General features: G+C 46.6%; 1 protein-coding gene across 1 annotated transcript; it reads left to right on the top strand.

Annotated features, from left to right (window-relative positions):
- The first annotated feature begins 2,441 nt into the window (after nt 1-2,441).
- On the top strand, nt 2,442-101,685 carry LOC147669049 (ribose-phosphate pyrophosphokinase 1-like). Its single transcript, XM_086948263.1, has 5 exons — nt 2,442-2,536; nt 13,881-14,005; nt 54,594-54,767; nt 76,403-76,562; nt 98,170-101,685. Exons 1-5 carry the CDS (start codon nt 2,474-2,476, stop codon nt 98,260-98,262), a joined length of 615 nt encoding a protein of 204 aa, XP_086804389.1. The 5' UTR covers nt 2,442-2,473; the 3' UTR covers nt 98,263-101,685.
- Nucleotides 101,686-122,503: the final 20,818 nt, after the last annotated feature.

The following is a 122,503-nucleotide window of genomic DNA, read 5'->3' as shown; positions in this document are numbered from 1 at the left end:
GATATGAAAGTGATGTGGCTTTCTTTTGCATGTGTTTTGTCAATAACCTATCCTCCATTGGGGATGCCTCCGGGACCTCCCTGCCTGGCGGGAGAGCTGACATTAAAGCGTGTCTGATCTGTGTGTACCTGAATAGCTCCATGGACGTCTGTGTATTGCTGCTGAAGGTGCGCAAATGTAACGATTTCGCCCTTGTGCCACATGTCTCCCACCGTAGATATACAAATATCATCCCATCTATCAAAGGCCTTACTGTTTGAGTCTACCCAGGCGCTTTATATCCCATAACGGCGTAAGCTGGGTCAGAGTCCCGCGCCAACCCAGCTTGGCCTGGGCGACGTGCCAAATGTTCACGGTGTGTTTTAAGGGTTTGATGTGTAGGCCAGACTTTTATCGTAGAAGGGGGAGAGCAGTCAGTTTGTGCCTAGCATTTGCCTTAAATGCTGGGTCTGACTGCGGGGCATGCAGCCACTGGTTAATTACTTTTAACTGCGCCGCCCAATAGTAAAGTTGAATATTTGGGAGCGCTATCCCTCCATCATACCAGCCTCTCACCAACTTTGATTGCGCGATACGTGCAGGCTTATTGCCCCATAGAAGGCTGGAGACCTGTGCCGCTATAGTACGGAATTAGGAGGGTGGCACCTGAAACGGTGTGTTTTCCAATACATATAAGAAGCGAGGTAGGGACATAATCTTAAAAAGTACTGCTTTCCCCAGCAGAGTCAGCGGTAGGGCACGCCAGTGGCGCACATCTCTTTTGAGGCGATCTAGCGGTGGCTGCAAATTTTGTTTAATGTATTGGGCCGAGTCAGCAGTTACATATATGCCCAGATATTTAAATGTATCCTCCGTTATTCGAAGCGGGCAGTCCGCAGGGAGCTGCTGTGGAGGACCGTGCAACACGTAAAGTACTGATTTAGACCAGTTGATGGTGTACCCCGATGCCCTCCCAAAGTTTTTACAGATGTTAAGAAGGGTTAGAATGGAACGCCTTGGAGAGGACAGATAGAGCAACACGTCATCTGCGTACAGGGAGATATGGTCCTCCCAGCTGTCCGTCCACGTGAGTCCCTTTATCATTGGCTCCGTATCCATGCCGCCACCGGCTCCAGCACCAGAGCAAAGAGCAGCAGTGATAGGGAGCAGCCTTGGCGTGTACCCCGTGACAGGGGGGAGTCTTCCGACATGTGACCATTAGCAGTAACATGAGCCAGTGGTTTGGAATATAAGAGCTTGATCCACGCACAAAATTACGGCCCAAAGCCCAGATGATGGAGCACTGCGAACAAAGCGGGCCATTCCACCATGTCAAACCCCATCTGTGGGTCCAGACACAGCACTACTGCCGGTTCTCGTAAGTAATATGCGCGGGCTAGGACCCCGTGAAGGCGTCTCAGTTTGAGAGCTGTATTCCTGCCCGGCATTAAACCAGACTGGTCTGGATATACGATTGTCAATAAGTGGGCCGTCCGTCTAGTCGCCAACAGTTTTGCGAGGATCTTAGCTTCTGCATTCAGCAACGATATAGGGCGGTAAGAAGTGCATCTATCATCCGGCTTACCCGGTTTCGGATTAGCCACTATAGTATCCACGCGCTGGTCCAGCGGGAGTTAGCCTACTTCTAGATTGTCTGTAAACATATTGAGCAAATGAGGGGCGATTGTTCCAGCCACTTTTTTGTAAAGTTCAACGGGTATACCGTTTGGCCCTACGGCTTTACCAGACTGCAGCGCGCCCATTCCCCCTTGCAGTTCTTCTACTGTAAGATCTGCCTCAAGTTCGCTTATTGCTTCAGGGACAAGTCGGGGAAGATAACCATGGAAACCTATCAATTTGTAGATAAATAATCTACCATCGGGTTTTAGAACTTGCTCATCTAGATATAGAGCTGCAACCCAGCCCTGTTGTTAGGTGTTATGTTGTTGTGATGAGTCAACTATCTGTCTTATGGTGCATTCACCCCTTCAAGGTGTAGAGCATGTTTTCTAATTTTAGAGTTGGCCTTTTAGTTTGGCATTTGCCAGTTAAAAACCTTAAGCAAATGAGTGGCAAGTGCAGTTTGGATAAATAAAGAGTGTATGTTATGAGTCTGGCATCCTAGGAGTAACCTGTGCATAAATAAAGAGCAGTACTTACATCTTTCTCGTTAGCACTTAATTTTGAGAAATTATGCATGTCTGGAACATTCTGTCAGCTGGTTTCAATCTGGAAAATCGTTTTCTTCTCCTAATTTAGTAAATCAAATGGCTTCATAGTATGAGTTCTGTTGCACACTTAAGTTGTGTTCTGCTTTATGCACCTAGCACTCCTCTTTAGCACTAATACACACATACTTGTTATCTGTTATTGATGTTTAAATGGCTTGGTGCAAAAAACAAAATGAAGCACCAATGTCACAATTGGGTTTCTAAAAAGTATATTTTTTTGTATGTAGAGCCGGGCTCCAATTTCTGCTAAGCTGGTGGCTAACATGCTCTCTGTGGCTGGCGCAGATCACATAATCACCATGGACCTCCATGCTTCCCAAATACAGGCAAGTGTGATGAAGTGTATGAAGCAAAAATGTGATGTTTAGATATCGATACGTTCTAAAAATTTGTCAAGGTCTGCATTGATGTGGTTGAAGTGCATAATATTTTAAAACATTATTTTAGTGCTTTTTATAAGGTATTTTTTAATGCAGTCTTCACATTGGTGAGGAATATGACCGTCATGAGCAGAGAGTGGGACTTCAGATTTCCAGCATGTGTTGTTGCAGATCACATTCTCTGCACACTCCTGCCATCCTCTTGGTGTAGATATGTGCAAGTTGTTTTTCTTCAAATAAGTCTTTGCTTTCTCTATGTCGTGGCTCCTTCCTTGGCCCGCAAGGCACCAGGACACACTGTCCCCAAATCATCATCTTTTTTTAATTTTTTTTATTTTTAACTCCCGGCACAGTGTTCAGAGGTTTTAGTTAGCGCACTGGGACTATCCTCCCACTTTTCTGTTCCTTTCAGTTCCAGTAGTTGAGTATCCTTAACCATTGTTGAAGACTTGTCAGAGACCTTGTCTCTTCTATTGCCAAATGCAATGGAACAGTTCATGACACTGGCCATATGAGCTATATTATTGGGAATGGAGGAATTTGGAGAATTCGCCTTTCTGCCCAAAGTGTAATGCAAAGTTGTTGTGATCCAATGCACATCGGGTCTGAGGCCTCTGCTTCCCCAACTGCAATGTGGAGTTGACCTGCCCTGTCTGCCAGGCATTCAGGAACAAGACATTTATTTAGTATTGTACAACGTCGCTGGTCACCATTGACATGCTGACTGCTTTCTGCTCTGAGAAGACCGAAAGAGCTGACGTCCCGTGTTAGAAGTCATATGCCATTCCGGTGGCCCAAGATGCGCTCTCTGCCAAAGCGCAGACATTAATCTGAGGTCAAAAAATACCCAGAGCCACCATTCTTCCACCTGTACCTAGTCGCTGACCATATAGAGGATCAGCCTCAAACAGTTGTTGTGCTTGGCCAACGGCTCAGTCTGGCATGGAGCCCCAAGACTGACCAAAAGAGTCATCTTCCGTTCATTTCAGTCCTCAAAACTACTCTAAACTTGGAGCCTCCCTCGGCTTCGGAGAAGCCTTGAACCAAAAATGCCTAAGACTAAGACCAGCCACCTCCAGAGAAGAAATCTCCATCAAAGCCTATCACAAAGCATACTCCATTGCAGCCTCTTAAAGAGCTCAACTCTAAGGTCCGAGGCGAATGCGCCCCTTCCACTCATCAAATTTCCAGAGATGTCTGATGCCTAACAGTGAAAACTCTGTATCCATGCCGCTGGGAAGTTTCTTGCTCATTTCCCTCACCAGTCCCCCATAGGTAGGGCTGTGGTGAGTGTCTCACACGCTGGGGATAAAAAGGAAGCTGAACGTTTGGAGAGAATATCTGTGGAGCATGAGGTTTTATAACCACTTCAAATAAAGCAGGGACCAGCCCTCTGCTACACAGGCCTCCTGACATTCCCCATCCTCCACCACTGCCTCATACACCTCCATCACCTCATCACAACACTGATCACCTTCACCTCATGAGTCTCCTCATTCCTACCACACAGATTCTGACCATTATAACCCTCAGGACTCCTACTGTGATCCTGTAACATTTAGGATGTGTATAATTAAGACAAAGTTTATAATGTCCAACAACAAGTCTACACTAACCTTGAGCCATATCCTTACAAGGTGTCATCTGTGTGCAGTATCATGGCCTGTAGTTCTGTAATAATGAGATGCTGACCACCACAAAGTCAAAGTACCTGTGGTGGTAGAGGAAGACAGTTTTGGAAAACGTTTCCACAAGGAAACAAAGATCTGTGAAATATTAATCAATGCTAGCAAGGATGACAAAGTTTGTCCTGGAACATTTTAAGGAACTCTTAAAGGTTCTGGTTTTGACCCCCTATCCCCCAGGATGAGAAAAAATACATAAACCTGTCCCATATGACCCTCTGTATATCAAAGGGCATGTACCATCAGACTCCCTGATATAATGGCCAGGAGGAGAGCATGTGCCCATGCTACTTGTGATGGCACTCCTCCTGACCACGAGAGCAAAAAGATATTGCTGGCAAGAGTGTTGCTCTAAAGCAGCAACCCAATGGAGAATCACCAGCTCTGTTGGACTCCTTTTCTGCTCTGATCGTTATCAGAAAGAAAAATGGAGCAGTTGGTGAAATGTCTGTTGGAGGGGGAAAAACAAGTGTAGGAAGGCAAAATAATCTTAAGTGCTAATATTCTGTGCGTTCTGGATGTTGGCTGACACAGCCGCCAAGAAGTCAACACAAGCATTTTCCTCCGCCACCACACATAGCTTAGTGTCCGGATTTTACCCTGAGGTCCAACCATATGTGGCTTAAATATGTTAAATAGCTTTCAAGAGTTGGGATTGAGTAGTGTTTTTGAGAAAATCTGGGTAATATTATTGCACACTATAAGGTTCAGGTCAAGAAAGTTATGTATAAAGAGGATGCTAGGATTATGAAATCTCCCGATTTAGTAACCATTCAATCATACGTGTCACTTTCAACCACCCAAGACTTGGAGCCAAACTTTACACTGCTTAAGGCACCGGAACTTAGATTTTATCTTAAATGGTTAAAAGTGAATTTGGATCATTACCTAGTGGCCTTCCCTATTGCGGGCTCCTGGTTCACGTCCCTATCGTGTTGCCCATGCAATGGGTGGTCACTCCAATCAGCTAAGCGCTCTATGCTATTTTTAACCTTGTATACTTCTTTTAGAATATGGTTACTTCGCCCTAAACTTAGCAGAAAACATTTTAAACCGTCCTCAAGAGGGCTGCCACTATTTACAGCGTCTTGAGTCTCCTTGGATATGTTTTTCAGTCCTAAAATGTATTACTCAAACGCTGATTTTAAGGAACAAATGTGCACTGTGATCTGTGCTTTTGGCCTTGATGCAGTATAGATTTGGTTAACATTAAGGGATTCCAGTAGGCAATGTGAAATTTGGGTGTGAACAATCTCGTAGGACCATTTTTGTAATTTATTTCAAAGAGGGCAAAATATTTTAGCTTAATCGCAATATTTTATTATGATTTTATTGAAGTGTTAAATTTTTGTTTGCAATTTCATTGTGCTTTCATGGTCCATACGGACTGAATAAAGATGTGAAACAACGGGGGTGTGGCCAGGAACATGGCCGGCTAACAGCTTCTGCCTGAGCCCCGGCAGCCCGCACTGAATCATGACGCAGCTCCTACCCTTCGACTCGCCACCGACCACCATCTCCCCCACCCCTACCAATCTGGCAGGTGCTGTGCCGTCCGAAAGCAGCCAGAGACAGGAGGAGACTCAGCTATTGTCGACTAATGGGAGCGGTGTTGAGACGGCCCAAGTTGGCAGATGTGGAGGCCTAATACGCAGGGAGCAGAGCCAACTCCACTGGAAGGAGTAGTTTCCCACCGAACAGACAATAGACCTAGCGGAGGAGGAAAGTCGGACTAGCGGCGCAAGTTGCCCCAGTCGGCACACAGCACAGAGAACCCAACACACTGCATGCTCAAACGAGAGGGGCTGTGCGTGTATGGGTGCGGACGACGGGGGCAATCTTCGCACCCCCTCCTCCCACCCTAAAGGCCCGCGTGTAGAGAAGGACAACTCACAGGAGCGGCTAAAAAATCAGCATGTTAGTGGGGGTTCCTGGGCTGCGGCAGTAGGGAGTCTGCCCCGCGGCCTCCCAGACACACCCCCAGTGAGGTATGAGACTCTGGTGGCTCCGCCGGAAAGAAAAGCCCGGAGTGAGAGTGGTGCAGACCCTGCCAGAGAACAGACGGAAGGGAGGGTATAGGCTGAAGGGCCTGGTGGAGCAGCGGGAGGCCCCAAGCATGAGCAGCAGGAGATGAGTGCTCTGGGCATTGCAGGTAACTTATGTTAATGGAACTTGTTTAGCGTGGTTACCTAGGGTGTTCTGGCGCTGCGCATGCCTGCTGGAAGTCTGTGATGAAATATTACTGTGTGAAGAGCCAGGTTTTCAGCCCCAGGTTTTTAGCCCCCTTCTGAATGAAAGGAGATCTGAAGAGGTCCTCAGGTGTAATGGGAGCTCATTCAAAGCTTTGGAGGCACATGTAACGAAGCATCTGCCACCCCAGGCGGGAGAGCCAGCGGAAATGCGAGTCACTCCCAGATGGGCAGGAGAACCAGCATCCATATAGGTGGCAGGAGGCCCCAATGGACACACGTTGAATAAAAAGCGACAAGTATAGAACACAAATACTACCCCAAAGTGCGAGACGCCTTGGGAAGAGACACATCCTGTCAGACCCACTCGCAAAGAGATCACCAAGCGAGAGGTGGGGGGGAAACTCTGGGCCCAGATAAACAGACACTTAGTAGAGGGTGATAAGGAGAGGCCGGGGCCCCAAAGGCACGGTCCAAAAGACTGCACAGGAAGCAACTCTCAGGGACGGCAGATGAAATCTCTTACAAGGCCTGAAAACCACCACTAGGATAGAACGTCCACACTCGCCCTCCACCCACCCCTCTACTCGTTTCAATAATCCCAGAACTTGATAGACAGAGGGGAACCACATAAGACTCTAGCATTGAATATAGACACACAAACCACACACTCTGGATACCAACCCACAGCAAGAAGTGGCCACACACTAGGGCCGATAGACAGCAGGGTTGGGGAAGGGGAGCAGTGGAGCCTCAGAGCACATAGATTCCACAGGCTGAAGATGGCAAAAGACCAGGACCCCAAAACTACAAAGCAGGGCTAGATGGACAAATATACAAAAGTACTGCCCCTTCCACCAGAGACTGAGATGGAGCCTCCGTCGCCACCCGACAACGCAACCCTTGTACAAGGGAGGCAATTGAGGGGAAGATGGCAGAAATCCACTCTGAAGTGACCCTCCTGCGCCAGAATATGCACAACATCTCTGAGAGTTACCCAGGCCGAGAATCGTATATCCGTAGTGGAAGACACACTGCATACTTTAAATTCAGAAGTCTTCGACCCTGAGACAACACTTAATTAGGTTTCCTGGAGGGTGCACGACGCTGACAACAGGGCACGCAGGGACAACTTGCGCTTTAATGGATTCCTGGAGGGTGCGGAGGGACCAGACCATGGAACTTTCCTGACTACTTGGTTCAGCCTCCCTCCCTGCTGTGTAGTTCTCACCCTGCTTCCTAATCGAGTGCGCTCATAGGATGTCTAATGCATGGTTGCTGCCTGGGGCTCCCCTGCGACCTCTGATAGCCTGATTCCTCAACTTCCAGGACCCAGACCAAATCCTTTGAGAGCTGAAAACTAGGAGAAATTAAATACACCAACGCAAAAATAGTTGTCTTCCCTGACTACTCGCGAGAGGTACAGAAGATGAGACCAACATTTGACTCCGTTAAATTGAAATTGTGCCCTTCAATTTCAGTACATGTTGCTGTTTACGGCTAAACTAAAGGTCCTCTTTCAGGGCTCACACTCTTTTTCCAGACCCAAGAGGAGGCATGGCTGTGGAGTGAAAATCACTCCCTCCCACACCCTCCTCCTCCCCCCCACCCCGCCCTCTCCTCCAGGGTCGGGGATTAAGTGCCACAGTCAACGCTTACAGGCCCTCTGAAAATCCCAGACCCTAAGCAACGGAGAGAGAAAAGGAGACGTGCAGATCACTGATGGGGACACCTTTTGAAAGGAACACCTCTCATGCTGGAAAGAACACAACCACCAGACTCAATGAAGACTCCACACAAGTTCAAAACTTTAAGATGCTGCCCCACCAAAAAGGCAGTAATACCACTGAGCCTTCTGACCAAGATTACTCAGCCGATTCGGAGTCATCACCCTCTCCTTCAAAGCATGAATCTTATGGAGAAAATCAGACCCTACAACTGAGATCTGGCAAGAGTGGCTAAGCAGCTAAGATGCGGAACAAGCTGGTGGCAGAGGGAAAAATAAAACTGCTAAGAAGCCCCCCCCCCAGCCAGTATCTCATTAAGCCAAGCTGGGCTGAAAGACTTGTTTTGAATCAATATCCTTGTGTGTTATAATGAGCGCTATTACGGGCTAGAAACCAAGGAGTAAAGGACAAACTGACCCCACCTTCATATGCAGGGTTAGGGGATAGTCTATGGACGTCCCCTTTCACCGCGGTCGCACCACCAGGAGCGACTTAGTCTCGAAACTGGGCTGGAAGGGATTGGGAGGGGGGGGGGCTTGGATACTTCCAAAGACATGAGGTCACTCAAAATTCATTCACCCAAAACTGGGTTCGTAAACCGCAAATGAGGAGCCGCAAAGGCTGCCACCACAACACAGTGTGCATGATTCTAGCAGCATCAGTCCTTAAGGGAAGCCGCACATCAAAGTCCTACCGTTGAGGGAGTTATAGACAAAGCTCGAGGTAGCTCCAGAAAGGATGCGTCAACCTCCAAACAATGATGTCCCCTCTAGCCCTACAAATCGCACGACACCGGTCTGCGTGGGGGAGTAGAGGGGCTTAGTTTAACAGGTTACTCCTGTTACTCCTTGCTTTTAAAAATCCTACCTGACACTTTGCTTGACTACTAAGCTTTTAATCCCCCTCACACCTCTCCCCTTCGCCTCGCTGCCTGGGCCACTCTCAGCCGACCATTATCGCTGATCGGTCCCGGTTTGGCGATCTCACTACACCGGCCATATTGGGTGTGTAGTAGCGCTGTGACGCGCTCTAGTTGTGCATATAAGGGGACGGATAAGCGTTCAGCGGAAGCGTTCAGCGGACCCACCGGACCTGCGCCGGAGTCGTGCCAGAGTCCTGCCCGTCTACGACCGTCAGCGCCAAGGAGGTGCCAGGGAGATTGATGGCTCGCGCTCTCCTCCCTGTACAAACTCAGTCTACCCCCTTAGCTCCCTTAGAGCACTCAGGCCACCCTGGCTAAGCTGTCATCATAAGATTGTACCGGAGAAACTGCGAGACGGTTTTGAGTGTTGGTGCCTCAGAGACTTGAGTAACACATCCCCACCCACACACCCGAGCTCCCCGACTGTGATTGGGACACAGTCCCCTTTTCCCTTTCCTGTGGAAGCTGGCTTTCTTATAAATGCTCGCTCCCTAGTGAAGAACAATATTGCTTTTAGAGATTTCATCTCGGAGAGGAAGCCTTCGTGGGCCTTTGTTACCGAAACCTGGGGCTCAGAATCAGCTGGTCCTGACCTGGTTGACGCCATCCCCGATGGTTACGCCTTTGTAAGACTGGACAGAGAGGGCTGAAAAGGAGGGGGGGAATTGGCATTCTACATAAGATCTCATCAACATGCCGTATTGAGTGCCTTCCCTCCCCTCAGAACTCCTTCCAGGCTGCTCATTTCTCCCTTAGCCCCTCCCCCACGGTGTCCTTTACGAGCATTCTCATCTACAGACCCCTTGGCCCCAGACCTGCTTTTACCGTGAAACTCCTAGAAATTCTTGAACCTTTCATTGATAAGCCAAATTTCACCATCCATGGCGATTTCAATTTTCATTTGGAAAATTCTAAATCGCAGGACACCATATCTTTGGTAGATTCACTGGCCTCTTATGGTCTTTTACAAAGAGTGGGTAGTTTTAAACACTCCGCCGGCCACACACTGGATAGGGTCTTTACCAACAATCCTCGACTGGAAATAGGCCTTCCCCTTCCCCTCTCCTGGTCTGACCATAAGGCAATCTCTATCAAGTTTACATCTGGACTGCAGGACCTGCCCGCAAAGGACAAAAACAACTGGGTTTTGAAAAGGAACTATACGGGACTGAACAACGAGTCCCTTGGCCTCATCATCGCCAATCTTAAGTTCTCTCCGACAATTGATACGGATACTGCTGCTCGGGAGCTTGTCAATACTATCTCGGAGGCGGTTAACATCCTTGCCCCTCCCAAACTACACTTCTGCGCTAGGAAACGCCCGTCTGCTCCGTGGTACTCTGATTCCCTCAGACTCCTTAGGCAGGAGTGTAGGAGGCAAGAAAGGTTTTGGAGAGCCCACCCTGAACCAGATAAAAGAACTAAACACAAAAATCGTATAACAGGATATAAGGCTGCAATCCTGGCAGCCAAACAGTCCTATTTTTCAAATCTGACAACCTCCCTCAGTTCCCCTAGAGACCTTTTCAAAATTGTGGATTCCCTTTCTCTTGTTCAGCTTCCCGATCCCATTGTCACATCTCAATCTCTGTGATCAGATCTCCTTGTTCTTTCACACCAAAATCGTGGACATCTATTCCGTACTAGAAGCCCTCAATCCTATCCAGGAGCCCGTCTCACCACCTGTCTCTCCCCATTGGCCGAGTCCGCCTTTGACTCCCCGAGGTATCCTGTCCAATTTTCCCTTGCTGACCGCTGAAGTTTTAAAAGAGCATCTCAACAAACTCAAATCGGGATCCCCTCTGGACCCCTGCCCTCTTAAAATTCTGAAGAAGTGCAGAGAGGTCCTGCTCAAACCCCCCCCCCCCCCCACCCCCACCCCACCCCCTTCTAGATGTAATGAATCTGGCCATTTCAAAAGGGGTTTTCCTGCGACTTGGAAGTTGGCTATTGTCAAGCCTCTTCTGAAAAAGCCAACCTTGGATCCTAAAAAACGTCCGCACCATATCCCTTCTTCCTGCCCCGGTCAAGATGCTCGAGGCCCACCTTAATCACCATCTTAGCGCCTTCCTGGACAAAGCTAACCTGCTAGACCCCTCTCAGCATGGTTTTCGGAAGGCTCACAGCACAGAGTCAGCCCTTACAGTGGTGGTCAACAACATCCACGCCAAGGTCTACAGTAGTCAGACCACCCTTCTGATCCTGCTTGACCTTGCGGCCGCCTTTGACACCCTGTCCCCCTCCATTCTGGCCACCCGTCTTAGTGAGATGGGAGTGGAAGGACTGGCTCTGGGTCTCCTGACATCCTTCCTCAACCATTGGGCACAAAGGGTCAAACTGGGTGACTTCCTTCCATTCGCCAAGCCTTTGCAATGTGGGGTCCCACAGGGCTCATCCTTGAGCCCCACACTATTCAACATATATGTGACCCCACTAGAAAGACTTGTAAGATCCTTCGGACTGGAAGTTTTGTCGTACGCTGACGACACCCAGATAAAGGTCTCCCTATCTCATTCGGTTGAGACCACGGCTGTAAAATTTAGAAACTGCATGGAAGCCGTGGCAGGCTTCATGACCTCAAATTTCCTCAAACTAAATGGGGGAAAATACTGAGGTCCTCCTCTTTGGTGGTAAACAAGATGTCTGGTCGGCTGATTGGTGGCCGCCTGCCCTCGGAACATGCCCCAAGCCGTCCCTAGCTGCCCACAACCTGGGTGTTATCATTGACACCACACTTGCTTTTGATCAACAAATCAATAGGACTGTTTCCACCTGTTGTGGTGTCTTAAGGATCCTTAGGAAACTTGTACACTAACTCTCCATGGATGCCAGGAAACAGGTGGGATGGCTCTCATTTCTCCTCGACTTTACTATTGTAATGCCCTCTACCTAGGTATAAACAAAAAATTCATCCATCGTCTACAAGTTGTCCAGAATGCAACAGCTAGGTTTGTAGTTGATGCCCCCAGATGTTCCTCTGGATCCGGGATCAGAATACACCTTTACTGGCTGCCCGTACAGGCCAGAATAAACTTTAAGGTACGAGTCCTTACCTGCCGTGCTCTACACAGATTGGGTTCTCATGACATTGGGTCTCTCGTGTCCTTCTACACTCCGGGCAGGACCCTGCGATCGGCTAACAAAAACCGTTTGTCTATCCCTCGAACTTTCAAGGCTAGGTGGGGAGGTAGGGCCTTCTTCTCCCTTGCCCCTAAACTGTGGAACACGCTTCCAGCCGACCTTAAGGGCCAGCTGTCCCTCGCCCTTTTCCGTAAAGGTCTAAAAACCTGGCTTTTCATAGAAGCCTACCTGTAACTTCACTCATCTGGTGACACCCACCTCTCAGCTGTTTCCATTAGATGCGCCTTGATGCCTCCGGGTTAAGTCGCGCAATACAAATTCCAAAATTCATTCATTCATTAATACTTCTTCAGCAGTGGGAGGGAATAAGGTGTCCTGTCCATTGTTCAGCAGAGGAGTTTTACACCACACCACACCACCAAACATACCACCTGAACAACATGCAGTCAGTTAGGAAGCCCTGCAAATGTTGCGAAATAAAGTACAGGCTCTTTTAAACAACAATGCTATTAAACAGGTGCTTCCACCCAATGCAGCATACTCAATACTTACTCATTTCCTAGGAGGATGCTACATCTTGTTAAAGCACTACAAAGCGACAACTCCGCAGGATGTCATCCCTCTGCTTTCACATGAGGTCTCAAGGTGTCCCTCAGCCTCAAGGACACCTACTTCCACATCCCCATATATCTCACACATCTCCACTACCTGCGCTTTGTTGTAAGTGGACAGTACTGTCAATTCATTCAGTATTCTACCCTTTGAGGGTCAAAACAGCCCCAAGGGTATTTATGAAATCTCGAGCAGTGGTAGCAGCACATATGCACCTCCAGGCATTCATGTAGTGCGATATCTGAACAATTGACTGAAAAGACCAGCAACCGACCACAATTCCTAGCACATATGCAAGTGTTTGTGTCAGTGCTGCACATGCTATGGTTTCATGTGCATGTGAAAAGGTTGCATCTTAACCCACCGCATTTCCAACTTTTTCTTGGTGCTGTTTATCACAGGCAAAGCTGATCTGAAGCAAAATGTGGTGATGGCCATCCAAAGGCAGCCACCTCTTTCTCAGACACCATATCTTTTAACTATGAGCACCGTAATGAGGACTGTTTGGGATGATGGCGTCAGTGGTAAGATCTACTGTTAGGTGGGTCCCATAGTGCAGCACTGTTTCAAATGTTAGAACTACAAGAACCTATTGCTCAGCAGGCCATTTCTAGACCCTCCACCTCAGATGACCATCACAACAGGTACCTCACTATAAGGGGGTGAACACATCTCTACATGACTGTTGAGGGTACTTGAACGCCAGCTCAACGATGGTGTCACATGAGTTACCTGCAACTGACTGTAATTAGGTTGGAGTTCAGAAGTGGATTTCTGAGTTAGTTGGAGATACTTGTCTCTGTGCGAGAATTAAAGTGCTCTAACCAGAAATAACCTTGCATCTTGAAATGGGAAATGAATAAAAATGCATACCATAGCTGTACAAAATCCTATGTCCTGTGTTCTTCAGTTAATATTTCCTTTCAACTCCAATCACTAGAGCACAATTCACACAGCTCTCTAAAACTCTGCACTGATGGTTAAAACTATTTTTTATGAAAGTCTTTTACATGTGATGTAGTATTTTATTTAGTTATTTTAGTTTTAAAAAATGTGCTTATTTTTTGGACATAGGGTTTTTTTGATATTCCTGTGGATAATTTATATGCGGAGCCAGCAGTCTTGAAATGGATTCGTGAAAATATTCCTGAGTGGAAGACTTGTACTATTGTCTCACCTGATGCTGGTGGAGCAAAGAGGTGAGAAAGGCGTTAAGATGATATATACTAACAGGAGATCTGCTGTCTTCTAGTCTTATTTAATACTCTGTGACTTTTGTGTGTTGCTACCCTGAGATTAAGTTTAATGTTTTAATTTCTAAACTCTTATGTGAGTGATTTGTTTTATTTTGTGTCCTTTTTTGTGATCTGTGAGTGTTTTTAAACCACATTCAGCACCTACACTCCTACCAGCAGTGATAGTCTCCTCAAAGTGTGGTATACCTATGCCCCCCACCCCATTTCTAGCCCTTCTTGAAACAATATATTTAGGAATTCTTTTAAGTCTCCTGTGTAGTATTAGTGGTGAGAATGCACAAGAGATTTCTGCCACGTTCAAGTTGAAGGAGCACTCTACATTCCTGCTAAGTACCACACATCCGAGGTTAGACTCATACATCTAGTGCTGGTGATAGAAACTGGGCTCCTTTGCAGATGCCCCTCTCCCCACTTTTCTGCCCCATTTTAGACTGCTAGATGCTGTGTTTTTACTCCGATAATGTACTGGAACCTGCTAACCAGGTGCCAGTGCCTGTGTTCTGTCCCCTAAAAGTGATATTAATTGGTACACCCAGTTGACAAGGTACTTTGCCCCCTGATAAGTCCCTAGTATATGGTACCAGTCGTACCTAGGGAAAGGGTCATACAGGGGCCCCCCAGGGTTGCAGCACTGTATTGTGCAGCCTTGTGAGACAAAAGTAAAAGTATGTCTGCAGGTCTGCCATTGCAGCTTGGCACAAGCAGTCTGTCTGCTCGAGTGATTCTGTACAGAAGTGCTGCAGAGCCTCATGGCTGTCTTCATATGAGTAAGTCACTTGTAAGGGTGTCCTCCTAGGCCCATCATGCAGAGTCCATTATACTAAAGGTGTGGGTATAGAGATTAACATTTATTGTGTATGTTCAAGGCATGTGTGCTGTAGATACTCTTTGCATACTCCTGCCATCTAGTGTTCGGTCCAGATGTTTGTACGTTGTTTTTCTTCAAAGAAGTCTTCTGCAGTCACAAAGTAAGGTGACTCTGCCTTTCTGACTTAGTGCGCATGGGCATCGACTTCATTGTTGGATTGTTTTCTTACCACCATCAGGTTTGGACATTGTTTGTGGTGCTCTGGTTCAAGGCCGTTTTTTGAGATCCCTTCAGTGTGCAACCCACTGTACCCTTCTCGGTATTGTTTCAAACGCATTTCCCATCCTCCGTGTATCAAACTGGAAAACTTCCCTGGTTGGATTGCGTAAACTCCAACTGTGGCCTTCGTGCCTAGCTCGTTTCCATTAACTTCCACTCGAACAAAACCTCATTTGGTGATGGAACAGACGGCATTCCAATTCTGCCCTTGGCACTCTCTAAATAATGCACTTCACAAGGACTGTAACCCGTGCTTGTGTCTGTAGCACAAGGAAGACAACTGTGATGCCGGTCGCACAAAAATAACCTACGGGACTATCTGGCTCGGCGAAGAGAAATGCAGCGACAGAGTATCGAAGACATATCCCAATATCTTTGGAGAAGATATCGAACACAAAGAAATGGAAGCGTCCGAAGAGAAATGGGCATTCTCCATCAAGGACTCAGATTCTGAACTGGAGATCCAAATGGAGTCCCAGGATGTCCCGGCTGTTCAAGGGGCTGTGAGTACCAAAACCCCTTTGCCCACAAAACCTGCTCTCACCAAACAAAAGGCTTCCGGGCCACTACTGCCATTCGGCTATGGTAGGCACAGAGACTCTGCTTTGAAAGCCCCGCCCTCCAGCTCGGCACCAAAAGTGCAAGTCAAGCTTTCCTGCTCAAGTTGAGACACCACACCTACGAAATTCAATTTCGGTTCCGAAAGACAAAAAGGAAAAATTCTGGCTCTGCACTGAAAAACCTCTGGAGCCAAGTCTGGAAACTATGCATGAAAAGCCGAGTCCAAAAGAAAATGAATATTAATCCAGAAACTGGCCATATTTCTACAAAACCTGTGATACTATCCTCCAAAAGGAAGATTCCTAGCTCACAGGATATAAAATACCTTTAAAAAAGGACATGGTTACTAGCCCTCTTCACCCCATTCCTTATACCCCTCCAGTATCTTTAGTACTAAGTTTAGACCCTCTACACAATACACCACAGGGCTCTCCTCATACGGATCATGACACAAGGGATTGGGATCACAGTTATGGCCAACCACCACCATATCCATGGGTAATTATAACATGGATCCTCCCACAGACACAGATCTATACTCTGCAAAACCTTCCCCTCCCGATTACAACACCTCATATCGGGAGTTAATTGCCAGGGTCACCACATACCATTGAGTCACTTTACATAAAGAATCTTTAGAATAAGGTTTTTTATTTGAAACCTTGGGACTACAATTAGAACAACACTTCCGTCAGCAATATAAAAGGCATGATGCACCATACAGAAGACCTTTTTAAAGAGCTTGTACGTGCACGTATTAGAACACCCAGGGATGATAAAAAAAAACACAAACCCCAACCATCTGACCCAATTTCTTTGTTATAGGCCGGCTTCCATTAGACTCTTTGGTTGTGCTTCACAGGCTGCCACAAGGAGATTATGTGCTATTGGAAGGGAAGGGCAGGGCTGGGGCCAGGGCACTTAAGTCAATAGTGCATGTTGTCACTGTAGCATGGTATCCAGTCACCCTAATTCCTTGATTTTACTGGCGTAAAAAGTGTCTCTCCAAGTGTCAAACATTTGGCAATAGAATGTCACTCCTAAATACACTGAAACCATGGAAGTGTCACAGATAAATCATTGAAATATTCCTGATAAACAATGTGAGAACTTGGCAGCTACGACTCTGGAACATCCAGGTCTCCCGAGTGCATATGCTAGTAACAGACCACATGTTGTTGGATTCAGGGCCGGTCCTAGAACTCCTGGGGCCCCGGGCGAAAGAGAAGATGTGAGGCCCCTCTAATTTGCATATATCTTCCAGTCGCAGCCGGCATGACTCGCGGGTGGAGGATCTCGCGGGAGTTCAGAAGGGGGGGTGGAGAACAGGAAGCAGTCAGCCTCCCTCCCCTCCCCTAAGCCAATCATAATGCTGCAATGGCAGCTTTGTGATTGATCAGGAGGCCGACCAGCCAGGCTCCTATGGGGAGGCCATTTTCCCCATGTAGGCTGCATTGCAGCCTACATAGAGAAAGGCCAGAGTGCGCATGACTGGATTGGCCGAACAGTCAGCGCTCTTAGCAGTTGGCAAGGCAATCCTCTCCTGCCCCTAAAACAGACCCGCCCGCCTCCAACGAAACACTTCTGCTTTCTCGCAGTGCTAGAATCCGAAACATAAAATGGACGTTTTAGCATTTTGTGTTTCTGCTTTTGCGAGAAAGTAGTGGGGCGTCGCTCCTCCGCCCTAGTGAAGGAGCCGCCCTTGGTAACATCACAAGAAGTGACATCATCGAAAGTGACATCGCAGGACTATTGATCTTATTTGGCATCCCTGAAGAGACCTAACATGGATATCAGTAACATGGACAAAAAGATAAATATACAAATGAAATAAGTCAATATATTTTAAAACTGTTAAATGGATTACATGTGTCTCATTAGATGGAAAAGCTAGGTGCAGGTCTCACAAAGATGTATATTATTGATCACCGGAGTTTCATGACATTTTTGTTGTTGCCGAAAATTCCTGGAGACCAGGAAGGAGGCAGCAAGTGCTTTTAGAAACATAATATATTCGCAAACATGACCCAAAGTCAGCGCTCAATGCGATCTCTCCGTTTGCACCGCCCTAGAGCCTCCCTGCTCAAGGGTCCTGTGACCTCAATGACAGTCACTGTTGCTCTAGGGCAGGGGTCTCCAACCTTTTCTGTAGTGAGAGCTACCTCTGAGCAATGAAAATCATTGTGAGCTACTGAAGGCTAAGCAACTCGCGCATTTTTTCGATAGACCCCCCTACGCCCAGTGTCATTCACATTAAGCCTAATTTCTTCAGAGCCCTTACTGTGGTTTGAAAAAAAGGGGCCACACTCCCTCTTTTAAACCTACAGACAGCTGCAGGTTGTGCTACCTGAAGCAAAAGCTTGTCTTGCTTGGTAGCATTCCTGAAAAGTGTAACAAAATACTGCAGGATACAAGCCTATGACCTGCTTTTGTGATCCTTAATCCGAATTGTTCACACTTCACACACTGCAAAAGTTAAACCTGAACATATATTTCTTACCAAATGTGAATTATTGAAGTCTAGTTTAGATGTGCAGTCACTTGTTTTCAAAAAAGAGACTCCTTTTATTATGAACAATCTCAATTATTTTCACTTCACCACATACTCATTTTTTTTTTCAGTTTTGAAATGTCCCATCCTGTTTCAGATTTCAATAATTTTTAACTAGTTTGATTCACTATGATTAGGGGTTTTATTCATACTATGTAAGGAATGAAAATTGATTTTTCTTTATGCAGAATACATGTTTTTCAACATAATACATGGCCTAATCAAGTGGAAGATTAACTGAGTTTGTGGAAAAAAATACAATTACAACACTCACAGATGCTCTGGGTCTGGGGCCAATAGGAAGATTTCCAGATCTATATGTGGCTATTCTGTTTAGGCAGGTGGGTACATTCCCCTAGCTTTCTTCGCAAACAAGATAACTTCTGAGATAAATGCTATTTATATGGAGTAAAAGAGTCTGAAACACTACTTTATTTTAATGATTAGCAGTTTCACACGATTATTTTTTGTTGAGAAAGCATTTAATGTGCAAGTAAAATCCACCTTATCAATGCAGCTAGGCAGGCCAGAGGCTCAGAATGCATCTGTAAAACAATGCATTTTAAAACAACTTTGGGACCCAATTCTTCATGTAAGTGTGTAAAACACCTGTTCTTATTGAACTGCTTTTATTGAATGAAGAGTAAGACTTGCTATTTTCAGGGTTATATTGGTGCCGGAGCACTTAACAGAAAAGCTATGTTCTCAAGAGGCAGTTAAACTCCCAATTGAGGATTATTTGCAGTAATGGTAGTGTGCTGCTGCTGGGTTAAATAGTGAAAACACACATCACTATCACTGAATATTAAATTTAAACACATCTATAATTTGGACGAGCTTACCTGTGCTCTCTCAATGACTTGTTCAAAGAGGGTATGAAAGAGTTGAAACTAGTTCAGAAATTCAAAGCTGTTCTAAAGAGTGGAGCAATTTACATTTGTCTTAGGAGTGCAGATGGGGAGAACTTTCTTTATGTTGTGCCTTCAGTAAAGGAAACTGACACTTTACAAAAACCCTGCTTATCTGGATGTAAAACCCAGAGTTGGAAAGCGGGAAAAAAATTAATTAGCAATTGTGTCTGTTAGCCGTGATTTTGGCTGCTTCCAAGCTATCAGGCAGTGTTGCTGAAGGCTTCCGTTGGGCCTCTTTCGCGCTTAAATCCCCAGAAATGTATTTAGCTTAGTGATAATATATTTAGTATTGGTAGTTCAGGAGCAGATCGAGCAAGACTGGCGGGCGCAGACTTTTTATATATTAAAGACAAGACCCAGTCCTTCAATCACCTGTGGCATAAGAGCGGCTGAAGTATGTTTACAGTACAGACGGCGCACTTTGCAGCTCCATGCCGGAGAACAGAGCATTATGAGGTTAAAGGCCAGGCCAGTGCTTACCCATTGATGCGCAGCTCCAATATAATTTGCCAGCAGAAAAAAAGCAGGTGGTGCGGGTTCATAGCAGTTCGATACTGCTAGCTGCTAGCACCACCTGCTTTCCCAGGACATGCTGCGCCGCTCCGGCCCACATGCTGCTTTGCACCGTCACATGTCGTGCAGGATGAAAAGCGCGGTGCCAGGCAGTGAAAGGCAGGTGGTGTGGAGGCTGAGTTCTGCAACAGCGTCATCATCTTTTGTCTGCCCCGCCCCATCTAAGCTCGGTTAGGCCAATCTGAGCTGTTGGGTTTGGTGAAGGCAGGCAACGGCTGTGAAAAAAGGCCTGAAAGAAATAAATGAGCATGACCGGCTACAAAATGTAGATTCACGGCGCGAGCTACTCACAGGGGTCCAGTGAGCTACCGGTAGCTCGCGATCGACCGGTTGGAGACCCCGGCTCTAGGGTGTGCTGCTTCGTAGGCCTGCCCAAAAGACTTGCGGTGGGCTTCAATAGGGATTGTGGTAGACAGGCCTTCAAGGTTAACCCACACTTGCCACTGCTAAGGTTCACCTGCTGGTGCTAAGACACCAGGGCTTCTAAGGTCGTGCGGGTCCTTCCAAGGTCTAGCATGGAAATTTGCTCCCTCAGGGAGATTGGTCTGGTGGACTGGTCATGAAGGCTGAACCTGTCTCTCCAGTTCCAAATTCGGCAGCTCTGACCATAGTGCCACATCCTCTCTCCACTAAACACCATACTACCCCACTGAGAGAAACTCGCACTGCCTTCAACTACAACCCAATCGTGCCCCGCTACTAACACCTAGAGACGACTCATTTCAAATTACGCACTAGACAAGAGCAATATGCTGCCTAAAAAAAAAAAAGTGACATCATTCTGGAAAAAGCAAACACTCATAAGGAATGTAAGATTAATTAAAGCATGTGAAATATAAGCCGGAACAACATGGTTACCTTAACGCTTTAGCACTTATTCAGAAATGAATGAGTGCTTTTGCATGAAAAGTTAAGGCCATGACTACAGGGCCGGAACGGACCTGCTTCAATGCCCATTGAATATATCCTTACAAAACAAAAGCAATATGGTTTAAAAAGACCACATTTGTGAATACAGAGCAGTGGTATGCACTTTATTTTCCAGTCCGCCCATCAAGGAGGTATTGCAGTACATCCAGAAATGGTACACATCCCCACCTGGGGATAAACAATGCTGTTTAGAGAAAGACAAGAAAACAAAAGTAGTGCTTCACTGGTAAACTCGGTGTAGTGGCACTAATGTGATTTAGGTGTGAATAAAATCAATCTGGCCCCTTTTCGACCCACTCTGTCTTGCTTTAGTTATTTTTTACAGTTTGAATTTTTTATTTCTCTCTTTCCCAAGGCTGCACTTTGGAAGTGAGAAATGTCAGAAAAAAGATGACCTTTCCAGCAAAAAAGTTTTTTTCTTTTTTGGATTCATTTCACAGGGGAACAAATAAAGGAAAGGAAAAGAAAGAGGGAGTAGTGGCTACAAGGCACTGGGAAGGGGGCCCCCCACACCCTGACCTTGCAGATTTCTATAGTGCTTAGAGGCCCAGTGAAAGGGGGCCCCACACCTCGACCTTGCAGCTTGCTCTAGTGCTTTAAGGCCCAGGGAAAGGGGGCCCCCTCCCCTGAGCCTGAAGCAGTAACAAGGCCTTTCTTAAAACACTGCCCCAGCACCAGTTTCTCTGGCTGCTCCCTCCTCCCCTCACCCACTGCTCCTAACCTGAGTCAGGCTGGTCCTGGAAACAAAGGGGCCTTCTGTCACCTAGCAACAAAATGCAGACAGGAATGGCTGGTACTTAAGAGAGGTGTTGCCTCGCCCCTGACACTCTGAGCCCTAATTGATGGCCCTGCTGCTGTGACTTCCCCACTCTGTATGTCCTGTCCCCCCCCCCCCCCCCCCCCCCCACCACCACCACCACCACTGCACCCCCAGGAATGCCACCACGCGGTCGGACACCAGACATCTCTGATGTGTATTGCAATGTGTGGGTAGGGGGCCCTGGTGGAGCAGGGGGGCCCCCTGCCTCTCACCTGAGCGCGAGGCCCTGGGCGGCTGCCCATACTGCCCACGCCTAGCGCCGGCCCTGGTTGGATTGTTCTCCCTCTTCCAGTTTGCTCTAAAGCTCTTCAGTCTGGTGTGGAGACATCCTGGCAGAAACTGTTTTTGCAGCGTGAATCTTTTCTGGATTCATTTGCTGTGCATTATTCCGCCATCTAGTGGTTCGGTCTGGAATGCTCCTTTCTATTAGCAGTCCTTCTCTATTTATTTTGTATTCTTAGACTTTTTCTCTATTTTATTTGGTTATTTTGGTGTTGAACGTCACCTGTCCCACCATTTGATGTCTAATCCAGCCTCTTCTGAAGTCTTATGCCTTCCCAGGAAACTCCCATTCACGGTCTCCATTTTCAGTCTAGAAGCATTGCCATGGGCTTTCCAACCAAGAAAAAGTTTATAAAATCGCCGCAAGAAGGAGGAGAAGGACCTTAGATGTAAGATTTAGAGATTTATCAAGACTACACGTTGAGGGAGTCCTGGAGAATGTTGGGACGTGGAGGGGTGGGGGGGGGGGGGTCCCTGCGCTCTGTAAAATGCAGAATACACCCCTCCAATTCTGTGCCGAATTCAAACCGAAGACTTTAGTGACAAGAGACAATCGAAGTCAGGCACTCTGGGACCTGCAGGGACAAAAGTACACTTTGTCTCCGAGACCTGTAGTTGTCGAGCAAGGAAGAACACCACATCGCTGAGGTTGCCGAAGTAGAGGGCTCAAGACGCAGAAATGAGGATCGAGAAAGAACAGAGAAAACAGAAAGATAGACTCTTTCAGGTAACATTAAAAACTGAGTAGGGGAGAGTCTCGAAGAACGGACCTAACGACAAAAAGCTGCCTCTGTGTCTTAAGATCTTGCCTACCTAAGGCAAACTGAGTCTGAAGGAGCCGCTCTGGTCGCACAGCAAAGACACAGCAGGCAGGCAAACAACTGAAAAGACGGCGATGATGATCGAAGTCGGGATAAGCCAAAAAAAGGTTGTGATACCAGAATGTTGGAAGCCTCAACTCTGAAGAGAAAATCTATTCCTTCACTCGACGCCGAAGACCGTGCAGCTGAGATAAAGAGCAAGAAAGGAAGTCTTAAAGCCAAAAATATATAAAGGTTGATGCCTCACTACAGGAATTCAGGGTTCTGCCAAAACCTTTGACGAGGAAGCCACAAACAGAGAAGGAACCAGAGGACAAGGAGCCCAAATGACTCCGGAACCACAAGACTATGAGTAACAGGTCAAAGAGGACGACTCGGAACCTCCGGATATGTTCCAAGGGACAGAGTGTCAGAATATTTTGATATGCAGTAGCAGACCTGCATTTCGTTCTCAAGAGGATAAAAAAGACGTGTATCCATTGAGCGCTTTGCCTCCTGATGATGTAGCGATGTACAATCAATAGGGCTGCAGACAAACATGAGGTACAAATTGGAAGGCGAAAAGTAACAATAAAGCTTCCTCCTAGAGACCCGAATGCCTTCCCCAAAGTAAAAGTCCACATCTTCCCATGCTCTCAAGTATATTGGACTAAGGAAAATAAGCCTATAAGGAGCCAGGAACATGCAGGTCTGTAATGCCATGGGCAGAGAAGAAATACCCCCGTCCCAAACCAATTTATCAGAGGAACTGCACCTGCAGACTCTATCAGGACTGCCACGGACAGAAAGGGGGCAGATGTCCCAACAGCATCTGGGCCACCAACGGATTAATAAAGTAAGACGATGGACATGGTGGGGTGAAAAATTGAAAGAGTAGTAGTAACATAGTGGCTCATAGCCAATTCAAATGCTCTGCTCAGCAGGTGTGCACATCAGCACTGGGAATAAATGGCAGAGCTGATGAAACCTATCAGAACAATACCAAAGACAAGCAGCATCCCAGGAAGAAGAGAAAAACAATGCGAACACCTGCCTAAAATCAGCCCAACCTGCGGCAGATGCAGCAAGAAGGCAGATGATGGGTGGGTACCACCCTAAGACAATAGGCCTGGCTAGAATATCAGTTTTTAAAAATGAGTAAATGCAAACTTTATCCGCATTATTCAATGGAGAACAATTGTTTGGGAGTGTAGTAGATGAAACGCTACAAAAAATAAAACTAGCATTGTCATAGCCAATAGGTCTCGCCTTTGGGACCTTATAAGTGTTTAGCCATGCAACACTTGATGCACCAAGGATATTGTGCTGCATAACTAAATACTTATAATGTCCCAAACACGCGACCTATTTGCTATGCCTGTGCTTGTTACGAAGGCCCTTTAGACCACCATTTGTGCAGGAGAAGTTGCCTGGCTCGATCTCATTGCAGGCAGTGGGTCGGATGTCTCCGTTTGGAGTAACAGAGCACAAGTTGCAGCTTTTAGATTAATCCAGGATTGACAGAAGTTCGTGCAAGGGCTAGGGCAAAAACATACTGCGGGGTCCTTTTGGATGCTTGTTTTATTTTGCCTAAGTACGATGGTTTTGAAGTATTGAAAATAAATACTGAATGGAAAGAGAAAGCATGGCGCCATCTAGTGGCATGGCCACACACGCGGCCTGTTTAATAATGGCCACGACTGGCTTGTATGCAAATGCTATCTATAAATGTGTCTGGAGGAGAGCGTGGGCTTGAAAATCATTGGAGCTTATACATGTCGACTATACATACCTTGTGAGGATCCTGGATTCCTCCAAACTAGTATCCTAAACATCTGAAAGCTGATTCATATCAAATTACTCCAGGGCAGAGAGAGCTACGTTCTTGGTCGAGGAATGGCCATGAAATAATAGTAGCCGCTGCTGAGAAATGACACGATTGATCGTAGTGACAAACTTGTCAGCATCACTCACACCTTGGTGAGCAACCTTTATGGGGCAGGAGGCCTGTCATTGCAAGGTGAGTACGGGCCTTTTTCGTTCCCACGCCGATCTTAGCAACATGTCCTGATGTATTCACTGCATAGGCTTCTTTCTCGGAGTCTGTGATATCTGGTCATGAAAATGCCAGAAGTAGCGAACTGACATGAGACACTTTTTGAACCGCCCATGTTAGAGGAAGTGACATCACATGATGCTTGAACATTCTGGAAGGCAAAGTAGGTATTTTCATCATTCCAATATAATGTATTAGCATGGATTTAATTAAGAGGGGTAGAAAACGATAATAGATGGAATATTTAGAATGTCCATTGTTTCTCTAAACGTGTGGACCGAATCTCCCAAAGAGATGATTTTTAAGTGTTTCAAGCATTAGTATCTACATTTCGGTCCTGTTGGTACGCCTCAGTAACCAGTAACCAGTACAGTACAGTACAGTAACAAGTACAGTACAGTAACCAGGGAGGTCGGCCGGCTGGCGCGCAGTGCACGTGTGTGCGCATGGTGCCGTGCTTTCACTTTAAGCTGCTTTTAAAGTGAAAGCACGCAGTGAAAGCATGCGTGTTTATCAAGATGGCGGCGGGCTGTCTACTGTCCTTACATGCATGCGCATGCTGTTAGGTTTGAACAAATGGCGAGAGCAGCCATCTTTGTCCATCCCTACGCGTGCATGTAAGGCTTTGGGAGAATTAATTCCAAAAGGTCCCCTCTGGCGAGCGCAGCTCCTGGCCAGACCTAAAAAGGACAGTCACACCACCAAATCAATGGGTGCTCTGCAATCCAGCGGCTGGAACGACACCTACAAGGAGACTAGTAGAAAAGGGACTTTTCAATGCGCAACCTCACACCATCACTTTCAGAGTGCTGGATCGACGCAATCAACAATGGCCGTACCAGACTCTCCTACGTCAACTCTTTACGGAATGAGCGAGGGGGATGATCGCAGCCACAAAAAAGGGGCGACTGCATTAACTAGCAAGTGACTTCATACAACTGCATCCCTTGTCTCACACACATCCTATAGGGTAAGGATAACTTTTTTTTTTTTAGGAGTGGACTTCAGACTAATGGATACTCAACATCATGCTGTTTGGCTATTGCAAATAACGAATCAAACCACCACCAATAAAAGGACCCACGAGAGTGGTTCATACAAAAGAAGAAAAAACTGACTACTACAAGAAGCAGGAGAATTGCTACAAAAAGAAGGCAATAGGTAAAGTGCCCAAAACAAGATAACCCTGGGCAACGAATTGACCTACTTCTAATACCAAATCAAGACTGATCACTGTCCGATACTAGACCTCTGTTTCTTGAAAAACTTCATAAATACCAAGAAATTCAAACGGATAACTCTGCAGGACTATATGGCAACAATAGATCTAAAGGATGCATGTTTACACACTCCAATGAGTTAGAGACACAGGAAATACTTCTGTTTTGTGATAGACTAAACACATTATCAATTCAAAGTACTGACCTTTTAAAATAAAATAATCACCAATAGTGTTTACAAAGTGCCTAGCAGCCATGGCGCCTCACTTAAGAAGACCATGTGTACATAAATCTTTACCTGGACGACTGGCTGATAAAAGCAAACTCTAAACAAGTGCAAAGATCACATAGACAGTGATATCAACACTCCACAATGTGTGTGTGTTTTTTATTTTATTTTATTTTATTTTTATAAACCAAGAAAAATCATCGCCCAACCCAGAACAAGAAATGCTGTTCCAGAGAGCGAGGATCAACTCAGCAGTGGTGAAAGCTTATCCTTGCAAGAAGAGGAAATTATTGCTTTTACACAAAACTCACTAATGCCAAAAGGGTCAATCTGACAGTGAGGACTGTGTGGGAAATGCTGGGAAAATCGGCCTCCAGCATACATCTCATAACCTAATCAAGGTACCACATGAGACCAATTCGAGAATGGGTACCAAGTCAATGGTCACAAGCCACAGGGAGTTGGAAAGATCTACTGGTTGTCACACAGAGTACAAGAGGATATGATGTGTTGCAACAGGACAAAAATAGCAACCAGGAGACCATTCGTACCTCCAGCTCAGAACGTAACCTTTACCACAGCATATGGGTTGGGAAGCTCCTTTGGGAAAACTCTAAATCGGAGGAATTTGGAAAGAGCAGGAAGCAGTACAACATATCAATGTACTGGAACTAAAAATAATGTTCCTAGCCGTAAAAGCCTTTCAGATATTGCTGTCGGTAAAATAATTACTAATTTGATTTGATTTTGATTTCTATAGCGCCCGAATCGCCCCCATCAGGGTATCTCAGTGCTGTGACAGCTAGTGGCCAACCAGGGAGAGTTTAAAACAGTGTCGTTTTGAGCAGTTTTCTGAAAGTTAGGAAATTGGGGCATTGGCGCAACTGGATGGGGGAGCTGGTTCCAGTAATTCAAATGAATAGTACAACAACAATGCATCTTCCAGGAAAAGACAACCTAGAAGCATTCAAGCTGGAAAGACCAGCATCCCCCTTGCATGAGTGGGAACTCAAATCAAACTGAGTTCAAACAGACATTCAGGCAATGGGGATCACCAGAAATACACCTGTACGCTGCAACTCTAAAAGCCAATATTTTGCATCCAGACACCCACACTCCCTAGGGATCGATCTGGCAATAGACGGATCAGGGACGTTTCTACTCTCATCTCTGACCCACGCTGCCAACCCCCTCCCCTCTCCCCTCTCCCTTCCTAGCTTCACCCCTCCCCCTCCTCGAGCCCACTGTTACCCTCTGAGATCAACAAATGCAGATAGTCTCAAGACACTAATAATTTGTTAACACAATTTTATTACAGTTATGAGACACGTATCAAATTACAGTATATAGCTTCATTTTTGGTTACATTTAAGCATTCAAATCTTTTGCATATGTTGTCGAGCGTCCTTATGACAATGCATTGCTGATTACAGTCGCTTGGTACGTAAACTAGAATTCTACAACACCATTCTTAATCTCAGTAATTTGTTTAGAACAATATATCTTGCACCTCTGTGTATCATCAGCTTCTTCCCTCAACACCCACCCTAGTCATCCCACCCGCAACTCTTCCCTCCCTACTAACTGTTAACTATAAACTTAGCCGCTCGATCCCAATCGTCTCCGTCGGGACCGGCTCCTGAGGACCAATCATGCAAATGTTAGGCCAATGTTCCCGCGGGGGTGGGGGGGAGAGAAGGGGGAAGGGAGCTGAACAATATCTAAGAATTTAGCTGAGTTGTGGGGGGGTGGGCGAAGAAGGGAGAAGAAAAGGGGAAGGGGGGAACCCTCCTTATCCAAACCTCCTTCCAGGCAGGAATCTGGTAGTTGTATCTAAGCTATCAGAGGGTCTAGGGCCTCTACTGTGTCTTCGTCTGCTTGTGCTTTAAACTGCTCTATTGCTTGAGCCCATTCCATGGAAATCGGTCTTTTCCGCAATCCCCTATATTCCTCGCGTCTGAGCGCCTCCCCTTCTGCTACTGCCCATCTAATGACCTCCTCCCCCCACTTGCCCTCTCGTGCCGTCAGGCGAGATTTCCAGTGCTGTTATTTAATTGTTTTTGCCAGCATCCGAGCTAACCCTGTAAAACGACGTAGTCGTTTCACCTTCTTCGGGAGTGGAAGGAGACCTAATAGGCACACCTCCATTGTGTCCCAAGGGGCGCATTCAGTGAGTTTAGATAGTCCTTGTGTAACCTCCGACCAAAACCTCCCTAGGGTAGAGCATGACCATAACATGAGTGAAATCAGCAGGTTGGTGGGTGCATCTGGGACATAGTGCAGTGGCCGAAGGATTCGTTTTGTGAATAGCCTGAGGTGTAGGATAGGCCCTGTGTAGTATTAGTAACTGCATTGTCTTCAGCCGAAAATTACAGGACACCCGTCGGGGATTTTCTAGGGCAGTGTTCCACTCCCCATCTTCTAACTCCCTCGCAAGTGCCAGTTCCCACTTCTGTCTGAGAGGCAATAGTGATATATGTAGGTTTTCTTGCAGTCCGCGGTACAACCAGCGCACAAGGTGGTGCCCATGTCCCATGATGTGGAGAGACCACAGTACAGGGATGTGGAATTCCTATAGTCCGACGTCCAGGACATATTGTTTGGGGTCAAGAGCAACAAGTTTTCATGTGTATTTTGTCCTTGGGACAAGTAGGCCCAAGCCCCTGCAGCACAAACCAATTGGCTGCCAGTTTGCAGTACCACATTATAGATCAGGGAAGGGAACTGTCTGCCGTTAAGGTAATATTCTCCAGTATAAGGGGTGTCTTTCGTAGATTCATATGCTTGAATAATTCCCCGTTGTCGAAGTGGGAGGTCCATGGTACATAACATGGTAGTAAGAATTATTTATATATATATATATATATGTATCTATATATATATGTATCTATATATATATGTATCAACAAAGTGCCTGAAGCTATGGGGAGGCACACAACAGTCCTCCGCCCTCCGGGCTTCCCCCTCAGCATGCCTCACCACTTAGCAATTCTTTAGTGTGCCCAACGCGTTTCAGGGAACCTCTCCCTTCCTCAGGGGCTGCCATCAAGAAATATTTGTGCATGCATCACTAATTGCCGGAACATTTGTTTATTCAAATCCCTTGGTAGGCGTGTGCTTAGTGCCTCGTCATACCTTGTTTACTTGGAGTTGTAGTCCGTTTTGGTGCATGTAAGAACAATTCACTTTCAAGTAAAGTCGAGCATTTTTTTGAAGAATGATGCATATTTTCATGCCTATAGTAGGCTGTGTTCGTAGTTTGGCGTGCTGTAATTTTCACAAAGGAGTCCTGTGCTCTGCCTCTAACCAGTTTGGAAGTGCCTGCCTCACATTATGGTATTATGAGCGCAGGACTCTTTGTCAAAATACAGCGCGCTGAACCGCAAACACATTTACAACAAGGGGTGGTGAGGGACAGAGTCTCTGAATTAAACAGATTACTCTCACCCAGTCAAGAGATCAGGGCTAGATCCAACACCGTTTTTTAGCTCACTGCACCATCCCAGTTTCAGAACCTGGCTGTATGCAAATTAGTCTGTTCCTGTCCCAGTGCATGATGGGAACAGGGCAAACCAAACTACAAAAGCCAATTCTTACACTGGGAAGGAAACAAGCTACCGGGGACCGGTTTCTGGCATTTCAGCCGTCTTCGGCCCGGCTTGCTTGAATCCTGATGGTGCAATGAGCAAGGGACTCACATCTGAGTATACCCTTCCACGCTTAGGGTGGACAAAAATATTTACAACAAGGGGTGGTGAGGGACAGAGTCTCTGAATTAAACAGATTACTCTCACCCAGTCAAGAGATCAGGGCTAGATCCAACACCGTTTTTTAGCTCACTGCACCATCCCAGTTTCAGAACCTGGCTGTATGCAAATTAGTCTGTTCCTGTCCCAGTGCATGATGGGAACAGGGCAAACCAAACTACAAAAGCCAATTCTTACACTGGGAAGGAAACAAGCTACCGGGGACCGGTTTCTGGCATTTCAGCCGTCTTCGGCCCGGCTTGCTTGAATCCTGATGGTGCAATGAGCAAGGGACTCACATCTGAGTATACCCTTCCACGCTTAGGGTGGACAAAAATATTTACAACAAGGGGTGGTCAGGGACAGAGTCTCTGAATTAAACAGATTACTCTCACCCAGTCAAGAGATCAGGGCTAGATCCAACACCGTTTTTTAGCTCACTGCACCATCCCAGTTTCAGAACCTGGCTGTATGCAAATTAGTCTGTTCCTGTCCCAGTGCATGATGGGAACAGGGCAAACCAAACTACAAAAGCCAATTCTTACACTGGGAAGGAAACAAGCTACCGGGGACCGGTTTTTGGCATTTCAGCCGTCTTCGGCCCGGCTTGCTTGAATCCTGATGGTGCAATGAGCAAGGGACTCATATCTGAGTATACCCTTCCACGCTTAGGGTGGACAAAAATATTTACAACAAGGGGTGGTGAGGGACAGAGTCTCTGAATTAAACAGATTACTCTCACCCAGTCAAAAGATCAGGGCTAGATCCAACACCGTTTTTTAGCTCACTGCACCATCCCAGTTTCAGAACCTGGCTGTATGCAAATTAGTCTGTTCCTGTCCCAGTGCATGATGGGAACAGGGCAAACCAAACTACAAAAGCCAATTCTTACACTGGGAAGGAAACAAGCTACCGGGGACCGGTTTCTGGCATTTCAGCCGTCTTCGGCCCGGCTTGCTTGAATCCTGATGGTGCAATAAGCAAGGGACTCACATCTGAGTATACCCTTCCACGCTTAGGGTGGACAAAAATATTTACAACAAGGGGTGGTGAGGGACAGAGTCTCTGAATTAAACAGATTACTCTCACCCAGTCAAGAGATCAGGGCTAGATCCAACACCGTTTTTTAGCTCACTGCACCATCCCAGTTTCAGAACCTGGCTGTATGCAAATTAGTCTGTTCCTGTCCCTGTGCATGATGGGAACAGGGCAAACCAAACTACAAAAGCCAATTCTTACACTGGGAAGGAAACAAGCTACCGGGGACCGGTTTCTGGCATTTCAGCCGTCTTCGGCCCGGCTTGCTTGAATCCTGATGGTGCAATGAGCAAGGGACTCACATCTGAGTATACCCTTCCACGCTTAGGGTGGACAAAAATATTTACAACAAGGGGTGGTGAGGGACAAACACAGCCTACTAAAGGTTTAAAATAATGCATTACTGAACCAAAACTCTCGACTTTACTAAAAAGTGAATATTTTACGTGTACCACAAGGACAAGTCCCATAAAGCTGGGTATGACGGTGTACTTAACACACGCCTACCGGGGGGCTTGTCTTGATAAAATGACAGGAAAATATGTGATGCATAATAGAGTGTAGCCCCTGAGGAAAGGGGAGGTCCCCTGAAACCCGTCGGGCACTGGAAAGACTTGTATTTTGGAGAGGCGTGCTGACATGAGAAGCCCGGAGGTCAGAGCCCCGCAGTGTGCCTCTTCAATGCTTTAGGCACTTGTTGAATCATAGATATATATATATATCTAAGAAATTAAGAAATACATAAAAGAAAGAATTCCAACAGGTATATTAATTTTAAAACAGTCTTGAAGTACCATAGAACAAAATAGGCCCATGGGAATCAATAGGGAGAGCTCACTTTAGTAACATATCCCAAGTTATTATAATAGTCCACTTTCCAGCCAATCAGGCTGTAGCACCCTCTAGAACCATCTCCTCAGAAGCTCAAGCACTCAGATTTTCTACCACACGTCGTGTGAAGGGAGTCTCCCTGACCTCTGCTCAGTTTTTTACTTCAAACTTTCAACAATGTCTACAATAAAGAAGTCTTTATTCAGACCCTGTTCCTCATGCGGAAAACTGCGTCTTTTCAAGGAGGACCCACATAAAAAATGCATTTATTGCTTATACCCGGATCATGAGGTGAGGAGTTATAAATTTTGCATGATCTTTTCAAATAAGACTTTGAAAGATAGAGAGGCCCGTCTCCTTCTGTGGCTACAGAGGTTGAAGACTTCGGACAACACTGTGTCTGATTTTGAGAGTGTTTCTTCTCGTCAAACTGCAATCTCTCTGAAGCGTGGGTCTGAGTCTGACGTTCCTTCGCCTTTTCTGAAGAAAAAGAAGCTTGTGGACGCTTCAAAGTCAGTCTCCCCACGGGATGTGCCGGCCTCTACGCCTATGGGACCTAGTTCTCTGGCTTCGCAGATTTCCCCTGTGCCCTCGACCACGACGAAAACAGTCAACATTATGACGACGAAGACTACTTCCCTGTCGACGACGATGACGACCACTTCATCGACACTGATTCAGGAGGTCAGGCCCATTTCTTCTATCATCAAGATGTCGACGACGAAGAAGCCAATCTCATTCACGACCCAGTCCACGCCATTCGTCGACGAAAGCTTCGTCGACTCCTGCCTCTTCGTCTACGGCGGTCTGGTCCTCCGTCACTGCCTCGTCGACTACCAGCTCCTCGTCGACGGCTACTTCGTCGACATCTTCGATGACATCTTCGACGACGTTATAAACCTCATCGACGACAGCAAAGCATACGTCGACGAAAAAGACCTCGACGGCTACAGTTCCTTCGTTGTCGGAAGCCTTCAATTGTTGTTGACGTCAGGAAAGTCTTCAGCAAACATCTCGACGGCGACCTCATCGTCGACTGTACCGTTGACGGCTCCTTTTTCATTTGCCACTGCTACCAGCTTCACAGTGGTTACAGCTACTACTGTCAAACGGCCAGCTCATGTGGAATTGAGCCCTTTGCGCCATCGCTCCAGTCCTCCACCTCAATTGTTTGCCTCTGAAGAAGAGTGATTAAGAGGGCTCCTATGTGGACGATAACTTTCGGGCTGCCAGTAGCCCTTCGGAGTTACACGTTAAATATCAAGATTGTGATGATGCTGATGAGCAGGAGTTGCATGACCCTGCTCAAGAAACCTTGCATGCTAATGAACAAGATGTTCCTATGGCACAGTTGCCGATGTCCTTGATCTCTAACCTGCAGTACGTGCTCGATGACTACAACCGTCGATTTCCACCATCCACGCCGGCATCTCCATTGCCTACAACTACACAGCCTTCTGTGCCTGCTCCGAGAGCCGCCTCTCCTACTCCACAACTTCCTGTTCAGGTGGATACTAATAATACGGATACTGACCAGGATGATGACTCTGCAATGGCAGATTGGGATGGTTATCAGGCACAAACTTTGTCTCCTCCTCCAACTTCTCCTTTGGCGTCGCCTCCAGTTGACATTGGGGGTTTCCATATGTTGATGTCAAGAGCTGCCAAACTATTTCACTTGCCTATTGTCGTCGGGCAAGAAGACTGCTTTCTATATGATTACAAAGATCAGCCTTGAGGCAGGTGCTTTCTATTCCAATCATAGACTTCATATGGAAAGAAGGCCTCAAACTTATGGAACGGCCTAATTCTGTCCCTGCTGTGCTTCCGCGTATTGCCAAAGTATAGGGCACCTGAGGATTTGCCTGCTTGTCTAGTCTCTCAGCCGAAACCCGACTGTCATTACACAGGCTGCACAAAAGAAGTCCCGTAATCCATCTCCTGCTTTAACATCGCCTCCGGATCAGGATGACCGCCGACTGGACACCATCGGCAAAAAGTTTTCTACGATGGCTGCAACCACTGTTCGGGCTGCAAATTCTTTAGCCATCCTCGGCCGTTACGACCGACAGATGTGGTCCGAAATTGCTGCCTTGTTTGACCCGATACCTGAAACGTCTAGAGCTGAAGCACAAAAGATCGTACAGGAGGGTGAGAAGTTTTCCTCTGAAATCATTGACTGTTCTGTTGATATCTCTTCTACTGGTTTCCGGCAGCTAGCTGGCGCCGCAGTTTTACGGAGACAAGGCTGGCTCCAGTCTACGTCCTTTCGGCCGGAGGTGCAAGCTAAAATACTTGATTTGCCTTTCGATGGCGAGTCCTTCTTCGGAAAACATGTGGATGACGCCCTGGAGTCTATTAAAAAGGACACAGATACTGCTCTAGCCCTAGGTTCTCTGCAATACCGGAAGAGGCCTTTTCGTGAAGCACGTGGTTGGGCACAACCTCCAATTTTCATGGCTCCTCCCAATACCGCTCTTATAATGACAACAGACAGCGTTACTCCAACCAATCGCAGCCTCGACAGAGCGACTCCAGGCCATACAGGCGTAAAACCACCTACAGAGGAAGTAACTCCTCCAATAAAAAGTGTCTATAACAACTTCAAGTCTTTTCCCACTCTACAGATTGGATGTCGGATCTCCCAAAGATTTTTCAATTGGTCACAAATAACTTCGGACCGTTGGGTTTTGGAGGTTATCTCCCAAAGATTTTTCAATTGGTCACAAATAACTTCGGACCGTTGGGTTTTGGAGGTTATCCAAAAAGGCCATGCTTTTGAGTTCATCAAATTCCCACCCAACCGCCCACCATCTGGTCCTCCTCCAAAACATCTAAAGGAACTGTTTGCACCTTTTTGGATCATAACTGCAACTTGGGCAGTCGAAGTCGTTCCTCGAACAACAAGGGAAGGGCTTCTATTCCCACTATTTTCTTATCAGGAAAAAGTCAGGAGAGTGGCGCTGATTTTAGATCTCAGAGCCCTCAACAAATTTGTCAAGTCCAAGACATTTCAAATGCTGACCTTGCTGGAAATTTTGCAGTTCCTGAATCCGGAAGAATTCCAGGATGCATACTTTCATGTGCCAATCCATCAAAGGCACAGAAGGTATCTCCGTTTCAAAGTGGGATCAAAGCACTACCAATTCAAGGTTCTACCTTTTGGCCTTCGTTCTGCACCGAGGGTCTTCACAAAGATCATGGCTCTGGTGGGGGCTTATCTACGCCTGCAAGGCATACAAATCTACCCTTATTTGGACGACTGCTTAATAAAGGCATCAACCTTTCTAACAGCAACTCACCACACTCAGACTTGCCTTTCCCTCTTCCGCAAACTGAGTCTCTCCATCAACCTAGAAAAGTCACATGTCCTTCAATCACAACAGAGTCTTTCTGGGAGCATTGGTAGATACACGCCTCGCAAAAGTGTTAGTTTCGCAGGAACGTCTAGATCGTATCATCAAACTAGTCACTCTTCTGCGCTCCAAAAGGTCAGTTTCTGTCCAGATGTTCAAATCCTTTCTGGGCATGACCTCATCCTGCATACCACTGATCCCCAACTGCAGGCTGCATATGCGAGTCCTTCAGGAAGAATTGGACAAACAATGGCGGCAAGTCTCTGGGTCGTTCAACGACCAGGTCTTCCTGACCCCCCGCATCCAGGGGGCATTGGAATGGTAGGCTCACCTTCCAAACATCACAACAGGGCGTCTGTTTCAAGAGCCGGCCACCACGCTTACCCTTACGACGGACGCTTCCTTAGAGGGTTCGGGTGCACACCTCGGGGAGATGCCAATTAAGGGCAAGTGGACAGTCGACCAGCGCAAGTGGCATATCAATCGGCTGGAGCTTCTGGCAATCTTCCTTGCCCTAAAATCGTTTCGTCTTCTGGAAGGGGAAGTCTCTGTTGGTGCGTACAGACAACACCACCAGTATGCACTACCTCGACAAACAAGGATGTACGAGGTCTCTCCTGCTCTCACAACAGGCACAACAGATCTGGAAATGGCCATAAATCATCATGTTCAGTTGACTGCAGTTTATGTCCCGGGCATTTCCAACGCCTCTGCAGACTCTCTCAGCAGATCGGCCACAGACCACCACGAGTGGGAACTCCATCAGTCGACTCTGGAGTATGTCTTTCGCAGGTGGGGCCAACCGGATCTGGATCTGTTTGCGACTCCACTCAATCGCAAATGCCTACGCTATGCAAGTTGGCATCCCCACAAAGGATCGAGCGGGAATGCATTTTCGATCAACTGGTTGAAGGAATTCATGTACCCTTTTCCACCGATTCCTCTTATACCTCGCCTTCTGCGCAGAATGAAGCGCCAACCGTGTCACATACTGTTGATCGCACCCAGGTGGACACGTCGACGTGGTTCACGGGTCGACTTCCTCTTTCTCAGTACGAGCCGATACTTCTTCATCCGATGCCTCACCTCCTTACCATAAATCAAGGGCAGATATGCCATCTGGACCCAGCGTCTCTCCAACTTCATGCCTGGAACCTGAACACAATGAGTTTGCACATTTAAATCTTGATCCGGACTGCAGGCAGGTCCTTGCTCATGCATGGGCTCCTTCAACCATTAAAACCTATAAGTTAAAATGGAAACTGTTTTGTGTCTGGTGCCATTCGCAGAACATTGATCCTCTGCTCGCTCCCCTGAGCAGATATTGCCTTTCTTCCTCCTGTTGGCAAAATCGGGACTTTCAAATTCCTCCCTCAAAGTTTTTCTGGCGGCACTTTTCCGTTTTTGACATGACAGTTACACGTCTCTGTACTCCTCTCGGATCATTCGCCAATTCTTTAAGGGCCTATTCCGGATGTTTCCACCAATCCGACGGCCTCCTCCGGCTTGGCGCTTTAATCTGGTCCTCGGCAAACTTCTCAAACCTCCTTTTGAACCCATTCACTCAGCGGAACTGAAATTCCTTACTTGGAAGTTTTCACTCCTCCTGGCACTTACATCATCTAGGAGGGTTAGCGATATTCACGCTTTTACCATACAGCTGCCTTTTCTCCAACTCTCAAAGGACGCTGTTGAGCTTCGTACAAATCCAAAATTTATTCCTAAGGTTCCATCAGACTTCCACCTTTAATGAACCGGTCATCCTCAGGACTTTCTTTCCTAATCCTCTGTCTCCTGCTGAGCGCACTCTATATTCCCTTGACCTGAGACGATGCCTCAAATTATACATCCAGCGCAGTGCTACTTTTCGAAAGTCTGACCAACTCTTCCTGGCCATAGGGGTAAGGGTCATCCAGTCACTAAGCAGACAATCTCTCGTTGGATTTCTTCTGCCATCAATGAGCTGGAAAGCCTCTCTGCTCCGGTGCGAGCACACTCTTCGAGAGCAGTTGCTTCCTCTACTGCCCTGTTTGCAGGAGTGCCTCTGCATCAGATCTGCAGAGCTGCAACGTGGTCCAGCAGACACACGTTTACAAGGCACTACTGTCTGGAGGCAATCAATGCTGTGGATACTGCTGTGGGTCAGGCGGTGCTTCGAAACCTCTTCAAAAAAGGTGAGCCTCTGTTGCTTCCCGCCTCCTATCATAAAAGGTTTTTTCTTGTGTTTACGCAATGTTGCCTATACATGTCTATGCGATGCAACTTTGTTCACTGCCTTTTATGATTGTTTATTATGGTGTACTGCTTTCTATTCTTATTCGAGCATGTGAATCTATGAAAGACACCCCTAATACTGGAGAAGAACAGAAGTTACTTACCTGTAAACTGTGGTTCTCCAGTATTGGTGTCTTTCATAGATTCACATGCGACCCACCCTTCCTCCCCTCAGCGGCTCCCTTCTCCTCATGCACTTTGTCACTCCTGTGCTACGAAAATCTGAGGGCTTGAGCTTCTGAGGAGATGGTTCTAGAGGGTGCTAAAGCCTGATTGGCTGGAAAGTGGACTATTATAATGACTTGGATATGTTCCTAAAGTGAGCTCTCCCTATTGATTCCTAGTGGCCTATTTTGTTCTATGGTACTTCAAGATTTTGTTTTAAAAGGAATATACATATTGGAATTTTTTTCTTTTATGTATTTCTTAATTTCTTAGATGTGTATGTGTGTGTGTGTATATGTATACATATATATATTATTCAACAAGTGCCTAAAGCATTCAAGAGGCACACTGCGGGGCTCTGCCCTCCGGGCTTCTCATGTCAGCACGCCTCTCCACAATACAAGTCTTTCCAGTGCCCGACGGGTTTCAGGGGACCTCGCCTTTTCTCAGGGGCTATACTCTATTATGCATCACATATTTTCCTGGCATTTTATTAAGACAAGCCCCCGGTAGGCGTGTGTTAAGTACACCGTCATACCCAGCTTTATGGGACTTGTCCTTGTGGTGAATGTAAAATATTCACTTTTTAGTAAAGTCGAGAGTTTTGGTTCAGTAATGCATTATTTTAAACCTTTAGTAGGCTGTGTTTGCGGTTCAGCGCGCTGTATTTTGACACAGAGTCCTGCGCTCATAATACCATAATGTGAGGCAGGCGTTTCCAAACTGCTTGGAGGCAGTGCACAGGACTCCTTTGTGAAAATTATTTATGTGTGTGTGTGTGTGTATATATATATATATATATATATGTATATGTGTATATATATATATATATGTATATATATATATATATCTTACTACTATCTTAATTACCGTGGGACTCCCACTTAGATGACTGGGAATTATTCAAGCATGTGAATCTATGAAAGACACAAATACTGGACAACCACAGTTTACAGGTAAGTAACTTCTGTTCTTTTTATCCATATGTTAATGCTGTTCAAACTTGTATGTATCGTTCATTAATCATACCCTCCAGCATTTCGCGATTCACGAAAAAATTGCGAAATCGGCTGAATAGCGCGATGGCCGCGATATTTGTAATTCTTGCCGCGATATTTGCCAAAGTGACTGCAAAACAAACAATGCCCGATAATAGGCTGAGAGCGCACATGTCACTACGTGCCGCCGCCCAATACCTGCTTCCTCCTGTCCAAGATCTGTCTGTTATTCGGCCATTACATCTGCCAAAGAACAACAAAAGCGCAGAAGCGCCAACAAAGTTGCCAAAATAAACATATTTTCTTTTGTCGATAAAATCTTATTGAAGAGGCAATTTGCTCATAATCCTTTCCGCCGCCGTCAGCATTGGAGCGCCGGAGTTGCAGCCGTAACGGTTGTGTTTTCTTAAGGGCTGTGTGCGACGTGTTCCATGGTTTTCTTTTAAATAGCCGTCATGTCAGTGAAGCTTTCATTAGTTCATCGTGTTATCGGGAGTTGTTTATACAGTAAATCTTGAATGTGCATTCAGCACAAAATACACATTCGACTAGAGCTTTTTTCTTTTACATTTTGAATTGTCAATACCTTTGTTTACTGCGTGTATTTATACTCCCTGAAATCGGCAACATTTTTGTTGCTCCACGCAAGTAAACTGCTGTATCCATTCCTGTTTTTATTACATTCGTCTTTGTAGTCCCTCATCTTTACTTCTCCCTTCTCCCCAGTATGTGCTGTTCGCCCCCTTACCACTACTCTGCTTTCTTTGTCATTGTGCACTTTATTATCAAAACCAAGTCCAATTAGGAAAAAATGCTTGCTCTTCCAGATTGCAACACTCGAGGGATGCATTATAAAAAATCTATAGCTTTTTGGATGGGTCTGGTGAGCGCCTGGTATCCCTTGCACCCAACGAACATCTTTAGCTGACCAGATTTGTGCCTCACTGGTGCGACAGACTCCGAGAAGCCCCTGCGTGCTCTCGAAGCGCTTCAGAGCTGCAGCTCTCCACAGCTCCTCACAAGTGAAATGCCCCGGCCGTAAAGCCCAGCTTTCACCGGGAGTGCGGACTAAATGAAACACGTGGGCTTCTACAATGTAAACGAGTCCGCAGACGGCGTTTGTTACAAGCATCTTTGTTCTTGGTAGTACACACAGCTAGGGGAAAGCACTTGGATGAAAACCTGTTTTGCAGTGACCTTACCAATAAGACTTGATGATGTGATTTGCTCAGAACAGGATGTTGTTGAGGCAACAGTTGAGACTCAAAGGCTCTGTTCCTCCTTCTGAAGGAGGTTGTTCTGGCCAATGACCACTGCACCACTTCTTTCTTTCCCGCCACAGAACAGTTAATGAAGAGGGCTGCCTAAAAACACTTGTAAATAAAACAAGCATTTGCAATGCAATAGGTCTTGCATTATTAAAGTTTTAGCTATTGGTGTGGCATTATTTAACAATGCCAATAGCTCAAACTTTAATAATGTGAGACCAATTGCATTGCAAATGCTTGTTTTGGCATGTGGTGGTGTCTGTTCACCACTGGGGGTGAGTGGCACAATTTCCTTGCTTGCAGTGGCATCAGACACTCACTGGGGGCTTGCATGCATCACGCGTTCCCCTTCTGCTGTATGGGGCTTGGTGGCCTCCGGTTCCATTCTTTTGGCTGTAACTTGACTCTTCACAGCTTTCTTGGCTGGGGAAGCTTTGGGGCTTCTTGTCGGGTTTAACAGTCTCTCGATGGGTATACTCTGCTATTGTTCCTCTTGCACCACTCTGGTGCAGTTTGCATTGTCTCTGTTCCCTCTTTATTGTGTGGACTGTACAGTGGCTTGACTTTTCAAAACTTAGCCCCGTCTGGCTGCCTCATGCGTATCAGTGGGTGCTGCCTCTACTTCCACTACGTGCCACGGCAGCCTTCTGAGTGGTGTGGGCCATTTCTTTGTAATGTGCTTGGTTGGTTTGGGTGCAGTACCACACATGACTGCAAGGTGGCATTGCTTTCACTGCAGGATGCCACTACACAGACCCTCCAGGATATCGCGATTTGCCCACGAAATCGGCACTTTTGTAGAAATCGCGGCATTTTGACAAAAGCCGCTATATCCTGGGGGGTCTGGGGCCACTTACGTTGTTTATTGGGGCGTGCGGAAAGGACACAGAAGCACTAAAGAAACAGCTTAATGAGGCATTAGCAGCTCACTGTGACAGGCTTTGAAGTGCCCCTCCCGCCTCTGGCTCCCCGCTGGAGACCCTCCCGGTGACTGGGGCGAGGCGCCGCCCTCCCCTGGAGCCGAGGGTCATACAACATGTGCAGCCAACATTTTAAAGGGGAAAATCTACATGGGAATCGCATTTCAATCAATCAGTCACAGACCTGCTCTTTACATGAGTGGGGTTGGTTAGAATTCCAATGATCAGTAGAAATGCACATGTATTTGACGTTAGCCTTTGAATCACAGAGAAATGCACAATCCAAAACCTTTAAAAGAACGAGGCAACAAGTGGGCTAGGGAAAACATCTACCTTATTAGTGTTTTGCTGAAAAGCAAATTTGGAAGTTCCGGGAAACGTGACCAGAGGATTTAGATTTTCTAATGGCGAATACATTTTCTGTTAATTTTTGGGGAAGCCTATTTTGTGTGGGGTTTGTTTTTAGGTGCAAATCTGGGCCTAAATTTGCCCAAATCACTCCTGACCAGCCACATTCCGCAAGGAAAAAATCATACCTAATAGAACAAACCGAGTCCGATTACTAAATGTCCAGGAAAGAAGAAGATCAAGGCAGATGTAGTGCAGACTTTCTACTTATTTAGAAACATAACATTTCGATATAAAATGGTGTACATAACGCCTGTGACAGCACATGAGAAAGGAAATTTAGCTTTTTTTTTTTTTTACAAATATCCAGAACGTACCTCAATGGATATGATAAACCTGCCATCCTGACCCTTGTTGAGTGTACCAGCGCTGAGACAGATTTTGTTCTACAAGGCTTCTCCTGTGAGATCCCGACAGACACTTTCCTCATAGTAAAGCTGAGGGAACAGACAAACTACTGCTACATGCATCGTTCAAAAAAAGATAAAGTGCGTGGTTAACGAAAAGCTCATGTGCAGAGGTTATTGAGAGAATGCATGCATGACTAATAGAGGGAACAAGCAATTGATTGACAGATGCATGCTGCCAAGACATAACAGGTGTGCAGAGTGATGTCATCATGTGGCCTAAGTTTAAATCAAAAGAGGCGGCAAGCAAATTAAACATAGCCACAGGTTCATAAGTGGGCTGTTATCTTTACGCATGTGAATTACTTAAACCTATAATCAAGAGTGTTTCTATGGAGGAATGCTTACATTAGTATACATACACAGCTTCATGTTGTTAAATAACAAAAAAAACTAAGATATCTGTGTTTGGTGTAGGAAAAATGGCCAAATAAAATGCTGCAAAATTGCCGCTAAATTTCCATATTTGTGCCGCTAAATTTCCATTTTTGTGCCGCTAAATTGGCTAATCCATGCCGCTATATCCTGGGGGGTCTGATTAATGCAAAGCCTTAATTATTAGGGTGGGCGCTCTAAGTAAATGTTGTAAGCTCTGACTACACTACTATCAGTGGTTCAAGTATAAAAATGTGTACACACGATTTCAAAGTTTAGCACAGGAGGCTATGTATAATGCTCCCAGAATGCTATCTGATTTGATGCAAATATTTTCAGAAGCTTGAAATCAAGATTGACTGTTCTTTGCTTTCAAAATTAAATGTTCATAAAAAAAATGATAGCAGGAAAAGAAACATTTGTCTAAACTACTGTAAATATTCAGGTACCATTTCTTTGCAGCATCTTTTAGTATCCTGTGTTGATGCAGGCTAGTATTTCCCAAAAATATTCATAATGGAATATCAGTGTAATCAGTTTCAATAAAATCATGGGAAACAAACCAGCATTGACAAAGCCAGTAGGTCTGAAATTGGTGGTCAGTTTTTTAGTTTTGTCAATGTGTGACTTGTTTTGGCATGGTTTTTGTAATACCTATTGGTGTGGGAGTCTCAAAAGTGCAAAAGTGCAGTGTTCTTGTGTTAAGTGCAGCTATACGGCTTTCGTGAATTCCCAAGAATTTACAGAAGTGGGGCAAGAAATAATACTCCTAGAAAATATTTGTGAACTGCATTTTAGCATGAGCAAATGTGCATGTGTAGATTTGCTCATGCGAAAATCTGACTGTTTGCAAGTTCACTTTCCCTCCAACCACTTTTTTCCTCAACTCTAGAAAAAGATTTGCATCTGCCATTGTCAGGAGTAAATTTCCAACATTTCTCAGTATGGGAAACTAGAGAAGAGTTGTTGAAAACCCTTAAAACATGCAAGTTAGTAGGTTTGCATATACTCAAAAGGGCATTCTAACCCTGGAAACCCTGGAACTATTTCTTATCACTACCTTCAGCCCCAGTATGTAGATCTGCGGAAACGTGGCAACGTAAGGGGATTGCAAGAATTCAAACGCTACTATGGTATGTGCCCTGGCATAATCAGAGAGGCTACTGCAGAGCTCTTATATAATGAGATTGCTGCTATAATTTGTCGCCGCACTACATGGCACCAGAGGGACAAGTGACTTTTGTTAGTGGACAAGTAGATGTATGAAGCAACCTGCCCCATGGGCAAGTAGATATTTTATTAAGTTCCACACCCCTGGCAGTAATTGAAATGAAGGGGTTCTTTCTGTCCACTAACCAGTACCTGGATATAGTGCACAACCGATTCATGCATGAGGAACCGAGCCCGAATTGCAATGGACCAAACTTCAAATGGGTTCACTTGTATGCGTCGGAGAAAGAGTATGCCACTGACTTCGTGGCATTAAGATGCAGAACAGAGATGGCTCCGAAGTGCGAGAACACAGTAGCTATGAACTGCATGTCCACGCCAAGGTCTTTAAAAAGTAACAGAATATCGTCCGCATAAAGTGAAACTGAGTGTATTGCTGTCTGTAACGTGATGCCATATGGGGCTATCACGCATTGCAGTCGCTGTGCCATTGGCTCCAATGCTACCACAAATGGGGGTGACAAGGGGCAACCCTGGTGAGTCCCCCTATAAATACGATATGCAGGTGATATGATCGTTCCAGACTTGGTGCAGGCCGTGGGGTTAGTATAGAGTAATTGAATCCATTTGCAATATTCGGGGGATATTCTAAACTTTACTAATACTGCAAGCATGTATGGCCAGCTTAATGTATCAACCCTTGCTGTATATCTAGGGACAAGCATCCGGCCAACGGCAATGTCCCCTTCACTGCATGCTTCAGGGTGTGCAACCGACTAATATTGAGAGAAGTGCTACGCTTGGGACGAAAACCACACTGGTCCGTGTGTATTAATTTAGGCAACCGGGGAAGTAATCTGGACGCTAAAATTTTACTTTGGATTTTATATTCTGTATTGAGTATCGATAACTGTCGGTACAACGACAAGTCAGAGGGGGCCTTATCTGGTTTCAATAGGGGTGTGACTATTGCCTCCTTAGTAGTGGGGGACCGTGTACATTCCTCATGTAAGGTGACATATAACTGTAATCGCTTCGGGGCCAGTGGGGCCAGTGCGTCCACATATGTGGAATACAATTCTACAGGCAGACCATCTGAGCCTGGGGTCTTATTGCGTGCCAGCGCTTTTATTGCAACCTGGATCTCTGCTATAGTAATCGAGGCTGCCAACAACTCAGCAGATGCATCCGTTACAGTGGGAAGGTCTATTTCTGCGAAGAATTGGACCGTCGCTTTCGACCTCTCAGATGGTTGTGCCATATAAAGATTTGTATAATGTTCTTGGAAAGTCTTATTTATTTCGCTCTGGGAAGTTATCAGTGTGCGGTTTGCATTACAGATCGCTGAAGTGGGAGTTAATGGGGGAGCAAACAGTCAAGCTAGCAGCGTGCCAGCCCTATCTGCTTCGGCTTGGGTACGCACCGTGTAAGCATGGAGATCCACTGGCCAGGGCCGCTCCAATAGCTCAGCGTCGATGATCCTAGCCTCCTGCATCTGCTCCGCTCCCGTTGCATGTTCCTGAGCTGCCACTTCTGCAGTTTGTCTTCCAACTCCACCAAGTCCCATGTCCTCTCTTCTGAGCCCCACCAAACTTCCCCGTATTGTGATTTTAAAAGCCTCCCAATCAACCGATCTAGTTGAGGCTGTTCCTTTCGTTTTCCGCAAAATATGTAGTAATAGTGTCAGCTGATTTTGCATGTAATACCTAATCTTTTAAGGCCAAAATTTGCAGCCGCTATGTTGGTATAGGCGTAGAGACCCGTCCCAAATGCAATGTCAGTTCTATAGGGTTATGGTCAGAGACGGTTTTACCTAGGAAAGTACTTTGATGTATGCCAGGGATAAATCTGTGGTACAGAGAAAATGGTCCAATAGGGTATGTAGGTTATGCGGGTGGGAGTAGGAGTATTGCTGCATATTTGTGTGTTGCGACCTCCATACATCTAAAAGATTCCAACCCGTGCCCATCTAGTCAGAGCAGCAGCTTGAGTCACAGCGTTGGTGTCTGGTAAGGTGGCATGAGAGCGGTCCCAGTGCACACCAAACACAGCATTGAAGTCCCCACCCAATAACGATGGGTATTGTACCCAGTCCGAGAGTTCCTGAGTTAACCTTGAGAGAGAGAGAGAGAGAGAGAGAGAGAGAGAGAGAGAGAAGGCATCCTGATCCACATTCGGAGCATAGATGGAGCCTAATACTACCTGCCTCCCATCCAGGGTCCCACAAATCAAAACATACCTGCCTTGGTGATCTATTCGAGATGCATTATGAGCAAATGGGATTCCCGTCTGTATCCATTTTGCAGCCCACACAAACGCAAATTAGTTTTGCACAATCCCAGGGGACCCCTTAAGGGCTCAGTTCCTCAGGGCTGCCCTCTGTGTCTGTGGCTCTCTAGATCGACCGGGTAAGTGGGGGGAAGGGGAGGCCCCCTACCGATTTGCCTGCTGGGCAGAGAGGGAAGTCAATTCAGCCGGCTGTCCAGGTATAATCCTCGCCCTTTTGCCTGCTCTGGCGCAGTCCGGAGCTTATTGTGTCTAGGGGGGAGGGAGGTCCCCAGGCGGTGGGGGCAGTGCACCTTGTCCTGAGATGCACAGTCCCGGGCCTATCTGCTGCAGAGTCCCCTAGTTACAAGCCCTGGGTGCGTCCTTTCTGGCCTAAAAGCCCGGAACTCGCCCAGCAGAGCTCTCCGCTCACGTGTTGACACCAGCCGGCCTGCCCCCAGGAGAGCCCGCTGCGTTAGGGTGCCGCTCGCCGCTTCCAGGCCCGTTACTTCACCAACTTCTGCAGCGTGCCGTATCTGGGCCAGGGATTGCCACCGCACTCCAGCACGTCACCGGCAGGTAGGCACCTTAATCTGCTGTGCCTATTGGTTCCGCCATTCACTCCAGCACGTCTGGGGCACTAGATACTTGTACCGTTTTGGTGGCCCGACCCAGAACTCGTCGCTTATGCGACAACCATCTTAGGCTGTCTGCCACGCCCTATAAATTTAGCAGCGATCGTGGCCTACATAAGAGGTCACATGGGAAGGAGTTTTTTCAAAACTCCTGTATTCAAAAGATTCTTAGAGGCAGCAAAACTAATAGCTCCACCAAGAAGGATGCCAGCACCAGCATGGAACTTTAACTTAGTGCTACCACAACTAATGAGTAAATCCTTTGAACCACTTCACAAGGCCTCTTTAAAACTGGTCACACTGAAGACTAATTTCCTTATTGCAATGACATCTCTTTGAAGGGTAAGTGAATTGCAAGCCCTCTCAATCCATGAAACCATACATGCAAATATCAAAGACAGGATACTCAGGAGGACTGACCCACACTTCCTACCAAAACTTATATCACATTTCTATATAAATCAATCCATTCAAATACCAATTTTCTTCCAGGAACTATAAACTCAAGCGGAAAGAGCACACGCTAAACACCAGAAGAGCGATAATTTACTATATGGAGAAGAGAAGACCAAATTAGAGTGAAAACAACTTTGTGTCTTTTGCAGACAATAGGGGAAACCAGTTACAAAAATTACCATCTGACAATGGATCTCACAAACAATCCAAATGTGCCATACAACAGCAGGAATGCAACTGCAGACTAAAAGCACTCAAATGTAGGATACTTGCATGGCAGCTACTTGGTCATCAGTGCAAACATTCACAAAGTGCTGTTGCACAGACATAGAAATAGATAAGGAGGCACAGGTAGGACTGAGCATTAAAACATTTAAGTTCAAACTCCTGTCCTACTTAATCACCACAAGGATGGAACACCTCTACAAAATTAATGCACAGCATGTGAATCAGAAAGATTCACCCTGTCAAAAAAAACTGTTTCTTACCTGTAGGAGTAGTTTTGGAGCTTGAAGAATTTTCTGTATTGACAATTGACCCATCCACCTCCCCAGAGGTGAGTGGGGCTGGTTGAAGATGGCGACCACTCATGGGAGCTTCCCGAGAGGACGCATAACATCAGGAGAAGATGCATTCGACCCCACATGGTGGGACAAAAATAAATAACTAAATTGAGAAGGATGGGGGCGGAGCTAGCTCTCAACCGAGATGGCTGCTTGAGCCGAGAGCTCCCCCGCTTCTACCACAATCCTGCAAATTATCCTCCATATAGCAGTGCCCCTCGAGTCTCTGACTATTGATTTTGTGGTCCGGGAGTGCTGACAGGCGATTTTCACCCCACGCTATCGGAGGGCGCTGATCCGGTCTGTTTGGCCTGGTAGCACGGAGGGCTGCGGCGTGGCCTACTGTGTGCCGTTGATAGAGTTGCTGATACCCCTTGGGTGATGCTGCGCCAGTGGCGACCCGGATCGCCTGTGGAGAAGAGCTGAGGGCCCCCCCTCCCTCTCCCCCTCCTCTGCTGGAGGTGAGGTGGGGGGGTTGGGGCTGGTGGTGTCTGAGTGCGGGAGCCGTGCGAGGAGCAATGCTTCTGGGGTGACTGGTGGACACCCACCCCCCCACCTTTGCCCCGGCGCTCTGATCTGAATAAGGTAGCGCCTGATTGATGGTGAGAAGCCGGGCTGCGGGAGGCCAAAGTGAGCTTGGGAGAGACATCGGCCCAGCGCCAACTTCGTGATTTAGGAGTTGATTATGCCATGCTGTACCCTGCCAAGCTGGGAGTCAACCGGCAGGGGAAGTCCACGATATTCACGGACCCGAGGGCGACTCCAGAAGGCCATGAAAGACTGGCGCAGGGAAACAAGACATTCATCAGAGGGCGGTCGACCCGAAGACTCTACAGAAGGCTCCCTGGATGACCAGGATTGAGGTAGTGGACTGCGACTAGATGAGGTATTCAAATAGCCCTGGGCAACTGTGGATTTGTGTTGCCCAGCCTATGGATCCTGATATTGCTATTTTTGGCCTAGGCTGCTGTCCTTGCTGGGCCCTATCTCCTGGGCCGGTATGCCACTATGGGCCAGTGACTGAACGGGATATGCGGAGGGGGAGGGGGGGGGGGGCACATCACTAATGCAACATTATTTGCCCTTAAGCCCTCAACTATACTGTACATAAAACCCTTGGGAGCGAGTGGATGTCCTGCGACGACGTGCCTGTATCAGATGGCTGTGCTACTGGATCCTTACTTGTGACTGGTTACATGTGACACGATTGGTGCTCACGACAGTTGTTACTGAGGGAGGGTGGTATAGTGTAGTAATCCCAGGAGACGGTTGTGATGGAGAAGAGAAGGTTTAATGCAGAGAAACAGCTTGAACATCCACAGTATGCAGGAGACAGGCTAACACTGCCCAACTCCCACATATAGAATACAGAACTAAGGCAGAACCATAACAATTCATAAAGGACTGCAACATATCCCACAGCGTCGCCAAAATTATGTAGTACTCCCAGGAGACGGTTGTGATGGAGAAGAGAAGGTTTGATGCAGAGAAAGAGCTTGAACATCCACAGTATGCAGGAGACAGGCTAACACTGCCCAACTCCCACATATAGAATACAGAACTAAGGTAGAACCATAACAATTCTTAACCACATCCGCGCTAGTGGAATTCTCCTTCTATGCTGGGATTTACTAAATCCCATGCTTCATGACGAGCTGGGCTCGTCATCAGTGTGCGAGGAGGCTACACCATGACTAGCCCAGCTCGTCATGAGCCTGGAAGGGGTTAAAGGACTACAACAACTTTTAAAGGGGCAATACTACATATAGCCAGCTATATTGTGCTGATATCCTCCATTGTTTTAGGAGCATTGTTATGCTGTATGAGGTCTCTTGCTATAACTTTTTATTTTAGAGGCAGGACGGGGCGGGATGCTGCAGCGAGTTATACAGAGAGAAATTGTTTTAGACTCTTAAGCGAGCTACCTACGCCCCTGCGTGTCATGCACCTCCTCTTGGGGCTCCTTTCCGATTTTTATTTTGTATTGGTATTAAGGTTAGTGGGAGGAGGGGGGGTTCGGAGCTATGTGGGGGGTTGTAGTGGGGTACAGGCTGGGTGGGGAGCTGGGACGCGGACGAGTTGGGGTTGGGCAGGCGTGGGTGGGACTAAGAGCAGATCCACACGTTCTTCTTTTGGGGCTGACTGCTTGAGGGGGGGATTGTTTGTCTGTTAGTTCAAAAGGGAGTCCTGCTGGCACGAGCATAACACGGCGGATACATTGGTCAGTTGCATGGACAGTTGCATCTGATTACTTACACACATCATTTCCCAGATCTGACACAGCAGACGCATAACAATGACACAATTACATTCCTGACCTGGAATGTTAGAGGCCTGAACGACCACAGAAAAGTCAGATGTGTGCTTCAGTACCTCTCGAGTTATAAATAAAGTGGTCCTAGACGCTAGCTCCAAATACAGTTATTGGTACTTTGTTACACAATTCAATTCAGTTTTCATTCCACATGCGATTGAATCCTGTCATGAAGAATTTTTAGAAACAAGGAGAGAAAACAAATAGCCCAAAAATAATCAAATGTCCAACACACACAATTTTTCAGGTCTTAAAAGTAGAGGAAAAGAAGCTCTACCATTTATTTTATAAAATTCCTCATCATTATACAATATATACAAATACAGGTTTATGAAAAGCAAAAAACGGGGTTACCAACTAGTAACGTGCATAGAATTGAGTGAAAAGATTAATAGTGCTCGTGTAAGACAGAAAATGACCAGTGGGTCTAGAGAAAATATGTTCCAGTTGATTTTAGAATCCAAGGTTAAGCAATCCTTAGAGAAGTTCTGAGGGAGCCTGCCCTTAATGTTTATTCTGCAAAAAATGTCATTCTTTCTTGTTATATTATGGTGAATAATTCATCCGTTACTCTTATTTTGAAAGGGAAAAGGGGGACAGGGGCACAAAAGATGCAGGCTCCAGATGGGGGAATGGTTGTCGACGTTTCAACCCAAGGATAAGAAGGGCAGTTGATATCCTCATGTACGGGTCTTCATCAGGACGGGATGGTGAAGGGAGGGAGCTTAGTTACATTAAATTCATGTAACCCCAGTGGTGTGGGCAGACACCCATTAATGGTGTGCCATGTGTAAAAGGTCAATTGGTTATGAAAGCCGTCCAGGCGTGCTCTCGAGTACCACGCTAACAATGGCTGCGGGTGCGGTCCAATGTATTTTTTAGGCAGTGTCTCTAGTGTCGAACTGCACGGGACGTCAGTGGGGCTCAGTCTGCTGACGACCGCTGAGAGTTGCTCAGACTCTGCCGTCTCAGGGTTCAGTACCTCTCGAGACATGCAATAGATATAGCACTACTTCAGGAGACCCACTTGCGCCCCGACAGTCCGACGCTAAACTATAGGGGTCTGTATAACCACATACATGCTGCCAGTTTCACCTCACGCCAGGGGCGTTCTAACTTGGGTAAACCCTAAGGCCTCACTGACATTGAACCCAGTTGCCACGAACGGGGAGGGACAATATGTCATAACGAAATGTGTTGGAAAGGGAATGACTCTACACATAGTAAACTCTTACGGCCCTAACTTTGACTGCCCTTCCTTCTTCTTGATGTTAGCCTCTAGGGTGCGGGACCTCTGCGGGGAGCAGGTTTTGTGGGGAGCTGATTTTAACATGGTCAGACAGCCTGCGCTTGATAGGTCAGATGGCCCGACAGATGCCCCTCGGCCTCTGCCAGAGTTCTAGAGGCTGAGATGACACGACTGGGACTGCGGGACGTGTGAAGAGATAGGCACCCGACATGCATTACTCCGCTCCGCATGATATCCACACCCACATAGATTATTGGTTGATCACTTCACACCTTCTCTCTATGGTACAGTCGTGTGCAACGCTGCCCTGCACCTATTCTGACCACTCCACGGTGCTTGTTACTCTTAGAGCCCTGGCGAGACGACCCCCTCCTTTTTCCTGGGGTCTCCCTCCTTACTCGTTGTTGGACGACTTCTTTCGGGAAGAATTAGCTACTGCCATTGAGGAATTCTTTGATAAGAACATGGGCTCGGTGGACTCCTTTCTGACGGTCTGAGAGGCCTTCAAGGCCTATTTACGAGGAGTTGCTATCTCTAAACACGCGGGTGTCCATAAGTCAATAAGGAGCCGCCTGTCCTTACTAGAAAACAGACTTCGGGACATCGAAGCGCTACGACTGCATGACTCTGGAGCAGAGCTGCTCCGAGACTTGGCCCAAACGATTCTGGCGGACGTTGAGGTGAAACACTTGGGGAAATATGCCATTACGAGATCATAAGGCGAGGGAGAACGCCCGGGAGCGGTACTGGCGCGAATGGCGAAGCAGCGTAGACACTGTGACCACGCCTGCACTGCGATCCCCACAGACTGGGGAAGAATTACCTGATTAACAGGTAGCGGCCCGCTTTTGGGATTATTACGCCAAACTATGCTTCCAGGGGGCCGGCTCCGGAGGAACGCATATTAGACTATTTAACACATATCCAGCTACCTTGGCTGACCACCACACATCGCGAGTTCCTGGTTCGTCCATTTGATAGGAAGGAAGTTGTTTGGGCATTGTCGTCAATGAAAGCTGGCAGCGCTACGGGCAGTGATGGCTTCCCGGCCTCATTTTACAAAACGTACTCTGATTTGCTGATACCTAGATTATTGACGCTCGTTGAGCAAATGGCGGAGGCGGGTGAAATGCTCCCCACGATGCGGGAAGCTATTATTGCAGCTATCCTTAAGCCCGGGAAGCCCCCTGAGGACTGCACTTCATATCGCCCGCTATCGTTGCTTAATGTAGGCGCGAAGATATTCACGAAAATCATTGCCAACCGCCTCAGCCCGCTGATCCCTACGCTTATGGCCCCTGAGCAGGCGAGCTTTGTCCCCAACCGCAACTTAACTTATAACCTGAGGACCGTGTTCCCGGCATTCCAACACACACGCCAGGATGTACCTGCGGTGGCAGTTTTCCTGGAAATGGAAAAGGCCTTAGATTCTGTCGAATGACCTTTCCTCCAATTGGTGCTGCGCCGCATGGGTGCGGTTGACCTTTTCATCCAGCTACTGAATACGCTTTATGCGCCCCCCCCCCCTTCAGCGCGGGTCTGCATAGGCTAGCTCACGACTGAGCCCTTCCCTATAGGCCGTGGCACCAGACAGGGCTGCCCCCTTTCCCCCATCCTGTACGCCTTAGTTGCGGAGCCTCTAGCTTGCGCTAGTACCACAGCCACAGTGGTATAAGATTCCCCATGTACAACTTGATAGTGTCCACCTACGTGGACGACACTCTACTATATGTGCGACAACCGGAAGACAACCTCTCGACGGTGCTGCGTGAGGTGGTTCTGTTCAGTTCACCTTCGGGGGTACACGTGAACTGGAGCAAGACAATAATGTTCCCGCTCACCCCTGACACCAGGAGTGTTGACTCTGACTACCCCATTCAGTGGACCACTGACTCGGTCCGCTACTTGGGTATCCGGTTACATACGGGTTCAGAGGTGGTCCTCAGGGAGAATTACGGGGTGGCGATTGCTTAGCTGGAGGACGATGTGAACAAATGGATTAGTCTAACCTTGGCATTGATGGGCCGCATATCCTTGCTGAAAATGATCGTACTCCCCCCCCCCCCCCCCCCCCCCCCCCCCGCTTCTTATTCCTATTCAGTAATATTCCAGTGGTCTTATCGGAAACATTCTTTCGGCAGCTCCACGCTCTGGTGCTGCGACTATCATGGGCTGGGAAACAGCCCAGGGTGGCATGGGACATTCTCACCGACCCTACGAGGAGGGTGGCCTACACGCTCCAGACTTGGAGCTATATTATCGAGCAGCACAAAGCGCGCATGCATATGGCTGGATACATGGCCTGGTCGACGCGCCGCACTTTCGAATTGAAGCAATAGTGGCCGACCGACCCCGCTGCCGGCGCTGATGTCCCGACCTAGGGACAGATGGACTGGCATCATAGATTCTTTGAACGTTGTGACACATGCCTCGAATCACCTGTCGGATGCTCAGGCTTGCTCGCTGCTATACGCTCCGGGAGCACAATTGGCCTGGTGTTCGTGACTTGACCCCTGCAGAGATAGAGGCGTGGTATCCGCTCTAACTAAAATGAAGATTGTCAACATGGCGACCTATTTACGGAAGGTAGGGCTCGCACCTGGGAGGAAATAGACCCGGAGGACGATTTCGGTGCTCCACTTATCCCACGCTTCCAGTTCCACAGAATTCGACATGCTTTGAAGGGGCTGCTAGGCGAGGATATGGCTGAGCCCCAGACAGTCTTGACGTATGACTTTGTTGTAACTGCTAAGATGCCGGCTAAATTAATTACGAACTTGTATCACATCACACTTACAGAACGGACAGCGAATTATACGAAGCCTCGCTTGGCATGGCAAGCTGACTTGGCCACTGACCTCCCTGAGGAAAAGTGGAGATATTGCTGCGCTAATGTTAAGAAAGTGTCTCTGAACGGTCGCCACCGTCTGATGCACTTTAAATTCCTTAATAGGGTATATTACACCCCTGAGCGTTTGTTCCAATGCGGGTTAAGAGAGAGCTCCTGCTGTGAAAGATGCAGGGAACAGTCAGCTGACTTTTTGCACCTAGCCTGTCCGAAAGTTTCATAATTTTGGTGCGCGGTCTACGATGAAGTGAACAGTCACCGCGCTGGCGCTGACCCCATCTCCACTGCTGGCCCTTCTGGGGTATTCTAAAGACCTTGCTCCTGCAAGGCGAAAGCTAGTGGATATGGCCTTTTTGGTTGCCAAGAGATGCGTCGCGATCACCTAGATGCACGTGCCGACCCCTGACGCTAGCTAAATGGTCTAGTGATATTTTATATTGTTGTACGCAAACGGAACTATATAGTGAACTGCTTCCTCCCCGTAACCGTCCTAAGAACTACTGGGCGCTTTACCTGGAGAAGAGGTCTGTACAGGACGCTAATGACCCGAGTGAGCCACACTTGCCTTTGGAGGGGGAGGGGGGGTTCCACGTGAGGACACATCACAGCACACTGACGTGGTGACACTTGATTAGCGGACCCGGACTGTGGCTCCTATTTCTGGTTGCGGGGTGGGAGCAAGGAGTGCGGTGGAGGCCCGTGACTGGGAATCGTATTGTATATGTGTCAACATTGTTACCTGTGTGGGGGGGGGTAATGCCTTAGTCTTTGCTCGATGTGTTCATGCCGACGAATAACTGTCATTATAGTACTGTATGTGCCAGCTCTATGTCCCTTGATTGTAAGTTATTGAAATGCCAATAAATACATTACAAAAAAAAATTAAGGACTGCTAATACAAATAAATTCTGGAACCAACCACTAGATGGCGGAATAATGCACATGTGAATCCAGAAAATGCATAACTACTCCTACAGGTAAGAAACCATTTCGTTATTACATGCTTAAACTGAACTAATTGGTGCCTCCAGTGTTGTTGTCATTTCATTATGAGCCCAGGCAATCTGGGTTGATCAACGACTCCAGATGCAGCTTCCCGGTAACTTATAGAATGTGTTCACAAACTAATGATTGACAAATGAACATAACCAAATACTACAGTGAACTAAATACACTACTTTCCTATCAGTATGACTTTAATAATTTTCAAATTTGTTTTCTTCAGGGTGACCTCCATCGCTGATCGCCTGAATGTGGACTTTGCTCTTATCCATAAAGAGCGAAAAAAGGCTAACGAAGTAGACCGTATGGTATTAGTGGGCGATGTGAAGGACAGGGTGGCCATTCTGGTTGATGACATGGCAGACACTTGTGGCACAATCTGCCATGCAGCAGAAAAGTGAGTTATTGCTAGTGCTCGGAGTCCACAGGGCATAACTGGGTAACTGTCAGTTTTAATAGTTTTGTATTTCCTAACCTCAGTCTTTTTCAGCTATTTTGTTATGTGGTGTTTAGATCCTTTCATTTATTGCAGAAGAACAGCTGTAAAGATGTTGTATGCCTACTGCGTTATTGAATTGAGTTCTTTTATTGATTGGTGCCTTTGTAGAGCAGACTATTTGTTTCAGTTTACCATAGGATCTTTTGTAGATTTAGACTCTTAATAGAGTAGCTCTTTTGTCATGGTCTAAATCTCTAAGCTCTTTCAAGAAAACCTTGTATAGTCTAGCAATAAAGCTTGGTTTAGATGTAACAATCCACATATACTGACACTTCAGAGCATCATGTTAAGTCTTTTACTGTTGCCAGTGGTGCAAAAGATAAATTCAGTCTTAGGTTTTTTGTGAAGGGTTCTACTTCTTCCACCTACTATTCGTAAATCTATGCACTCCCCCGCGACTTCCCAGCCATACCAGCATGTCTAAGATTAACATAGTTGACTGGCTTCTTATTTGCAAGCCTAGTTTGTAACACAATCCTGTTTGCTCATTGATCCTGGTTCAAGTGTGATTTGTCCTTTTCTTTTGGTTCCTTGATTTTTCTATCCCCTTCTGCTTCAGCTCGTAGAATACACATGGCTACTCAGATTGCTTCCACCTAAAGGACTGATGCCTTATGTTGTTTTCATAGTCCTAGTTTTGTTGCTTGAATCTTTTTTGGATTCACATGCTGCGCGTTATTCCACTATCTAGTGGTTGGGTTTGAAATTTTCTATATACACTTTTGTCCTTGTACGTTTTTTGTTGGTGGATGTCCACGGACCTCCATTTGGTGTCCCCTTGTGACGTCGCCAGATTTTAATTTTTTTCGCCTTTTGGTCTCGATGCATGCTGAAGGCGCTCCAACAATTGAAATATATATATATTTTTTTCTTCTGAAAATCGGGAGTACACCTCAAGTTGACTGGAGTGAAGGAAACACCAAAAGAATGTACCGAAGAAGTTTGTTTGTGAGAAAAGTGAAGATTCTCATCAAGTGATCCGAAGAATGCAAATGCAGGGGGCTCCCTGTATGTGGTGTTGGATAAGACACTGTACTTATTTTGCAAGAACTGCCAACACAGATTTGCTCAGAAGGCCCATCATCCGGTCTGCAACATCTGCCTGCTGGAAGATCACCTAAGTGAGGACTACAACACCTGTTCAGTGTTCTCCTGACAGACCTTATGGGTAAGTGAGCGGCAGAAAAGAGCCCACTATAATATGCTGTACCAATATCCCCCTCCACCCCTCACTACGAGACTTGGATCTCTAATACAAGAAAGAGGAGAATGTCGCTGAAGAACCAGGAGATGAAACTGTGGTGGACATCCAGATGGCTGGCGTCCACACACAAGGTGGGCATGAATACATCTCAAAACCAGGTCAGAGAACCATTGTCCTCGAAGATCTTACCCGAGTTGCAAAAATCCAACTCAAAATCATCGAAGGGAGCCTCAGCGTTGAAGCACTCGATGACTGCAAGTACGACCAGAGAGCCAAATACCCTTGGATCATTCGAAAGGGACACTGCAGCTTTTAAGACCCCTGAAAAATCCAAGATGTGAAATGACGGTTAAGGAAAAGAAACTTCAATGTTCAAGAAGGAGAGGTCATAAAAATATATGGTTCGCCAACCAATTTGTCTTCGTATGACTCTTCGACATTGAAGAGGAAGACGACCAACAGTCTTGACACAGAACAGGTGACCAATATAGAGAAAGACAAAAGATGGCTCAATCCCGAAATGACGATTCTGCTACAAAAGAAAAAGATTTTGACGAAACTCTGAATCTATATTGGATTCCAACGAAGTGTTTCTCGCCAAAGGATCTAGGGGACAAAAGTTTCTAGGAAATCAAGCCAGCATGAACTCCTGAACATCAAGAAGAATTTGAGGAAGAAATCCTTGAGGAATAGGAGCAGATTTATATAGGTTCTGAAGCTTCAGAATGCCAGGTAACACAACGGCAGGACCTCAACAAATTCACCCGAGGAGTGGGTAGATACTTTCCCCTCAAGACCATCTCCGCCTGACGATTCTGGAATTCATGTAGATAGATATTGGGTCCAGTTAGAGTAGAGCAACTTCAGTCTTGTTTTCTATTGGAGGCTTTCCTGCACACATCAGTTCATACCTATGCTTCCAAGTGTCTTGTACCAAAGAAAGGAGACTTTTAAAGAGCCTACTACATGTAGAGCAGTTACACGTAGGGCAGAGAAGAAATAGAAGTAATCTTTCAAACATCCTACACACATAAAAGATACGGTTCCAGCTGATTCTAAAATTGCATCAACTGCAATGAAGAGAGAACTTCCCAAGCACATCAGGACCTCCTCATCACTAGGAGAGTAGAAGGGTGGACCTTATGGGTTGGAAAGTGGAGCGAAGTGCTGCAAATCAGTGGTATATTCCTATCTCCAATGCACTACTCAATCGTCATGCATACCAACATTGGGAGCAAATAGGAGAATTTAAGACACCCCTTCAGGAGCAGTATCAAGTGTGCAGCTCATCTGGTAGAGGATGGCCAAAACATCGCCAATATATGTTTAAAATCAGCGCTGGATGTAACAGTTGATGATGGGCATTACAGAGCGTTGCAATGCCTGGTTGAGGATTTCAGGATTCAAACCTGAATTACAAAACAAACATTCTGAATTTGCAACTCAATGGCGAACAACTTTCAGGAGCGTTGCCGATGAAACTTTGACTCAGTTGAAAAAGGATGGCCGCAAAGTCAAAGGGGGCTCTGCAGTTCAGAGGCAACATGCAGAGGGGATCAGTACCCTCATGAAGTCCCAGAGGAAGGAGCACCTTCCATCCTGTATCATTCCACCAGACATACTAACAAATATATCTGGGAGGTAGTCCAAATATATCTGGGAGGTAGTCAGTCAAGTCGGCATCCAGGTTGGCAGTACAGACTGGGAAGACCGTCCTTTTGCGGGCGCCCACGAGAAAAAAAAACAGCCACAAAGGGCAGGGGTACCCCTGCCAATTGGTGACTTGCCAACATTCAGGAACACACTGCGAACATCCAAGAATGTAAAAACGGAACATCAAGATGTTCTACATACAACACCAACAGGAGGCGGAATTTAAAAAAACTTCCTTCATTAGTGGGTAAGATCACTTTAGACAAATGGACTTTAAAAATAATGCAGTACGGATGTTGCATAGAATTAGGCAAGGTACCTCCATGCACGGGGCTTAAGAGAAAGGTGCAATCAAGAGGTAACATTTCATTTACTGAAGGAAGTAGAAGAAATGTTAGCAACAGATACAGTAGAACTAGTGCTGAATATAGCAAACAATAAAGGAAACTACTCCACATATTTCCGTATTCCAAAGGTAGATGATTGAACACTGTGGACTATTCTGGACCTGAGGTTTCTGAACAAATTTATTAAAAGCACAGAAATTCAAGATGACAACCCTACAAGAGCTAATACCATAATTGCAAGTAAGGGATTACATGGAAACAATCGATTTGAAAGATGCTTATTTACACATTCCAATGAATGCAGGCCAGACGATTCCTCATGTATGTGGTAGACAAAAGACACTACCAGTTCAAGGTGCCGGCATTTGGGATATTCACAAGGTGACTAGCAGCAGTGTCAGCACACCTACAGAAACAAGGAATGCACGTTTATCTCTACCTAGATGACTGGCTGCTAAGGGCAAACTCGCACAAGAAATGCAGAGAACGCATTCTGCAAGTAATGAGAACTCAATACAGGCTGGGGTTCTCAATAAACATGGAGAAGTCATCTCCCAAACCAGAACAAGTGATGTTCCTAGGGGCAAGGATCAATTCAATCCAAGGGAAGGTGTTTCCCAGAGAGAAAAGAACAGACACTGTTGAAATAAACCCAGATGTACCGAAAGGGGCAAGCTCTGACAATGAGAAAAGTGGGGGAAGTTATTGGGAATGATGGCTTCCTGCGCCCCTTTGATACCAAACATCAGACTTCACATGAGACCAGTTCAGGAATGGCTGCAAAACCAATGGTCTCGGTCAACAGAGTTGGGAAGATCTAGTGTTTGTCACGCAAAGAATAGAAGATGATATAGCGTGGTGGAACAGTTCACATAGCACAAGATGATAAACATTTGCACAAACAACTCCTACAGTGACCACTATGACAGACTCCTCACAGATGGGATGGTGAGCACCAGTGAACAATCTCAGGGTACAGAAAGAACAGGATGCAGTACAACATATCAACATCCTGGATCTAAAGGCTGTATTCCTAGCCTTAAAAGCCTTTTAGAAAGCGCTTAGGGAAAATACAATATTGATACAAACGGTAAAATCAGTTTCCATGTTTTAGGTCTACAGGCAGGGAGGGACACACACTCTACCACTGTCAAGATTAGCACAAGAACTATGGAAAAAAAGCAATTCAACAGAAGATGGAAATGTAAGTAGTTCATCTACCGGGAAAAGACCATGTTGAGTTGAACAACTAAGCAGGCAAGCTTCATGTTCCACAAATGGGAGCTGAGCTAAACAGTATTGAAGAGGATCTTTCAAAAATGTAGAGCACCAGAAACCTGTGTGCAACACCACTGAACTCCAAATGCCAAAGCTTTGCATCCAGGCACAGTTTCTTGTCTTTGAATCTGGCAGCATGCCTGAACACTTTTAATTTGAACACCTAAAGCTACCAGAGAATACAGTGACTGTCCTAGGAGAGGCAAGGAAACCAACAAGTAGAAAGTGTTTCATAGTAAAATGGAAAGGATACTAATTTAGTGTCTTAAGGAAGGACTATTCATAGAGAACACTAGAGACAAAACAGTGCTATAATACGTAACACATTATCTAGACTGTAAACTGAAAAATGCATCCTTAAAGGCTCACTTAGCAGCAATAGGGGTGTACACAAGGGGCCACACTGGGAGAAGTTTCTTAACAGCGCCAATCGTTATGCGGTTCCTGGAAGGAACAAAAAAAATTGTTGCAGTTCCAAAGAAGGTACCTCCACCCACGTGGAATTTAAGTGTAGTGCTCAAACAACTGTTGAAGGCGCCAGTCAAACCTTTACACAAAACTACATTGCAGATGCTCACGCTAAAGCCTGCCTTTTTACTGACCATTACCTCACCACGCAGAGTTAGTGAATTACAAGACTCCTGGTACAACAACAATCTTTCCTAGTACACAAGTACAGGATTGTCATGAGAACTGACCCACAGTTCATACCAAAGGTTATCTCTCACTTCCACTTGAATCAAAGTATGCAGATTCAGAAACCAAAGATGCACGCAGAAAAGACATTACATACTTTTAGCTGCCAAAAGTGCAGTAATGTATTACATTGAAAAGACAAGGGCAGACAGGAAGTCAAAACATTGCTTTGTGCCATTTGCAAAGAGTTTTCTAGGGAGATCAGTTGCCAAAAACACAATCACAAAATGGATCACACAAACTATTCAGTTGTATTACACCAGAATGCAGGGGAAACATTGCAATGGATTCCTGGAGAACATTCAACCAGAAAGAAGCTACAATTCCTTTCCTGTCAAATACTCCATTACAATACATTTGTATGGCAGCAACATGGTGATCAGGGCACACGTTCGCAAGACATTATTTAGTTGATTTTCAAATGAACAAGGAAGCACAAGTGGGAAAAATGTTATTATAACTGTCTACAAGTCAATGCTCCTTCAACCATCCACCACTCTAGTAACAAACCGCTACCAAGTCCTTACACAGCACGGTAATCCAGAAAAGATTCTCGCTGCAAAGTGTATAGTTTCTTACCTGTCTGTGTAGTTTTACAGCTTGAAGAAATTTCTAGATTCACAAGCAAAGCCACCCACCTCCACCAAGGAGACGAAAAGGGGAGAACAGGGGAAAATATAAGAATCTGAAGACTGCGACCAAAGCTAGGAGTTTCCGGTGGAAGCACGATGACATCACAAGGGGGACACCAAATGGAGATCCGTCGACACCCACCCACAACAAAACAAAGAGTAGGTGTATAACTGTTTTAGAGAGCGTTTCAGACCCTACCCCTGGATGGCAGAATAATGCAACTGCACATGAATTTACAGAAAATTCCACAAGCTTCAAAACTACACCAACAGGTAAGAAACTATTAGTTCCTGCGCTTGCTGTACTAATTCCTACTTTATTTGGTTTTCCCGTGAGCTTGGACCCTTAACTTGAATCATTCCATACCTTCTCCATCGATAATGACGAAGACCACTTGGGCCATACAATTTTAGAATCTAGCTCTTGCCCTGTCCTTGTCTCGTTATAGAAATAATCCTGAATTACTTGATATTCTTGTCCAGCACTTTGAGGCTCACTGCTTGGTTTAGAGAACTTGGCTTCTGCCTCTTGCTAACCCTGCTTTGTTTGGATTATGGTTAGGTGTTTCTGTATTTCTTTGAGAATTCTGGTGGCTTTTTTTCAGTGATCTCCAAAAGTTTCAAAAATTATAAAAATCTGTGGTCATCTGTTTATATTTTCCTGCATACATAATCAAAAGCTATGGTGTTTTTCCAGTGCTTAGAAAAAAATATGCTTTCATTTCTTTTCGTCATATTCTTATTGTCATTTATTTCTCAATTCTTTCCTGCTGCTCTCTCTCGTTTGTACCCTTGAATTGAATTTTCTTTTTAAGGGTAACCTTTCAATATTTTCCTCAATTCCCTGCCTATCTAATTTCAGAAGTACTCAAATTCCTGTTTTCAGCAGTCCAGTCCCACCTTTTTCAAGGATGTGCATAAATGGAGATGTGTATGTACCACATTAAGATTTGATTGTATTGGATAACAGATTAATGGTGGGCATTTAGCACACATTACTGCTGCTCTGTTCAGCCAAGTGGCAAAGATTTTGTGAATCAAGATTGTTTTAGTTTGAACATGATCTATAGAATTAGTGCTCCGTCAATGCAAGCCAGTGTCACTTGGTCCTGTTCTTTGCCTTGAGATACCAATAAAGGGTCCGGACTAATAAATACATTTTTAGATGGAACCTAGACAGCGCTTGCGCTGTCAGGATGATCTGTTGTATGTACTTTGTGGGCTTTCACTCCTTCCATCGCTTGTGATTCATTTAGTCAGTTGTCTTGCAAAAAAAAATCCCTGCTTGCTAATGGGCAAATTGGCTTCCTGTTCCTTCCGTTTTACAAGTTGTTCACTCCCCTGCAATATTGCCCCAGGACATTTAGGTCTACTCTTGTCCCACTGTAACATATATTTAGAGACTACTTATCCCTTTCTCTAAGAGCAGCATTTGACCATAGAGCTGGATGTTTTCAGTGCTCTGAGGTTTGTCTCTGTGAACTGGGCTGTAAATCATGTTCTCATCTCCTTACATTTGCTTTGTTTTCCAAGACAGAGGTCAAATGTTAGAGGCTGTGCGAAAATGGGCCGCATAGCAACTTGGAAGACTTTCGAGATGGGAACGCTTCTTTGTGTTACCTTCCCTCAGCCCTCTTCCTTGTTAATTTCTGTCCTGTTGCTGGCTTTTCAACGTGCACTACCATCAGAGAAACTTTGCTGCAGGCACACAAACAGCCTTGTCTGTGGGAGCGCTTGTGACACCATTTGTTTTATTTGTAACTCATTACCAGTATGCTGGTTTGTTTATACATGAGACACTGGTATTTTATAAGTATTCCTTAGCAATATATTCCATTGTTTTGGTGAGACTGTATTACAATATGGTTTACCCTCGCTCCTTGCCAGTACAAAAAAAAAACTATGCTACTCTAGTTTTATCATTTTATTTTTCGTCATCAGTCTTGGGGACAGGGCCATATGAAGAATCGTGGAGGTGTTGTTGGCACTGCTGTCAGTGCGCATGTCTATTTGGCCGGCAGTCTTATGATGGCCAAACCAACATGCGCACTGACATCTCTCCAACCCAGCTGCATTGGTGGGTGGAGAACCGCAGTAGGCTCAGGCTGCCAGTCCCGATGGAGCTCAAAACCAGTCTGCTCTACCCAATCCCGGCATGAGGGTAAATTCATGGCCATAAGGGAGTATGGGAGTTTCAGCCTGTGCAGGTAAGTTATTTTTTTTAAATGTTTCAAAATATTATGATTAATCGCCCACAGCGCTGCCCTACTACTTTTCCCTGACACCAGCCGCTACAAAGCCACTTTTTATTTTTTTATTTTAATTATTTATATAGCGCAGCTGATACCTTGCAGGTTTCCTGGCGCTGGAGAATACTTTACTGAGGAAGAGACCGAGGTATGTAGAGGCGGGGAAGTCTAAGGGAAAAGCCAGGTCTTGATGCGCTTCCTAAATGGAAGAAGTTGCGGGATCTGGCGTATGTCAATGGGCAAGCTGTTCCATAATTTGGCGGCTGCGACCCTAAAGGATCTACCCCCAGTTCTTGGCGGTGATGAGCGGTGAGTGGCACTCCAGCTCCAGCCCGGGACCCGGGCGAGGGGCGAGCAGTGCGCAAACTCCTGTGACAGCGTGGGTGAACTCTGAACTTGAGGCTGGGGGCAGAAAGCAATGGGGCTGTGGCTAGGAATGGTGAGGAGATAAAAGCAGTGCTCACCATTGAGTTACAGCTGTTCCTCACATTAGCATGAAAGCCTTCTTAATGTCCGCATGGGAAAGTTTTGTGTCTTACTTAACTTTGTTGGATGGAATTTCTTTATTAAGATAGAGATAGAAACCCATCTCTTTCAAACCACCTGTGTCAGAGGTGCTAGGGCCCATGTTGGAAGTCTCTGGTAAAGAAAGTCACATGTAAAGCAGTGTCGCAGCTTGACACCTGGGCAACTGCATAGACCATATTAACTGTCAAACTAGGGAAACTACTCTAAATTCAAGTAAGGGCGAGGCTTTGTGTGACGTAACTGACTCCACTTCGACCCTTCAGTTTCCAGCATGCTAGGGAATGTCTCCTCTGCTCCACGGTCATTTGGCCTCCGAATCAACCTCCCACAGCAAGTTTTTGTACTACAGGAAAGCTCTGGGTTTATGGTGTAAGTATGACATGCACTTTGCACCTAAAGTATGCAAGAGGGGGTCCCATACAAACCTCAAAAGGGCGTCACTGCTGCAAAAAAGCGTGGTCATGTCCTCTAGTCTAGAGTGTAAACAAACCAACCGTGTACCAGGATCCAGCCTTTGTGTGCCAAGCTGCCCCCTTCCCAAGAGAAAAAAAGGCCATTTGTTAGTGCTGCAAGGTTCTGCAAAGCCCCGAGTGTTTTACTTAAATAGGACTTGATCTCAAATCGTCCTTTTCAATTTTGGGTTGAGCCTGGGGGCGCGCCTGCCCTGCTCTGTGAGCCATGCTGTAGTAGAGTATGCACTTGAAGCTCTGCCCATATTTTTCATTGGCTTGTGGCTTGTGTTCTTTGTAAATGCAGGCTTCTGATTTGGTAGTCGGCTTGTTAATCCCTCCTTATTACAGCCTGGTCTTCATTTGTAACCTCCCATGAGGACTGGCCCTTGTACTTCTGTTACACCGTCTGTGATATTTAGTCTGTAAGCACTACTTCTTGAGTGAGTTTTGTCTTACTGCAGGCACAACGTGCCTTGCAGCAACATTCAGCACTCCATGCGTGCTTTCACTTTCCAAGCAGCGGGACGATGGTGGCCGCTTCTTTCGAATGCCCTACCCACTTAGAGTTTGAGCTATTGGCATTGAGATTGACAATAGCTTAAACTTTTGCAAATGCAACACCTATTGCTTTACAAATATTTAGTGGTGTTTTTTCCAAGTGCCCCATTTCACGCTTGCACTTTGAGGCCACGCCCCTTTCTTTAGACACAGGGCGTCTAAAGAAAGGGGCGTGGCCTCTTAGTGCAAGTACGGCATGGGGGCGCTTGGAAACAAACCCTATTTGCAATTCAATAGGTCTCGGATTTGCGACAAGTTAAGCTATTGACATTTGCAGTACCAATAGCTCAAAGTTTTGTAAATGCAAGACCTATTGCATTGCAAATGCTTGTTAACACGGCTTCGCTGTCCTTGTTTACTTAAGTATGACTTCAGTCAAAGATCATTAAGGCAGCTAAGGAACACATTTTAAACTGCTTTCTTCTTATAGTTCCTTTTTTAAATGATGTGCTAATTATGTACCGACCACGACATAAAACAAAGCATTGGCATTGCCAATAGGTCTCGCCTTTGGGACCTTATCAGTATTTAGGCAAGCAGCACATTATCCTGGATGCTGTATAATGTACTATTATTTCACATGCCACTAGTAATAGCCACACGCGGGTACTTTTTGGAAATACAGGCTTCTGAGCCTCATTTGCCAGGATTCTGCTGCACAAAGTAATGCCGCCACTACGGCCTTAATAGCAAGCGAGGTTCAGAACAAAGTTTAGGTTATCATTTCTCTAGGCAGTTTTTGCAGGGGGAAAAAAATTTTAAGTAAAGAAAATATAATCGTTCCTTTCCCTCCTGTCCTATGAAAGTCCCAGCATCCTCATTGCACACTCGGTATTCGAATCAAACATCCTACAGAGTTAATTAAGTGCAGCGTTGTAACCTTGCACAACCATGAGGCAGTTTGTGACCATATACCTGTGTGAGTTACTGGACTTTTTAAGACTTCTTGAATTTTTGTGCAGCCGTTAACTTTCAAAATGGAAAAAACACCATGGCAATATAGAACAAAGTTGCAACTAAGGAGCTTGCATGTTTATCCACTTTGAAGTATTTTGATTTTAGCTTGTTCCAGGTCGGAAAAAACATTACGGTTTCAGTGTTGAACTTTCGTTGACAATCTTAATGCTATCTTGGAACTGTAGTCTTTGTGTGCTTTAATTGAGCCGGGTTTTTTTCAAAGTGAGACGGATGCGTAAAGGAGTATGCAGTCCCGAATGAAGGTTGAATAGTTTGTCATTCGTGTTAAAATACCAAAAGCTACGTTGTATTAAAGATGACATTAGCATAACTGTTAGGATCACTATCAAGACTGGCATATGGGTGTTTTGTTGGCATGTAGACATTGTTTGAATTTCACTGGCTGTAAAGCATTCCACAGCACTGGAACTTAGTTATCAAGATGCGCCCTTCTTTCATTTGAGTTATTCTTGACACAGCCATGAAGTTTGTTAATGCTGGATTTGGTTTACATGTTCTGTTCTTCCAAATTGTAAATTATCTCCTTACAAAATATACTTTTCTGTTAATTTGCTTTTGTTTTAACAATTACATGTATGTTATGTTGTTATAAGTACCCCATGCGCATGCCCCATAGTCTCTGTAGCTTTAAGGTAAGGAGCAGGTTGATGTTCCCAAGCCATTGTGGAGCATGGCATTTTTTTGGGGTGCACTCTGTATGGCTGCAGAGCCCCACTGGGACTACCTAGACCACACTCGGGGTCCTAGAAACCCCACCTTGTACTCATTAAACAGTCCAATACGTGAGCAGTGATAGCCAGCGTGTAGGGAACACCCAAAAGAGAAAAAAAATCACGGTTACCACTTGAGTCAAAAAATAAATACGTATTTAAAAGCACCCCTAATGTTGACTCTTAATCAGCAGATTGCAGGTTACTCTTCTGTTTTATCTTGTTAAACTGGAAACTATCAATCTAAACTACCACTGAAAATGCAGTAAAATTGATTTAAGAAAGTTCTAAAACTTTTCGTGGTTTAAAATGTAAATTAGGCTTCTGTTTGTCTATAGCGCTTGGTTACCTCCGATTTATTTAGCGCTGTTGAAGTGCTCATGATCTATTTTCTAATGCCAAGCTAGTCCAGGCAGTCACATTTTTAGATTTCTTCTTTTTTTTTCTTGTTTTTTTTTTTTAAGCTGGGGAAGGGGCTCAGATCAAACTAGTGGAGCCACTTCTTAATATCAACTATTTACATTGTGTACGTGTACCTGGGAATCATCCTGGACTCCGAGCTCAAAATGGACCGCCAGATCAACTCGGTCTCATCTTCCTGCTTCCACACCCTCCGTCTCCTTCGTAAGACCTTCAAATGGATCCCCCTCTAACACCGAAAGACAGTCACTCACACCCTGGTCACCAGCAGACTCGACTACGGCAACGCACTCTACGCCAGAATATACAAAAACCTCATCCGCAAACTACAGAACATCCAGAACGCCGCCGCAAGACTGGTCCTCAACCTGCCAAAACAATGCCACATCTCCCAGCACCTGCGCACACTCCACTGGCTCCCTGTCGAGGCGAGAATCACCTTTAAGATGCTCACCCACGCACACAAGGCCCTCGACGGCACCGGACCAGCATACCTGAACAGCCGACTCAAATTCCACGCACCCCAAAGGACCCTACGATCAGCCCAGCTTTCCTACACCGTGGTCCCCCGCACCAGAAAGACCAGATCGGGAGGCCGCTCCTTCTCCTTCCTCGCGGCCAAAGCATGGAACGCCCTTCCGCTCCACCTCAGACAGACAACATCGCTCACCATCTTCGCAAGAAACCTCAAAACCTGGCTCTTCGACAGACCCCCTCCTTGATGGAATGGAACCTGCACCCCCTCCACCCCCCCACCCCTAGCTCCTTGAGACCCTTACGGGTGAGTAGTCGCGCTTTAACAAACTCCTGATTGATTGATACACTCACTCGTGGGAAAAAATGTTTACATCTGACTGTGTAGATATATATAGATCTATATGTATTTAAACACCTAGCAATCCAGGTAACACATTTCAAGTAAATATATAGATTCCTTTACTACCTTCAAACAACTCAGTTTTGCAGTGCAGGATTGTGGAATTCCCGTAGACCTACGCCCAGGACATATTGTTTGGGGTCAAGAGCAACACATTTTCATGTGTACTTTGTCCTTGGGACAAGTAGGCCCAACCCCCTGCAGCACAAACCCTTCGGCTGCCAGTTTGCAATACCACATTATGGATCAGGAAAGGGCACAGTGCAGAAAAAGTAATATTTTTGCCCATATGTAAATGCTGTGCAAACTTGTATTTATGGTTCAATAATTGCAAGCCTCAATTATTAGGGCGAGCGCGCGAAGTAAATGTTGTAAGCTCCGCCTGCCCTATCGACAATGGTTTGAGTATCAAAATGTGTACACACGTTTTCAAAGTTTAGCAGTATGGGACTATGTATAATGCTCCCAAAATGCTCTGATTTACAGCAAATATTTACAGAAGCTTGAAAGCAAGATTGATGATTCTTTGCTTTCAAAATAAAATGTTCATAAAAAAAATAAACATTTTGCTGAACTACTACTAAATTTCAGGAACCATTTCTTTACAGCATCATGTAGTAACGTGTTGATGCATGCTGGTATTTCCCAAAAATGTTCATAATGGAAAATCAGTCTAACCAGTTTCAATGATATCTACTTGTCCATGGGGTAGGTTGCTTCATAAATCTACTTTCCCTATAACAAAATCCACTTGCCCCTTTGGTGCCATGTAGTGCAACAACATATTATGACAGCAATCTCATTAAATAAGAGCTCTGATATAGCCTCTCTGATTATGACAGGGCTCATAGTATAGTAGTTTTTGAATACTTGCAATCCCCTTATGTTGCCATGTTTCCGCAGATCTATGTACTGTGGCTGAAGGTAGTGGCAAGCAATAGTTTCAGGGTTAGAATGCCCTTTTGAGTCTGTGCAAACCTCCTAACTTGCATGTTTTAAGGGTTTTCAACAACCACTTCAATTTTTTTCAAATACTGAGAATTGTTGGGATTTTCTCCTGACAGTGGCATATGTAAAAAAAATTCCAGTGTTGGTGAGGGGGGGGGGGGGGGAGGGGTGGGAGGGGCAGAGTGGTTTGAGGTTAAGTGATCTTGCAAGCACTCATGTTTTCGCATGAGCAAATCTACATATGCATATTGCTCATGCTACAATGTAGTTAACAAATATTCTCTAGAAGTATTATTACTTCTACTTTTGTAAATCCTTGGGAATTCACGAAATCTGTATAGCTGCACTTAATGCAAGGACAAATACCATAAGTTCACTTTTAAGACTTTTTTTAATAATTGGGCCCTAATTTGGTCTGGCGTTGACTGTGACTTTTTGTTTATTAAAATTCTCTTCCCCCTCTCTCTCCATCAGGTGGCTTCACTGTGTGACAGCATTCTGCTCTTTCACAAGGAGCAAATCTGCACAGAAAGTAGTTTTGCTCAGTGCCAGTAACCACTATGGCAGTGTGTGCTTTTTGAGACCAAAAAAAAACATTTCTGCTTTTGCCAATGCTTGTTTATAATGGTGAGGTTCCAGCGGCTCCCACACCAATAAGGTTTTACAAAATCCAAGCCAAAACAAGTCGCACATTGACAAAACTAAAAAGCTGACCCCCGATTTCAGACCTACTGTCTTTGCCATTGCTTGTTTATTTTTGTTTCGCATAATCTTATTGAAACTGGGTAGCCTGATTTTTCCATTCTAAATATTTTTGGGAAATACTAGCATGCATCCGCACGTGTTTCAGGTCGCGCCCCACAGATAGACAACTGCTGTAGATAAACATGCGCTGCATACTCGAGCCATCCAGAGTTGGGTTACTGATATTAAAAGTTGTTTTTCTTTAAGAAAGTCTTCAGTTTCAAGATTTTGTGACTGCCCTTGTGCTTTGTGGGTTAAGGGAGAAACGCCAACTCGCCCCCCATCTATCTGCCACACCCAAGAGTTTTACAGCGTTCTAGAAATCAAAGCTATTCTCAGAAAGACAGACCACATACATGACTGTCATGTATTTCACACAGTAACCAGATGAGACCTGTTCGCCCCAGCTGTCTGGGTTAGTGCCAAATACACAGTACACAGGAGGCTTCCTGTCTTTTCTGCCCATTAGTTTTGAGTAAGTACGGCCCGGCTGGACGCCGAGACGAAAAAGCAAGGTAACTCGTCAGTCAGTCTCCGCCACAAGGGACATAACGGTATCTTGATCGGCAGACCAGAAAGAACAAGCATTTACAATGCAACGGTTTCGCCTTTGGAAAAGTTAGAGCTATTGGCATTGCTCATGACATTTCTTTTTTTTTTTTTACTTATAAATAAATGGCATTGTTATTTACATTGCCAACAGCTCTCTCAGCCCACACAGCTCTCACAGCTCACACAGCTTTCACAGCCCACACAGCCCACACTGCCCACACTGCCCACACTGCTCTCACAGCCCACACAGCTCTCGCAGCCCACACAGCTCTCACAGCCCACCCAGCTCTCACAGCCCACACAGCTCTCACAGCCCACACAGCCCACACAGCTCTCACAGCCCACACAGCTCTCACAGCCCACACAGCTCTCACAGCTCTCACAGCCCACATCTTAGTTAAGGGATGTTTCTTGGCATTATCAGTTTGTAAAGAGGAGCTAATTTAATCGTTTCTACAACAATTGCTTTTCTCACTGAAAGGTTTTTGGTGGGAGATCCTCACCCAAGTAGAATATTACACAGCTGCCAAACACTGCTTATTTAGGTTAAAGAGATCTTAAATGACACTCAGATAAGGTTGTAATATTCCATGTGAAATTGTCAAAGATCAATCTGCATTATCCTAGAGCCCACCAAATATTTAATGGGACTCTCAGCAAGTTCCTATGTAAGTAACGCAGGGCATTCTAGAAAATTCGGACGTGTTTGTTCCGGGGTGACTTATTTAAATATAAATATTTTCAGATTGGTAGAGTGCTGAACGCACACCTAGGAGACTAGATTCATGTCCGAATGTCTGGCTAGTACTATGTAAAATGTTGCCATTTAGGTTAATTTAATGTAAATATACTTTCTGTGGATATCTCATAAATATTGCATGGAACCGTTCCTCCTGGACCTATAGTGGATGCCCATATGTAATCAGAAATGTACACAACAAATCCTTTGGCAGGGCAGACCAGTTAAATTAATCTAAAAACAAGTCTCCCACAAACAAATATTATCCCAATACACATTTCGTAGCAGGAGAACCTCTGACACTGCAAGAAAAGCCTATTGCCTATAACTTTACCTCAGAGGATAACAGAGGGCTTACTTACCCACTCATGTCATAAGTGCAGCCCGGGACACACAGAGGTTTCTTGTGGGTCCTGGTTAGTGCATGGGATTACTTTCAGGGTTATGAGCATGGCTGTTGATTTCTTCAAAGACAAGAACAAGCAACGGAGAGTGAAAGGGGAGGGGGGGCGGGAACGGGCACACGGGGAGGGGGGGCGGAACGGACACACGGACAGCGGGAGGGGGCGGGAACGGGCACTGGACAGCGGGAGGGGGTGGCGGGAACGGCGCACGGACAGCACACTGCTGCCAAACACTGCTTATTTTGGTTAAAGAGATCTTAAATGACACTCAGATAAGGTTGTAATATTCCATGTGAAATTGTCAAAGATCAATCTGCATTATCCTAGAGCCCACCAAATATTTAATGGGACACTCAGCAAGTTCCTATGTAAGTAACGCAGGACATTCTAGAAAATTCGGACGTGTTTGTTCCGGGGTGACTTATTTAAATATAAATATTTTCAGATTGGTAGAGTGCTGAACGCACACCTAGGAGACTGGATTCATGTCCGAATGTCTGGCTAGTACTATGTAAAATGTTGCCATTTAGGTTAATTTAATGTAAATATTCTTTGTGGATATCTCATAAATATTGCATGGAACCGTTCCTCCTGGACCTATAGTGGATGCCCATATGTAATCGAAAATGTACATAACAAATCCTTTGGCAGGGCAGACCAGTTAAATTAATCTAAAAACAAGTCTCCCACAAACAAATATTATCCCAATACACATTTCGTAGCAGGAGAACCTCTTGCACTGCAAGAAAAGCCTATTGCCTATAACTTTACCTCCGAGGATAACAGAGGGCTTACTTACCCACTCATGTCATAAGTGCAGCCCGGGCCACACAGTGGTTTCTTGTGGGTCCTGGTTAGTGCATGGGATTACTTTCAGGGTTATGAGCATGGCTGTTGATTTCTTCAAAGACAAGAACAAGCAACGGAGAGTGAAAGGGGAGGGGGGGCGGGAACGGGCACACGGGGAGGGGGGGCGGAACGGACACACGGACAGCGGGAGGGGGCGGGAACGGGCACAGGACAGCGGGAGGGGGGGCGGGAACGGCGCACGGACAGCGGGAGGGGGGGGCGGGAACGGGCACAAAATGCGTAAACTTACAAAGTGAAAACACATTTATAAACAAAATGCTCCTTACCTGATCGCTTCGTGGGAACTCGAATCTTGCAGCCAACTCCAACAACAGACCCTTGTAAAAGGAAGAAAAAAGCCGACTCGAACAAAAAAAATAACACACACCCACCGCCGCGATGACGAACAGAAGTGGGTGGAGAGGGAAAAAATCACGGAACGCCCCCGAATCTGGTCCGGCCTTGACGGACAGATCCGGTTCCCAATGGCTAGCCTCCATTTATGGAGCTAGCCAATGGGAGCCGGGGGACGTTCCCGAAGCCCAGATTGTAAACAAAAGATTTCACCTGCGCCGAAAAGCTGCGCACAAGTGCGCAGCCTTCGGCCAGGCGAAACCTAAAAACTGGCTACTTTTTCCCTTGAAAAAGGCTTTTGTAGTACAAATTCTTCCACAATTTTGTTTTTAGAAAATGTTGTTCTTGGGTAACAGTTTTCCAAAGTCGACAAAGTTTGCAACTTTGTGAAGTTTCAGAGTAACGTTTCAGGATGGTATCAGCGATACAAAACTTTAATTGCAAAATGTTCATTTTTCATATATATATTATATGCTATCATTTTAATATCTGCATTTAAAAATAAGCACATTTTTACTAATACAGCAGTTTGAGACAAAACGTTTTCTGCTAGTTGCTAGCTGTCCACTCCCACGCTCAAACACACTGAATATGTTTGGTTGTGCATCAAATAAATACGGAAAATGACATGTAACACTTACTACACTCTTGCACTAAAAAGGGACTCATTAAGCAATATTCAAGAGTGCCCTACCACTTCCTGTTGGCTCAGGATGACAAGCAGTAATGAAGAAATGATGTAACAACACTACCCTGGTAAAGCGAAAGCACAAAGTGCAATAAAGCAGTTTCCACTGCTCAAAGTAATAAAACATTGGAAATCCCCTCCGTGTCACTGTGGAGAGAATCACGTGACTCCACGAGGCAGGACAAAATGGGTAGTCCCTCTGCTTGCTCCAGGGCTGGGCAAGGCCTGATCCTTCAGAACAGGACTAATATCTCGAAAAAAGGCGGTAAACAACGCCAGGTAAACATAGCCATGATGGCAGAACAAATTCCAGCCGCCTAGCCACAGGACTCGTAGGGCAGAGCAGGGCAAATGGCAGCAGACGACGGTAGCATAACCCTGAGACCAGGCAAACAACAGCAAACAGTTCCACGAGAGAAGCACAGTTAACAGACCAGGAAAGACCTTCAGTGCCACTGGGGTTTGAAATACCCAGAAGCCTCCAGGAAGTGTAAACGAGGCACAGGGCATCGGGACGATAAACAGCACAGAACTATGGTCAACATTATACTGAAAGACAGCAACGCATGAAGGAGGGACAGACAAAACCAGGGAAATAAATAATACACATATACTGCAGACAGGAAGCACATGGCATCAGGGCGCTACACAGGGCATGCACCTGAAAGAACCACAGATCATTAGGGTATGTGGAGCACATAGTTGTCAGAGGGAAGGGCACATGCAGAAGGGCTGGTAGACATTGCATACGTAGCGCAGTGCAAGGCGCACAGCATCAGGGCGATGAACAGCGCTCGCATTCTTGGTAGAGGCCTGATATCTTCAGGGCAGTGGGCAGTAGATATGTGCACCCCAGACTGCAGGTAAGTAACACCCAAATGATAGAAAGAACACCACCAACAATGGAGGCCCAGCACTACTGCTAGGAACAGTACACATGAACCACCAACCAGGGTGCATGCCACCAGGAGCATAACATGCACTAATATGCTGGAAAGCAAATCCAATTATATCAGGCTCGCGGACAGTGCACGTATACTGCAGAGCAAGTCTAACTATATTAGGCTCACGGTCACTGCGTGTATACCATTGCTGCAGAGCCAATCCAATTATGTCAGGCTCACGGACAGTGCACGCATACTGCAGAGCCGATCCAATGATATCAGGCTCATGGACAGTGTACGTACACTACACAGCAGATCTAATTATATCAGGCCCATGAGCAATCATGGTCAGTGCACGTATACTGCAGAGCCAATCCAATTATATCTGGTTTACGGACAGTGCACATATGCTGCAGAGTCAATCCAATTATGTCAGGCTCACGGACAGTCCACGTATACTGCAGAGCAGATCTAATTACATCAAGCTCATGGAGAGTGACCGTATACTGTAGAGCCAATGCAATTATATCAGGCTCACGGATAGTGCATGTAAACTGCAGTGCAGATCCAATTATATCAGGCTCATGGACACTGCACATGCACTAAAGAGCAGATCCAATGGAATCAGGCTCATAGACAGTGCACATACACTGCAGAGCAGGTCCATTTATATCAGGCTCATGGACAGTGCGCGTATGCTGCAGAGAAGCGCCAATTATTTCAGGCTCTTGGACAGTGCACATATACTGCAGTGCCAAGTCAATTATATCAGGCTCTCGGACAGAACTTGTATATTTCAGAGTCAATCCAATTATATCAGGCTAATGGACAGTCGGTCCCGGTTGCTCTCCCGCCCGCTCTCGACAATCCTACGAGCGGCGGGGGAGTTATGCAGGCACTCGGCAGTTGGGACGGCAGGCCGGGGGCACAGGGGCACTCACGGTCTCCTCGGCGGGGATGGGTCTCCTCCGGGAGGCTCTTCGTCGTGCTTCAGGTGCAGCTCCTCCGCCGATGGCCCAATCAGGTCGCTGCTTTGCAGGCGAGCCCTCACAACCACCCGGGAGTCAGCCAACGGCAGTGCGGCTCCCGGGGCAACCCACGATGACGAACCTTGAGCGGCCAATCCCTGCACAGCTTCAGTAGTGACGCGACGGCGCACGGGCCAATCCCGTCGCGGCGTCAGTGAGGGGGCTCGACTCCTGTGGCCAATGGGAGCGCGGCGGCTTCGATCTCAGCTACCGCAGCTCCCGGTCACGAACACAGCTTGCAGAGGGTGTTTCTGGCCCCGGGCCGCGACAGTGATTTAGCGGCCAGAGATTTTCGGGCCGCAGATCGCGGTCAGCCTGCTTCCTCGCCAGCAGATCGACACGGGGGATTATAAGGCACAGGGAAACACCACGGGTCTCCCCTCACCCCTGAATCTGTGCCGATGAGCACAGCGATCGGGCCAGCTCTTCTCGGGGGCGTTCCCGGCTTTTGGCTGACGTATCATGACGTAGCCAAAAGCCAAAGATTCTCGGGAACGCCCCCGTGTCTGGTCTGGCATTGACGGACGCCTCTCTGTTCCAATGGCTAGCCTCCATTTATGGAGCTAGCCAATGAAGCAGAGAGGCGTGTTCAAGTCACCCATACTAGAAACTACAGATTTCTCTGGAGGAGGAGCCTAACGGCTCCGCCCCCCAGCGAAACCTAAAAAGAGGAAGGGTGGTAGGGAGGGAGGAGTTTCTATATTGGGAGGTATTTTTATGTATGGGTAGGTGGTGTCTTGAATAGAGTCAGGGAAGCCAAAATCGTTCTGAATGAAGGTTAGGTAGGGACGTGGAGACGATGTGAGTTTACAAGCAACCGTTTGCTGGAGAGATTAGTAATGAAGAAGTCGAACTCCAACAGAGCTAGCATACGTGCCTGTTTCATAGGCAATTGGAATTTTACTGGAGACCCTCTGGCCAACACTAATCTTCACTCTCATCATGGTGTTGTGGTATAAAAGCTGGATCGTTTTAAGTTGCTTCGCAGGAACAACCCAATTATTCATTTTCTTTTATAGTCTATATTCCTCAGTACACGGTCGAATATGGATTGGAAGACTAAGATCAGTTAGTGAGTTACAAGCCTTACAGTAAGAGAACCCTTCATCCAAGTACACAGCAATTACTTTGCAAACTGTCCTTAAGCTTCCAGCAAAACTGCTTTCCCCTTTTTATTTTAAACGAACAATCCGTTTTCTTCCCACACCTATGGTCGGAGGCTGAAGTAGTATTGCACAAGTTAGATGTCAAAATATCATTAATGTTTTACAGAAGTAATTAATCTTTCCCCTTGTTTCTTCCTACCACCACTGCAGCAGAGCTACAAAATTATCCATAAAATAAAAATAAAAACTCCGACGAAATATGCGGATTACTACTGCAGTTTGGTCATTGTTTTTTTCCTTAGTGAAATGCACATGCAATCTGTTGTATTCAACCACATGCGGTTACATGTTGATAAAAGTACAAATTAATTAAAAAAAAAAAACCTGCAATAGCAAGAGATGCATACATTTATGTTAAACTCGATTGCTTGAAATGCATTACATTCTGAACTTGCCTTTTTTTGGTAGTCTTGCAGAATACCTTGTTATAGTGTCATGCTGGGAGACCGTTTCTTTCTGTTAATAATGGGAAGTTGCATGTAAACTTGGTGTACGTTGCTGTGTGTGCTTCCTTATTTTGCATGTATTTCTAGATTGATTATGCCTTTATCTAAACCCCATTAAGCTTTATCGTTTACATTTTTTTCTATGAAAGGCTTCTATCAGCTGGTGCAACAAAGGTTTATGCCATTCTGACTCATGGTATCTTTTCTGGGCCAGCCATTTCACGGATCAACAATGCTTGTTTTGAAGCTGTGGTAGTCACAAATACGATTCCTCAGGAAGACAAGATAAAGCACTGCTCTAAAATCCAGGTAAGCCTATCACCCTGCTCGTTGAAGTAGTTTTGGCTGCTTTAAAATATATATTGCAAATCCAGTCCACTTTCAAAAAAATCCAAGAAAGGACCGGCTGCAGACACCATCTGAATGCTCATTTACTTATTCAATCATTGCACTCACTTTGCCATAACGTGTTTCAACCAAGACACGCAGCCTTGATTATAAGCAGTTGTAGCACCATTTTATTTCCTGTAAGTACTGTGCACCAAATGAATAAATAGAGGAACACACTATTCTAGGAGCATGTCAATAGGCAGACTATCATAAAAAAATTTACCCTTTCCATATAAAAGTCGTGTACAATAAATCTACTTTTTCTACTGTTCACCTTTCTAAATACTTTAATGTTTCAGTTCATTATTGAAATGAGAATTACCACTTATTATTGCCTACTTCTTTCCCTAAATTCTGCCCAAGTGGGCTTATATAACCAGCCCTACATTAAATATTTTTATCCATGAAGTAAAAACTGCATTTCATTGTAAATTAATTTTTACCAATGTGGAGCAGGAAGGATGTGTGTGTGTGTGTGTTTTTATGCATGTATTTATGCAGTGGTGTAACTAGCCACTCTGCTGCCCGTGGCGGTCCCTGCCTTTACTGCGCTGCGGTGGCTATAGAGCAGGGGGGGATCGCACCCCGTGGCAAACGCATGGAAGTGTCGAGGAGGGGACACCGCCCTCAACTTGTGCCACCCAGGATAGACAGCCCTTCCCCTTGCTACATCACTGTATTTATGTATAAGGTAAAATAATTTTACTTGCTGGCAGTTGCCAGTAGGTATCTGTAGTTAGGACCATGTTTCCATTGGAAATTTATTTTTTAATTTGTCTAGAAGTTTGGTGCTGTTTGACGAATCTTCACAACATTTTCCCAGAAAAAGTGCACCGCTAATTCTGGTTGTGAATGGAAAATTTCAGGCTGATCCGTCAAGAGGAAAATAAGGGGGGGTGGGAGGCATCAAAGTACATTCCCATGTTAATTACCATGGAATCTTTAGACATGCCTGTAGCCCGAACTGTTGGACGGAATTACGCCAAATTTAGCAGAAGCATTGATTTTGGGCCAGAGATCACACTTTTTGTTGTTTGGTGTAAAAACTTAAGTAGTTTTGGAGCAGGTATAGGAAAAACCTATTTGTATATCTGGCTGAACCTAAACCCAGATCTCATGGTGGGATCTGTTTGGCTAGTAAGGAAAAACATAGCTTCCCTTGGAAATCATAACATCGCCAAAGTCTCATTGATACACCACTTTCTCTTGAGACTATTCACCTCGCTCTCTGGAATTTCGGCATTTTAAAGGTCTTTACCTATAAACCCAAGATTGGATGTAGCATGTACTGATTATTTTATTTCACATAAAATTTATTAAAAAGAATCTTTCGGAAACTCAGGAAAGATTGTGAAAGTGCACTCATTTAAAAACACCGTGTCGTCCGCCAGCACCGCCGCGTCGTCCGCCAGCACCGCCGCGTCGTCCGCCAGCACCGCCGCGTCGTCCGCCAGCACCACCGCGTTCACCACCACCATGTTCACCACCACGTTCACCACCACCACCACGTTCACCATCACCATGTCCACCACGTTCACCATCACCATGTCCACCACGTTCACCACCACGTCCACAAACACCCCCACCACCCGTAACGGGTAAAGTGTCACTGGAGGGCAGGGGTAATAGGAGTGTCAACCCCGGCTGTACATGGGACATTTAATGATGCATACTGTGCGAGAAGACGGGAATAGGGGTTAGAAGTGTTACACCAGACCCAAGATACATTTTGAACAGGCGCAATGTCACAGGGGCTCCTCTAAAAGCACTTCTTGATTATTCATTTCATGCCTCCTATCCCCTATTCTTTGTCGTCTGTTTTATATGGGAGGTCTTCCTTCACCAGTGCTACCTTCTATTGTTCACTTGTAATTGTACATGCATTTGTATAGTGAGGTATGCTGCTTGCAGTGTGCCGAAGGACATTATCAAATAAGTTGTAGGTTACTTTGTATGGGAGTGCTTCTTTTGAACAATGTTTTACTTTGAATCAGATCTGTGTGTCAATCGTATTGTTTCCATGTGTGATCACAGACGTGCTCTTTTCCTGTCTTGCAGTGCTTAGAGGGATGAAGGGAAGATGAGCGGGAGAGAGAGCGGAAACTCTTGCAGTTTTAGTTTAGCTGTTTAGAGTTACTCTGTAGGTCCCATATAATACATTTTGTGCGACTGCGAACATCAACCCACTTCTTGTGCTTTCCACTTCGGGCTGTATTACCTTGGAGGTCTGCCACCTGTGTTATATGTGGGGCCTCTTGCCTAGCACTCATGTGGTGTCAGGGTGTGGTCTGGGTTTTAGTGGACGACTGTCTTCTGAGGTGCTTTTATTTCCATGTCTGTACTTTCTGCCATTCCGCTGTGTTAATGTATTTGGAAGATAGCTTTTGAAATCTTTTCTTCACACTAGACCCAGGGATCTGGGAGGAGTGAGGGAAACCAACACACTGCCTGGTTTACCAAGACTGACTGGTCATACTAAGTGCGGCTTATGCAGTGTTTGTCACCTCACGTGCAATTCTAAAACCATTGACCTTGGCCTCCGCACTCCCTGGGAACAGAGATTGCATACTAACTGCAATTCCCAGGGAGTGATCTACTTGATAACATGCCCCGGCCAACAAAGGTACGTAGGGATGACAAGTAGAAAAGTGCGCGTGAGAATTACGGAACATCTGAGCACGATAAGGTGTGGAAAGACCAACACAAGACTCTCGGCTCACTTTCAAGAAAAAGGACACGGTATAGATGACCTGAAGTGGACTGTAATAGAAAAAGTCCAACTAGGCAGACACCAAGCAGATGACCAAAGCCTCTTGCTCCGGCGGGAGCAGAGATGGGTGTATCGGTTGAGGAGCCATTTGTTAGGAGTCAATGATGACATCCCATGGCAGGCATTGAGCAGACAGTAGATTGCTATAAATAAACATGGCAGGTTGCTTCTATCATCTAGTAAAATATGATTAGAATAACGAGAAGCCCTCACTGTTGATTGGTTAGCTCCATGGCACACCAGTATCTCCACATTAATTCCCCTTTGAATTCCGGGTTACTTTCACCCCATGAGGGACTTTCTAGACCCGACACCTCATGGGATGGAAAATCGTGTATATATATATATATATATATTTGCATTATTTACAATCCGTAAGAGTTCATGAGAAGTGGGAACATATGACATCGAGGTCACATGAGTTATATGGGGAATGGTACTGGCATAGTAAGATTCTATAGTTCTAAGAGGGGTGGTACCTAGGGATCCTAGCAATAGGTCCACTCCTTTACAAACATCCCACCACGACACAATGTAGGGGCCTTTCCAACGGAGCATCGTGCCCCATAAGTAAGAGTGGATCAGGTTTGTTGTGTGTCGCGAAAGGGATGATGGTCAGTGCTGGTGGGCTCGCAAAGACCCGTTTAATTTGAGGGACACCTGATGTACATGTGGGGGTATTGGAACAAGTAGCGTCTATGATGGGGTTGCGATTATATTAATGGGCGCAACACCTAGTGCCTGGTGGTTTTTTAGTATATGACACCCACCCCGAACACTCACTCTCTGTATTGTAGGAGACCGCAATAAACTGGAGAGCGATAAGAATGATGGTCCGTAGGGGTCTGTAACCGGCTAGAACGGCAGGGACTCAGTTTTAAGCTCAGGAAATACAATCCCTATGATATAGAGCACATAATGGAGCTATGGCATCACCACGTACGAAACGGACAACGTGGTGATGCGGGACGCCCTGCCCCCGAGTGGGTGTTTCACATTTACTAACCGGCTCTATTAGTAACGTCCTAAGGGCGTCTGTGTTTAAGATACCCTACCAAAATATTACATCTGAAAGAGACACGTTAGTGATAGATTCCTTACCTTAGAATATCCCCAGGCGTCAGACTGGATCCGGAAAGTTTTGCGTAGCAGTACCCTTGCGCGTCGGTAGGCGTCGTCTGCGGCTCCGCGTCCGTCGGCGTCGTGGGCGCCGTGATGACGTCGTCGGAGTACTTGGACGCCGCCTCCGCGTGCTGACGTCAGTTCTTTTTTCCGCGCCAGCCAGCGCAGATCTGGAAAAAGCAGTTCCCTGGTCATTTTTTGACTAACTTTTTGGATCTTTTTGATCTCTTTCGAAGTCTTCACGACTCCGACGGTGCCGTTAGGGATGCCTGGCTTCAAGCACTGCGGCGGTTGCGAACGACTCATGTCGGTTACGGATCCGCACCGACTGTGCCTGACTTGTTTGGGCGTCGACCATGACGATGAGACCTGCTCCGACTGTCGGGCCCTCTCGAGGAAGGCCAGGCGGGAGCGGGCCCGCAGGCGACTCAAGATCCGCCAGTCGGCCCCGTGCCGTGTGAGGTCCCGGTCCCGGTCCCACGGGAGGTCGAGGGACAGGTCGCGGGGACGGAGCCGTCACAGCTCCGGGAGTCGGCGCCACTCCTCCGGGTCCAAGTCGTCAGGTAAGAAGCATAAGAAGTCGAAGAGACATCATCGCTCTTCCGACTCCCCCGACGCTCGCGCGATGCGGCCGGGGGTTCGGGTGACACCGCCCACGCGGCTCCTCAGGAGTCGCGGGCGCCGCGTTCGGCTCCATACCCCCCGGTCCCTGGGCTGAACGCGACGCCGGAGGAGATAGAGCGCTTCCTCATGGCCATGAGGTCCCTTTCTTCTCCGACGGGTTCCGCGGCGCCTTCGGGCCCAGCGAACCCGTCTGGGGGCCCTAGTGGGTCGGGTACAACCCCAACGCCGTCGGGTGCTTCGGCCTCGACGCCGCCGGCGTCTTCGGCGCCGCAGGGCTCTGCGATCCCGACGCCGCCGCTGCCCTCGGGCTCGGCGCCGCAGGGTTCGGCGGTCCCGGCATCGTCGGTGCCTTCGGGCCCGACGCCGCAGGGTGCCGTTCGGCCCTCGTCGGGCGATGGAACGTCCCCGGTGGACCTTACGACCCCCCCCGGGGTCGGTCCGTGTGGTGTCCCTGCTGGCGTCGGTCCCGGCCGACGCCGCCCCCAATACCTCCTCTCTATGGGTCCCGACGTCGGGACAGCGCCAGTCGGCACCGATCCCGATGCCGTTCGGGGATTTCTATCCCTATGAACCATCCTCATTCGCTAACGACCCTGAGTCTCAGGAGATGAGGGAAGAGGAGGACTGGGAGGGGTCTGAGGACCCTCTGACAAGGGAATGTCAGTCTAGCATGGACTGGACAGGAGACCTTGGGGAGGCCAGTGGCCTGGACACCTCTCCAGACACTGGATTCGTCTCTCCTCCTTCCGTGGCTTCGGAGGAGGGTGCTACATATAGTGTGGTGTTGATGAGGGCTGCTAAGGCCTTGGGCCTTGAGCTCCCCGTCGCGGCCGTGAGGACTAATCTCCTCACTGAGGTCCTTAAGCCGCAGTCATGCTCCATGGAGCCAATGCTGCCGTTTAATGAGGCCTTGTCGGACGTTCTGTTGGGCACTTGGTCCAGGCCCGCTACAGGTTCGCCTGTAGATAGGAACGTGGCCAGACGCCACCGCCCGGCTCCGGGCGACCCATGTTACCTGTCCACCCACCCCACCCCCGAGAGTCTGGTTATCCAGGCCTCTAACTCCCAGACCGCCTTCCCGTCTGCACCCCCTGATCGGGAATCCAAGAGGTACGAGGCCTTTGGCAAAAAGGTCTTCTCGTCCCTTAGCTGTGGACTGCGGTCTTCCAACACCGCATGCCTCTTGGGCCGTTACACCCATTCTATATGGGAAACAGTGGCGGAATTGCTGCCAGAGTGCCCGTTGGAGGTACGGGCCAAACTCGGCCAAGCCCTGGTGGAGGGCCGGGACGCAGCGAAATATGCGATCAGGTGCGGACTGGACACGACTGACTCGCTGGGCAGAGCGATGGCTACGACGGTGGCGATTCGACGCCACGCCTGGCTTAGGTCCGCCAACTTCTGGGCTTATGTCCAGAATACACTCATGGACATGCCGTTCGATGGCCGTCGCCTCTTTGGCGACAAGGCAGACCACGCGCTCGAGCGCTTTAAGGACTCCAGGGCTACGGCCAAGTCCTTGGGCCTCTCGGCCCGCGCCAGCAAGTGGGTGCCTTTCGCTCCTTTCGTGGCCACGGAAGGGGCGTCCCCACGCGTGCCGCCAGCCACTCGCCGCAAACTGTCGTCCAGCGCGGCGGCGGCCGTGGAAACCGCCGTGGAGGCGGTCGGGGAGGCAAGCGGAGCCAGTCCACACCTGCCCCTGCAGCATCCGCCTCTAAACCCTCCTAGTCCGTGCTTCTCGGCCCATGTGACGCCAGTGGGGGGCAGGGTTCGCCTTCACCCCTCTCACTGGCACACAGTCACTTCGGACAGGTGGGTGCTGCAGATCGTCCGAAGGGGCTACTCCCTCCCCTTTGAGACGACCCCTCAAGCCATGCCACCGCAACTCCACCGCGTATCGGGGGACCATTTGCGGCTCCTGCAGGAGGAAGTTTCGGCCCTCTTGGCCAAGGGGGCCATCGAGCGCGTTCCTGGGCCAGAAGTAGGACGTGGTTGCTACTCCCACTACTTCCTAGTACCCAAGAAGGGCAAAGGGGGCCTACGCCCTATCTTGGATCTGAGGAACGTCAACGGCTTCCTCCGGAAGGAGAAGTTCAAAATGCTGACCCTGGCTCAGGTCTTGACTGCCCTAGACCCAGGAGACTGGATGGTAGCGTTGGACTTGCAGGATGTGTATTTCCACATCCCCGTCCTGCCGGCCCACCGGCGTTACCTGCGGTTCACGGTAGGCCACGAGCACTTTCAGTTTACCATGCTCCCCTTCGGCCTTACCAGCGCCCCACGGGTGTTCACGAAGGTGATGGCGGTGGTCGCAGCTCACCTGCGCAGGTTAGGGGTTTCAGTCTTCCCCTACCTAGACGACTGGTTGTTGAAGGCGGACTCGCCCCAGGCAGTCGTCACCCACCTCCAGACTACGGCGGATCTCCTGCACAGGCTGGGATTTTCCATCAATGGGCCGAAGTCACACCTGTGCCCCTCTCAGAAGCTCCTTTTCATCGGAGCGGTTTCTCGACTCGGCGCAGTTTCGGGTTTACGCTGCCCGAACAGCGAGTCCGGGATATTCAGGCCCTGATCCCGGTCTTCGGGCCGTTATCCCGGGTTTCGGTCAGGTTGACGCTGCGGCTTCTGGGGCTGATGGCCTCCTGCATCCTTCTGGTGCATCACGCACGGTGGCTGATGCGGGCTCTGCAGTGGGACCTGAAGTTTCAGTGGGCCCAGCACCGGGGCAACCTTTCCGACCATGTCCTGATCTCGGAGGGCACTGCGAGACAGCTGCAGTGGTGGCTCACGGACCGCGATTGGGTCAACGGCAGATCCCTCTCCCTTCCCCAACCGGAGCACGTAGTTGTGACGGACGCGTCCCTCCAGGGCTGGGGTGGCCACTTGGGAGAGGCCGAGATCAGAGGACTCAGGTCTTCGGCGGAATCCCGGCTCCATATCAATCTATTGGAGCTGTGGGCGATTCGTCTGGCACTGAAAGCATTCCTCCCGTCTGTCCGAGGGAGTGCGGTGCAGGTGTTCACGGACAACACCACCGCCATGTGGTACTGCAACAAACAGGGCGGTGTGGGGTCGTGGACCCTATGCCAGGAGGCTCTGCGCCTCTGGCAATGGCTGGAACATCAGGGCGTGACTCTGGTGGTTCAACACCTGGCAGGTTCTCTGAACGCCAGGGCGGACGAACTCAGCCGTCGGTGCTCGATGGATCACGAATGGCGTCTGAACTCGGACGTGGCGCAAGGCCTCTTTCTGCGTTGGGGAGAGCCTTGGTTAGATCTATTCGCCACCGAGGAGAACGCGCAATGTCATCAGTTCTGCGCGTTGGAATTTCCAAGGCGGCACTCGCTCGGAGACGCTTTTCGTCGCGAGTGGAGCTGCGGTCTGTTGTACGCCTTTCCGCCTATACCACTTCTGCCCAGAGTGCTGAAGAAGATCAAGCGCGACCGAGCACAAGTCATCCTTGTGGCTCCGGACTGGGCACGAAGGTTCTGGTATCCCGAGCTACTCAGTATGTCAGTCGATCCCCCGGTTTGTCTGCCTCTTCAGGAGGACCTTCTGTCGCAGCAGATGGGGACGGTCCTCCACCCGAACCTGTCCAGTCTCCACCTCCATGCATGGAGATTGAGCGGCGGCAGTTGAGGCCATTTGACTTGCCTCCTGAAGTTTGCAACATCATTCTGGCAGCCAGGCGTCCCTCCACAAAAACGGTATACGCCTGCAGGTGGAACAGATTTGTGGCATGGTGCACAGCAAAGGCTGTGGATCCTCTCAATGCCCCTCTCTCTGAGATTCTTCTCTTCCTTCTTTCTCTTGCCCAGCAGGGCTCTGCTCTGGGCACTATCAAGGGCCATCTTTCGGCTCTTTCAGCCTTTCTGAGGCTGCCTGATCAACCTTCTTTGTTCAAGTCCCCTATAGTTAACAGATTTCTGAAAGGCATCACTCACACCTTTCCTCCTGTTCCTTTCGTGATGCCTCAGTGGGACTTGAACCTGGTTCTAACGTTTCTGATGTGCGCTCCCTTTGAGCCACTGCATAACTGTCCACTTCGCCTTCTTTCTCTGAAGACTGCATTCCTGGTAGCCATCACCTCTGCCAGGAGGGTGAGTGAGCTCCAGGCTCTTTCTTGTAAGCCTCCTTTCCTTTCAGTCCATCTGGACAAGGTTGTTTTGAGGACTAGGCCCTCCTTCTTGCCCAAGGTGGTCACGGCCTTCCACATTGGGCAGTCCATCACATTGCCCACCTTCTTTCCGCCTCCGCACCCCTCGAGAGAGGAGGAGAGGCTCCACCGTCTGGACCCAAAACGTGCGCTCTCATTCTATCTGGATCGCACACGCCAGTTCCGGGTGGATGATCAACTCTTTGTTGGGTACGCGGGCGCTAAGAAAGGGAAAGCGGTGCACAAGAGGACCATTTCCCGATGGATTATCATGTGCATCCAGGCGTGTTACTCCTTGGCTAAGAAGGAACCACCTGTTGGGCTGCGGGCTCATTCCACTCGAGCCACGGCCACTACAACTGCCTTGGGCCGTGGTGTGCCCTTGCAGGACATTTGCCAGGCTGCTACGTGGGCTTCGTTGCACACGTTTGCGAGGCACTACTGCCTGGACAGTCAAGTCCGGAGGGATGGCTACTTCGGCCGTTCCGTTCTCCAGGACTTTCTGGTGTGAATATTGGTTCGCAGACCCACCACCACGGGGATGGTATTGCTGGGGTATCTATTCTAAGGTAAGGAATCTATCACTAACGTGTCTCTTTCAGATGCACAAGTTACTACTTGTGTAACGATATATCTGTAAGAGACATTAGTTAGTGATAGATTCCTTACCGACCCACCCATCCTCCCCGTTCTGCGAACTGATATCTAGGGTTAAGGTCATCCCCTTTCAGGGCCCTAGTTTCTTGGCACCAGTGTCGGTTTTTGTCATGGCTCTGCGCTTCTGGCGCGGAAAAGCTGTGGCTAAGAACTGACCACCCCCTTTTCTGAATCATTTTTGTCCACCATAAGCGTGGAAGGGTATGCTCAGATGTGAGTCCCTAGCTCATTGCACCATCAGGATTCAAGCAAGCCGGGCCGAAGACGGCTGAAATGCCAGAAACCGGTCCCCGGTAGCTTGTTTCCTTCCCAGTATAAGAATTGGCTTGGTAGTTTGGTCTGCCCTGTTCCCATGATGCACTGGGCCAGGGTCAGACTAATTTGCATATAGCCAAGTTCTGAGCTGGGATGGTGCAGTGAGCTAAAAAACGGTGATGGATCAAGCCCTGATCTTTGGACTGGGTAAGAGTGGTCTGCTTAATTCAGACACTCTGTTCATCACCACCCCCTTTTCTGAATCATTTTTGTCCACCATAAGCGTGGAAGGGTATACTCAGATGTGAGTCCCTAGCTCATTGCACCATCAGGATTCAAGCAAGCCGGGCCGAAGACGGCTGAAATGCCAGAAACCGGTCCCCGGTAGCTTGTTTCCTTCCCAGTATAAGAATTGGCTTGGTAGTTTGGTCTGCCCTGTTCCCATGATGCACTGGGCCAGGGTCAGACTAATTTGCATATAGCCAAGTTCTGAGCTGGGATGGTGCAGTGAGCTAAAAAACGGTGATGGATCAAGCCCTGATCTTTGGACTGGGTAAGAGTGGTCTGCTTAATTCAGACACTCTGTTCATCACCACCCCCTTTTCTGAATCATTTTTGTCCACCATAAGCGTGGAAGGGTATACTCAGATGTGAGTCCCTAGCTCATTGCACCATCAGGATTCAAGCAAGCCGGGCCGAAGACGGCTGAAATGCCAGAAACCGGTCCCCGGTAGCTTGTTTCCTTCCCAGTATAAGAATTGGCTTGGTAGTTTGGTCTGCCCTGTTCCCATGATGCACTGGGCCAGGGTCAGACTAATTTGCATATAGCCAAGTTCTGAGCTGGGATGGTGCAGTGAGCTAAAAAACGGTGATGGATCAAGCCCTGATCTTTGGACTGGGTAAGAGTGGTCTGCTTAATTCAGACACTCTGTTCATCACCACCCCCTTTTCTGAATCATTAAGAACTGACGTCAGCACGCGGAGGCGGCGTCTAAGTACTCCGACGTCATCACGGCGCCCACGACGCCGACGACGGACGCGGAGCCGCAGACGACGCCTACCGACGCGCAAGGGTACTGCTACGCAAAACTTTCCGGATCCAGTCTGACGCCTGGGGATATTCTAAGGTAAGGAATCTATCACTAACTAATGTCTCTTAAAGATATATCGTTACACAAGTAGTAACTTGTGCTCCAGCACCAGGGGGTATATTGCGGGGCAGATGCCATTTAACATGTTTTGCAGTGCCACAGGAGTCTTGAACCAGCAATGTGATGTGGCGCATATTAACAGGACTACATTTCCCATGACACGGAGTACGTGCGGGAGGGATAGCGCATCACGTGACGACTCCGATGGCGCGGTCACGTGGGATGCTCTATCCGGGATCCGACATTTAAAGATCTGATAGACACCGCGCGTATCATCTGCGCGGTGTCACGGTTTGCAGGTGATTGAGCAGGGACTTGCCTACAGGACGGTAAGGAGGGGGCTCAAGGGGGTGGGCGCATAGAGCTTATGTGGTTGAATGGACCCGATGAAGGCACCATAAAGCTATATACAGACTTAGCGTTTTTAAACTCAGGTGTGCATCGGGAGACGGAGGCAGTGAAGTTAATATCTCCTCCCATATTAATTTTGTTTCAGATTGTGTTCTTTGGCGTCCTTCTTACCGGACACTAGTTCGAGTTTTTAAATTCTATAAACTCGGTAAGTGAACAACAAAAAAGACAAGCTTTTGATATTTGAGTGGGGGCACTTAGACAATATGAGACGTAGGTTGTAGTGTAATGATGGTCCCACGAACATCGAGGGGGCAAGGTACAAGATGAGAGTGATGACGCAAAATGTGAGGACTTGGATAATTGTAAGGGCTCGTTTCATGCATATTTTAGGTCATGTACGGGCGAGTGATGAGTGAAGTATGAGCAGAGTCCTGGGCACACGATGCAACCGGTGTTTTGGCTCAACATTAGACGATGGGTTCTAAGGAGATATGATGACAAGAGAATGATAGAAAGAACATGCGAATACTAATAGGGTGGCTGTACTATCTCCTCTTGTATTGCTGCAGTGAATGTTTTCCCGCATTTGAGGGAGCAGTCTCCACACACAACACGGGAGGTGCACGGATCTAGCAGACCTGCCTCATCCTTTGGGTACCATTATCCGAAGTACGGAGGGAAGTGGCACTGAATGCGACGGTCCTGAAGACCGGAGTGACCTTTAAAGCACACACCAAAGCGGTCGAAACATGTTGACTCTGGCAGTGGTAGGAGGGAAGCTTTGAGGTTCTTAATTATCTCTTTGAGGCTTTTTCCCATCCTTTTCATTTTTTAATCCTGATAGGGGTATCAAGAAAAGTTTAATAAAGGTTGTGTTTTGGTTGGCACCCTTAATCCGTTTTAATCACTTTCTCAACTGCACCTTTTGTCTCACTTTTCAGTTGTGGTCACTTGGTGTTTGCACGACTTTCACCAATATTTGTGTTATGTGTCTTCTATGTTGAATTGTCCTGGTTGTACGTCTTGTTAAGAGGAATTTATTATTTTTCCCCCCTCCCTAATGCTCCGCCCTGTGTGTGGCTACACCAGGGCATATTGTAAGCAGGCCCGATAATGAAGCATGTCACATACCTCGGTATGTGAATGAGGGCAGTTTGTCCAAACAGAGCGATTTGCCTTATTGGGGTCCTTTCTGTTTGTATATATTTTGTGTCATGATTGTAATCCACTCTATACACCCCCTATGTGCGTACATTTGAGTTTCTTGGGGGTCTGGGGTGTTAGAGTATAAGCTGATTTGACCCTCGCCTCTCTTTCGTGTTAAATAGTGCTTGGTGTGAACAATGTTGTACTTTCAATCAGATCTGTGTGTCAATCGTATTGTTTCCATGTGTGATCACAGAGGTGCTCTTTTCCTGTCCTGCAGTGCTTAGAGGAATGAAGGTAAGATGAGCGGGAGAGAGAGTGGAAACTCTTGCAGTTTTAGTTTAGCTGGTTGGAGTTACTGTGTAGGTCCCATATAATGCATTTTGTGCGACTTCGGCCATCAACCCACTTCTTGTGCTTTCCACTTCGGGCTGTATTACCTTGGAGGTCTGCCGCCTGTGTTATATGTGGGGCCTCTTGCCTAGCACTCGTGTGGTGTCCCGGTGTAGTCTGTGTTTTAGTGGACGACTGTCTTCTGAGGTGCTTTTATTTCCATGTCTGTACTTTCCGCCTTTCCACTGTGTATGTATTTGGAAGAAAGCCTTTGAAATCTTTTCTTCAAGGAACCTCCCCTTTGTTTTGGAAGATGCCTATATCTGGATTTGTTTATTGGTGGGTTTATCTTTGTTTATTGTACTTCTCCAGATTTTGTTGATTACATTAGGTAGCTGCAATGGGAGTATTGATTCTTTCCAAAAGATTCAAATTAGGGGTTGATTCACAAAACATTTGCAGTCACAACCCCGAAACGTGAACGTTTATAGTTCAAAAACCAATTTCTGGATTCACGTCCGGTTTTACTGAGGCTTCAGATTGTGAAGTCCACTTACAAGTACTGAAAATCTGCTAGTTTGGTAGACCTTATTTTTATTATGCATCTCGTACAGGTGAGGAAAATGGATGCTCCCAGAGCAAAAGTACTTGAGAATGTTGAGAAGGCCCATCTCACCGTTCCTATTTCCCCCCAACCGGCACCACTCTGACAACCCCAAATCTGCCCCGTTCCTCGCAACTTTCCTATTCGCTCTGTGCAGCAAAATCTCATCAGTAACAGAGTCCCATCCCAAATTTCTGATAGTGGCTGAACGGAGAAAGCCAAAAATATAAAAAAAAATGCTCTATAAAACCCGCCGACCCAAGCTGACTAGTAGACGGGCTAAAGGACTTAGCGGAACCTTATCAAGGATGACCACCTGCAGCAGAGGGACACGTTTTGCAACAAGAAGAGTACATGTGGAAAACACAACAAATGGTTAAGCTGGGCGAGAGCAAGGGAAATCTGAGATACGCACTTTCCGGCATCCAGCGAATTAATGTTTGTCTCTAATCAGCAGAATTGAGCTATCATGTTAAACTGTAATTAATTTTTCACTCTTTGGCTTTTATTGGTTTTAAACATGTATGTTTTATGAATTTTGGAATAGTTTTATTGCAATGGTTTTAATTAACTATGCAAAAATAAAATATACTTAAACCATCGTGTGGTTGTCATCAACACACTTCTCAATATTCAGTGTAAATTCATATAAAAAGGACTTTAAGCCAATACCGCCAAACAAAAACTGATTCCCAAAAGAAAGCCCTGGGCATCCTGGCGCTCTCAAGAGCCCACTGACAACATCAACTTATTATTATTATTAATATTATTATTTAATTTTATAGAGCGCGTAGTCACCCGTGAGTATCCCAGCGCTAAGATCAGTACAACTGCGGGTCGGTGGGGGCAGGGAGGGGGACAAGATTAAGGAAAGAGGTGGGCTTTCAGTTGCTTCCTGAACCGTAGGTAGTTAGGTTCAGTTCTCAGGTTGCGAGGTAGGGCGTTCCAAAGGCGTGCAGTGTGGACCGAGAAGCGCCTTCCACCTGTTCGGGCCTTCTTGACTCTGGGAATGACGATGAGATGTTCCTGATCGGATCGTAGGGATCTAGGGGCTTTATATGGTTTAATAAATTTTTTTAGGCTTGGGGGGCCTTTGTTTTGAAGCAGTCTGTGTGTCAGGCAGAGGGCCTTGAACTTCACACGTTCTCTTACCGGGAGCCAATGGAGAAGCTTCAGAGCTGGTTTGGCCGAGGCTCTGGCAGGGATGTTAGTGAGGATCCGGGCCGCGGCATTTTGGACCCTTTGTAATTTGTTCAGGGTTGCCTCCGGAGCGCCTAAGTAGATGGAATTACTGAAATCGAGCCTAGAGAGTATCAGGCCTTGGATCAACAGTTTTTGAGAGTTGGCGGGGAGTAGGGGCAGGATCTTTCGGATCGACCTGAGGAGCCCAAAGCACGTCCCGGCTACCTTTTTTGCTTGTGTTGCAAATGATAGATCCTTATCGAGCCAAACACCCAGGCTTTTTACCTCTGGTTTCGGGTCTAGGAGCGGGCCTAGACAAGGTGGCCAGATGTTCTGTGATAGAGAGGGCCCCTTCTGACCAAGGAGGAGAATGTCAGTCTTTGTTATGTTATGTTATGTTATGTTATTGAGCTTTTGTATAGCGTGCAGCTACTCACAGGGAGTGTCCCGACGCTTTCCACCCTCAACTCATATTGAAATAACACAACACAGCTAAAAACAGGCAAACAGAACGGAACAGAAAAGAGACAATGGGCAGTAAAAACAGACTAGGAGTTAAAAAGCCAGGTCTTCAGGCCCCTCCTAAACTGGAGCAAATTAACAGTACTCCGCAGAGAAAATGGAAGCAGATTCCAAAGCTGGGGGGCTCTGTAGCCAAAAGACCGCCCTCCCGCAAGGGCCTTCCTCACCCGTGGAACCACCGCTCTGCAAAGAGCTTCCGAACGGAGGGAACGAGCCGGACGATAAAAAGTCAGTCTCCTCTGCAGATATCCCGCTCCTGAACCATGCAGAGCTTTGTGCATCAGGGTCAAGGATTTAAACTGGATCCTCTTCCTAATGGGGAGCCAATGGAGCGACTGGAGCAACCCAGACGCTCGAGCTAGTCTCCCTAGACCAAAGATCGCCCGGGCGGCAGAGTTCTGCACCACCTGAAGGCGCTGGACCAGGTAGTCAGGAAGGCCAAGAAAAAGAGCATTGGCATAATCTAGCCTCGAACCGACTAGAGCCTGCACTGTAATCCTCCTATGCTCCTCAGATAACAGAGGCAAAAATTTGCGGAGCATTTTCAATAATCCGTAGCAAGTGCCGGCCAGGCCAAGGATGTGAGTGCGGAGCGACAGCTGATTGTCTAGCTTGACGCCCAGGTTTTTGGCCACCACTGAGGACTGTACAGGAGGACTCATGTCGGACGGCCACCAATGCTGATAATCAGGATCGGCAGCGCAAGCAAAAAATAAAATCTCAGACTTTCCTGAGTTGGCCCTCAGACCGTTCCGCTGGAACCAGTCGAAGACCAGCGCAAGGCAGTCCCGGATTCTCTCTCCCACAAACTCTTGATCTTTCCCGCATGTGAAGAGGAGTTGCGTGTCGTCGGCATAGGAGACGATCTGGGCCCCATACGCCTCTACCAAGGCCGCCAGAGGGGACATAAAGATGTTCAATAATGTGGGGCTCAACACAGAACCCTGTGGAACCCCAACTCCCAATGGCGGCATCTCGGCGGAGCTCTGGGAAACCCAGACCGTCTGGCGGCGGCCTTCCAGGAAAGAAGTAAACCACCTCAGCACCGTCCCCCTCAGGCCGATGTCATAAAGCCTGGTTAGAAGCGTCTTGTGGGGGACGGTGTCGAAAGCCGCCGAGAGATCTAACATGACCAGCATGGCCCTGCCGCCGGCATCAAGAGTCTCCCTGATGATCTCAGTCACCTCAATCAGAGCTGTTTCCGTACTAAAATTAGGTCAGAAGCCCGATTGAGATGGATGGAGCAGATTATTGGCTTCCAAAAAACTAGAAAGAGCGCCATGCGCATGTTTTTACGTAAGCTTCGCTAGTGCTGGTAACAGCGAGATAGGCCTGTAGTTCGCCAGGACTTCGGTGTCAAGGCCCGGTTTTTTTAGGAGGGGGATCACCATCGCTCTTTTCCAAGAGCTAGGGACCCGCCCCTCCCTCAGGGAGGCATTGAGGATAGGGTTCATCTTTGAACCGTTAAGTTTCAAAGATGAACTGTTCCGGACACTTGGGGCATAACAAAGCATTACAGTTTCATCTGCTAAGAGACCCCCTTTTGGCAATTTGAAGGGCATATTTTATAAAAATCGTTAAGTTGCCCACAATGTACCAACTGATGGTACATGAGCGACCCAAGGATTTTCATATGAGAGCCTAAAGAGAAAATGTTCTTCACTCACATTCAGAGTAAAAACGGCACCACTGGTATTACAAATATCCATGTAGCGACCTAAACTAACAAGCATTTGCAATGCAATAGGTCTCGTATTTGCGCGAGTTTGAGCTATTGGCATTGTAAATGACAGTGCTTTTTATTTATGTGTTGGTTGTCAAAACAGATGAATAAAAAGCATTGTCATTTTCAATACCAATAGATTAAACTGAAGCAAATGCGAGACCTATTGCATTGCAAATGCTTGTTAGTTTAGGTCGCTACATGGATCTTTGTAATACCAGTGGTGCCGTTTTTACTCTGAATGTGAGTGAAGAACATTTTCTCTTTAGGCTCTCATATGAAAATCCTTGGTCGCTCATGTACCATCAGTTGGTACATTGTGGGCAACTTAACGATTTTTATAAAATATGCCCTTCAAATTGCCAAAAGGGGGTCTCTTAGCAGATGAAACTGTAATGCTTTGTTATGCCCCAAGTGTCCGGAGGTCAGAATTAAGTGTTATTGTAAATGCAGTGGAACAATGAATTTCGTTCACACCCTCCCCTTAAGAAAGCAGATGCGAGCTCACAACCTCCTTGGTAGATTTCATTGCTGTGGTAATAGCGCATGCCCATTTTTCTCAAATTTAACAGGACAATTTATAGTTAATCTCCTCTGCTGCGCCTTGTCCCACCACTAAACGTATCCCGTGGGAATCCACTCAACCTGCTGACTACCCTCAAGGTGAGTTAGAGCCTGTCAAGTTGCATTGTAAACCAGGATGTCATCAGCTATTCCTCTCATTTCATCTTCCTGCCTCACTATTTTTACAGGGTTATCAAAAAGCAAACACTACTATTTTTTTTCACTTGCTTGTCAAAATTGACAGCAACCAATTTGCTTGACCATTCTCATGAATGTTAATGCACAAATCCAGTTCCTGCATTAGACATCACTTTGGCCTTCACAGTCCCCTCCAGATTCCGAACATCTTAACAATCCATGTCCCAACCTGTTAGTGCTGCATGACCCCCACATCCCAGTGCCAATACTCTTAAATCAAGAGTCTGGCACAGTGCCTAAGACCTCTCTAGTCCCTGTCATCACCAGGCTCTCACACTTTGCATAGGAAAGATGCACACAGAGCAACATCATTTTCTGGTGAAAAGGACTTGATCTTACTCGTGGAGACAATGTACCTGAGAGGCACAGGTTTAGGCCTGTTAATTGACCCTCAAATCCATAATCCAGGCCTCTCGCTTTGCTTCAAAGCTGCAATGACCTCAATAGTGGCCACTTTGCTCAGTGCACTCCTCAGGGTTGCAACCCCGAAGGTCACTGCTTCTGCCTTAAGTTACTAGGGTCCACTTTGTTCACCTGGTTCCCAAAATCTTCACATAAGCCATGCAGAAACTCCTGACTCCCCCAATCGGGGATAACTTTCCTGCCTCTAGGCTGTTTGTTAAGATGCACTTTCTTCGGGTGGGACCCGACAGCTGCAAGCTACAGTAACTCTTCTTTTACCCTTGCTTCTGCAATCTCCGGGGGAACACTCAGACTGACATCGTGCCTGGCAGTTACGAACGTCCCAGATTTCTTCACTGCCCACTTCCTTAAGGGACAGTCATTCTGCCTGTGCGATGCAGGGGTCTACCTGAAGTGAAACTTCTGTCACACAGATCGCTTCAGTAGCACCTCCAGATCAGAAGTGGCCCCTCCAGTACATGTCTCAAGATCCTTTCATTTTATAGTACTTGACCCAGACTTATTCACCTCTGCAGGCTACTCTGCCTTCTACCCTCCCTTCACTTTCCTCTTGGGGTCTTGAACCTACTGGAAAAAAGGCTCCCATGACTAGTAGAGTATCTCCTCGCCAACAACACCTTGTCCATTATAGGTAGTCTTTGATTATGGTGTCTGAATTGCATTTTAAATATTCAATGAGTACAAAAAGTCAATCAACAACACTTAATACAGAAGAAAAGCTGAGCATTTGTTTCTTTAGCATTGCGTTCCGAAGCAGATTATTTCTTACATCAATAATCAGTTTGCCAAGATGATTTAAACACCTCTGGTCTATTTTTCTTTTCTTCATCAGTGCATGCCAAGCTTTTCTGCCTTCATTTGAGCCAAGCTCTTGACGTTACTTGTCCGCTTGGGTCATATAGGTGGTTGGTTGTACTCAAACAACACATTTCCTGCAGATGAGCAAGGATTGGGGTGTTATTGTTCGCTACAATAAGTAGTTAGCTGGTTGTTAATAAGCAAAACACAATCTACAAATAGAGAATTATTTGCCACAAACCGCGTGCTACCTGACAACACCTGATAAATGTAAGTACAAATTTTAAAACCATTTATGTACCTAGCCTACATATTAAGTTCATGTTTCATTATGCACATTAAAGTATTCCATTTGCTAATGCGTTCTATTTAACATTGTGTTCATGAAGTTTGCATTTACTGATGCATTATACACCTCTTTCTTACGCAATTAAACCTAATTACGTACTAAAACAAAGTATTTAGGCCTATCAAATAAGCCTCCTTGAATTTAAATTAAAGTTCGAGGCATGTGGGCTGCTGAATTCATATCTGTGCATAGATCGCCGCCTAGTGTTGGGTCCGGATGAATGCACCTTGTTGTCCGGGAAGAGTCTTCGAAGTATCACGAGATAGGTGGCTCCTCCCTTGGACTACAGTGCACATGGGCATCCTCTCCATCTTCAGATTGTTTTTTTCCGCCATTGGGTTCGGATGTTTTTCCTACACTCGAAGTTCGGAATCAAAACAAAACTTTTTTAAAGGCCAAAAGGCGTTCAGAATAGATGGTATTATTTCCGCTCTGTGCCTAATACCTCGGATAAACTTCCTTCTTCTCTCCGGTCGTCGACGCGGCCCGTTGGGCCTTTCGACGCCACGTGGGCCTATCGTCGATAGAACGGAGTCCATTTAAATTCTGCCCACAATGCCATTCCAAGTACCCGCATACTGACAGACATCCAGTTTGCAACAAGTGCTTGTCACCGGACCATAAATAAGAAGATTGCCTGGCTTGTGCCCAATTCCATTCCAAAAAGACGATCCGGAATCGACGGGCCGCTAGGCAAGAGATGCAGAGACCAGCACCAGACCCGGAAAACATTTTCAACGACTACCAAGAGCTCGTCGACCTAGAAGATTCTGATCTAGAGATCTTGGCCGTCGAGGACGATTCAGAAGATGAACAGATCCCGAAGCGGGCGAACCCGGAGTACACTGCCCCTGAAACTCACTCTACTGAGAACAAAGGCTTCGGTCGAGGCATCGCCAACAGGTCTTAGCCAAAATCAAGACACTGATTCAATAGCCCCGCATTCAAGCTCGGCAAAGAATACCAAGAAAAAGCCTTTTGACACTCCAGGCCCAAGTCACGTTCTCAAAAAAACAAAGGTTGTTGATCCGAAGGCTGTCTGACCAAAGGTTATCGTACCGAAAGTCGCAGACCCAAAGGCCGCCGAGCCGAGGCTCGACGTACCGCGTAAGCCTTTACAACCAATGGTCGTCGACCCGAAAAGGGGTGTCGGCTCAAACGTCGCACTGAAAAAGCCGGTCGAACCGAAAGTCGACAAACCGAAAGCAGTCCAACCAAAGAAGGTTGCGCCAAAGCCGATCGACCTGAGCACAACTGCTCAGAAGAACCCAGTCGAACCGAAGAAACCAATCTATTTGACAAAGGACAAACAACCAAAGCAGGTCGAAATAGCGAAAAAACTTGTAAGTAAGTTGCATGCTTAAACAGTGGAGGAGCCTTTCATCCAGGGTCATAAGGATAGTCTGCTCTGGCCAAATTCTCCCTTTCTGCCAACGGTGCTCTTCCCATTTAAACCATTGATTGAGCGTTTTTATTTTTTTTTATTTTTACCACAACCTCGGCGGCAGATGAGTATTGCACACATCAGCTGTTAAGAGGGTTCTCTTGATCAGAAATGTATTCGCTAAAAGAAGCAACTTTGTTGCATCCGCCATACCTCATTTGGGAAATCCAGTTCCAAAATCTAGTGTTGCGAGATGGATTGCCAAGTGCATGCAAGTCTTTTATGCGAAAGCAAGACATTCTCTCCATTCTCTGCCCAGAGCACATTCAACAAGGCATACTGCCACTAGCAGGCATATGTAAGGCTCCTTTATATTCAGCACCGTGCACATTCAGTAAGCATTATTGTGTGGACATTCCAGCCTGGCTGGTAGCGCAAACCAGGCAAACGATAAAGTAGAATCTTATTCCAAGCATGTACCTCATTTGCTAGCTAGCCAGCACTTAATGTGGAGTGCACTGCTAAATAGTCTGTTTAAAGGATGTGATCTGCAACAGCACATGCTACACAGAGAAAATGTTTTTTACCCTGCAACTATCGGTTTGTAGCTTGTGATGCTGTAGATTCACATGCACCATTCCACTTCCCCAGAAGCGAGTACATGCTTTTTAAGTTTTATACATTACATATATTATATTTAAATTCTTAAAATTCCTGTAAATTGTTTATCCTACACTGAGCCACATGCCTCGCTCACCCACTAGGGAGCAGTCAAAAATGGTGTCTTTGATCTGGTGCACTGTAGGTTTCAAGCCGCGATCACAAGTTATCTTGAAACCCAAAACTATACTTTGAAGAAAAAAATACAAATGTTTGCACTACAAGCTACACATTATCCGTTACAGTGCAAGTTGCATCTTCCATTCTTGCTCTTCATCCCTGATTTCCTTTGTTACAGTTGTTCAATTCTAGAGTCCCTTCATAACAGTACATTCATCTCTGAAAAATCCAGTATTGGAGCTGTATGTTATCAATATGTTTCTACTTGGTCTGAAGAGGTATTTAATAATGACATGCAACTTAAAACAATGTCCGATCTTTTTTGACCTTTATTTGGATTAGAGGGGCGTCGACAGGTCTTATGATTTGTTTCATGCTAATTGGTTGCATTACTTGAAGGATATTTAATTTATTGATGTTTAATTCCACAGGTTATTGACATCTCGATGATCCTAGCCGAGGCAATCAGAAGGACACACAATGGGGAATCTGTCTCTTATTTATTCAGCCATGTTCCTTTATAACTTTTTCAAAACCTGCTTCCCGATGCCACTTTGAGACACCAAAAATGTTACTGCGTATTATGAAGTTAAGAAGATCCTGCTTGTTGCAGTTGCTGCGCTACATATTTCAGTTGCATACTGCCATTTTATTGTAACCGTTCTTGGCTCTTTTGGTGAAGGACACATTTGTGAGGAAGTGGGAGCAGAAGATATTGCTGCACTAGCCTTCAGATATCCACTATGAGACTGTAATAATTTGGTTTGATACTTTTTGTGAGAAACTATTTTAATGTAAGCGGTGATTTACAATGTTAATTTGCAAACAATTGGTGCTACAAAGGGCCTCAATCGTTGAGTACAACAATGGAAAGTGTTCTTTCAGTGTTCAGAGGAATGCAAGATACTTTATTTGTAATATGTTGTTGAAAGCCCTACGTATCACTGTGCTGGCAAAACAAAAATCCTGGCCCATCAAGTGCAAAATTATAAAACTGTGGACATTATTTTAATAAATCTTCATCTTTTCATATTTTCTTTATAAAATGATACACCGGCAATAGTGTTCGTTTCAGACAGGTACAGGTTCTGCTGAAAGCTGAGTGCAGCATATTCTGTCTTTTGTACGGTCATAGCAGAAACTAATGGCAAAGAATGTGAAATATAGCTATGCTTCACTGATGCAATTGTTCAGGTGGGCTACAGCTGTAGGAAAGTAAGCCTGGATGGGCGTATTGCTTTATAGATCGGAATTTGATTTTAGAACTCTCCGTCCTTCGTACTAGATTTCGGCCTTATCTTCTTTTTTTAATCTAAGTTAGAGGAGTAGTTTCTGAGGTAGTACGATTTAATTTAAAACTTTTTTCTCTTTTGCAAATACGTCCAAAGTCATGTAGTGTTTTAAAGCTAAGTGTACTTTTTCCGTTAGATATATGTTGACAATTTTTCTTAATGCTTAATAGCAGATTCGCAGCTTGGTATGTATTTATTCTTACAGCTCAGTTTGTCAGAGGCATAGATTCAGCACTTTATGTTTCCTGAATTTCTAAAAATATAAACTATCACTTTTCTCAACTCTTTCGAGATGCTGCTTTTAGTTCACTAGCAAATGAAATGAACACAGCAACAAATGACATTGTTGGGTGTCGGCCCCTCATGCACATATGCCGTTCCTGGGCTCCTTCTCATCCTGTGCTCCGGAATATCAAACTGAATTCCATAACCTCCTCTGCAGATTTAGTTTCCCATCAGTGTGCAACTGATCAGTTGTTTATCATTTTGGTGATTCGAGTCATATGGCGACCATCAAAGTTCGGATCAGCAACTGCTCAATTCCACAGCTTTAAGGCTACTTTATATATATTTTTGTATACATTTACCTCTTTGCTTTGTAGTTTTTTTTTATGTTGAATGTAAAACCAGTGCCTGCGCCTTTAATGATATCGCTATGCATGTCTAAAAGAATTGACTAAATTCTGAAGGCTGAAGATGTAGATAGTAAAATGTGAAGGTAAAACTCGTATCTCTTATGCTTTGAGGCAAATGCAAAATAATCTTGCGGGAGCCATATGGGATACGACACAGAGGACAGTGTGTAGCGATGTAACAGCCTGCTATTTTCATGAGGGCAGACATTTATAGAGCAGGTTCCGGGCTCTTAACAATTCAGATGTACCAAATGGATGTCTAGGCTACATTAAAAAATCTTATCACATTTGATTCCTCAAATCATTTTTATCATTTAATTAACTGATCATAGGTTTCTCTTTTGATTGTTGGTCGTGTTACTAGGATCTGCTTGTTGCAGCACAGCGCTTCATATTTCAGATTCAGTCGTGTTTTATTGGATATTTCAAGCTCATTTATGGAGGACAAATTTTGGAGGAGGTGATTTAAAAGATGTTTCTGGGTTCATCTACCCACTTGTGGACTCTAATATATTTTCCTACTTTTTTCAAGCGAAGGGATTTCAGCATAAGCTTTAATTTGGAAACTTTCAAGTTGGCTAAAAAATTAAATTACAAAGGTTCTCATTATCCTTGTGGTGTTTGTCAAATATAAATCAATCTAGGCACCAAGTTTAGAAATGATAGAGAGGAATACTTTGGTTAGTTTGGATGTTATGTTGGAAGTGAGAAGACAACACCCCAGGCTGTAAAGTTGATTAAAGCAAGTCAGTTTTAAAGGCGAACTAGTACAAAGTTTTAACTTGCTTGCATTTGTCAACTGATGCTACCCGAGCATTGCAAAGGTGTTTTTCTTTTCTTCATATAGGAAGAAGATCGCTGATGTAATGGGTCCAACGTTTCTATTTTTCTAGATTAATCTGCCCAGTGATTCTCCTAACTTGCGCCCCCTGCATTTACATTTTCTGATGTCTGCATTTGTGTACAGGGCCAGTAGTGGCTTCGCATTCACACCACGTGCATACTTCCAGCCTTAAAAAGTAATCTAAGGGCGATGAAGTACTGTCAATTATGATTTTTAATTACCCCCTTAGCTCTATTCGAATAATGGGATTCCATTATACCCAAGATGTTGGGAAAAATGCATTGCTTGCAAGCCCTTTGTGTTAACGTGTTTACATATGTGCATTGTTTCAACACAATTGCATAGTCCGACATTTTCTGTAAAATTGTGGCTATCAAATCTCTGTATCTATCTTTAGATTCCATCCTAATGTTTTCCCCAAGTTGTTCAAGCTGAAACTTAGTCAAGACTCTTGTTTAATCCTCTGTGGGAGCAGAATGGATTGTGTTTTTTTTATACATTTGAGTGCATTGCATCATGCCTGAGTTCAAGACCTTGCATCTGTATAGAGAAATCGTCCTATTTGAGGCATAGTAGAAATCCAAGGCTGGAGTGTTTTTTTGCCACTCGCTCCATATTAAGATAATATAAAAAGTCAACTCTCCATGAAATACAAATCTCCTTGCTCAGCATTCACTCTACGCTCTTCTTGGTTTTGTTAATTCCATTGATGTTGATAAAATGGGTCTAAAATTGAGAAATTTGTTGATTGGGAGAAGAACATATGGGGATACATATACAAAAGAAAAATGGCTTATGTTGGGAAATTTACAGGTGCCCGACCACTTTCATCTCTCCCTTTTCGTTTCCACAATTTATCATTCTTTTTCTATCGATTTTGCATGACTGGCTGACTAGGATTTTTGGCAAACAATGTTTTTTGCAGGTTTTCAAAGCAATTTTCACTAGTTAGTAGTATTTAAGTCCCCTCCTTTGCAGGTAAGGGAACTGTACTCTGAGTTCTGTTCAAAGTACAGGGATGTAATAGCCTGTTCGGTTTACAAGTTATCTATGGGCATCTGAATTTACGTTCATGTAGTCTGCAGGAATGTGAATGCACCTTTTGCCTCCTATTGTAAAACATATTGTGTGTAAATGCAATTTCTGTCATTACAATAAAAAAGTAATGTTTTTTTATATGCACTGTGTGTGTGATTTACTGAGAAGTCTGCATGGTTAACGTTTTTCCTGTGCTGCTTTTATACAATTTTCCTGACAAGTGAGTTTACTAACGTCGTAAGCGAATGGAAAAGATGATGATGTATTGTCTTGTGAATGCGTGCTGGTTGTTATCCGATCGCTTCAGTCTGTTCAAATTGCAGAAGGTCTGTCCTCCGTCATTGGACTGAAGTATTGAGTTGCGGAGCTTATTTTCACTGGTCGGTGAATTCTTGTAATAGAACTGACTTATGCGTATCTCTTGATCTTACTGATTTTCTTGATCCTACTGCTTTAGATTCTAATAGAACACCTAAGTCTCCTCCCTGTAATCATACCATTTTTGGTGGAGTGGAAGCGTGTTCCTACCTAATTATGGGACGTTAAGCTGCTGTAAAGATCTTTTTCAATAAAATGGTCAAGATGGTGAAACACTTGGCCTTGTATGTTTCCTGTTCCTTGTTTTTCCTGAATCGTTGTAGCTGTCATCTATTCTCCTGATTGAAATCAGGAATTCGCTTCCACTTTGATGACTTATTTTGTGCTTCAGTTTTAATTTTTGTTATTTACTCTGGGGGGTGTGTAATTTTGGCTCTGGGCAAGACAACTTTAGTTGACTCAGATAATGTAAAAGGAGGCATTGACTTCGTTCATTGTTTTTTTAAATTATTTTTTTAGCTGCCTTTGGCTTGTGGCGCCCATCCTTTGATGCATAGAGGTGTGTCATAGCAGAATAGCATATGGACATTTCATTGGGATGAGTCCATACAAATCTTTTTCAGCATGCAACACCGCAATTAAGAACAGTACACTTTTTAAATGGTTTTCCATGTCGCAGAGGACGTCCAAATGCATTGATTTGACTCGGCCTTGCGTACTCTAATCTATTTCCTGATGAGTAGTGTAGTAACTGTTGAACTTGCAGTTTTTACCGAACATCTATGAATGTTCTATAGTGATGAGCTTTCAGCCTGTTAGTAACTTGTCTCATTTAACTTGCATTTTTATGTGGTAAGTCCTCTTTAACACACAATAACTGCAGCAGATATTCAGGAAGTGTAATCCACCTTGATCAATCACAATTTAATAACACCCTCTTACCTGAACTGTGCAATTCATTCAGACACGAGTTAAAGCTCATGATGAGAGACTGAAGTTACAGAACTTTCAAATACAATTCTCCAGAGTTGGCATCGTCAATAGATTCAAATGATTGAATTCTTTGCAACCATCAGGCTTGGAACCCCCTTTATGTTTTTGTTTATGCATTTTGTTAGATCTCATTCATGCATAGTGAAACGTACAATAAGCAGGTTCCATTCCTTGTGAATTTCCCCAGACTGGAATCCTTTTATAGCAATTCTATTGCGTGTCAGCTGGGTTGGGACGGATCCAACGCTGACCTGCACGACTCCACTTACTAAGCCGTCAGGGCCACTATAATCTGTGCCACCATCCCACACTGACATCAGTTCATTTCTTTGTATCCTTTCGATGGCGATCCTGAGCTCCATTGCATTTTGTCAACTGACAGAAATTCTTTCGTTTCCTGACAGAAATTCTTTCGTTTCCTGACAGAAATTCTTTCGTTTCCTGAAATCTTCAAGCGACGCCACAAAGGCTGCACACACCCAAAGTGGCCATGGGCAAAATATTCGGTACCTAAATACCCCCGTGCCCCAGATCCCTCTAGAGCACCTTTGGGCTCTAAGGATCGGAGGTGGCATGTGGTCAGGTTTTTTTCCAGCACCCTCCCCCAGCCCAAACTTCTCCAGTTCCAGCACAAACTCCAACACCGAATTCGGCACTTGGACTGATAGGCAACCCCAAGCTTTAATGTTTGCTGTGACTTCACTGACACCAAAAGAGGAGTTGGTAGGTTTGTCAGACTCGAACTTAATTTCAACTCCAAGGTCGTAAATAAAATGAGCCTGTACTCCCATTGAGACCCCGAGATCACACAACTCCATGCTGACTAGGATATGACACTGAGAGCGTTCTTTACAGTGAAGAAAATGTATTCATGGACTGCAGGCCTGTGGACTGGGTACCTCCCCAGGCATTCCCCTCTCCTCCGCTAACCCTACTATGTCCATAGAGGATACTGCCTCCTTCGCAACTGTTATCAGAAGGGCAGTAGAAGTTTTAGACCTCACCCTTCCCACAACAGAGTTAAAAATAAATAGTTTAACTGAAGTATTCAACCTTGGTCAAACCAAGAACCTCTTTTGCTCTTCAAGAGTGGTGTGGCTCACTGGTTAGAGGCGGCAGACCCCGAAGCAGAGAACGGCCCGGGACTAGGGTTCAATTCCCGACGCAGCAGGGTTGTGGACCAGGGTCAGCGGACTCGATAATTCTCGCCTCGGTGCCTACTCTAACCAGGGATCACACTCGGCAACTCTAGGCATTAGCTTGCCTCATCTCTACAACGGAGCCCCACATTCGCCGCGGATGCCTGGTTTCACCTTGGAGATACCCAGTAGGGACCATCTCACAGGGATAGCCAGGACGGGTTTCCCAGCGGTCTACAGCGCCACGACGCCTCAGGGCAGCAGTGCGCTTTACAAGACACATACATTACATTACAATAAGGTTATGACTTATGCACCTGTGAGAAAACAAGATTTTAATCTTAATGAGCAAGTGGCAAGGAGGCATAGATTTGCTTCCGGGGACCCGGATTTCCTATTACAGCACCTTACTCTGGAGTGCTTGGTAGTGGAGGCATCTACAAGTAGACTAAACCCTAACACGTTTCCAATGACGCCACCAGAGAATTCAAGTGCATGGAAACTGCCCAAATGAATTTTTTCCTTTGGTCAGCCTTGCCCTCCAATCTGTCAGTACTAGTTGCTTCCTGGGTATGTGCTCATGCTTTGTGGGACAGTGTCGAACATCTTGCCAGCTGTCAGGCAATGCCTCCTCATTTGTGTGGCCAGGGCACAGTAGTTTGCTCTATGCATTCAGGGTTGGACACTACTGACTGGGTATGGGAGTCATGACCAACATGGTGTTTCGGCTCAATGCCTGGATTCACTCCAAGGGCTTCTGATGACGTCCAGCCATCCATAATGGACATGCAATTTGAGGGCTATCAGCTCTCTGGAACGAAGGCAGGCCCTGCCTTCGGAAAATTTAAAGATTAAAGAAAGCAAAGCCACTGTTCACTCCCTAGACCTATTTCTGCCTGTTTGACAGTTCCCACCCCCCTTTTGAGGCTTTGGCAAGGATAATAGCGCAGACTGTGCTAAAACGCACTTCAATATCTAGCCTCCTAATCCTTTTGTGGTAGAGGCTGTAGAAGAGGCCAACTTCCACGTTCTCAGGAGCAATGTACTACTCAAAACCCAGTCCTTTCCCTGTAGCAGAACTTCTTTAATTTGTCCTCAGCGGAACATGATTGCCTGGTAGGAGGTCACATCATATCTTACCGTCCCCGGTGCAGAATCTCATCTAACCAAAGAGTGCTTCAAATAATGGAACTCAGTTAATCTTTTCCTCACTGCCTTAGCCTCCAGATATGTTACTCACACACCCGAAGGACCACTTGTTCTCACTCATGAGAAATTCAGGCTCTTATCCAAAGGAGCAACAGAGTGAATACCTGAATCAGAGTTCGGGACTGGCAGTTACTCCTATTTATTTCCTGGTGCTAAAGAAGGATGGAGGCCTTCTTCCCACCCCGATCTTTGCCCTCTGAGTTTCTCCATTCAGAAAGACAAAAACAAAATGTTCACTCTGGCCCAAATTTTGTCTGCCTTGAACACAAGAGACTGAATAGTTGCGTTGAATCTGCAGGATGCCTGTTTCCACGTTGTCACAGACTTTACTTATGGTTTTAGGTAGACCTAGAGCACTTTCAATTCTCTTTGATCTCCTTTGGCCTTACTATTTCACCTCCGGTGTTCACAAAGGTGATTTTGATGGTCGCAGCAACTCTGCGGCTGTTGGGATTACCAGACTTCCCATACCTCAGCTACTGGCTACTGAAGAAGGGCTCTCCTCAAACAGTTGTCAACCACCTCCAGACAAATTCTTACGTATTGACATCATTGGGCTTTTTCATCTATGTGCCAAAGCCACTCCTGACGTCTTCACAAATGCTCCCTTTCATCAGACACATCCTGGAAAATATGCCCTTTCGAGTGTTCCCTCTGCTGCAACAAATCCAGAACATTCGGGCTATGATTCCTGTGTTCAAACCTCTGACCTGGGTCTCAAAGAGAATCTGAGGCTTCTGGGCATTTTGGCCTCTGGCCTCCTGCTGGTCAGATGGCACGCAGGGGCTCTGTGGTAGGGATCTGAAGTCTGAGCCAAGCACCAAGGGACGCTATCAGATTCCATCTAGGTGTCAGAAGAGAATGCATCAAGATGTGCACTGGAGCCTGCTTGACTGCAAGTGGACCAGTGGCATACACCTCTTCTACTCCATCCAGAGTTACCAGTCGTGACCGATATGTGTTGCTGGATTGGGGTGGAGATCAAGAGGACTCTGGTGGAGACTCTCCTCCAGATTAACTTGTTGGAGTTGTGGTTCGCTTGTTACTGAAAGCATTCCTCCTGAACATTAAGCGGGAACGGGTACCGATGACTGCCATGTATTACTGCAACAAACTGGGCAGTGTGGGGTAGTTAATCCTGTGGCTCTACTTTTCTGGAAATGGCTGAAAGCTGAGGGCATCTCATAATTGCCTAACACCTGGTAGGATCTTTAAATGCCAGGGTGGACTAACTCTCCAATGTTGCCTAGCAAATCAAGAAGGGCATTTTCACTCTTGAGGAGATGCAGGGCATCGTCGAGCAATGGGAAGAAACCTGTCTTTGTCTGTTGACCACTGTAGAGGAAGCTCAGTGTTAAAACTATCATGCATTGGAGTTTCCTATGCAGCATCCTTTAGAGACTCCCTTCCCCCCGACTGGGTTGTTGGAACTCCTGCCCGAGATGAGGATAACCCCTTGAAAGATCTAGTCAGATGCTTGACTCTAGTTCAGCTCGTGTTCCTCATGGACTCTGGAGCCAACAAAATGAGTCCAACTGCTTCCTCTTAATAAGGAACTGAGGCTCTGAGGCTCTGAAAACCAACCTTGTTAAACACAAACATGGGTGGCATCTTCGACCACTAGGCAATAGACCTGTTTTGTTTCTCAGTTTTAATACCATGTTGGTTTTTACAGGCTGTGTAAACTAGCAATGCTTTAAATTAAAAAAAAAAAAAGTTAACACAAACTCGTTGCCTTTTGCCACTTCTGACCAATAAAGCATGCGTTCATGTTGGTGTTTTTTAGAGTTTTAGCTTAATGTTACTTTTTATAGGCTGTGAAAAGCATTGTCCTAAAACCCCAAAAAAACACAGCACGGAGGGTGCAGGAATGTGGCGTTGCGGCCAGAGCTCCCAAAAGTGAAACTGGGAAACCACATGCAAGTCTCGGTGTAGGCTTAACCACATTGTATGATTCTTGACAAATTTCTTAATCCTCCTACCTAAAACAAAAAAATAATGAATGTAGCTGGTGCTTATCTAAAGCTCAAAACACACAAAAGGTAATTACTCTAATTACTGCAAATGGCTTGGGTAGCACTCCAACCCATCATTATGTTGCTCAACATGCCACCTCGGTGTAATCAGTCTTGACCCTTTCCTCATGGGCACAGTCCAGCCTGAACTGCCAAGCTAGGTCCTCCCTGAACCGCAATACCAGCAACCCAAGACCAGTTTTGCCCTAGTTATGAGGTTATCAGCCAGGTACAGCTTGGTTCCTGTACCACAGTGAGCTTAGGGGCACTTAAGGCTTTACATGAAGCACACAAAAGGTGATGGGAGGCTGCTTGCAAAAAGTCTAATCATTTGCCATAGCTCATGGTAGCACCCCAACCGATTGTTCTTTTGCTCATCGTGTCATCTTCATTTGGACCCAGCCATATGCAAATCAGTCTTCAGCATGTACCTAATTGAACCGGAAGACTAGCAACCCAGAAATGGAAAAGAAACCAAAAAATAGACCTAATGGCTCTTGCAGTCCAAAGAAATGCTGGCTTTTTCAGAGACCTTTAGTCGGCAGGAAACTTGAAGATAGTGTAACATGCCTACCTCTCCCTTGGTTCCTCCACCATCAACAATACATTAGTAGCTGCTAGAATTAAGCATTAGATAACCTTTGCTTTTCAATGGAGCCCCTGAAATGGAAGGGGGGGGAGATGGAGGATGAGGAGCTGTTGGCTTTGTGACGCAAAGACAACCAGGAGCTAAGTGTTATGATTACGGCTCTGATTCATGAAGGACAACCTGGGGAGTCACTCACAAGAAGCACAATTTTCTCTTTGTCCACTTTTAAAAATAAAGGATGACATTAAAAGCATTGTTTACTGTCTACATTTGGGAACAAGCATTTACAATGCAATGGTTTTGCCTTTGTTAAAGTTAGAGCTATTGGCATTGCTCTTGACATTATTTTTATTTGTTTTTTGTAAACATAAATAAATGGCATTGTCATTTACAATGCCAATAGCTTAATCTCTTGCCCCTCTTCATGAATGATGAGATTCTTTAAAAGATGCCGGTATTTGTCTAACAAGGTTCCTTTTAAAGTTAAACTGACTTCTTGGAGCTAAGGAGTGGGTGTTCCCCATTGATGTCGATTCACTTCTGCGGTTCTGGGGAGAAGCCGTTCAATTACGGGTTGCAGGGCACCATTTATGTATTTTGTCATTTATGTTTCTGCTGCATGCAATGCTTAATTTGAACCAGTGGTTGACGGTGGGGCCCACAGGCTCTCATTTTTGCAGACCGGCACTTATTTTCTTGCATCAGACATTTACTGAGAGCAAGAGAGGGGAAAATTCACAAAAAGGAAAGAAGGAGGAAGAGAAAGAAAAAGAAAAACATTGCAAAGGGATAAAGCAGGAACCTGCAAGAGTTGCACTTTATAAATACTGACTAAGATACAGGGGGCGGGAGTGCCACGTGGTGGATAAGAGAGGCATGAGCTGGATTTAACACTACGAAGCCTTGGTGATTGGTGTACCACATTTAATAGCGCAGGCCACAGACATCCGAGCAGAGCTTTGGGAGCCCGCACTGATTCTTTTACAAAATAAGCACTGGTTGCATGTGGTTGGATGACGCCATAATGTTCTTAGAAGTCTTCAAAGCTTTGAGCCTGGCTTGCTTCCTGCTGCACAGTGCAGCGCACACTGCAGGCCTGCAAACCTCAAGCACGTTAGAGACAGGCACTTTGCTACAGGTGAACCTGATTTTGGGTGGTGCACTGCCAGTAAACAGAGTGCTCAGGAGTCCAGACAAAGTGTTCAAACAGCTGTTTAAAGCAGCACCACGCCACAGCTGCACCTCTTCTATGTCACATGTAGTGGTAGAGAAGGAAAACTTCTAGGCAACAACGGAAAGTGTGGCCTGTTAGTTCCTTTTGCACAGACAGTCCCGCAAAGTGGCGCAAGGGGGCTTGTAAATGTGCCCCAGTGTGTGTGATGGCACAGCGCAGGGCGTTCAGTGGGGGCCCAACCCTGAATGGAGCCCCTTGTGTCCGATGTTCACTTTCTTGGTAACTCACGTACCGAATCACAACATGACCCCCAAACACACAGGCCCCGTGTCATCTAACTTTCGCTCAGGCCAGTTGTGAGCAAAAGAACAATGGATTGGATCGCTACCCGAGCTACTGCAGGTGTCTAGAGTTATTGCAAGCAGCCTCCCATTCCCTTTTGTGTGTTTCACTGCAGCAAAGGTACCATTTAGGAGTGATGCCGTGCAATGGGCAAAGCAGACGTGCAGTAATTACTGCTGAGGGCAACTGCCTCCATGTGATCTCACAGCAGCGGGGTCCGTCCCTAATTTAACCTTGGACCAGACATTAGCATATTTGCCAACCCTACTGAATTAGGCACAAGACTACTGCTCTTTGGTAATTTATCCTCCTATTGATTTAGCATCGCATTCCTGCAGCTTTTTCAAGCCCTCCTGTCAGCCTGCAATCAGATCTGATCGTGGTGTCCTGAGAGCTGGCACAAAAGTGGAGACCATTTCTCCGCTGCAAACACAGAAAGGCTTGCAGCGAGAAGCTGAGCTGCAAAATGACATTGTGTGATACACCGAGTGAAAAAACAGGGCTTGCTAAAGATCAGTCAGTGGAACGGTATGGGGGGGGGGGGGGGCGGGGGGTGAGAGAGCCTGAGAGTGCAGGGGGCAGGGCTAATGGTTGCCCCGGATTTACCTGGACAGTCCCAGGTTCCTTGACACTTTTCTCAATTTAATAATAAGTACATGTCTTGGTTTTCGAGACAAAAGTCAAGTCATTCTGCAAAGCAGAACACGCTCTCGTTTCCACAGGCACCTCTAAAGTCTGACTAAGTGTGTCTTTCTTTCTATTAGGAAGTGCAAGAAAAGGCCAGCTTTACCCTCTCAGCAGAAGGGAGCCAGATACGGGCGGGTGAAGAGGGCTAGCACTTTCTCGCCTTGAACCTTTCCATACAAATACATACTCTGTCGCCAGAATAGGTACACACGTGCGGACACTCAACCCAGCAGATGCACAACAATCACCATCCAGCATTCTTTTTGCCTGCCACATGCTCACTCACATACGCTTCCAGCCCTCACTCTTGCTTTACACGTAATGTAGAGACGGTGCTATCTAGCATACCCTCAGACACGTGCACACACATCTCCGAGCCCTTTCTTTCACACACACACACACACAGTATTATACATACATAGCATTACACACAGACAGCATCACTCAGCTCCTGGACACATCTGCACACATACACAGCTACAGACCCACACATACACATAGCATAATACACATATAGCATCACACACACATACACAGCATGACTTAGCTCTTGTACACATAGCTGCACACATACACAGGTACGCACAGTCCGTCTGTCTGCACAGTCAGTCTGCACTCACAGCCTGCACTCACAGCCTGCACTCACAGCCTGCACTCACAGCCTGCACTCGCAGCCTGCACTCAGTCTCACAGGCACGAAAACGGAGGCACAAGCAGGCAACAGGGAGACACGAAAACGGAGGCACAAGCAGGCAACAGGGAGACACAAAAACGGAGGCACAAGCAGGCAACAGGGAGACACGAATTGTAACTTTAAAAGCAACCTTTCTCACCGATGTGTCTGTGTGTATTTATTTAATTCTATGTCCGTGTGTCTCTGGCATCTTTCTGTCCGGGGAATTTTTGTCAGGAGAAGAGTGGCGGATCCGGAGTGTGAGGTGAGGGCAGAGGGCTGCGGGTCTGGGGTGGGCTGCAGGGGAGGTGCAGGAGGGGTGGGGGGGGGTAGATGTGCAGAGCAAGAGGGGGTCACTGGAGGCTCCAGGATGTGCCGACGATGCACGGAGTGCTGGGGGTGTAGCGCCTTGTGGGTGTTGGACGGCGCTTGAGGGATCGAGCCGGATGCGGGGTCCTCTCGTGGCTGAGAGTGCTGCAGGAGCCAGGCAGTGCGGGGCAGTGTGCGGCCCCCCCTCGGCAGGAGATGTGCGGGGGAGGGCGCATCCTGCATCAAGGCAGCAGTAGTGAAGGAGTAGGGGCAGGGGAGGGGTGATTAGCCAGGGAGTGGGGGGTGACAACGGGAGGGAGGGGGGCAGAAACGCAGAACCGCTGAAAATATCGCAGGGCTGGGACAGAGTCCGTGTAACGGGCAGATCCCGGCTTCCAATGTTACTTAACATGACCACTGTCCCCGCTTTACCTTAGTTCTCTCACTCTAGTTGTCTCCACTTAGACCCTTGTTCTCCAGGAGCGCTTCCTGCCAGAACACATGTCTGTGGCCACTGCCTCAACCCTCCACGTATCTGCCCCACTAGGATGAAAGGTACATCTGCCCTGCCTTTTTAAAATGTGGCCGTACGATGCCTGCATGAAACATAGCACACCTGCTTAAAATGTCACTCTGCCGTGTATTTGTAACATGGGCGTCTGCCCTGCTAGTGTCAAATGTGTGTCCACTTGACATCCAGGTAAAATGCCTCTCTAGTCTGCCTTTCTGAATCGTACACCTGTCCTGCTTGTTTGGCGCGCACATACGCCCTGCTTGTATCAAATGCATCCCTGCCCGGTCTGTGTGAAATGTATTTCTATCCTGTATGTGTGAAGTGCCGCTTTGTCCTGTCTGTATGAAATGTGCCTCTGCCCTGTCTGTGTAAAGTCCACCTCTACCCTGCATGTGTGAAGTGCACCGTTGCACCTTCTATTTAGCTTCGCCCTGCCTGAAGAAACTGCACCATGTCCCTTGTGAAAAGTACCTCCGCCCTGCCTGTGCGAAATTCACGTGTTGTGACTATGATCTGTTCCTCTACCCGGCCCTCGTCTAATGTGCATCCCCTCTGCATGTGTCTTGCCAGCCCGTGTGGAAAGTAGATCTAGCCTGTACGTCTGTATAGTTCTGCCGTGTCTTTTGTTTCTACCCCGCAAAAATTTTTTTTAACACAATTTGTATTGCAATGAGAGCACAGTAAGACAGTTCACGCGGATCATAGAATAAGCATGATCATCAGCCTACCACCAAACCGGGCGGGGGGGGTGGTGCGGGCACCGGCAGTGTGCCCCAACGCCTCCCCCTTCCTTCTCAGGCACTCACCGGGTCTCGTCGGCGGCTGGAGAGCTCCCGCTCCTCGGGACTCTCCTCGGTCTCCGGTCGGCGGCGTAGAAGGCGCCGGTTGCAGGCTGCTTCTTCCTCCACTTAGGTCCCGGGCCGGCAGCCAATCAGAGCGCGGCCTGGGGAATGACGAGTGTCCCGCAGTACCGCCCCCGGCCTGCCTGACTTCCTGGTCGCGGGCCGGGCGGCGATGGGGACAATTCGTGAAAAACACTAAAACTGGTCCGCGTTGACGGACAGATTCACCTCCCATGCCCCTCCTGGGGGCATACGGAGAGGGGGGGGCAGGGGCGGGAACGAACACCCATAAATAAAACACACGGAGAGCGGGAGTGGGGGCAGGAACGAACACACGGAGAGCGGGAGGGGGGGCAGGGGCGGGAACAAACACGCATAAATTGCATAAATAAAACACACGGAGAGCGGGAGGGGGGGTGGGAACGAACACACAGAGAGCGGGGGGGGGGGGGCAGGGGCGGGAACGAACACGCAGAGCAGAAAGGCAGGTGCCGGCAATGCCGGACCAGATTCAGGGGCGTTCCCGGCTTTTGGCTGACGTAGCGTGACGTAGCCAAAAAATCTCGGGAACGCCCCCGAATCTGGTCCGGCATTGACGGACAGGCCTGTCTTCCAATGGCTAGCCTCCATTTATGGAGCTAGCCAATGAAAGACGGGGGCGTATTCCAAGCCACATATACTATACTCATTAGGTTTTTCCTAGCACGTGCGTACTTCGTACGCATTGGCTAGGCAAAACCTAAAAAAGCAGTAAGAGCTGATAACTGGGATCCTTAATTATGATAGAGCAGCCAAGTGACATTTTAAAAGCTGCATAGGAATGCCCGTCCTTGAAATCTGCAGAGAAATGCTCTGACAATGCTATCAAATATTATTCTATAGTCAGTAAAGCAAGTGAATAGCCTCGCCTGTGTTTAGGAGGTGGATTTGTTCTACCTAACAGATTGCCAAGACATTATCCATCATGTTAACAGTCTGAAAAAGTCAAACTAAGTTATTAACATACACCGGGTTTTCTAGTTTGGTTAACCGGACAAAAGCAAATGCATAAAAAAAAAATGATTTAGTAAGGCTCAACTTTGTTAATGAAACCAAATGGGATACATTTAGCTTAGCAACGTTCATAAGTGGCCATGATTGCTAACAAACAGTATTGTTAGATTTCAAGTTAGTGAGGCCTTTACCTGCAGAAGTCCAAAGTGTGGATTGAGCCTGTCTGTCTCCTAGGAGATTTTGAACAGGAGAAGCAGCCCCCCAGCCCCCACCCCCAGGCCAGCAGACTATTGGCTATTCAGCTACCAGGCAACTCAGAGCTCACATTTGCTCAGGCCCCTTAAGGCTTTTCTGGGTGCACCCCCAAATCATTCTCCATCTTGTGAGTTGCAGCCTACCTGTGCCCCAGATTGCAGTGAGCAGCGTCCAGGAAGTGGTAAGGGGACAGACTAGTGCTGTCTCTCCCCAAAACAAAAATTGTTAAACGATTTTTCCTTTCTGTGATTACTCTTTGCCTGTGGTTGTTGCAGTTTAAAATTGTAGTTTTAACCTGCCTGGGATTGCATATTTTATCACCTGTTTTGTGTTTTAAACTTGTTGTTTTCCCTGCCCATGATTGCTTTCATTTACCTTGTTGAATTGTGGGATTTGCAGTCCAAACTCTGTAGTTTATCCCTCTCATTCTTGGTGACAATTCAGTTTACCCTCCAAATTTCTCCTTTGCTCTGTGCTAAGACCTTTGTTAAAACAGTGCACCCCTAGCCACCATTTTATTTATTTATGTAAGAAGTTTTATATAGCGCTAGCCAGACCCTAGGGTATCGGAGCGCTTTACATCACATACATTGCATAGATCCACAAAAGACAAAGGAGCGACAAGGTGGCAAGTGCCGAACAGTCTTTAACTACAGAGTCCCTCGTAGTCTCAGGGTTGCAGCAGTGCAGATTGTCCGCTTTCTTGTTCAGATTGGCCCTATTGATTCCCTAGGGAGCGGTTGAGGAATAGGATTTTGAGTTGGCTTTTGAATTTTACAAAAGAGGTAGTGGTTCTGATGTGTGGGGGATAGAGTTTAGATTTTTGGAGCGCTTCCTGCGAAGGAGCGATCCGCGGTTTTTTGTGTTCGACTTTTTTGTGAGATGAGTATGAGTGAGTTTGAGCTTCTGAGGTTTCTGAATTGACCTGCTTTTTTGATTTTTTTTTTGCCAGATATTCAGGTTTGCCGGTATGTAGGGCTTTATGCATGAGGCAGGCAGTTCTGAAGCTGATCTGCATTTCGACTGGAAGCCATTTGAGTTCCCTGAGTGCAGGGGAAATGTGGTCGAATTTCTTGATGCCGGTGATCATTCTGGCTGCTGCATGCAGCGTTGTTTTGATGGGAGCCAGATAGGATTTTGGTATTCCTGAGAGGACTGCATTCCCATAGTCCAGTCTTGACAGTTCCAGGGTTTGGGTGGCCTGTTTGAGGTCATTTTACGGAATGAAAGGTTTTATCTTGTTCAGAAGTTTGAGATTAAGGAAGGTGCTCTTGGCCGAGTTCTTGATGTTACAGGTCATGCTCACGTTCGGGTCTAGAGTGATACCGAATGATTTGACAGTCTGCCAGTGTGAGATTCCCTTTGAGTGCATCGACGGCCTTTAGCAATTCGGCAATTTGGGGGGTTTCTTCTTTATTCGAAATGAGGAGAGCCTCGGTCTTGTCAGGGTTTAGTTTGAGGTAGTTGCATGGCAGCCAGTGTTGAACATCTCTCAGTACTTCATTGTGTCTTTGAATGTCTCTGAGGGAGGTGGTTTCCAGATATATCGGAGTGTCGTCAGCACAGAGATGGAAACAAATGTTGGTGTTTTGGCTAGTTTAGTGAGAGGTTCCATATTAAAGAGTTGCCGGATAGCACTGAGCCTTGAGGTGCTCCCTTGTTGACTGGGTGGAGGTCAGATGCGAAGGTTTTGATTTTGATTTTTTCAGTGCGATTGTGCAGGAAGGAGGAGAACCATTGGAGAACCGCTTCCCCCAAGACCGGCTCTTTCTTGGAGCGCGCTGAGGAGAAGATTCTGATCTACTGTATCAAATGCTGCCGAGAGGTCGAGGAGAATGAGGAGGCAGCATTGGTCGGAGTAAAATGATTTATGAATATAGTCAATGATGTTGAGGATAGCGGTTTCAGTGCTACAGCCTTTTCTGAAGCTAGGTTGATGTTGTCCAGGTGTTGGGTTAGTTCTTGGATTACGCAATTTTCTAAGACTTTGGACAGAAGGGGGAGGTTAGAGACAGGTCTAATTATTGAGCTCCGTAGTGTCGAGGCCTGTTTTTTCAGCAATGGAGTGACTTGTCCCACTTTAAGGCAGCCTGGAACGACTCAATTTTCCAAGGAACTATTTATGATTGCGCACCAAAGCGGTGCTAGGGAGCGCTTCCGTTTTTTAGTCAGTAGGGGTTGAATGGGATCTAGGATGTGGGCTGAGGGTTTGGAGGTGGCGATCAGTGTGATTATCTCCGATTCTTGCATGGGGCGGAAGCTTAGCCATGAGTTGGTCAAGGGATAGGCAGCGATATTGAGCGTCAGACGGGATGCTCCTAGTAGGGTGCGTATTTCTGACGTCAAGTGAGAGTTCGATTTTCATGATCTTATCATTGAAGAAGTTGGCAAATTTGTCGCATAGTTCTTTGGATGCCTGTATAGAAGAGGTCACGGGCTTGGAGGTTTGTTGCCTTTTTTGCGCGCTGTCCAAGGCAGAGCGGAAGAAGGAGGATTTCTTGTTTTTGATGTGATAATTATATGTTCGAGGCATATGGGCTGCCGATGGTACATTTATGAATAGATCGCCATCTGGTGTTGGGCTCGGATGATTGCACTTGTTTTTCTCTTGGAGAAGTCTTTTGTCGTCACGAGACTGGTGACTCCTCCTTTGGGTGCTAGTGCGCATGGGCATCGGCTCCATCCTTAGATTGTTTTTTTCCGCCATCGGGTTCGGATGAGGATCGAATCGCTCCGGATCGACTTTGAGAAAAAGTGATATTTTGGCGCGTATTCCCTTTCCAATTCGACGGTATTGTTATCGAACGCGATTTCATTTCCATTCCGACCGAGCTCTTTGGTGTTTGGGTTCTTTATTTCCTTGGTCTCCCTAGGTAGGGAGCTGAGGAAGGGCGGTCTAGGGGGTTTTGTGCATGGAAGGTCTTTCCAGATGACAGTGATAACATGGATCTTGGATTTAGGGGAGTCAGTGGGAGGTGTATCGTATGAAGAGGCAAGATCGACCGCTTCTTTGTCAGACATCGCCGCTATGTGTCTGGTGGGTCTTGAGGACAGAGGCTTGATATTGGAATTTGAGCGTCTCTGGGCTCTAGTGGGTAGGTCTGTGTTTTCTTAAGAATTTAGAGGCCGGGCTGCCATATCCGTTCTTGAGTCGCTGTACCCGGGTTACGGGGGATGCTATGGGCCGGGTAGGGCACTTATGGTGGTTGGTGTTGGGGGAGGGGAGGGTTATCCAGGTTGGGGCTTATCTAGATTGGAGAGGATTTCGGTCAAGTCTTGGGCAATCAAGTCTATCTGGCTTTCTAGAAAAGCGAGATGCTGCGCCGTGCATTCCAGAGTACGGGTTGAGGCATTATGGTAGGAGTCACCCTGAGTAGTAAGGGTCGAGTTTGACATGTTGTCTATTGCTCCGTGAGAGGGACCTATGGTCATCGTTGGTGAACACTTTGGGGGGGGGTGTATTAGGAGACGAAGTGAGTTCGAATTTCTGAGATCTGGGTGAGAGCTAGTGTGAATAAATGTCGGCAGAGCGTGGTTGTGGGAATGGGGTGAGTAGTTCCTATTAGGACAAGCATTTAAGTTGTCCTTATAGAGATGGAGGGCACGCTTTGTGGAGGCGCTGTATTGAGGTGGCTTCTGGGAGGGATGAGGCGGGGCGAGGGGTGGGATGTAGGTAGTTTGTATTTCTTGTTTGGGCCAGTTGGTATTGAGTGGGAGGTGGGATGGGTCAGGCCGAAGCAGGTGGGGGAGAGCAGAGCGGAGTGTATGGAAGTAGGTGTTGAAAGCCTAAGGTTAACGTTGTTAGCTTGAATAGGGATAGTGCCATTTGTGTAGATGGTAACTGATATGACCCCCTCTCGTTGACAAACGATTAGGGAGTGAGGAGGTTAGTGTGCAGCTATGTGGGGTGGTTGAGGTTTTGGAGATGTAGAGTTGTGATCCGAGAGTGGTGATCCAGTCTACTGGTCTCTCGGTGTGAAAGATTAAGTCCATCTTAAACAGACCTTTGGAGGAGCAATGGTATATGTCAGTAAATAGGGTTTCTCTGTACTGTCTGATCAGTTTCTGCTTGAAAGTTCGTCTTGCTTTGGGAGAGCGGTTGGGGGGAGTTGATAGTGTGTGTTCGTGCTGTGAGGTTTCATGTGGGTCAGTAGAGTTTGGTTGGGTGGAGCTGGCATGTCTGGAGCCATTGTGTGAGTTCAGCAGGGAGGTGGGCTGTGCGACTGGGGAATGTTAAGGAAGTTGGTATTCACGGGGGACTGCCGCGACACTGATCCTGTAGTGCTTGCTGGGTTCCTTTGTGGTGAGAGTCCTAAAGTACCAGGCGAGGGACGTTATCTGCAAGCGCTGCGATCGGCATCGATTTCCCAGTCTGGCCAATTCACTAGGTCTAGTGCATGGAGGTGATCCACCCTGGTCCCCCTGGAGAGACTACTTCCTTAACTCCATACGACTATCCCAGGTGACAGAGTTAAGATCATCGCACTCCTGCTTCTCAAGCACAGATGGGAGCCTCTTCACTGTGGTTCGTTGTTCGACCTAGAGGAGTCTCTCTCTCCAAGATATCCTTTTTCCATATGATTGCATATTTTGCAGTCGTGAAGATTTAGTCTGGGAAGATGTCCGAGGTTCTTGGGAGCAAACCTCTTAAACAGCTGGAATTCCTGTGTGATGTCAACAGTCTTGTAAAGTGTTCCTCTACTTTGTTGTTTCTCTTCTTTTCTAGGTCCAACCTGGTGGGAACGATATATATAGTGCAGGTCAGGCCGCCATTTTGATGTCGGGCATCAATCTGGTGACTGGGTGCTCCCAATATTGGAGACAGCCTGCCTGTTGAGCTTTGGATCCGGCTCTGCTTGTTTTTTTTTTTTTAAGGATAGAGGCACAGAAGCAGCGCACTCAGTGATGGGCATTAAGACATTTAGTCTTGCATTTAGGCTTTAAAGTCCAAACCCTGAGGAAGCTCGGAGTGGCTGTAAGTGGAGCCTCTGTGCACACAGAGCAACTAGGGACTGTGCACTTCGTTTTTTGGCCAGGAGAGGGAGTAACGTTTTATTTAAACAGTGTTATTAGATTTCAAGTTAGTGAGGCCTTAACCTGCAGAAGTCCAAAGTGTGGATTGAGCCTGTCTGTCTCCTAGGAGATTCTGAACAGGAGAAGCAGCTTCCAACTCCCTGGCCAGCAAACCTTGTCTGAGGTTGATGGGAACTTATATGGTCTGCTAGTGGTTGGTACATGTGTACACTGATTGGTGGTTGTATCTGGTGTTTCTATTGGATTAGGGTTAGTGTCCTCATTGGTTGGGTATTTAAAGGTTCTGATTGGATTCTGGGTCTAAGATTCAATCAATATAGGGCTGGTGCTAGGGCTAGGATTTCTATTGGAAGTAGGGACTAGGGCTTCCTGTGCCATTGGTTGCTTAGACTTGGGTTGGGACTTCTGGTAGGGGTAGGGCCTCTATTGGACATGGAGATCAGGGTTTTTGAACTGATTGGGTGCTTGGACTAGGGCTGTAATGGCTGTAATGTCCTGGTCTCCTATTGGTTCTAGCTTTTAGGGCTAGTGTTGTGATTGGATAGTGTTAGGGCAAGGGTTCCCATTGGCTGAAGGGGTCACCTTATTACCAGGGCTATAAAAGGCCAGGGTTAGGCAATCTCAGCCCAGGCGTCAAGGCTATGGGCAGAGGGGACAAGGGCAGTTGCCTGTTTGAGCCTGTTCGAGACGGGCCAGGGCTAGAAATGCTGCCCATTTTCCCATGTGGCAATTCCCAGCCCACACCATCCACGAACTTATGGTACTAATGGATCTATATATTTATCACCTTCTAATTTAGCATTTCCAATGCACCACCCTATCTCTTATCCTATACAGCTATTAATATATCCTCTACATCCACTCTCATTTATCCCAAACCCCATACCACTACTATGATCCCCAAAATAACCCTTTCTAGACTCTCTCCTACTCTACCCCTCCTTGCATCTTCTAATACCTCTTTTACTATACCTATCCCCTAAAACAAACCTTTCCTAACTCTTCCCTCTGACTCCTCCCCTCCAAAACTCCTCCTTACTCATCCAAAAGCCTCCTCCTACTGCTAAAAACAAACAAAAAAAACATATTTCACTCTTATCCCTCCACTATCCTTTTCAATCAAAATTAAGACTAACATGTTCACTTCTCACTTTCCATATTCAACTATACTAATTCACCACTAATCCTTTATGGGTTCCGGAGTGGCGTGCTACTCGCCAGAAAAGCGCTTCAACACCCATCAGGGGTATCCAGCGCTATATGAATGCAAATATTTCTTCCCCTTTTATCCCTCCTCTATCCTTCTTACTCCAAATAACTGACTAATAATCACTGAAATTACTTCATATTTCACCATATTAATTCACCACTAATCCTTTATGGGCTTCGTGAATAGCGTGCGTCAACACCCCATCAGGGGTAACAAGCGCTATATAAATACAAACCCTTTTCCTCCTCTATCCTTCTGCTATCATTCCAAATAACAGACTAACCTATCCACCACTTAAAATGTACTTGCATGTTTCACAATACTGATTCAACACTAATCTATGGGTCCCAGAGTAGCGTGCTACTCGCCGAAAAAGCGCTTTGACGCCTCGTCAGTGGTAGTAAGCGCTATATAAATGCAATTACAATATATTGTTGTGATGAATTCAATTAGACCAAGGTACATGGAATGTAGTCTATGAAAAGACCATATCAATGTCGCGGTTAAAAAAATGGAATGCTCACCGTGCCTCAACGTGTAAAACAGAAGTATTCATGAATGTGTTGGTGATTCATGTGCTAGCATTTAGGAAGAAAGAGGGTCCAAGTAATCTTTAGGGCGGAGTCCCTCCGTGTAAATTTCTAGCTATTCTCTGCAATGTAGTATTTCCTGAAGCCATTTTGTCAAGCTTGGCGCCGTTCTGCTCAGCCAAAACACTGCCACCCTCATTTTTGACAAAGTATCGAATGTTTTTGGGCACATCAGTGTGTATTTTCAAGCAGTGCCAACCCTGGGTCTAAATAGAGGGAAATGTCTACCATAGTCTGCAGAGTAGTGAACACACTGACATAGTTATATCCTCGGACAGGGTCATGCCATGTGCGTAAAACCATGTCTCAACGGGTAATATTCATGGACCAGTACATAGAACGCAAAAAAACCAATTGTGATGCAAAGATGCAGGGAAACAAAAATTATTATATTAGGAAAAAAACTGTCTGTAGCACAAGTTACTTACCTTCGGTAACGATATATCTGTAAGAAACAGTAGTTAGTGTTAGATTTCTTACCTTAGAATATCCAAAGGTGTCAGACTGGATCCGGAAAGTTTTGCGTAGCAGTACCCCTGCGCGTCGGTCGGCGTCGCCTGCGGCTCCGCGTCTGTCGTCTGCGGCTCCGCATCCGTCGTCTGCGTTGTGGTCGCCGGGATGACGTCGTCGAAGTACTTAGACGCCGCCCTCGCGCGCTGACGTCAATTCTTGTACATAGCTTTCCGCGCCAGAAACACAGAGCCATGCCAGAGACCGACACTGGTGCCATAAAACTAGGGCCCTCCAAGGGAAATACATTAACCCTAGATATCGGTCCGCAGAATGGGGAGGATGGGTGGGGCTTCGGTAACAATATATTGTTACCGTAGGTAAGTAAATTGTGCATCTGGAAGAAACAGGTTAGTGTTAGATTCCTTACCTTAGAATAGATGCCCCAGCAATACCAAATCATGGTGGTTGGTCTGCGGACCAAGATCACACCAGAAACCTGGAGAATCGAACGGCCGAAAAAGCCATCTCTCTGGACGTGGCTGTCCAGGCAGTAGTGTCTAGCAAACGTGTGCAGCGAGGCCCACGTAGCTGCCTGACAGAGGTCCTGCAAGGGGACTCCCCGACCCAGGGCAGTAGTAGCCGCCGTGGCCCGAGTGGAATGGGCCCTCAGCCCAACAGGGGGCTCCTTTTTAGTTGAGGAGTAACTTACCTTGATACACAACACGACCCATCAAGAGATGGTCCATTTGTGCACCACCCTCCCCTTCTTCGCGCCCACGTAACCAACAAAAAGAGCTGGTCGTCCACCCGGAACTGGCATGTGCGATCTAGATAGGAGATCGCACGTTTTGGGTCCAGACGGTTGAGCCTCTCTTCCTCCTTAGAAGGATGCGGAGGCAGATAGAAGGCGGGCAAGGTGATGGACTGCCCGATGTGAAAGGCCGTAACTACTTTGGGCAGGAAAGAAGGACGAGTTTTTAAAACAACTTTGTCCGGATGGACAGAAAGGAAAGGAGGCTTAGAAGAAAGAGCCTAGCCCTCACTCACTCTCCTGGCAGAGGTGATGGCAACCAGGAATGTAGTCTTAAGAGTAATAAGATGAAGAGGGCAATTGGGAAGTGGCTCAAAAGGAGCGCACATCAGAAATGTAAGAACAAGGTTCAAGTCCCACTGAGGCATCACGACAGGAACAGGAGGGAACATGTGCGTGATGCCCTTCAAGAACCTATTAACAATAGGGGACTTGAAAAGAGAGGGCTGATAACGAAGCCTCAAGAAGGCAGAAATGGCAGAGAGGTAGCCCTTTAGAGTGCCCAGAGCAGAGGCCCTGCTGGGCAAGAGAAAGAAGGAAGAGGTGAACCTCTGAAAGGGGGGAAGAGAGAGGAACCACATCCTTTGCTGTGCACCATGCCACAAATGTGTTCCACCTGCAGGCGTATACCGATGTTGTGGAGGGACGCCTGGCTGCCAGAATTCCATCACATACTTCAGGAGGCAAGTCAAATGGCCTCAACTGCCGCCTCTCAATCTCCAAGCATGTAGGTGGAGGCTGGACAGGTTCGGGTGGAGGACCGTCCCCTCCTGCTGCGACAGAAGGTTCTCCTGAAGAGGCAGACG

This window comes from Lissotriton vulgaris, unplaced genomic scaffold, assembly GCF_964263255.1.
Source record: "Lissotriton vulgaris unplaced genomic scaffold, aLisVul1.2 SCAFFOLD_393, whole genome shotgun sequence".
Classification (NCBI taxonomy): domain Eukaryota; kingdom Metazoa; phylum Chordata; class Amphibia; order Caudata; family Salamandridae; genus Lissotriton; species Lissotriton vulgaris.
Note: the sequence above shows the minus strand (reverse complement) of the source record. Positions and strands in the feature narration are given on the sequence as shown.

What these genes read in the sequence shown, in the direction of transcription:
- LOC147669049 (XM_086948263.1), top strand. Translation starts at nt 2,474, where the DNA reads ATGCTCTCTGTGGCTGGCGCAGATCACATAATCACCATGGACCTCCAT. An exon ending in TCCATGCTTCCCAAATACAG is followed by an intron (nt 2,537 to 13,880) that starts GCAAGTGTGATG and finishes TTTTGGACATAG; the next exon opens with GGTTTTTTTGATATTCCTGT. An exon ending in GATGCTGGTGGAGCAAAGAG is followed by an intron (nt 14,006 to 54,593) that starts GTGAGAAAGGCG and finishes TGTTTTCTTCAG; the next exon opens with GGTGACCTCCATCGCTGATC.